The sequence below is a fragment of the Ursus americanus genome, chromosome 2 (assembly GCF_024610735.1).
Source record: "Ursus americanus isolate L20-20 chromosome 2, mUrsAme1.1.p, whole genome shotgun sequence".
Taxonomy (NCBI): Eukaryota; Metazoa; Chordata; class Mammalia; order Carnivora; family Ursidae; genus Ursus; species Ursus americanus.
The window spans coordinates 1,100,681-1,217,720 of record NC_142128.1 but is presented as its reverse complement, the minus strand read 5'-3'; the positions used below and the strand labels follow the sequence as shown (position 1 = coordinate 1,217,720).

The 117,040-nt window shown below is 62.5% G+C and overlaps 2 protein-coding genes across 6 annotated transcripts; both read left to right on the top strand.

Annotated features, from left to right (window-relative positions):
* Positions 1-16,102: 16,102 nt before the first annotated feature.
* On the top strand, positions 16,103-46,177 carry INTS1 (integrator complex subunit 1). Of its 2 annotated transcripts, none has more exons than XM_045813275.2 (47): positions 16,103-16,421; positions 16,791-17,081; positions 19,410-19,606; positions 19,757-19,894; positions 20,200-20,359; positions 20,509-20,614; positions 20,727-20,913; positions 21,013-21,158; positions 21,250-21,391; positions 22,303-22,479; positions 23,004-23,112; positions 23,745-23,865; positions 24,170-24,247; positions 24,828-24,985; positions 25,548-25,644; positions 27,689-27,780; positions 27,960-28,020; positions 29,802-29,999; positions 30,257-30,386; positions 30,659-30,838; positions 30,978-31,127; positions 31,489-31,668; positions 31,754-31,858; positions 32,951-33,118; positions 33,195-33,306; positions 34,337-34,498; positions 34,825-34,971; positions 35,327-35,425; positions 35,655-35,779; positions 36,671-36,778; positions 37,243-37,402; positions 37,697-37,837; positions 38,201-38,372; positions 38,450-38,573; positions 39,267-39,397; positions 39,843-39,930; positions 40,028-40,254; positions 40,343-40,466; positions 41,617-41,750; positions 42,144-42,336; positions 42,894-43,021; positions 43,289-43,401; positions 43,867-43,980; positions 44,975-45,045; positions 45,362-45,453; positions 45,577-45,686; positions 45,833-46,177. In XM_045813275.2, exons 1-47 carry the CDS (start codon positions 16,364-16,366, stop codon positions 45,946-45,948), a joined length of 6,420 nt encoding a protein of 2,139 aa, XP_045669231.2. In that variant the 5' UTR covers positions 16,103-16,363; the 3' UTR covers positions 45,949-46,177. The 2 variants fall into 2 exon arrangements, with proteins under 2 accessions (XP_045669231.2, XP_045669230.2); XM_045813274.2 differs by having other exon boundaries at positions 36,524-36,778.
* A 9,243-nt stretch (positions 46,178-55,420) lies between these two features.
* On the top strand, positions 55,421-75,614 carry MICALL2 (MICAL like 2). Of its 4 annotated transcripts, none has more exons than XM_045813373.2 (17): positions 55,421-55,723; positions 62,888-62,936; positions 64,714-64,855; positions 65,720-65,907; positions 66,632-66,747; positions 67,125-67,910; positions 69,571-69,821; positions 70,914-71,007; positions 71,557-71,693; positions 72,204-72,269; positions 72,793-72,860; positions 72,956-73,079; positions 73,187-73,277; positions 73,412-73,485; positions 74,145-74,259; positions 74,952-74,998; positions 75,390-75,614. In XM_045813373.2, the coding sequence occupies exons 1-17, from the start codon at positions 55,581-55,583 to the stop codon at positions 75,482-75,484; spliced, it is 2,586 nt and encodes an 861-aa protein (XP_045669329.2). In that variant the 5' UTR covers positions 55,421-55,580; the 3' UTR covers positions 75,485-75,614. The 4 variants fall into 4 exon arrangements, with proteins under 4 accessions (XP_045669329.2, XP_045669328.2, XP_045669327.2 ...); XM_045813372.2 differs by having other exon boundaries at positions 72,108-72,269; positions 72,796-72,860; XM_045813371.2 differs by having other exon boundaries at positions 72,108-72,269.
* Positions 75,615-117,040: the final 41,426 nt, after the last annotated feature.

The following is a 117,040-nucleotide window of genomic DNA, read 5'->3' as shown; positions in this document are numbered from 1 at the left end:
TAAGTCCTACTTGGGTGATTCATTGGTTTTCCTTTATGGGAACTTTTGACATTTCATGGTGTCAGAAGTGGGATCCGGCGGCGGGGGGGGGGGGGAGGACCCCCCCTCCCCCACCCACACAATGACTCTGAGGCTGCTGTGCAAACAGGTCCTGGTTCCCACAGAGCCCACAGAGCTCAGCACTTTCTCGCAAACCCTGAAGTTTGCAGGTGTCTCTCGGATCTGAGCTCTGCTCTCTGGTGTTCTAAGCTCTCCAACTTTAATGTGCATACCTGGCCACATGGCCAAAGGGGTTTTGTGAAACACTCTCTATTTTGCATCCTGTAAGGACCATTTGGAACCACGTTTTTGGAGTCCTTTTGTCTCTTAGCAGCTTCGGCACACCAATCAAAGAATGCATGCCTTTGTCTCTGAATGTGTTTTTGAACAAGAAAAAGTATAAAAGACATGGGTTTTTGTTGTTACTGTTTTGTTTTGGGTTTTGGTTTTGGTTTTGGTTTTGGTTTTGGTTTTGGTTTGAGGGGTGGGGGTCAGTAAGGCAAAAAGGAAGGAATTTTGTCTTAGAGCAAAATGATCGTTCTGGAATGAGAAAGGAAAAAGATAGGAAAAGCCTAAATGGATATAGAAAGTTGCAGGAAATTTGTGGAAAAAGATGTTGAAAAAGAAATTTAATATGTGGTCAAGGGGACTAAGATTGGAATGGATTTATTTAACTTAAAAAAAAAAAAAGAATTTTACCTGCCTGGCTGGCTCAGTCAGTAGAGCGAGCAACTCTTAATCTTGGGGTTGTGAGTTCAAGCCCCATGTTGGGCACGGAGCCACTTAAAATTTAAAACACAGATTTTTAATATCAAAGCACACTAGTACAAAATTAGAATTTGGTTTTTGCTCTGTTAAAATCACAAAAAAAATTTTTTTAGATTATCCATCTGCCCCTAATCAGAAATTGTAAGCAAGATTTTCTCTACTTTAATGTGATCTCCCTATGAAACAAAGATTCTGTATTTTAGGAATATAATTTTCCTGTGCTTCACTTTCCCAAGTCTTTGATTACTTAGAAAAATAACTGAGTCCTCTCTATTAAAAGAACTAAGGTCATTTTTGCAACTTGGTAACTTTCTGTATTTGCTTTTGAAATTTTTAATTGTCACGTTGGTGCCAATGGATGACTACTGTTTTCATGGTGAACTGTGATCCTATCTGATCAAGTGTTTTAACCCTTAGGCTATTTTTGACAAACTTCTCAAAAACCAAATTCTTTTTTTTTTTTTTTTTAATCTAAGTTTTCTTCTTTTTTTTTTTAAGATTTTATTTACTTGACAGAAAGAGAGAGAGAGAGAGAGCACGCACAAGCAGGGGGAGGGGCAGAGGGAGAGGGAGAAGCAGACTCCCTACTGAGCACGGAGGCCGACGCAGGGCTCAGTCCCAGGATCCCAGGATCATGACCTGAGCCAAAGGCAGACACTTGACTGAGCCACCCAGGCACCCCACAAAAACCAAATTCCAGATGAAGTCGTTTTGACCTCAAACTAACTTTGGGATTTTAAATAGGGTCCCTGGATTATCTCAAAAGATTTGTTCTCTCTCCTTATAACAAAGAAATGCTGAACTAATTAGGCTTATTTGATATGTTACATTACATGGGAAGCATTGTCAAACAAGAAGTGAAGATAAAACTTCTGTAACTTACGTTTGTATAAATATATGTTAATAATATATGCATTCCAGAGATTCTATGAGATTCTTAAAAACTGATGTGTCCTGCTATAATGTTATCAGTCCCAATTCTAGTTATTATTTTAAATGTATGTCACAGAAATAATCAAATTTACTTGTCAATGGCATTATAATGAACTCTCACAGATCTTTAACCATGGCCATTTTAAGTCTTTTGCCATTTACAGACACATTGTTTTACTCTGATGCTTTTGCAAAAATGCTTCCTTTTCGGGGCGCCTGGGTAGCGCAGTCGTTAGAGCGTCTGCCTTCGGCTCAGGGCGTGATTCTGGCGTGCCGGGATCGAGTCCCACATGGGCTCCTCCGCTGGGAGCCTGCTTCTTCCTCTCACACTCCCCCTGCTGTGTTCCCTCTCTCGCTGGCTGTCTCTCTGTCACATAAATAAATAAAATCTTTAAAAAAAAAAAATGCTTCCTTTTCAAAGACATTCCCAGGAACGATCCTAGCACTCTACTATGCAGCTCTTCCGATAACCTCAAGACCATAGCACTGAACTGCGTGAGAATTTCTAAAACTTTAATGGAAAGCTGATCGATTCATAAAGCCACTAACCTGAATTGAAGCAAAGCAAGAATTAATTACAAAACACTAAACAAACTGATGGAGATGGCTGTAATTTGGATGACCTCGTTTTACAACATTGTTGGTTCTCTCGTGTCGTGTTTTCCAGGTGTAAAGGACCCCTTTTCTCCTCTCTCTTTAGCTATCTATGATGCACAACAATTTGGTAAGCATATCTTTACAGCAGAGGTTGAAATGTGTTTCTTTTTTTCTCCATCTGATCCCTCCAGAATTCAGAAACTCTTATTAAGTATTCTCATTTTTCATGACAATATGCGTGTTGGCATAAGCTCGATAAGAATCTGTTCTCCCTGTAACAGGACAGAACTGGCTTGGCTCTGTGACCTGGAGAAGCTCTTGAAAGTCCAATCTGAGTTTCCTTATGAAAAGTTCCAGCAAAGCAGACTTAGAAACCTATATGATCAATCACTATTCTTGTGCACTTGTATAAATAATCAGACCGAGTGTATTGGAACTAGTCTTAATTTGCGAACGAATTGTCTTACTATGGTTATCTTTGACAGAAATGGGGGATGATTATAGAGAGAAAAAATATGTTTCAGTAATAATAGTCTTTGTGGATATCAGATTCTAGTGCTGTTTCTTGTCTTGGAGGTTTTGTTTTATACCTGTAGACGGGACTAGATCCTGAATTCTAGTTTCCTCCAAAATCTAGCTAGAATGCTCCAAACTATCATCTCCAAGTCTCCCAGTCTCTTGACTGGGAATCACTATGAAACTAAAATCGTCCTTTTCCCAGAGCTGTGCGAGTGGAAGCTTGACAACTTGATGTCAGCTTCAGAGCAATCACCACAACAGCTCATGTGTGGACAGTCTCCATGCCTGATGCTGTGGGGCGCTCAGAAAGGTCACCAGGGATGTTCACGGTGCAAACCAGGAAGACGGGTCGGATCAGCACAGCCTGCTCTCGCCCCATCTGAAGGTGCTCCAAACCCAACGTCTAGAAACTCAGCTGGCCGCTTTCCAAACTCAGAAACAAATTTATAATTTGCTTTAAGTACTAACCCTTGTTTTTCTTTTGTTTCCATAGAAGAGTCTGTCATTAAATTAGCCGGTTGCTCACACCATATGGAGACCTGATTTAGGTGGAAGCCCACCTACGATGCTCAAGTTCTCCAGTCCTAAGTCATCGTGAGGCTGTGTGATTGCGCATTCTGCGCGCCTTTGTAAATAACTCAAACAATTGTAACCCACTGCATGTGTTTGATCGGTGACGTGCTGGCTCCGGGGAACCTCTGCTCCAGGGAACTTTTCGATCCTGGTTACTGTCCCCCTTATTGTAATCATACTGGCCGCTCCAGTGTGTCCCACACTCTCCAGGGTTTCAATGCTGGTGGGCAGCCACCCATGTCCTGAATGCTGTCCACGAGGACCAGACACCTGGATGAGGTCAGCAAGAAGCACAGAAACGATGAAGACGGTGACGACACGACCCTCCGGCCTGAAGACTCAACTAGAGAAGGCGAGAGAACCCCACCAACACAACCACCAAAAGGGGAGAACTGCTAAAACCAAAAACAAATGGAGACCAACCTCGACAAGCCCCCATTTAGTCACAGAAAGCTTCACTGAGCTTATTTTGCAAGGCTGAATTGACCCAGGTCATTCCCTGCTTGTGCCTGTGAAAATCATAAGCAAAACTTAAACCACTTCCCTAGTATACACTAGGAAAAAATATTTGCAACCCATGTCGCAAAGGTCTATCTCCCTAATCTACAAAAGGCTCCTAGGAATGTAAAAGGAAGACACAAATAAAAAGGAGCGCAGGATAGGCATAGGTCACGCACAGAAAACAAACAAACAAACAACCCTAAATGACAAACATAGAGAAAGACGTGCATTATCAGAGCACACACATTAAGCAGTATCAAAATTCCATTTTGCGTCCATCAGAGCCCAAGAATCGGGGGGTGTCCTCTGATGGCAACATGGGCGGCATGGGAGGTGCGGCTGCCAGTGGGGGTACAGGAGGGCAATCTGACGGCTCCTTCTGTCCTCGCCATGGACCTTACTTGACCTCAGACCCAGCCCCCCCCCCGCTTTGAGAACCCCATGCCACACGTGCACCTGTTCGCGAATGAACTTGGGGTGTACTCGGCTCATCGTGACAGCACCAGCTGTCATAGCTAAAGGCTGGACCATCAAGTTGTCACTGCTGAGGGGCCAGCTACGTGAGCAGCGGGACAAGGGTGCCTGGGGCACCACACAGCAGCGAAAGTTCTATGGAAGATCCGTGCGCAGGTGTGAAGGACGCGGGGCCCATCGTGAATGAAAAGCAAGGTGCTCAACAGTGTGTACGCTGTGCTGCCTTCAGTGTGAGGAAGACGGGAGATAGAATGGGTGTCTGCGCGTCTGTGCCTGCCAAGGGGAAGCTGCAGGAAGGACAAAGTTCTAACAAGGGTCTGCTTACACCAGATAAAGTGCCCCTCTTTGCCCGGGGGGAGTCCCGAGACTGTCGAGCCCCAGGGAGTGGCAGGACTGCCCCTTGGGCCCTGTGCACCTGCCCCACCCTCCTTCCAGAGAGTTGATGTAGGGAGTGCCACGGGGTGGACTCAGGTGGATCTGGGCAAGGTCCAGGGCAAGGGAGGGACACTGATTGCTCTGGGGGGAAGGAGAGACAGGGGCCATGCTAGCTCTAGCCTGTAGGAACAGCCGCTCTCACAGCCCCCAAGGCCCCTGACCCCAGGAAGGTGGGGGGTTGAACTTTAGATAGGCTGGCCTTGGGGACAACCTGCTCCATGACCTCCCCCCCAGGGCAGGCCAGTACAGCCGTCTAGGAAGTCAGTGGGGCAGGGTGTCGGTGCCCCACACCCTGTAAGGGGGCAGCCTTTGCAGGCGGAAGTGTGCTGACCTGGAGCAGATGACTCATGCTTCCGTGCAGGGCCAGCAGTGCTCAGCGGTGCCCCTCCCTCGACCTTTGCTGTCCAGGACCACCCTTGACAGTGAGGGAGAAGCCCCCTCCCCACGCCCCAGGTGGCACAAGCTTGTGTGCCCCTCTGCCTCTGATGCCGTGCACCTGCTCTCAGGGCCTGTCCTCAGTCTAGATGGGGAGCTCCGTCAGGGCCTTGGCCCCCCTTCCCCAGAGGGGTGCATGTCCAGGCTGGTTTCCTGCACCCAGGCCCCAGTGGACTGGGTCCTCTGCCAGAAAGCAGCCGATGGTCACGGTGGGAGTTTGGCGGGTAGCTGAGAGCCTCTGTCTGCTTGTCCCCAGCTCCCTTCTGGGGGTCAGATTGGCTTGGGGAGGGGCCAGTCCTGAAACCACCTTTTTTCTACTAGCAGAGGGGAGAAGGGTCCCTCTGCACTTCAGATGCGGGGGGAGCAGAATTTGGCTTCCAGACGCTCCTCTGGCATTGGCCAGCTGTGTGGCCTTGGGCAGGCCGCCCGGTCTCTGAGCCTGTCTGCACATCTGACACTGGGAGGAGGATGGACTGAGGACCAGACGTGGGAAGGTCTTTGTAAAATGCAGAGTTCTCAAATAAAGACCCCCATCGGTGTGATGATATTAATTTATTATGAAGTAATAGAGCTGATTTCCTTTCATACTTTGAGAGCAACTAGGTCAAGATTCCTGAAGAACGGACTTATTCCCCACCCCTCCCATACTCCCGGGGCAGCAGCCGCATCCTCTCTGCAAACCAGTGAGGCTTCTGCTGCCTCCTGGACCATCTCCAGCCCATCGGTGGCCAGCAGGCCCAGCGGACAGGGTGCGTCTGGCCGCCCTCCTTGGCAATTCACGTCCGAGGCTGCCACCCCAACCCGGCGCCCTACCCTGCCCATTACTCGAATGCAACAGGAGAGCTTGCTCATGCCTTGGGGCGGGGGGCACCTGGGACACAGGTAGTGGTGAAGCCGGCTGCTCGAGGCCGCCAGCATCCCACTGAGGCCCTCACCCTTCTCCGAGGGCTTGGGGCCAAACCCCCGTGAGTTACAAGGGAGGCAGGCCAGCTGCGACCACGGCCAAGGCCATCCCCCTGCATTGGGCACCTCACTGGTGCCTCTGGGGCAGAGTGGCAGTGTGCTGCATTCGCTCCCTCCGCCCCAGGACCCACGCCATCTACCCTGAAAACAAACACCCATTCGTGCCGGTGGAGACGCTGAGGGCAGTGGCTCTCACCCAGGGGGGGACATTTGGCCAAGTCTGGAGACATTGTTCCATTCTTGGATGCGGCAGCTGGAGGAAGGGGGTTACTACTGGCATCTAACGGGTAGAGGCCGGGAATGCTGGCCAACACCCCGCCACACACAGGACGGCCCCCTCATGCAGGGAATGGTCCAGTACCAGATGTGAAGAGCGGGACAGGGGAGTCACAGTCCGAGAGCCATCTGCCCCTCACCCCCAAACAACCACAGTGCTATCAATCGACTCCTAGTCGCTCCTGTGTGCCAGACAGGGGGTCAGGTCCTCAGCGTGCACGCACTAGACTCCTCTGACAAGCCCTGGCGAGATGGCTGGGTCATCTCCATGGCTGGCAGCATCAGAGAGCCAGGCCCAGGGTCTAGATGCTCACATGCAGGTGGAATCTGGTTCAAGTGGGAGGCCCGTGTGCAAGCACTTATCCTGGCCATCATCTTCCCAAGCAGAATCACCCACGTGTCCCCCACTGTGGGCATGGCCCCTGACCTGATGTCCGTGGTCGCAGCAGGCCAGGAGCCAATTTCCGTGACTGTAGCACACCCCATCTTCCAGAGATGCTGTGACAGCGTCTTCCCGCCAGGAGCCAAGCGTGCGTCTTCTCCTGGAAGCTGGCCACGCCTTCCTGGTAGCTTTGGCCGACAGCGGACAGCGGGCGTGACGTCCAGTGTTCTGTTTTCCCAAATGCCAACCAGTTCTCCAGCTCCGTGGCACCGGCTGGGTGTCCCACAATCCACTGCAGTCCTCCATCATCTCCCGGCTCGCAGAGCAGGGGTGAAGGGCTCGGTCCCACCAGCTGCCCCAGTGACCTCAGACACCACTTGCAAGTCCCGGGTCCCCAGCCTGCCCCCACACCTGCCTGCTGACAACAAAATCAGGCTCAGGCTCAAATCGCACAACTCAGGAGCGCGTCATACCTAGGGGGACGGTGTTACCATAAAGGAAACTGCACAGGGACAGCCAGAGGCAGAGACGGAGGGCCAGAAAGGGGGAAAGGGACACTGCACTTCACGCCCTCCCCAGGCGGCCACCCTGTGGACCTGAAGCTGTTCTCATCTCTTGTTCACCGGTATGCATCCAAGTTCCGTTAGGGGAGCAGGATGGATTAGCTCGCAGGCCACCTCCGCCGCTCCCCTCCCCAGAGGACCGGCCTCTAATCTCACCACTGAGAAGGACCCCATCCGGAGGCCGTCCAGGGGCCCCACCTGCAGTCACCTCCTTAGCACAAACTCAGGTAAAGTCAAGGGAGCTCGTCATGAGTAACAAAAGCCGCTCCCACTATTCAGGAAATTTCAAGCGTTGTAGGAGCTCGGTGCCGGGAACCCAGAAGAAGATCAAACATATCTTCCTTATTTTAACGTGTTTCATGCCACGCAGCTTCTGCCTGGCCCTTGGTCTCTGGGGCCTCCTGCTCGGGGAACCGCCATGCTGTGAGAAACACGGGCAGCCTTAGGCACAAGCCCAGCCGCGCCCAGTGAGACCAAGGTGTGGAATCGGGTCTGCGCTGGGCAGGGCAGGAGCGAGGCCGTCGTTGCTCCGGTGCCCCCCCTCCCATCCCCACCCAGCCGGAGGACGGAGACAGAAGGTGGGGGCACAGGCCCTGGGGCGGGGACCCAGGTTCTCAGTCTGCCGTCCCCAGAGGAAATGCCGTGTCTGGGGGATGAGACTTTCCTCACCCAGGCCACCTTTCAGTCCTGCCTGATGTGGGCTGTGACCTCCAGCCTATCCAGCCCCATGCCCGTGACCTCTGCCCTCTGCCCCGCCATAGCTGACTGGTCACTAAGTGCCCCGGGGGACTCCCACCAGCCACCAAAGAAAGAAAGCCTAGGGCCCATCCTCAGCCTCAGCCATTCCAGGGGAAATTTTGGAACGTGGGCACGGTGCCGGCTGGGATGTATAGCTGGGCTACGGGATCCCCTAGTCCTTAGTCCGCGGCTGCCCTGGCACTGGTTCTTAAACTGTGTTCTCTAGAACCGCAAGGTGCCAGGGGCGCAAGCCATATAGAGGGGCCCTGGCGACACCTGGCTTTTATCTGCCCTGCCCTCCCCCCGCAGTCTTTCAAAGGCAGGGAGATCACAGTTGGCTCAGAACAAAAGCATGTGCCTCCTTCTCCCTGCGTTTTCACCGGTGAGTCAAGAGCCAGGGTGGGATCCTCGGAGTGCGGGCTGCAGAACCCCCAGACTGCGAGCTTGATGCTGAGGGGAAAGGGAAGCTGAGACCCAGGGAGAAGGGCACACGCTTGTCAGATGGGACCATGCAGGTCCCCCCATTGGTTCTTTGCTCCGCACACCTGAGGTCCCAGAGAAGGTGCTCTCTGCCAGCGCCAGCTTCCCCCTCCCGGCCCCCCCAGCATGACTGGGGGAAAGGTGCCTGCACCCTGGTCCTGCTTTCTCATCTCCAGGACCCAAACATTGGGGGGGGCCGCAGGTGAGAAACAGGACTTGGGGCCTGGCGGGTTCAGACACCTTGGATCCCCTGCCTGCTAAGCAGTCTTCCTGCTGCTGCTTGCTCCCTTCCCGTGACGGGAGACTCATTTCCTCGTGAGCCAGCACGTTCTATTTTCAGACAATTGTTGGAAAGCACTTCTCCGCCTCCAGCCAGAGGCTGCCTCCCCGGAGTTTCCGCTCACTGGCCAGCGTCTGCCCAGCAGAGTCTCAGATATCAGGCCGCCCAGCCTTCCCGGGCAGAGGGCAAAGAGCCGTCCTTACGGCCTCCTCGCGCGCCGCCAGCCAGCCCCACCAAAGGGGCGTCTCATTGGCGGACTGCGGCGTCAAAGGCTCCATGCCAGAATGTTCGCTAGTGGAGGAAATTGCCCAAACGTCTGCCGGAACGCAGATGGGTCTCCGAGTTGCCTCGCCACCCCCCCCCCCAGGACATGGGCATCTGAGTCCTAATGATCATTGACTCATGGCTTTGAAACCCAGTTGCCAGGATGGTGGGGCTTCCAACATGGGTGAAGCGCTTTCTAAATTTAGTGGACAAGGTAGTTGGGAACCGACCAGCCCCCCCCAGGGCACCCTGTGCCTCATCTCACCATCCCCCCACCATGAGCACTGGGAAGGGCTGGGCCTGGTCCAGGGCTGGGGACACCTGACCCAGGCGGGGAGACCTGGACCCCAGGGAGACACGGCCCAGGTCCGAGCCCAGCCCTGGGGCCCGAGGCCAGGCAGCAGGAGCAGCTGCTTCCTGGCCTAGAGGCAGTTAGACCGCAGGCAGCTGCAGACCTGTGCCTCCCCCACCTCCCCCCATCCCCCGGAGGGGCGCCTAGGCCGGTGTGTTCACCTCGGTCCCCCACCCTGCTGGCCACATAGCCCCTGGCATTTCAGGTTCCGGGAGGGGCCGCCCTGTCTGGTCCCCGCTGCAGGGACCTCCCTCCTTCCCTCTTGGTGCCCCGTGAGCACGCCACACAACCACTAGGTCAGGGCCAGCGGGAGAGAAGCTTCTCAACCCAGGGTCCCAGCAAAGGTGACTGGGCATGTGGGCCTCAAAGGGCTGCCTTTGCCTGATGCACCCCTCTGGGCTGAGCCCAGCTCCTAACAGTAACGGCTTCCCTGCACGGACCTTGCTCTGTGCTGGGCTGTTCCTCAGTCCTGCCCACATTTACTGCGTGTGGCGTGCGGCCCGTGGATGCAGCAGGAGGCGGCAGCGCCAGTGCTGCTGGTCGCTTGGTCTCTGGGGCCTCCTGCTCGGGGAACCGCCCGTCAGGCCGCCCGGTGGGTGAGTAGTAGCAGTTTGGCAGTGATCGGAGGGTATCAAGATGCCGGTCTGGTCCAGTGGGGCTGGGGACGTGGTTGTTGGGGCGAGGGAAGAAGGCCACATTGAGCAAAGACCAGCGAAGGGGAAGGGTGGCCGTAGGCATGCGGGGGGTTCCTGACACGGGAAACAGCGCAAGTAGGGGCCAGAGAGCAGAGCCCCTGGCACCCCCTATGGAGCTGCAGTTGACCGAAGAGTGGCCTCCAGACACAGAATGGGCCCCACTGGGAAACAGAGTCCTTGCACATATAGGTCAGGTAAGGGTCTGAGATCCCCCCGGGCTGCGGTGGGCCCTCCGTCCACCAGGAGGAGAGGAAGAGGCAGGGACAGAGAGGTGCAGGCCACGGAAGAGGCCGGAAGAGGCAGCAGGGGCTGGGGAGAAAGCAGGTCCCAGGCGGGCAAGCAGCACCAGCTGCCCCCCAGGAACTGGGAGGGACAAGGAAGGACCTCCCCTGGAGCCCTGGAGAGAGCGCAGCCTGCTGCCACCTTGATCTCGGACTTGGGCCTCCAGGACTGGGGTAGAATCAACTTTCATTGTTCAGGCCTCCACAGCAGCCACTGGACGGGACTCATTGCGTCTCAGGGAGCCTGGGGGCACCTGTGTTGGCGTCCGCGGGAAGCCCATGGAATGCAGACTCCTGGGCCTGCCCCAAGTCCCTGCACTCAGTTCTGGGGTGGGGCTGCTTTGGTGTCCTGTTCTGGGCAGGGCGGCCTGCAGGACCCAAGCAGGGGGAGGCGGCCTCTGTGGTCTCCGTGGGGCAGAGTCTGATACAGCCCACCGGCCAGTGCACTCCTCTTTGCTTTCTGACGGAAACTTTCTTTTCCCTGGGAAATCCACCTAATTGCACAAATGAAGCCCCCCGGAGCACAGCGTGCAGCGCTTGCGCCCGGGAGTGCTGGGATACATTCCTTCCCACTTCAGACACAGGTGGTCGCTGCACGCAGACGGGGCCATAAGCAGCTCCCTTTCCCCACCTCTTGCCACCAGAGGGTCCGTGTGGGCCTTTCACGGCAGCTTCAGAGAAGGGGGTTGTGCGGACACCCCACGGCTGCACTGAGCAGTCTGTGCGGCTGGACGCGGGGCCTCCACAGTGGTCAAGCTGGAACCTGCATTTCTGCACATTTGGGCTCAAATCCTGGGTCAGAAGTTGGGCACGGCTCACTCTCTGATGGCTCTCACCAGATGTCCCATCTTCCCCTGCATGCGCTTGGCAGCGGGCAGAACCTCAACTCGAGTCTGGCCTTGGTTTGGCCCTTCTCGCCGTCCCCCGACCCTGCAGCCTGCAGCTGCCAGCAGCCCAGCTCTGCCCACCGCGGGGAGGCTTGAGAAGGAGCAGCCCGGACGGAGAAGGTGGGGAAAGTGGCAGCAGTCCCTCATGTGTCCAGCACACTCGCACCCAGCTGCCCCCCAGCAGCCCGCACCTTCCCCTCTCAGGTGACCGAGGACGCCCCACTCCCTCCCTCCTCCAATCCGTCTGCCCCTCACTCTTCCCGTCCTCCAGCCCAGCCATCCGTACCAACCTCCACACTTAGTGGCTTAGTGGCTTCAAAAACTAAGGAGAGGGAAAAATAGGAAGGACGAGTTTCACTAAGGATGGAGTCATGTCGAAAGACCACAAGTCACAGTGAGCTAGGCAGGGCCCCCCCGCCCCGGTCCAAAATCTGGGCCATCTTGTGCCTCAAATAAATGATAGTGAAATGTTACCATAACCTACTGGATAAGGAATCCCCGAGTCCATCCTGACGGGAAGGTAATGGGCCGGTGGGAGGGGGGCAGCTGGCCCACAAACCCAGGATGGATGAGGGAAGACGAAAAGCGCCACCCGCCAGTGGTGATCAGTGAGCCTCAGGACGGAGTCAGGCACGGGTCTGAGAGGAAGCTGAAACTGAGTGGCTAAAAGTTTGGGAGGCGGGGGGTGGTGAAAGAAAGGAGAAATCCAGCAGATACCCCCCAACCAAGTAATCAAGTTAACTCTGCCAGTAACGAGATAAACTACAGTCAAGTTAAAGTCACGTGCCAGTTGACAAGATGCGGCGAGAAATCAGCATCTGTGCGCTATTCCCGCCAGAAGCGGGTGCGCGTAACATGAGCCTACCCGTGCGCAGGTGCTCGAACCCGCACGGGAACTCGACAGAGGGACAAGCCTGGACACTTCAAAAAGATATTGCTTCATAAAGATATTGCTGGGACAACGCACAGAGTCTCCTAAGGCCTTAGGGTGACGAAGAGCGCTGCTCTGATGTTGTTTTCTTCATGCTGATAATAGAGCTGTCATCACGTAAGAGAATTCCTCATTTTTAGGAAATACTCAATGTTTGGGGGTTAAAGGAATCATCTTCTACTCACTCTTTAATGGTTCAGGGAAAATTATGGAGAGAGAGGAGGATAAAACGAAGACAGTACACGGTGAATGTTGAGGGATTCAGGATGAAGGCTATCCCGTAACTCTCTACACCATTCTTGCCAACTCTCTGTGTTTGAAATCATGTTCCCTAATTTTTTAAAAACCTTAGTGACTTAAGGGGCGTCTGGGTGGCTCAGTCGGTTAAGTGTCTGATTCTTGGTTTCAGCTCAGGTCGAGATCTCAGGATCATGGGATCAAGCCCCGCCGTGCCGGGCATGGAGCCTACTTAAGATTCTCTCTCCTTCTGGGGCGCCTGGGTGGCTCAGTCGTTAAGCATCTGCTTTCGGCTCAGGGCGTGATCCCAGGGTCCTGGGATCGAGCCCCCCATCGGGCTCCCTGCTCCGCTGGGAGCCTGCTTCTTCCTCTCCCACTCCCCCTGCTTGTGTTCCCTCTTTCGCTGGCTGTCTCTCTCTCTCTGTCAAATAAATAAATAAAATCTAAAAAAAAAAAAAATATTCTCTCTCCTTCTGCTCCTCCTCTCACCATCCCTTCTCTCTCATATAAATAAATAAATCTTAAAAAAAAAACCCACCTTAGTGAGTTAAAGTAACAATGTCACCACCTTGCTCATGGGTCTGCGCTCTGGGCGGGGGTGCAAGGCAGTGCATCTCTGCCCCCCGCAGCGTCAGGAGACGTGGCTGGCTTCCAGGAACCGCCATCTCAGGGACAGGGTGCAGCAGTGAGCACAGCATCCTGGCTGCTGTGTTCTGGGGGCCGAGCACTCACGGGCGCAATGGAGACCCCACCTCTTGACATTGGGGGGGGGGTCTCATACAGCTCGGTGTCAAAACTACTACGTGCCATCCAAGCCGTAACCAGGTGAGGTCAGGGAAAGGTGAATGCGCTGGACTGCGGTGATTACTTCACAAACATCATGTTCTGTACCTTAAATACTTAACAATTGTTGTCAATTACACACCCATGAAGCTGGAAAAAGATCATTTTTTTCTGGCTACAGGAAAAAACCCCCACTACGTACCATCCACCTGCTCTTTTCTCAATAACTTCATTGAGATACACGCCATAATGCTGACATTTCAAAGTGTACGATTAAGCAGCTGTTAGCGAACTCACGGGCTGTGCCTCCAGTACCATCATCAAACTCCATATGTGTTTATCACCCCAAAGAAACCCAGAGCCCGGCCGAGCAGTGCCCCTCCCCCACCCCCAGCACCACCCATCTGCTCTCCCCCTCCATGGATTTGTTCTAGACATCTCATATCCATGGAACCGGACAACGTGTGGTCTTTTGCATCTGGCTTCTGACAGCATGTTCAAAGCTCGTCCATGTTGTGGATCTGTGCTTTCTTCCTTTTCACACCTGAATAATACTCCACGGTGTGGACAGACCATATTTTGTGTATCCACTCACCCACTGACAGAAGCCGGTCTCCACCTCCTGGCGTTCATGAATAGTGCTGCTGCGAACACGGGTGAGCAGGTGTGTATCTGAGCACCATCTCTCGGTTCTCTGGGGTCTGCGCTCAGGACTGTACCTGTGGGGTCCTGTGGCAGCTCTGTTCATACGTGACCAACAGCCCACTTCCTACCAGCACCATGTCCTTACCAGCACTTGTTAGCGTCTGTCCTCATCGGGGTGATGGGGTGCAGTGAGCAATCATCCTTCCACTCTGAGCTCCTACTCAGTGCCCACCCTGCCCTCCGAGCTCACGGACGTGGGTCCTGGCATTCCTGCAGGGGCAGGGGCTGTGGATGGGGGAGACGAGGAAGTCAGTCAGGAGGCTGCAGGCAGGCGTGGCTGAAACATCATGAGGCCTCTGGTGGCCTCTGGGCTGAGTGCCATGCCCACCTGCTTGAGGGTCCTTGTCCCCCTCTCCCAGCCTACAAAAGCAGAAGGAGCACTGTGCATAGGGTCTTGGCTCCGGCCGCTACCGCATAGTCCCAGGTGGGGCCCAAGGTGCAAACATTTCCTTCTTGAGGTTCTAGAGGCTGGGAGTCGGAGATACAGCTGCCTGCACCCTTGGTGTCTAGTGAAAGCTGGCTTCCTGGCCTGCAGATGGCACCTTGACGCAAGTCCTCACGTGGGCAGCAGGCAGTGGGAGAAGACTCGATGGTATCTTCTCATAAGGGCACTAATCCCATCACGGAGCCCCACCCTCCAGCCCTGGGGCTGCACAGACCCTGGACCTTAGTGCCCCCTCCCCCACCATAGGCCTGCTTCCTGGAGCCCGAGAGTTTGGGTAATGACAACAACCATAGCACGGAGAGTGGCCCCTGTTTGTGGGAGCGGTACTGGGCACTGGGCATCTCTCGAAGGCTTTCTGATTTACACCCTACACTGTCCCCAGCAAAGTGGCCCCACTGCCACCTCCCTCCCCCTGCGGTGCGCAGAAGGGCTCCACCGGCCACACCAGGGAGCACGGTTCTGGACTCTGACTGTCACCCTCTCCCTGTAACAAAGGAGCCTCCCTCCTGCCTGCTGAGGCCACCAGTCCTACAGAGGAACTCCGGGCAGGACCAACAAGGTCTGTAATGGTGTGCCTTCCTGAATCCCTCTGGGATACACCCGGGACCCACAGCCATGCCTGTGAACAAGACCATCAGGAGTCTGGGCCCCGTCTTCCCTCTCTGGTCACTGCCCGCCAGTAGACAAGGCTGGCCGTGCATCCATGCTGCGTGCCCTTTGCCAGTCTCTTCACCTGGGCCCCACACCCTCCTTCTCCCCTGAAGCTCAGCCCTTCCTGCCTGCAGCCATGACGGACTAAGGTCCCTTAACTGCTGACTGTTGCCTTGCTGAAGCACCCGGTCTGGTAGGAGCCTTGAGCTCAGTGTTTGTGTGCATGGCCTGTCCCTCACGCCAGGCCATCTGCTCCATAAAGGAAGGCACCCAGCTTGCAAATGTGGGGCTGTGGACCTGGCAGTTGCTCCGGGCCTCGCTCCTGGTGCGGGCTGGGGCTGCAGCTGGAGACCCCAGGACACACGGAGAACCCGGAGAGGAGGAGGGCGTGGGGTTCTCTGGGAGGGCGGACACGTCCTCTGCTATCGAAGGGACTGGGAGAGGTTGCAGAGCCCCACTGTGTAGGCAGGGAAACTGAGGCTGGGACTGATGCCTCTCCCTCCCACCCCTCCACCCCCCGTTTTAAGGAGGCTCCCGCCCGCTCCCAGCCCTACCTAGTTCCCTCCTCACGCCCCACCATGGGCACCCCAGAACCGGCCCTTTGACAACTAAATGGGACAGCAGGACCCCGAAGGCGCAGCACGAATCCCTCTGCGCCACCCCCGCCCCATGTTGCGCGTCCTTGGGAGCGTCACTAAATGACGCCACCCTCACCTGCAGGCTGCAGGTGCGAGAAGGACCAGCTGCAGCGACGCCCGGCCGGCCTCCCGCCGCCAGAGAGCGCGACAGGCAGCACGCAGGCGTCGTGGGGCCCCAGTCGCCTCTCGCCCGCGCTGCCCGCGCTGTGGTGTTTTGCTTCCGGTTGCTCCGGAAGTTGGGGGGCGAGGGCGGTGGAGGCGACTTCCGCTTCCGGGACGGCCGTGGCGGCTGCGCGGCGCGGGCGCTGCGGGACGGTGGTGCGTGAGCCGCGGCTGCCGGCGACCGCGACCCCTACCCGGCCGATCGGAGGGGCCTCGCGCGGCCTCCCTGAGTAGCTGCGCCCGGCAGGGCCACGGCCCCTTCGTTCGCAGGCCGCAGGCCCGGACGGCCCGGGGACGAATGAATGAATGAGCGAGCGAGGGGCGGCGGACCGGGTGACAGCTGTGCGGCGAGCAGCAGCGCCGGCCGCGGGACACGATGAACCGGGCCAAGCCCGCCACGGTCCGCAGGCCCAGCGCGGCCGCCAAGCCGTCAGGTGCGGGCTTGTGCAGCGGCGGGGGCTCCCTGCACGTCCGAGGCGGCCGACAGCCGCTGAGGGGGCCGCGGCCCCGGGGCGGGCGCGGGAAGCCCAGGGCAGCCCAGGGCAGGGGGCTGCCTGGCTTCAGATAGGGCCTTGTCACTTGCGACCTGTGTCTGTGCCTTGTCTCCCTCTGCGCAGCGGGGTGACTGTCAGAGGCTGTCCTCACTGAACGCTCCAGACCCGGCTGTGCCCTGGGCTCGCTGGTCCATGTCCCTTGCCAGCCCCGACCCTCTGAGACAGCAGGAGGTTGCAGTCCCTCTCCAGCACCCTTCCCACTGCCACCGCCGTGTAAAGTGCGCGTTTCTCCACCTCCCTTTCCTGCAGGGCACCCTCCACCTGGAGACTTCATTGCTCTGGGCTCAAAAGGTCAGGCCAATGAATCCAAAACGGCGTCCACCCTGTTGAAGCCTGCCCCTTCCGGCCTGCCTTCCGAGCGCAAGCGGGACGCTGCAGCCGCTTTGGCGGGTGCCTCCGCCCTGACCGGGCTCACCAAGCGCCCCAAACTCTCCTCCACACCCCCCCTGAGTGCCCTGGGGCGCCTGGCTGAGGCTGCAGTGGCAGAAAAGCGCGCCATCTCTCCGTCCATTAAAGAGCCATCTGTGGTCCCAATTGAAGGTAAAGTCAGTTTGTGGGCTTCCCAGAGAGCACGTCCCACACCTTGTCAGTCTCCCGGAGGTTCGCTGAAGTCCGCTTCTGGGCTTAGCGCCAGAGCTGTGCACAGGGTGTCTGGAGAAGGGTGGAGAGGAGTCATCTGGGAGTTTGTTCTGCAAAGCACCTCTCACATAGGTGCCTTTACACCATGTGTGTTTCCAAATTCCGTGACAGAGATGGGGAAGTATTAACGGGACCCAGGGCAGCGTGGCAGAGGCGGGTCTCGGGCCCGAATGGGCTGCGGGAGCAAATGCTGGCAAGGGGCCGTCCCTACAGTAGCTCAGCCGCCTACTCTTAGCGGCGAAGCGAATACTCCGTCAGCCAGGAGGTGACGGATGGTGGCTCTTTAGCTGTCCCCACGGCGTGGGGGGGGGGGCCTGCTGCGCTGACAGCGGCTGTTCTTTGGGAACAGGCTCTTTCCTGTGCCCGGTGGTTCCTCTGATGTGCTTACTAAGCACCTCCTTTGTGACAGGCCTGCTCCGTGCACGGGGGATCAGCAGAGACTGACCAGAGCCTTGTTCTTGTGGGCTCTGTGTTCTCATGCGCTCGTCTCTCTGCCTGGGGTGTGGACGTTTGCACCTCAATGATCCCTGCTAACAGTGAAGAGCTTGTCTCTTTTTTTTTCATTGGGAAGGTAGTACTACAACGTTAACAACATCCAGGAAAGTTTCTTTTTAATTATTTATAATTCTGTTAGTTACAGAAGGGCCTTTAGTTTGTGTGCATCTCACGTTGCCCCTGCTTTTCTGCATCGTCTTCCCATTGATTATCTCACCTGCTCCACGGTACCGCGTACACCAGATCTGTTAAAAGTCAGCCAGCCCCAGGTTTTGAGCATAGAGGTACTCACACGACAGCTTTGGCACAGAGAAGGCTCGTGAGGGATTTGAGAAGTTGAGCCGTAAAGGCCAGACAGGGTTTTGATGGTTGAGGGTGTTGGAGAATAAGCCGCTGAGCAGAGGCGTGCGTCCTGGAGAATGGAACTGTGCCCGGGGAACAGGCGAGCTCTGGGCAGCTCCTGGGGGTGAGAACCGAAGCTGGCAGGCCGGGAAGATGCAGTGGGTAGCGGGAAGCCCCGGGACATGAGGAGCAGAAGACACGGCTGGCGCTAGCTGGGCTTTGGGAGATGAATCAGACCTCTCGTCCAGGACCAACCGTCCTGGGGCCCCATGGCACCGCCCCTGGCATTGAGGGCTGAGACCCCGGCTTGCACCACAGTTCTCCTGGTTACATCCTGGCTGGCATCTCCTGTACAAGGTGCTTCTGGAGATGAGAGGAAGCGCGGTTATGGAAAGCATGTTCTGAGCGATGAAGCACTTTATAAATGTCTTTAGGAAGCAGAAGGCAGATCACAGCCGTGCATAGCCCCTGGCACGGGAAAGTCGAGGTCTTCCCTGAGTCCAGTGCACCTGTGCGGCCTGCCTGGCTTGTGTCCCGGACACCTGGAAAGCGTTCAGCGGATATCACCGGACCCTCTGCCCTCGCACAGTTAACTCACACCAACGGCAGCACCTCCCTCTGTGTGTTTGTATCTTTCCACCAGAAAAAGCTCTTGGGTCAAAGATGACACTATGGTGGGGATTACAAACTCTCTGTCCGAGCGATACTGAGGGTAGCACCAGGAAGAGGCTTGGTGGACCTAACACGCTTTCAGGAGGCTGACTGTGCAAGAAGGTCGGTGAGCTCCCTGTGCCACTGAAGCAAGATGGCAAAGAAGACAGAAAGAAGGAAGGACTAAAGAAACGGCGGAAGTGAACACGGGAGAGAAGGTCAAAACCCAAAGAGGGTTGTTTGCAGAGACTACTGAATCAGAAACCGCTGTGCAGAGTGGACCTGAGGAGAGGGCAAGGGTGCAGTCAGCAGCGCCAGGAGGGGAGCCCAGCAGAGAAGCAGCCGCTGTTAGGAGAAAAGGCGATGAACGGCATTAGACCAGTTAATTTGAAAACTTAGAAAACGTTCAGCAATTTGTAGAAAGATGTAGTGTGAGAGCAGCCAAGCCCAGGGTCACCTGTGGGACACGGGGAGAGGCCTGGAGGTGGCTGGGCCGTGCTCCAAGGCTGGAGGGCGCCGTTCCCACCGTGGCTCATCCTTGGCTGGCTGGGTCCTGCTCCGTCCCCGGCTGTTGCTGTTGTTCTCAGAGGCAGGGCAGCCGCGGCACAGCCCCGAGACCCTCACTCACTGGGTTTCTGCGGGTTTGCCCTGTTGTCCCCTGGCTTCGGGGGGCACCCCCCCCCCCGAGGCAGGGTCTGCTCACGGCCACCTGCCCTGATGACGCCCTTCCTGTACCTGCAGTGCCGCCCTCCGTGCTGCTGGACGAGATCGAGGCCGCCGAACTGGAGGGCAACGATGGCCGGATCGAGGGCGTGCTGTGTGGGGCCGTGAAGCAGCTGAAGGCCACCCGGGCCAAGCCGGACGGCGCGCTGTATCTGAGCCTAATGTACCTGGCCAAGATCAAGCCCAACATCTTTGCCACAGAGGGTGTCATCGAGGTGAGGGCTGGCTGGCTGGAGTGAGACGGGCCCTCGCTCTGGCCTCATGTTCTCCCCCCCCCCACCCAAGGCCGCCTCCCCTTGGAAGCTCTCTGGCTCTTACCCCTGTGCAGGGCCCCCCTTCCCCTGATGACGCGCCGTCTCTCGCAGGCTCTGTGCAGCCTCCTACGGCGGGACGCCTCCATCAACTTCAAGGCCAAGGGGAACAGCCTGGTGTCCGTGCTGGCCTGTAACCTGCTCATGGCTGCGTATGAGGAAGATGAGAACTGGCCTGAGATCTTCGTCAAGGTGGGTCCACCGCTCCTGGGAGGCCCCCCTGGAACCTCCGCGCTGCTTGGGGTGATGGGGGCAGAGCGCTGGACCCCCAGAAGGAAGAAGAGGCCAGTCTGAGTGTGCTCTCTGGAGACTGTGTATCTGATGGCCCAGGGCATCTGTTTCCTGCACTGGTCGCTGGGGAGGTCATTCTGGGAGCCCCACCCCCACCCCAGGCAACTGGGGACACTTGGGGAAGCACCTGTCTTGGGAGCAACAGAGGGCAGGCAGAAGCGGGCTGCCCAGCAGGGACCAGGAGTGTGCACCTCTGTCATGGACAGGTGTACATCGAAGACTCCCTGGGGGAGCGGATCTGGGTGGACAGCCCGCACTGCAAGACCTTCGTGGACAACATCCAGACGGCCTTTAACACCAAGATGCCCCCAAAGAGCATGCTTCTGCAGGGGGAGGTGGGGCGCAGCGGCGGGGATCTCAGTGCTGGTAAGAGATGCTGGGTGGCTGGGCTGGGGAGAGGACAGACTCTGTGTGGGAGGGGCTCACATCACCTCCCTCCATGGAGCCCACTGTTGGTGGGGGTGGGCGGTCACAGGACGGTTGGGGGATGTGTCCACGAGTGGCTCGGTCTGCAGGGAGCAGTCCTCACCCTTCCCTCACGGAGGAGGAGGACAGCCAGACAGAGCTCCTGATTGCCGAGGAGAAGCTCAGCCCCGAGCAGGAGGGCCAGCTCATGCCCAGGTAGGCACGCTGTACAGCCCCCTGCCCGTGGGGCCCTGGGTATGGCTGGGAGGCCAGTGGGGTGGGCCCATGGGGAGCCAGCCCTCCTTCCTCCCTCCCCCCTCTGGCCTAGGTACGACGACCTCGCAGAGAGCGTGGAAGAGTACGTCCTGGACATGCTCCGTGACCAGCTTAACCGGCGCCAGCCCATCGACAACGTGTCGCGGAACCTTCTGCGGCTCCTCACCTCCACCTGTGGCTACAAGGAGGTGCGGCTGATGGCGGTGCAGAGGCTGGAGATGTGGCTGCAGAACCCCAAGGTGAGGGCAAGGAGGGGGGGCCGTGCACGCGGGGGCCTCCTGGGCTCTGCGGTGCCGGACCATGCGCGAGGCTGACGGCGCGTCGCCCGCCCCCCGTAGCTGACCAGGCCCGCCCAGGACCTGCTGATGTCTGTGTGCATGAACTGCAACACGCACGGCGTCGAGGACATGGATGTCATCTCCCACCTGATCAAGATCCGCCTCAAGCCCAAGGTTCTCCTCAACCACTACATGCTGTGTGTCAGGTGTGGCGCGGGTGGGGGCTGGCGGGGTGGGCGGGTGGCACGGCGGGCGGCCGCAGTCCGTGCCAGTGCCCTCGGCTCGCCCTGTGTCCAGGGAGCTGCTGAGCGCGCACAAGGACAACCTGGGCACCACCATCAAGTTCGTGGTCTTCAACGAGCTCTCCAACGCCCGGAACCCCAACAACATGCAGACCCTCTACACGGTGCTGCAGCACAGCTCGGAGCTGGCGCCGAAGGTAGGGCGCCTGGCGGCCGCGTGCACATACACTAGAACACGGCCCCGTGTGCAGGGCTGGCCCCCAGCCTGGGACGTGGGGCTCCAGGCCAGAGAGGAGCGCACGGCGTCACCTGCACTGCCGGGCGTCTGGACACAGCGGGTGGTGTGGTACCGAGCTGCGTGGGAGAAAGCCTGGCAGGGGGCAGGGGGCCCAGCGAGCTACGCATGGTGGCGTCTGACTTCAGGTCAGGTCCAGAGCGGGTGCAGCCCTCCACGGGTGTCTTCCTCAGAAGCTACAGCTAGGCTCGTTCAGGAGGAGGCAGCACTGAGCCCCTTTTAAAAAGGCACTTGTTTCCAAGCCAAGGCCTGTCCTGCCGTTCTGAGGGCTGGTCTTTCCCAAACGAGGCCAGCATCTCTGGCGCTGGGCTTTGGGTCCCGGCTGCGAGAGTCCCCTGGATTCCAGGTGCTTTTGAAGGGAGAGCTGAGAGAGTGCTGGCGCTGTTACTGAAATGATCGAGGCCTTTAAGCGGCTTAGCTGCGTACACAGCAGCAGGTCCGTGTGGTGCTGCTTCTTGCCACTGCTCCGCCGTCACCATGTCACCCGTCCCTGCAGCCCGGGTGCCTGGCACACCCACCCTAGCCAGTGTCTGGCCCCTTGTTTAATGAGGACCGGTCCCCCACGAGCCAGTTGCCAAGAGAGTGAAAGCCGTGTCCCCCGCTGTCCCTTGCTGTCTGGGAACGGCCAGCGTGGAAGCCGTGTCGTGCTTGCTCGAGCCCGGCGTGCTCCAGGGACACAGGCAGGGGCGTCTTCCCAGAAGGGCTCTGTGAAGCCTCATGCCAGGCTGAGGAAGGCCCCGACGGCAGGCCTGTGACGGAGGGGAGCTGGCGGTGGTGGGGAGTGACCTCCCTGCGTGTGCTCTCTCCTCCCAGTTCCTCGCCATGGTGTTCCAGGACCTGTTGACCAACAAGGACGATTATCTGCGGGCCTCGCGCGCGCTGCTGCGGGAGATCATCAAGCAGACCAAGCATGAGGTCAACTTCCAGGCCTTCTGCCTCGGGCTCATGCAGGAGCGCAAGGAGCCCCAGTACTTGGACATGGAGTTCAAGGTGCCACAGCCGGCCTGCCCCTCGCTTCCCGCACTCCGCGGCCTCTCCTGCCAGCAGGGGGTGGTGCGCTGTGCGGCCAGCGGCCAGTCCTAGAGGGCGGCATGGGTTCCATTCTGTGTGGGGTCTGAGGAGGGACTGGCCGCACGTGGCCGACCTTCCGGCCGGGTGTGGAGGTGGGGATGGAGTTGGAGCCGGCGGGGTGCAGGTCTGCCCCGGCAAGGTGTCAGAGTTTGAGGTGCAGAGGGGGACGAGGAGGATGGGGGCAGATTGTGGAGGGTCTCGAAGGCCACGTGGGCGAGTTGGCAGATGGCCCCACGCTCCGGAGGGTGGGCCTTGCCCGGCTTTGTCGGCTGAACCTTCTTCCGTGGTCTGAGCCTTGCTGCTGACCTGCTCCTGGTCCCCAGACCTCCTCACGCGGGTAGTCTCCAGGCACGGTGCTCCATGGGCGTCCTCCTGTGCCGGCTGCTTGTGGGCTGGGGTCCCCTGCTCCACGTGAACCCGGCCGTGCGGGGCTGTGCTTGCAGGAGCGGTTTGTGGTGCATATCACAGATGTGCTGGCAGTGGCCATGATGCTGGGCATCACAGCCCAGGTGAAGGAGGCTGGCACCGCCTGGGACAAAGGAGAGAAGAAGAGTAAGGACCCAGGACAGACCGACACCACCCAGCTCCAGGGCAGGGATGGGGTGGGGCGGGGGGAGCATTCCCGCGGCTGCAGGCTGTCCCCCCGGGGCCCAGGGAGAGGATGCTGGGCCAGACCCGCCCACCACCTCCGGACACTCGAAGCTTCTGGAAGTTGCCGTTGCCTGTTCTCCAGGCCCAGGGCCTGCTGTCTGCTTGGGTCATCTGCTCACTGGGGGGCGTTTCAGGCTCAGTCCCACCTCTGAGGGCAGGAAGGCAGGAGGGCGGGGTGGGTCTTTCTGCTGCTTCACCCCACCGTGAAGCCCGCTGGGAGTCTAGCTGCAGAGGCCTCCCCAGTGCCTTAACGAAGTCATGAAAAATTCAAGGAATGAAATCACTGGGAATTCGGGGATTTTGTTTATCTAGGATTTCCCCGACCCACGGGAGGCTTACGTAGTGCTCCCTGAGCGTTCCTCCAGCTGCGTCAGTGTGTCCATCTGTGTGTCCCTCCTGTAGCCCTTCGGAGGCACAGGGATGGATGCTTGGAGTGCCCCCTGATGGACAGGCCCCCGTCCCTGCACCTGCCTCGTACCCAGCCCTGGGAGGCTGCAGTGTGGGCACACCATAACCCTGCATGGCCTTTTCAGACCTTGAGGTGCTGCGCTCCTTCCAAAACCAGATTGCCGCGATCCAGCGGGATGCCGTGTGGTGGCTGCACACCGTCGTCCCCTCCATCAGCAAGCTTGCCCCCAAGGACTACGTACACTGGTATGGGCCCGGCTCGCTCTGCTTCCACGGCCACCCCTTCCCTGGGCTCAGCCCACGGGAGCCTGCCACGCCAGATGTGGCCACCTGCTGGCGCCGGTCTCTCACCCAGAGATGAGCCCCCGAGCCGGGGACACGGGCTCATCTGTGGGGTCTGGTCTGCCAGCCTTACGGAGGGGCTGCAGGAGGCTCTGGAAAATACCCCAGAGCCCCTGCCTGGAGCGTGCAGCTTCCGCACCTGTGGGGCCTAGTGGGGTGGGGAGAGCCCCGTGGAGACCTGCACTGACAGCCCCTCTGTCCCCCACAGCCTGCACAAGGTGCTCTTCACAGAGCAGCCGGAGACCTACTACAAGTGGGACAACTGGCCCCCCGAGAGCGACCGCAAGTGAGCGTGCCTGCTGCGTGCGCAGGGGCAGTGGGGGTCTGCTCCCGTGAGCACCATGGACCCCAGGGCTCCCTCAAGCACGCCCCCCACCTCCGTCTGTTTTTCCTGATCACCATCCCTGTCCCCCCCGCCACTCCCCATTCCCGATGTGCTGTACCTGCGTGTCTCTGTGCAGTGCTGTCCGCTCCCAGGGCTTCAGCCGGCCTCTGTCCACAGGACCCTCAAACTCACTGTTCCCTCTGTGCCTCCAAGCAGTCACGTGCACACGCCCTTCCTCCCCGGGTCAGTGTCGTGGCCCCGTCTCCCGAGTGTTCTCAAGTGGCTCCCTGCTGCCTGATGCAGCTTGCACGGCTCCTACTCTCCTGTGCTCTCTGCCCCTTCTTGGTTTGGGAGGTTGTGGGTGGCGGCCGGTGTGTCTGTGCCCCGGGGGGTCAGGCCCCTTCTCGCATTCTCGTCCACGGAGGCCACGGGAGCGGGACAGCCGCCCTCCTCCCTGTCCAGGCGAGATTCAGAGCTGGGGCTTCTGCACGTGGGCACGCGCGGCCCCCGCCAAGCCCAGCCCTGCCTGCTCTGCCCACAGCTTCTTCCTCCGCCTCTGCTCGGAGGTGCCCATCCTGGAGGACACACTCATGCGCATCCTGGTTATTGGGCTGTCCCGGGAGCTCCCTCTGGGGCCCGCGGATGCCATGGAGCTTGCCGACCACCTGGTGAAACGAGCTGCAGCCGTGCAGGCAGACGGTGAGGGTCCCTCCAGACTTTGTCCAGGCACCCCCTTGGTGACGGCCTTCCCCAGCGGGACTCTGCTGCCCTCAGCCCTGCAGAAGCCCTCCGGGCACCTGCGTGTCCTCAGGCTGCTCGGGTGGGCCTGCCTCCGGTGAAGCCCCGTGCTCGCTGGACCTGACTGGTCTCTGCGAGTCGGGGATTGGGCGGTAGGAGCGTGTTTCTGGCGGTGATTCAACACGCTGTTTCTGGAGCTCGCCCTGGGGTTTGCGCACGTTCTCCGCGTGATGCACCGGGGCAGGTGCTGCGTCTGCGCCTCTAAGGGGCTGCTGTGGCGGTCCTGAGGATGGCACTCCTGCCGTGAGCGCGACTCACCCCTGGCTGCTGCTGGGGTCTCAGCGCGGGGGGGCAGGCCCTCCCTGCTCGCGCTGCCCGTGTCCGTCCCCTGCCCGCCCCTTAGCTGCTGGAGAGCGAGGCCCATCTGCCTGCCGTCCTTCCACGGCCCAAAGCCTGTGCCTCGGTGCCCCCCCGGTGCATGTGAACGGGCTTCTGGAAGCTACGTGTGGCTCTCGGCTTTCAGATGTGGAAGTGCTGAAGGTGGAGAGGATCCAGCTGATTGATGCGGTCCTGAACCTCTGCACCTACCACCACCCCGAGAACATCCAGCTCCCCCCCGGGTAAGGCGCTCCTTGCCTTCTCACACCCGCTCCCTCCACACGGCCGCCGGCCGCACTGCCCCGTGCTGGGCGCAGACACCCAGGGGCTGGACGGCTCGCAGCAGCCCCAGGCCTGCTGTCCTGCCCGCACCTGCATTTCGGGGACTCGTACCCCTGCTCTCTCCCTTTGGTGCCTGAGCCTCACAGGTTCTTCCCTTCCTGTTCACTGACACACGCGCTTTCCTTGGTGGACAGCAGGGGCTTCGTGCAGTTTTCTCGTCTGCTGTAATCGCGCTGTAACCCGCATACGCCTCAGCCACTTCAAGTTGCTAACGTGCTGGTTTCGGTAAAGCACAGGGTTGTGCCACCACTGCCACAGTCCTGTCTTAGAGTGTCTGCCCCCGTCAGGAAAACCGCACCCAGGGGCCGTCGGCAGCCCCTAACATGCGCTCTGTCCCCATGGCTGTGATATCGGACGCCTCACAGCAACACACGCACAGGATCCATGGCTGCGTGTGGCCTCCCTCGCTGGGCAGCACACCCCTGGGGTTCGGCCGTGCTGTAAACTTAGCTGCGCTCTGTTCCCTCTCCTGGCCGCGTAGCATTGCTCGGTGTGGACACCACGCTTTGTTTAAGCTCCCGGTGCCCCGGGAGCACAGCCGAGAACATTCTACTCGCGTTTCTGTGCAGACCTGTTTCCGGGCTCCTCGCGGGTCACATGGCTACCTGAGGCGCTGCCGGCTTCTCCACAGCAGTGCCCGGGGGCTCCCGTCCCACCGAACCCGCGCCCCGTCTCTCCGGTGCTCACCGCTCACCGTCCTAGTGGGTGTGCCGAGGCGTCGCGCTGTGGCTCCCGTGGGGGCTTCTCTGAGCACCGACGGCGCTGAGCCTGTCGTCTTGTGCTTTTCAGCCACGTGTCCGTCTCGTCTGGAGAGATGTGTGTCCGGGTTCTTTGCCCGTTTTTAAACTGACGGTTTGGATTGTTGTCGGGTTTTGGGAGTTCCTTACATGTTCTGGATCTAGACCCCGAACGAGCCTGTGATTTGTGTGTGTTTTCCTGTCCTGAGGGGTCTTTCCACGCTCTTGATCGTGCTCTTTGAGGCTCTGAGAGACAAACGCTTTAGTTCTGGGAAAGTTCGGCTTCTCTGCTTTTCTCCCATTTCTTGTCCACTTGGGTCATTTCTACGGAGCTGGGGCCTCGTCCGGGATCGTGAAGATGGCCTTGTGTTTTACGGTTTCAGCTCTGGATTGTAGGCCTCTGATCCCCGAGCTAGTGTGCGCGTGGAGGGAGGCCGGGTCCAGGTTCACTCCGGTGCGGCTGGACAAGCCGCTGCCCCAGCGCCGTCTGCTGACCGTGCGCGTGCAGCTTGCTGGGGGCCCTCGGCTCTGCTCCGTGGTTCCGATGCTGTGTGTGTGGCCCAGGACTCACTTGCTGGTTGCCTTCGTGGGTTGCTAGCACGTGCTCTGCTTCCCGACCTGGCTCTCTTCACGTGGCAGCCCGTTTGCTCCTCTCTCCAAGTCGACTTCTCGGGTCTTCTTTGTTCTTTGCAACAGCAGCGTTCTGTCTCACCCTCTGGAACATTCTGTTACCTGAAAGAACTGCAGTTTAATCCTAAGTGCATCATAAATGTGATTTTTAAGTCACGTGGCAACGTTACAGTTCGTGCGCTGGATAGAGGGCTGTTTCGGGCCCTCTGAGGGAGAGACTATGACTCAGAAGGAGCACTGAGGTTTCACGTCGTGACGGCCCTTGCTCCCACTTTGTGGACGGGACGCCGGGGCTTAGCCGGCACGGGGACCTGGACGGTGAGGCCCAGTGCTGGGCTCTGGGCAGCACAGTGATGCCCACAGTGCCCTTCCTGGAGACGTGGAGACGCCGGTGTTGCTAGACGACCAGATCGGGGGTTGTGCAGGGACAGGTGTTGACATTTCGATCTTTGAAGTAGTTGCCTCGCTGGTCAGTCACCAGATCATCTCCGGGCCGTTCCAGCCTGGTCAGCACCGATTCCCGTCACTGCCTCGCACCACCGAGGCCGAGCCATGCCAGGGTGTCCTTGCGTTTCAGGTACCAGCCTCCGAACCTGGCCATCTCGACCCTCTACTGGAAGGCATGGCCCCTCCTGCTGGTGGTCGCGGCGTTCAACCCTGAGAACATCGGTGAGCCTCCCCCGGCCAGTTTGCGGTCGTCGTGCCGGGTGCTGCTCTTACGTCCTGTCGGGGCATCTTGCTTATTGGGACTCAGGGTGGAGCCTGGCCGGGGACCAGGTGGGGGCGGGACCCCGGGTGTGGCGGGAGTGCTGTGTCCTGGCCACCACCTGCCGTGCCCTTGCTCCTAGGCCTGGCCGCCTGGGAGGAGTACCCCACACTGAAGATGCTCATGGAGATGGTGATGACCAAGTAAGTCGGCACGCGGTCTGCTGGGCGGGCCCCGAGGGCAGGCCCCGTCCGCGGACGCTGGGAAGCAGAGCAGACCCCCGAGGGCAGGCCCCGTCCGCGGACGCTGGGAAGCAGAGCAGACCCCCGAGGGCAGGCCCCGTCCGCGGACGCTGGGAAGCAGAGCAGACCCCCGAGGGCAGGCCCCGTCCGCGGACGCTGGGAAGCAGAGCAGACCCCCGAGGGCAGGCCCCGTCCGCGGACGCTGGGAAGCAGAGCAGACCCCCGAGGGCAGGCCCCGTCCGCGGACGCTGGGAAGCAGAGCAGACCCCCGAGGGCAGGCCCCGTCCGCGGACGCTGGGAAGCAGAGCAGACCCCCGAGGGCAGGCCCCGTCCGCGGACGCTGGGAAGCAGAGCAGACCCCCGAGGGCAGGCCCCGTCCGCGGACGCTGGGAAGCAGAGCAGACCCCCGAGGGCAGGCCCCGTCCGCGGACGCTGGGAAGCAGAGCAGACCCCCGAGGGCAGGCCCCGTCCGCGGACGCTGGGAAGCAGAGCAGACCCCCGAGGGCAGGCCCCGTCCGCGGACGCTGGGAAGCAGAGCAGACCCCCGAGGGCAGGCCCCGTCCGCGGACGCTGGGAAGCAGAGCAGACCGGAGCCCCGACTCGCCCCGAAGCGTCTCCTCTGCCGGTTCGCTTTCTCGAAGCGAGAGAAGACGCAGCCCGGTCCAGCCCGGGTCTGCTGCGCATTAGTGCTCTCTCCTCTTGTGGGTGAGGACGGAGTGGGATCGAGGTGGGGTCACGGGGGCAGGTCAGTGGCCGGCTGGTGGCACTCGAGCGGGGGTATGACTGGATGGAGCTGCATGGAGACGAAGCACTGGGAGGACCGGGTGCAAAGGTGAACACTGCCTGGGGTCTACACGGCAGGGGGGGGGGGGGGGCGCCGTGCTACCCGATGGGGCACAGGTGCTGAACGCCAGGGCTGGGAGGCTGCGCCCTGCTGTCCGCCGCGACTGTGTGTGTGAGGAGCCAAGCCGGCGGCCGGTGTGCACGTGACGCGCTCCCTGCCGGTCATCGGAGTGGAAGCTGGGTCCCTCTGCCAGCACACTCCCAAGAGGGACAGCGAGGGTGACCACGCAGAAGGCTGTGGTTGAGATGCAGTGGGGCCTGAGGCCTTGGCACGTGCACACACGGGCATGTGTGGATTTAGCACGTGGGAACTGGCTGCATGTGTGTGAGGCCGTTGTGCCCAGGAACTGGACGTGTGTGTGCACACGCGTGTGGGGGAGGCTGGGGCGGGAGGGACCAGGTGTGTGTGGCCCAGAGCTGGAGCCACAGCTGCTCCCGTTGGACCCGTGGCTGATGCAGTGGGCAGGCGTTGGTGCCTGAAGGACGGGTCTGACACGAGGGACCATCACGGGGCGGGTTCAATCTCAGAACCCGTGATAGCGGGTCGCTCGGCGGAGGGATGTGGTCTGGGAGCAGCTGGTCTGCCTGCGGTGCCCTGTGGGCTGGGACCCCGGAAGGGGTTGTGGCCCAGGGATGGCTGGGTGAGCACGTGTCCAGCATCCTGATGCACATCGTGCCTGATTCTGGAGGTGGCTAGTACGCGGTCTCATGGAGAGAGAGCGGCTTGCCCCTGACCTGGGGCGGCACGGCTGACGGCCCAGCCAGCCTCTCCAGTGCGCTTGGCGGCTGAGACTGTGTACAGGGCATGAGTTGTGACCCTCCTTGACCCTGTGCACGGCTCTCTGGGGCCGCAAGCTGCAGATGGGCACAGAAGCACGTTCCTCCTGCTCGGTCCCCAGCAACTACTCATACCCACCGTGCACCCTGACGGACGAGGAGACCCGGACGGAGATGATAAATCGGGAGCTGCAGACCTCCCAGCGGGAGAAGCAGGAGATCCTGGCGTTCGAGGGGCATCTGGCAGCAGCCTCCACCAAGCAGACCATCACTGAGAGCAGCAGTCTTCTCCTGTCGCAGCTCACCAGCCTGGACCCCCAGTATGTCGTGCCCGTAACCTGGGGCCAAGCCGGAACGGGCAGTGGTGGGGTGGGGGGCGGGGCTGGGACTCTCCATGGAGTAAGTGCACTCAGCCACTGGGGAGGCAGAGGGACCACTGGGCTGGGACCGCCAGGGCTTTGTGGGCGGCTGCCTCAGGCGGGACACAGGCAGTCCCCCTGCCTCACCTGCTGCCGTTGCTCGGGGACTCTGCGCACACGTGGCTTCCTAACATGTTCATGTCCTCTGGGACCTTCAGAGGACCCCCTCGGAGGCCTCCCCCCCACATCCTGGACCAAGTGAAAGGCCTTAACCAGTCCCTGCGTCTCGGGCACCTGCTGTGCCGGAGCCGAAGCCCGGATTTTCTCCTCAACATTATCCAGAGGCAGGCGAGTTCCCAGTGGCTCCGGGGGGTGTGGGGGGCGAGGGCTGGCAGAGGCACCCGCAGCCTCTGGCATTAAGTGAGACTGTAGCCAGACGAGGGCACCCCAGGACACAGGCCGCTGAGGACGGGCTCCTTGGCTGTAGGTAACTGTCGGCACGCGAGCGGTAGCTGTGCCCTGTTGTCACGGGAACGTGGGGTGGCAGGCAGACGGGTCACAGCAGGGGACGCGGTGGATTCACGCTGGGAGGGACTGAATGTCCACGTCACCCGGCCCAGGCCTCTTCGCAGTCCATGCCCTGGCTGGCCGACCTGGTGCAGTCGAGCGAGGGCTCCTTAGACGTGCTGCCCGTGCAGTGCCTGTGTGAGTTCCTGCTGCATGACGCGGCCGACGACGCCACGTCTGGGGAGGAGGAGGAGGAGGGCGAGAGCAAAGAGCAGAAGGCCAAGAAGCGGCAGGTTGGCGCCCTCGCAGCTCCTCCCCGGGCCCGTGGGAGTGCCGTGTCTGCCCTCGCCACCCCCCCCACCCAAGGCCCACCCGGGTGCGGTGTCCGCCCGTGGCCCCGCAGGCCCACCGGGGTCTCCTTCGCCCCTGCAGAGGCAGCAGAAGCAGCGGCAGCTGCTGGGCCGCCTGCAGGACCTGCTGCTGGGCCCCAAGGCTGACGAGCAGACCACGTGCGAGGTGCTGGACTACTTCCTGCGGCGCCTCGGCTCCTCCCAGGTGGCCTCCAGGGTGCTGGCCATGAAGGTGAGGCCCATTTGTCCCCCGCAGCCCCGCTCCCCAGCACGGCTCTCTCTCGTACGTCACGCAAGCTCGTTCTGTGCACTGAAGGGGCGGCGGGCTGCGGTCCGGGCGAGCCAGACCCCGAGAGGGACTCAGCGACCTCGTAACCGGTGTTGCTCGGTCTTCTGAGGTGCCGGGCAACTTTCTGGGGACACCGGCTCAAGCTGCTTCTTTGTCGTGTCAGCTCAAGGATTTGTGACAGGACGCGGCATCCTCGTTAGCCGGGCAGCCCCATCTGCCCGGGGCTTTGAGAGAACGTGCCCGTCCCCCGAGACCCACGTGTGGGCTCGGGCTGAGATGTGGCACCGGGAATGTCTGCCTGCAGGGCCTGTCCCTGGTGCTGTCGGAGGGCAGCGTGCGGGACGGGGACGAGAAGGAGCCCCTGATGGAGGAGGACCCCGGGGACCCGGAGGCGCTGCGGGGCTACCAGTGGCTGCTGCGGGACCTGCCCCGGCTGCCTCTGTTCGACAGCGTCAGGCCCACCACCGCCCTGGCCCTGCAGCAGGTGGGGGTGCGGGGCGCTGCCGGGGGCACGGCCGGCTCGCAGGCTCTGGCCTGCGGGTGGAGCTCTCACGGCCCTCCGTCCCCAGGCCATCCACATGGAGACCGACCCACAGACCGTCAGCGCCTACCTGGTCTATCTGTCCCAGCACACGCCCGTGGAGGAGCAGAGCCAGCACAGTGACCTGGCGCTGGTGAGGGGTGGGGACAGCCCTGGGCCCTCGTGGAGGTGACTGGGGCCGGCGGGACAGCCTTCCGGGCTGGGGGCCAGGGCTGCATGCGCCCGCTAGCTTCGCGTGATCTTCTGCCCAGAGTCAGCGTCAAGGTTGCGAGGGTCCGGGCATGCTTGGTGCTGGCATAGCCGTTGGGGTCACCAAGGCCTGGCTGGCTTTGTCGCTGGCTTTGCTCCCAGGATGACGGTGCCTGGGCTGTGAGGTGGGGTGTGGCCATCCCCAGGTGCCCTGGCTCGGGGCGGGGAAGAGGGAGCCGGGCCAACCCCAGTGTCTTCTGGCAGGTCTCCACGTGGCTCTTCCTATAGGGGGGGCGGTGGGGCCCAGGGCACTGCCCGTTTCCCCCTCCCCTGCTCTCCTGGCCAGCTTTCTTGTGACCCTGCTGTCGCGTCTGCTTAGTCTGGCTCAGACCTCACCGCTCCTGTGGACCCCGGGCTTTGTGGGATGAATGGATACAGGCAGTTAGAGGTCCCTGGAGGTGGGGTTCTTTCCGAGTGTGGGTTCCTTGCTGAGGGGCTGGGTGGGAAGAGCAGCCTAGGCCTTGACGCCTCGCCCCTGAGTCCACTCTGGCTCCAGCCTGGTGACGGCTCCTGGCCCCCGTGCTCAGCACCGTTGCCGCGGATTTCAAGTTCGTACCGTCTGGCTGTTGGCTTTTCTCTGGGTCTTGAGAAGGCTGTGCTCCTGCTGCTCGTGGGCAGGGGTCCGCGTGCCGTCCTCACCAGCACGTGCTCCCCTCTGTGAGCAGGGCAGGTTGTGACAGCCGTGTCAGGGTCGGGGCCAGGTGGGTGTCCCTCGCCTTTAGGGCGTCTGTCACTTCTCGCCTTGCCATTCGCAGCCTGCCTGGTGGTCTGCGTGCTGTGCGTGTACAAGGGCCCCTCCCTCCATTGTCAGCGTACCCACCACGTGCTGCCGGGGCGCGGTGACCCTGGTGGTGGCGTTGTGAGCTCACGTGATGCGGCCTCATGGTGGGCCGCCCCTGGCTGTCAGCCTGGCGTGGAGACAGAGACGGCGGGGCCGGCAGGGAGGCCCTCTGACGGCCACGCTCGCTGCCCGCAGGACGTGGCCCGGCTGGTCGTGGAGCGCTCCACCATCATGTCCCACCTGTTCTCAAAGCGCTCCTGCAGCGCGGAGTCGGACGCCGTGCTCGTCGCCCTGCTCTCCATCTTCTCGCGCTATGTGAGGCGCATGCGCAAGAGCAAGGAGGGGGACGAGGTGTACAGCTGGGTAAGGCTGGCGGGCGCTCCCTGGGCGGGCTCCCGGCACCCCTGCACGGCCCAGCCACCCTCTCCTTCCTCCCCAGTCGGAGTCCCAGGACCAGGTCTTCCTTCGCTGGACCAGTGGGGAGACGGCCACCATGCACATCCTGGTGGTCCACGCCATGGTTATCCTCCTGACCCTGGGGCCACCCCGTGGTGAGTGCCCTGCGGGTGCGTGAGGGGCAGCTCCCGGGGTCCATGCCCACAGGCCGCTGTCTTCATGCCACGTGAGCTCCAGCCCCGCTGGGGGGCGGGGGCGCACAGAGCAGGAAGAACGCCTGTGCCTGCCGCGGCTTCGGGCAGGTCGCCATAGGGTGGTGGCGGGATCCCTTCCCTACCTGTGTCAGGGAGCGCGTGGCGGGAGAGGTCGCGGAGCTGTGCAGCTGCTCAGGTTGACCAGCCTGTGAGCTCCAGCACCTCCTTGCCGCCCTGGCCCGTAGCGGAGTGGCATCGGGAGGCGCTGCCTTGCCAGGTCTGCTTCTCCGGGCGCTCCCAGCTCAGCCGGTGGAGCTCTTTGTCTCTGGAGGCCGAAGCATAGACACGGGGCTGCCTGCTGAGCTGTGAGCTCCGGCTCCTCCGGGCCCTCCCCTCACCGACCGTGGGCTGTGTCCCTCTGGCTGGCTGCGCCCTCTTTGGCCTGGCAGCCTTCCCACGGTGCCTTCCTGGCTGGCTGCCGTGGACTGGTCTGCCACATACTCGCGTCCGGGAGGGAGGGAGGGAGGGCAGGGATAGGGCCCCTTGCTGGGATCGATGCTGGGGGCTCTGCTGGGCAGGTGAAGAGCATGCGCCCCCTCGGGGACAGGAGCTCATGAGCCCTGGGTAACGAGGGGAGGCTGGCTTCGTGTCAGCTTGGGGAGTCCCTGGAGCCTGGGAGCAGGAAGGGAGCTGGTTGAGCTGAGCCCGAGAGCCCGGGGACAGTGCCGACCGTGTCCCAGCCCCCCGAGGCAGACTGGCCAGCTTCTGGGGAGCGGCGTGCCCTCAGCTGGGATCGTGGGGTGAGATACAGGAGCAGGTGCGGCTCACAGGTTACCTCTCCTGTTCCCGCGAAGCCTCCGTTCCCCTTACACGGCAAGATGTGGCTCTTCCAGCCTTGGCCTTCAGTCCCTCGAGGGCTGGGGGCTCCTCACCGCGTAGGTCGGGATGGCCTCGTTGAGCCGTGCTGCTTACCACGCCGTCTCTCCCGAAGCTGGCGATGGCGAGTTCCAGGCTCTGCTGGATATCTGGTTCCCAGAGAAGCAGCCTCTGCCCACGGCCTTCCTGGTGGACACGTCCGAGGAGGCGCTGCTGCTGCCCGACTGGCTGAAGCTGCGCATGATCCGCTCGGAGGTCCCTCGCCTGGTGGACGCCGGTAAGGGGTGGGCCGGCCTCACACCGCCCGAGTGCGCTGGGCACTCCCACCGTCGCACGTGGGAGAGGACAGCTCGGCAGCCTGTGGGCTCCAAGGCGTCCGTTATCCAGCAGGTGCTCGTGGGGTTCTCACTGTGCCCGGTGCTGTGCTGGGCTCTGGGGCGAGAGGGAAGGAGCCACAGGCTTGCGTGTGGCCTCAGGGAGTGGGCTGGGCAGCTGCTGTGAGCCGAGCTGCGAGCTGTGAGCCTGCTGGGGCAGGGAAGAGTCTCTGGGGTGCAGGGGCGCTGAGTAAGGGGTGGCTGATCACTGAGCGAGCGTCACCCTCAGCCCTGCAGGACCTGGAACCCCAGCAGCTGCTGCTCTTCGTGCAGTCCTTCGGCATCCCCGTGTCCAGCATGAGCAAACTCCTCCAGTACCTGGACCAGGCGGTGGCCCATGACCCCCAGACCCTGGAGCAGAACATCATGGACAAGAGTAAGAGTCAGGGACCCAGCACGAGCAACAGGGATGGTCTGGGGCGGAGGGCACTTAGGGAGGGCTCTCCCGGCAGGACGTCAAGCCTGGAACGCTCAGGAGAGGCCGGGCTGCCCTGTCCCAGCACGCCCCCGGCGTCCGTATGTGCTCTGGTGTTTGAGGACAGACGAGCTGCAGCAGTGTGCTCAGGGCGACCCGGTTCTTTGCTCAGAGATCCTGCAGCTTAGCTTGTGAAGGCCTGTGCTGGGGTGTTCGGGCGGCAGGGGCTGTGTTCCCAGCACAGATTTCTGTGCGGATGGGGAGGCCCTCGTTCCTTCGCAGCTCAGGTGTCTAACCGCCGGCTGCTGGTTTGCAGATTACATGGCTCACCTGGTTGAAGTTCAGCACGAGAGAGGAGCGTCCGGAGGCCAGACCTTCCATTCCCTGCTCACGGCCTCCCTGCCCCCACGGCGAGGTACCGGCCTGTCCCCCTGCCTCCCAGCTCAGCACACCACAGCGTGGGGCCTCCCCAGACCCAGGGCACATGCTCGTCACCGGCCAGTACCCAGCTTCCTGTGTGAAGGCCCTGCTCCTCGTGGGCCTCAGCAGGCCTGAGTGAGGCTGACCTGCTTGGGGGGGCCATCCCCTGCTGGAAGCCCACCAGGAAGAGTCATCACCTGAAGCCCCTTCCCCTTTCTCTGCAGACAGCACAGAGGCGCCCAAACCCAAAAGCAGCCCGGAGCAGCCTTCGGGCCAGGGCCGGACCCGGGCTGTGACCCAGGTGCGGGTGCTTGCCCCCGAGGACGACCTGGCCAGCATGCTCCTGCAGGTACGGCCACTGCTGCCTGGGACAGTCTCTCCAGAAGTGGGGGCCCCAGAGACGGGGAGAGGCTTCACCCCAGAACTCCACACCTGCATGGAGGGGGTGCTCTGGAGCCAAGTGCCCGGGCCGGAGCTGGGCGACCCTTGACAAGCTGCTTACCTCCCGCTCGCCTCAGTGTGCCCCTCCGCACCGGCGGCTGGTGACCGTGCCCCTGCAGCTGGGCTGTCGGCTGTGTTCCGCGTCAAGGGCAGTGCCTGGAGGCGCCAGGCCTCTGCGGGACTGGCCCAGTTGGCACAGGTCCTCGGCCGCGAGCGGAGTCCTGAGGGCTGACTGGCTCTGCTGACGTGTGCGTTGTTCACGTGCCGTCCGCTGTGCCTGCTAGAGCGTACGGTCCCGACCTTCAGCCTGTCCGCAGTTGTGCAGCCGTCACCGCTGTGCGTTTAGAGCGGTCGTATGAGTGCTCGCTCCCCGGCCGCCGCGGCCCGGCGTCCTCTGTGCTCACCTCCTCACACGGCGACGTTGGCTGCTGCAGTCTCACCCCGAGTGGGGCTTCCCATGTAGGTCCCTGTCTGGAGTCCTGGGGACCCACCCTGCGCCTCCTTAGGGCACCTGCCAGGGATGGGGAGCTGCCAGAGGCACCCTGGCACGATCTGGCCAACTGCGCGTGAGCAGTCGTGGCGCGAGCGAAGGCGCCGCGGCCCCCCCTCTGCCAGGCGTGTCCTCCTGATGCTGCCCTTTGCTCTGCTCCAGATCTTCCCACTGAGCCCAGGCCCGCGGTGGCAGAGCTCCAGTGCCCGCCCTGCCGCCCTCGCGCTACAGCAGGCCTTGGGCCAGGAGCTGGCCCGCGTCCGTCAGGGGAGCCCCGAGGTGACGGGTGTCACGGTGCGCCTCCTGCAGGCCCTTGCCACCCTGCTCAACTCCCCGCACAGCGGGGCCCTGGTGATGTCCATGCACCGGAGCCACTTCCTCGCCTGCCCGCTGATGCGCCAGCTCTGCCAGTACCAGGTGGGTGTGCGCGCAGCAGAGCCCGGGGTCCGCGGGGGGCCTGCACGCAGGCCTGGCGTCTAGCCACAGCCATCCCTGGCTCTGCCCGAGGAAGCGTCCTAGCTCTGTCCCTCTGTGGGCCTTGGTGTGGAACAGGCTCCTATGGACCTGGGTGTGGGGCCCCCACCTTTGTGCACGGAAGCTTTCCAGCAAACAGAAGGAGGCCCCGGGGATGGCTCCCCGTCTGTGTGCACCCGGAGTTTGTAACTTTGCCGCATGTGCTTCTCCGGCTGTGTGAACGTGCCGGATTTGTGCCTGTGCGGGTACGTGGGGGGTCTCTTCTTTCTTTCTGAGCTGCAGGAAGGTGGGTCACAAACAGTAGGACACCCTGCCAGCCATAGGGTTCAAAAGGATCTGGGGCCCTGGCGCACCTGGGCAGTGTGATGGCCCCGGTGCCAGGGCTGAGCCGCGGGTCGTCCCCACAGCGCTGCGTGCCCCAGGACACCGGCTTCTCGTCACTCTTCCTCAAAGTGCTCATGCAGACGCTCCAGTGGCTGGACGGCCCCGCTGGGGAGGGCGGGCCCCTGCAGGCCCAGCTCAAGCTGTTCGCTGCCCAGTACTCGGCACGCCACAGGATCAGCGACGGTGAGGGCAGGCCGGCTCCTGGGAAGCGGGGCCTCGGGCTTGCTGCCACTCCCCCAGGAGCAGCAGGGAGGGAGCGATAGCCTCCTCAGTACAGGGGTGTCAGCCCTTGGGCGCTGTGGGCCCCAGACGGGCATCAGTGTGGACATGGCCGAGGGTTGGAAAGCTAGGGCTTTGGGGAGCAAAGTAGGATCCTTGGCAGGAAGTGCATGAGAGGCCTGGGGGCTCCCGGGACAGGGCAGGCCACAGGAACGGGGACAGAGGCCTGCACCCTGGGTCACACACGCGTCCCTGCAGTGCGGAGTGGGCTCCTGCGCCTAGCCGAGGCCCTGGCGTTCCGAGGGGACTTGGAGATGGTCAACTCCACTGTCCGCGCTGTGGTCACCACCCTCAAGTCAGGGGAGAAGTGTGGCGTGGAGCCCGAGCTTGTCGGCAAAGGTATGTTGGGCCCGGGAACTGTGAGGACCCCAGCTTGGCTGCATGGTGCAGAGGTCCTTCTCCTAGGTGCCCCCAAAATGGGGCCTGCGGAGAGGAGTGGCAGGCCGCCTGGAAGGCCTCACCCCCAGCAAGTAGCCCTGGCCTGGGCTCAGCTGTTGGGATTTTGTGCTTGTGGGGAGCTCAGCCCCAGTGACAGACTCAGACCAAGAGCCACTGCTCACCGCTGGCTGCCCTGGACTGGGCTCGCAGGGGCATTGTTGGCCTTGAGGGCCCCAGGGGCCTTCTGTCCTGGAGTCAGGTGGTCTGGGGCCTGTCTGTCCCCAAGCTGGAGGCACACGGAACACACTTTCTGTTTCTCCGCAGTCCTCCGGGGTCTGATTGAGGTGGGGTCACCGCACCTGGAGGAGCTGCTGGCTGCACTCTTTGCCACTGCCCCCACGTCCCCGACCTTGCGGCCCGTCGCGGTGGTGAGCTCCCTGCTGCTGCAGGAGAAGGAGCCCCCGGCCCCAGGGGAGCCGGAGGCTGACAGCTGCAGGTGAGCTGGCAGGGCCGCGGCCAGTCCGTGAGCAGCCCTGGCTGGCCGTTTCTGAGCCCTCCCCGCTCTCCCTTCAGCCTGGAGGCCGTGCAGCTGGGACCCTGCTCGGGGCTCCTTGTCGACTGGCTGGAGATGCTGGACCCCGAGGTGATCAGCAGCTGTCCTGACCCGCAGCAGAGGCTGCTGTTCTCCCGGGGCAAGGTGGGCTGTGCTCCGCACCGAGGACCGATGGCCGGCGCTAACCTGGGTGTGGTGGGTGCTGGGCTCCCATGGCAGCCCCTGCGTGGACAGTCTCTTTCTGTTGGTTCCAGCAGAAGCCTGGACCTGACTCTTACTGGCCTGGACAGGTGCCCTGTCCCCGGTGACCAGTCGCTGCAATGGTGGGATCTGGTTGCAAGGGCAGGCGAGGAGGAGGGGGACCAGCACTTTGTGTCCCAGGGCCTCCTGCAGGGACGGGAGGCACCGTGGAGGGCGGAGCGTGGCGCCTCACCTGGATGGGTCCCCTGAGGGCCCTGTAGGGCCCTGTGGGGAGGGACTGGGCATCTCCGAGACCCCGAATCTCCCTCCTGTGTCCCCGAGTCTCCCAGGGGGCTCCCGTGGCCGGCGGCCTTTGGACAAGACCCCGGGAGTTCTGGGAACAGGAGCTGGGGACTTGGGTTTGTCATCTGTGTTCACGTGCACTCGCCGTCTGAGGAGCTGGTTCGGGTCAGCACACGCTGCATCTGCAGCGTGCTCCGGCTGGGCCCCACATGGTCCACGGGCTGCCAGGGCTGCCTCCCAGGCAGAAGCTCTGGGTCTTTCTGGAAACGGCCCTCTCCCTCTGCTTTCCAGTGGCTCGAGGCCAGATGGCCAGTCAGCCCCGCAGGGGCCATCCCTGGTGTGCTTCCTCCCCAGGGCAAAGGTCATCCTGGCCCCCAGGTGCCATCTTTCCGACCCTACCTGCTGGCCCTGCTCACTCACCAGTCCAGCTGGTCCACATTGCATCAGTGTATCCGCGTCCTGCTGGGCAAGAACCGGGAGCAGAGGTGAGCACCCTTCCCCACACCCCTCTCCGCAGGCCAGGCGCCATGGCGGCAGCATCGAGGGGCCGTCTGGGCATGTGGCCCAGCCCTGGAACGGGTTCCTGCATTGGGCATCACCACCGTGGGGATACGGAGGGCAGACGGTCCACTCCTCAGATGGTGTCTGTGGCTGCTGTCCACACCGTCTGCAGGGGAGTCCAGTGCCCCCCTGTGTGGCCAGCAGGCCCAGAGGGAGGGCAGGGCCGGTGTTAGCTCTGCTGGTGTGAGGCACGGAGGGTCAAGTGGGACGGGGTGGCCCACGGCCTCCGGCAGCTGACCACGGCCTGCACCTCGAGAGCTGAGTGGGAAGTGGTGTTTGTGGCCTAAACCTCCCGTCACCGCGGCTCGTCCTACCCTTTGGTCTCCTGTCCCTCCTGGAAACTGAGGCTGAGCTCCCGTGTCCGTGCAGGTTTGACCCTTCGGCCTCTCTTGACTTCCTGTGGGCCTGCATCCACATTCCACGGATCTGGCAGGGCAGGGACCAGCGCACCCCTCAGGCAGGTGTTGGGACGCCCCGCAGCCGGCGGGATGAGGCGGGGGTGAGGCGGGCGCGAGCCAGCCAGTCCTGGCACTGACTGGCAGTGCCGGTTGCAGAAACGGCGGGAGGAGCTGGTGCTGCGGGTCCAGGCAGCAGAGCTCATCGGCCTGGTGGAGCTGATCCTGGCGGAGGCAGAGGCCAGGAGCCAGGACGGGGATGCCGCCGCCTGCAGCCTCCTCCAGGCCCGGCTGCCCTTGCTGCTCAGCTGCTGCCGCGGACACGACGAGAGCGTCAGGAAGGTGACGGCGCACCTGACGGGCTGCATCCAGCAGTGGGGCGACAGGTGAGGGCACCTGCCCCCTTGCCCGCGGGGCCCCGACTGCCGCCCGTGGGAGCCCCGCCCACCCAGCAGCCCGGCCCCTGTCTTGCAGCGTGCTGGGCAGGCGCTGCCGGGACCTGCTGGTGCAGCTCTACCTGCAGTGGCCGGAGCTGCGGGTGCCCGTGCCCGAGGCCCTGCTGCACAGCGGAGGCGCCACCGGCAGCAGCACCTGCAAGGTGAGCGGCAGGGGAGGGTGGGGCGGCCGACGCGGGGTGCCCGGGACCCCCTCCGTTCTTTACTGCGGGCGCGGAACCCGAGCCCAGTCGTGGAGACACGCAGCTCCTCAGGTTGAGGAACGGAAAAGGACACACAGTGGTGCTGGCGCGTCCAGGCGGCCGCCTCGCCCCCCTCGCCTGGCGCCCCTCTTGGTGGGCCCGGAGGCCATCTTCTCTGTCCAGCAGCCCTCGGGCTGTGGAGCGGAGCAGAGGGGCCGTCCACCCGCACCCCCGTTTCTCCTCTATGAGGCGCTGCAGACCCACAGCCTGCTGCCCGTGGCGGCTGTGTGCCCCGAGGGGCGCGTCCCTCATGGTCGTCAGCCCCTCCCAGCGACCAGCCTGGAGTCGGCGCTTCTGGAGCCTTCTGTCTTGGGGGTCGCGGCACGCGCTCTTCCCTGGCCATCTTCTGCTCAGTGTGGTCCCGAGACCCGGTTGTGCCGCGGGGTGTCGCGCCATGCGGCCAAACCGGCTTGCTTCCCTTGCCCTGGCGCTGGGCCTGGGGCTGTCACGCTGCACAGCCATGCGCTCGTGCGCAGGTCCGCGTGGCATCGGCCCTCACGGCTTTGGGGCGGATACGGAGGGTGCGCGAGTCTGACGGGCCTTCCGCACCCACCTCCGTGGTTTGGCCTAGAGTAACATCTGCCACCTTTTCAGTACAATGCAGGGAAGTTCTTTTTTTTATGACCGTGTTTCCTTCTGGTTTTTCTACGTCCATCGTAAAAACCAGACACGTAAAAACCTGCACAGTTGAGGTCATGCTTCGTGCAGCATGTTGATTTCACACGTGGAGCAACGTCGTGGCCCGGCGTTCAGTGGGAGTGCTTATCTGGGGTAGGGCCTCACTCTGCGTACCGTGCGTGCAGTGGTCTGGTAGCTTTGGCTTCAGCGTGTTCGATGTGCACCCAGAAGCCACAGGGCCTGGGGGCTGGGTGGGGACAGCTTTCTCTGGTCACCATGTGGTCAGGCCAGGTCTTCGGGGAACCTGGGATGCCGCGCCCCCAGTGAGCCTGTTGTGGGCCCTTCCGCTGTGGCCTTGGGTCCCGTGTGGGGTGGCACATGAGACGCCAGGGCTACGGGCAGCCCCTGGCCCTCACCGCCCCCATCCCCTCAGCTGGACGGCCTCATCCACCGCTTCATCACCCTCCTTGCCGACACCAGCGACTCCCGGTCATCGGAGAACAGAGTGGCCGACGCGAACATGGCCTGCCGGAAGCTGGCTGTGGCCCACCCCATCCTGCTGCTCAGGTATGGGTGCCCCAGGGTATCCTACCCACCCCAACCCCGGCAGGCCCTCTGGTGGCTCTTCACGTCCTGCCTGCACTCCGGTGCTCATTGAAGAGAGGGATCTGCGGAACGCAGGGCAGTGACAGCCCTTGTGGCACAGTTACGGCCGTGGGCTTCCTCCTGACTGAGGCAGAGCCGGGCCCAGGGAGAGCCCTGGAGGGTTGGTCAGACCCGGAACCGGGCGGGAGGTACGGGGTGGCCACGTGGACACATCTGCAAGCCCCAGGCCGTGTGGGGAAGCTGGGGTGTGCCTGTCTGCCTCTTGTGTCCCCGAGTGTGGGTTTCCTGTGGGGTCGGGCCGGGGTGCTGGATTTCTGGGAGAGCGGACCATGGAGTGGTCTTTGTTGTCCCCAGGCACCTGCCCATGATCGCAGCGCTCCTTCACGGCCGCACCCACCTCAACTTCCAGGAGTTCCGCCAGCAGAACCACCTGACCTTCTTCCTGCACGTGCTGGGGGTCCTGGAGCTGCTGCAGCCACAGGTGTTCCAGAATGAGCACCAGGGGGCGCTGTGGGACTGTCTGCGCTCTTTCGTCCGTCTGCTGCTGGTGCGTCTCTCTCCGCCTTTCAGGCGCCGCCTGGGCACTGGGGGACACTCCCCAGGCCTGAGTGTCCCTGTCCCTCCTCTGCCGACTGTCCCTTCCTGCGGCCCCCGCCACTCTCCACCCTCGTCTGCTCCCCCGGCTCTGGCCTGGCCTGACCTTCCTGCCTGAGGCTGTCGGGTGAGGGCAGATGCGGGACATGGGCTCCTCAGCTTCACGGGCACCTGCATCAAGGGCCGGGCCAGCCTGCCTGTCCGGTGGCTTCTGCTGCCCGCCCTGGGGACCGGCTCCCCGCTCATCGTGTGCCCGGGGAAAGTGTGTTGTTCAGGGAGCCGGCTGGAAGCCGCGGTCGGGCTCAGCACTGCCTTCTCTGTCGTGCTCCAGCCGGACACCTGCCTGGCGGCCCCACCGGCTCACCAACGGCAGGGCTGATTCTGATATAGGGCCCAGTGGCCAGCAGACGGCAGTGCGAGTGTCCACGGGTCCGTCCTGAGGCCTCCTGGGCAAGCGGGACGGGCGGGGCGGGAGCGCTCGGCTGTGAACGCAGGGCTTCCGCTTTGCAGAGCTACAGGAAGTCTTCCCGCCACCTGGCGCCTTTCATCCACAAGTTTGTGCACTTCACCCACAAGTACGTGACCTGCAACGCCCCGGCGGCCGTGTCCTTCCTGCAGAAACACGCGGATGCACTACAGTGAGTGTGTGCGCATGTCCGGCCTACACAGGCTCTGTCTGGCGAGGGTCCAGCCGCAGGGCTGCAGGGGGGCGCGTCAGTGCTCGGGTCAGGGGCTCCCGGGGCCGGGGGGCTGCAGTGGAGGATCCCAGGGTGGTGGGGGCTCGGGCCGCGGGGCCACGTCTGTGCCGCACTGTTCTGAACCCGCTTTCCGGAGCTCTGGCCTCCCACGCCCACCTGCCACCTGTCTGTGGCGTCTTCCTCACGGAGAACCTGTGCTCTCCCCAGCGACCTGTCCTTCGACAGCAGTGACCTGGTGATGCTCAAGTCCCTCCTTGCAGGGCTGAGCCTTCCCAGCAGAGATGGCAGAGCTGACCGGGGCCTGGACGAGGAGGGCGAGGGTGAGTGGGGCCCGCGCAGGTTCTGCCGGGAAGGGGCTACAGGCCTGGCAGCTCTTGGGACCATCGTGGTGTCCCTGTGGTGTACCCCGGCCATAGCTGGGCTGGGCGCTGCTCTTGCCGTGAGGTCACGCTTCGTGCGGCAGGTGAGAGGCTCAGGGGAGAAAAGCACTGTCTCCCGGGCAAGTCTCAGCGGGCTCATGGTTCCTGCACATTCATGGAGCACCCACTGTGTCCCGGGCATTGTGCTCGGGCCTGGGGCAAGTGGCCACGTCTTCCAGAGTCGTGGGATTGCGGGGGCCGCTTGGCAGGGACGGCCCTTGCTTACAGGCGGGCTGTGGAGCCTGGGCGTTGAGCGCTGGCAGGCTGCTCCCCTCGGGTGGACCTCCCCGCAGGCCCTGGGCGGGCGTTGCTCCCGGGTGGGCTGTCTCTGTCTCCAGCCTGACAGCCAGACTTCCTGGCTTCTAGAGGAGAGCTCCACTGGCTCCCTGCCCCTGGTCAGCGTCTCCCTGTTCACCCCCCTGACGGCAGCAGAAATGGCCCCCTACATGAAGAGGCTTTCCCGCGGCCAGACTGTTGAGGGTGAGTTTGGGAGCCTGGCTCCCGCAGGCCAGGTTGGCCCCGTGGTGGGCGGTGGGCTCCTGTGGTAGCCCTCCAGAAGACAGCAGGGTCCCTGGCAGGCTGTGGGAGGAGCGGGGCTGTCTCCTCACGGTGGGGGGGTCAGAGAGGGCCTTAGGGGAAGACGCAGGGGCTCCAAGCGGGGACGGGCTGCTCTGCTGACAGTCTCACTGGGGAGCAGGCTGCAGACAGCGGGAGATCAGGGACCCCCAGGGCCGAGGGGCACCTGCGGAAGGGAGGCCTGACCACGGGCTGGTAAGGGGTGGGCCAGCAGTGTGCATGAGAACAGAGGGCAGGGCCGCTGCATGAACTTGGGCTATTGGGCGCACCGTGGTGCTGGCAGCTCCCCGAAGTGGGCGTGCGTCGGGGGGTCAGCATCCCTCTGCAGAGAGGAGCACCGGGAGCGGGGGGCCGCCTGGCGGGAGGAGTGGCTCCAGGCGGCCAGGGACAGGCAGCTGGGCAGGGTGGTTCCAGTGTAGTTCACTGGCCACCTCAGACCTGCCGGACAAGGGTCTGGGCGAGCCTGCTCTTCTGAAAGTCTCCTGGTCAACCAGCACCTACAGTTTGGGATCACTGGCCTTGTGGGACTGGGAAGCCAGCACAGCTCTTGGTGCCTGTCGTCCTGCCATGCTGGGGGCTCTTGGGCTCACCCAGCACTCAGGTGGCGTGGACGGTTCCAAAGGCACTGGCAGCGGCGTTTTGACGGGCCGCAGCGGGGGTCCCTCTGGAGTCTGTGCAGAGGCTGGACTGGGGACTGGCCCGGGGTCCCTGTGGAGCCCCGCTTTGCCCCTGGCTGGCAGGCGGGGTGAGGGCCAGTGCGGCCTGGGGGCCCTGCCGCAGCGCAGGCTCTGGCCCTGGGGCTTGACCCCTCCTGCCTCTGGGCTGCTTGGGGACACGGGTCCGGCCTTGAGTCCAGCAGCTGTGACGTGGCCCTCACGCGCCTCTCTGCCCATCTCAGATGTGCTGGAAGTTCTGAGCGACATAGACGAGATGTCTCGGCGGAGACCTGAGATCCTGGGCTTTTTCTCGGTGAGCAAGCTGGGGGCCAGGGGAGCCCGTCAGCCTTCTGGTAGAAGGCGTGCCGTGCCGGGGGACAGGGCGCCACGCGTCTGAACCCGGCCCTGCGCCGGTTGCTCACAGTCGAGCCGGGAGCCCACCCCTGCTCTGGGCTGGAGCCTGCGAACCGCCACTGCTGCCTGCCCCGGGCCCTGAGGCTGTGGTGGGGGGAGGGGGCGTGGGGAGCGGGGTCCCCTGCCGACTCTGCGGTTGCTGTTGGGAGGCCTGGGGGCCGAGGGGCTGAGCTCCTGACAGGAGGGGAGCCCCGGTAACACCCCCACCCCCACAGACCAACCTGCAGCGGCTGATGAGCTCTGCCGAGGAGCCATGCCGCAATCTGGCCTTCGGCCTGGCCCTGCGCTCCATCCAGAACAACCCCAGGTGAGCCCAGCATCCCCGCTGCCTTGCGCCCCGGCCCTGGCCCGGCCCCGCCCCGCCGGCTCAGGGGCTGGCCGTGGCGCTCCAGGGCGTGCTCAGCCCCCGCCTGAGCGCACGCCTTCTCAGCTTTGCAGCGGACTTCTTGCCCACGTTCATGTGCTGCCTGGGCAGCCGGGACTTCGAGGTGGTGCAGACGGCCCTCAGGAACCTGCCCGAGTACACCCTCCTCTGCCAAGGTGAGCCCGGCCGGTCCCGCGCAGGGCGCCTAGAGCCCCTGGACACCCTCGCCCCGCGCGGCCTGGCTTTCGGCGGCCGCAGAGCCCTGCTTCCGAGAGCTGCGTGCTCGTCGGGATCCCGACGGGTCCTGTCCTATCTCCCACAGAGCACGCGGCCGTGTTGCTGCACCGGGCCTTCCTGGTGGGCATGTACGGGCAGATGGACACCAGCGTCCAGATCTCCGAGGCCCTGAGGATCCTGCACATGGAGGCGGTGATGTGAGCCGGTGTGGCAGCCTGACCACACACCGGCCCTGCGTCCCTCCGCTGCTCGCCTGCTGGTCTCCTCTGGGGCGGGGAGGGCGCTGAGCCACCGCAGGGCCTGGCAGGACAGCACCCAGAGCCCATGGCCGGTGGCTCCCTGCCTCCGCACGGTGACGGGAGCAGACGCCGATGTCCCAGCGAGCCACGGCCAGGGGCTGGTTTGAAATGAAATGTGCTGAATTCCCCAAGTGCTGGCTGCCTGGTGTTCACCTCCCTCGAGCCGCCTGGGGGTTGAGCCGGGCCCGGGAGGGGGAGCCCATCTGCTGGCCAGGCCCACCCCCCTCAGCCCCTGGGCACCCAGATCGGGCGGGGCTTGCTGGGCAGCACCCGTGGAGCAGCTTTCAGGGCTCCCATGGACTCAACTCCCATACCACCCCTAAAGGGGCCACAGGCCCCGGACCCTTGGCTGGGCAGGCATCCGCGCAGAAGCCAACTGAACCACCCCCCAGCACTGGCCGAGGGCCCAGGACAATCCCATCCACGAGAGGGTGGGGGCACCCCTGAAGGAGTGTGGGGGCGCAAGTGTCCCCCAGTGAAGCTGCCGGTGCTGGTTGGGGGTCCCTGCCTGAGAATTTGATGTGGGGGCATCAGGGGCCCCTCCCATGAGGCCCCAGACCCCTGCGCGCTAGCATCTCACTTATTTGGGGTGGGATGGGGGAGCGCCCCCACCCCTGCTGCCAGCAGCACCGATGTCGCCCCACCTTAGCCTCCTACCGGCTCCCTGCTGTGCCCCCCACCCCCTGCAGGTCCCCTGCCTGCTCCTGCTCCTGCTCCTGCTCCTGCTCCTGCTCCTGCTCCTGCTCCTGCTCCTGCTCCTGCTCCTGCTCCGTGGGGCCACCAGAGGGCGCTGTGGCTAAAAAAAAACTGGCCCCAAAGCCGCTGGGCCTTGGCGGGGAGGCAGGATTGTCCGGCCTGAACCTCGGCCTCAGCCCCTGGGGGAGACTGGCCCTTGGGCTCGGTGAGAGTTGCCTGCATGCCAGGCTGGCCCGTGCTTCCTGCGCCTCGCTTCAGAGGCCCCGGCACCCCGGCGTGGCCTGGCCTCAGCATGGGGACGGCTGCGGTGCCCCTCCCCGTGTGGAGCAGGCTGGTGTCACGTTCCTTCCCCGGCACCCTTGCTCTCCGGTCCCAAGCTCTGGGGAGGTCGGCCTCCACGCCCCTGCGCCCACCACAGCCCCTGAGGTCCAGAGCCTGTCGTTTCTCATGTGCTGTCCCCGTCCCTCGTGGCTCACAGCGCCTAGCCCGGGGCCCGTGACCCTGGCCTGATGCCCGCTCCCAGCAGGCAGTCCCAGCCCCCACCACAGCCCTGAGACCCCAAGAAGGGCAGGCTCCGAGGGGGCACCCGGCCTGGCTGCTGGGATCACATCATAGACACAGTGCCCCAGTGGTGCCTCCTCACAGGGGCCCCAGGGTCCGCAGCAGGTGGGTGATGGGCTCCCTGTCAGTCGCTCACAGAGCCCCTGGCCCCAGCCTGTGGGAGGGGTCCCAGCAGGCAGAGAGGCAGGCTCACCCATCTCTGGGCCTAAGGGCAAGGTCTGAGGGAGCTCAGGGCCAGATGCGGCCCGGACCCCCTGTCCACCTTGGCCTGGCCTCCCTTCCTGGTCCCCTCATGGGCGACAGCAGCGTTGGCACACTCCAACCGCCCGACGGGGAAGGGCGAGGGCAGGGGCTCAGCTCCGCCATGGGGGGTGCGGGAGCTCCCACAGCCCCGAGATGCTGCCTGCCCCCGTCAGCGTGGCGAAGACCGAGGCGTCCTGGCATGGGTGTGGGCGGGCAGGCCAGCCACTGCGGCACTGGCCATGGTGGCAGGAGTGGGGGTCGCCAGCAGGACCACAACGAGCCTGGGCGCATGTGCGAGACATGAGGAGGGTGGGCGGGGTTCGAAGCCAGCACACGGGCTCTGGCCGTCACGTGCAAGGTGCTCCCGAGACGCTGGCCGTTACCTCGTTGGGAGCGGCCCCGCTGAGCATCCGCTCCTGATCACAGTCTCCGTGTTACACGCCAGGAAACAGGCACAAGAGGGAACAGGCTCTGGGTCTCCGGCTGGTACCTGGCACGGTTGAGACGTGAGTGCTATGGGCCGTGGGGCCAGAGTCTGGGCCCTGACCACCGACTGCGCTGCCCCTCGCATGGGGAGATGGACAGAGGTCCCAGCCACCTGGGTGCCTGGCCTGTGCCAAGTGTGGGGAAAGGGGCCCAGTAGGGGTGTGCACACCCCGCAGGTCCCAGCTTGGTGGGCGAGGGAGCACATGGGAGTGCGGATGTGTGGGGGCCAGGTGAGCCCCCCACTTGGCGTCACCTCACCTCCCAGAGGACGGGTCACCTGCCCCTGCCCACTCTTTGCCCGCACAGGCTTAGCGGGTACCTGTAGCTCAGCCCAGTTAGGACCTGCTGGATCCTGACCTTCTCCCCCGCCAGGTCAGCAACCCGGGCGCGGTGCCCTCTCGCTGCCCGTCGCACCACGGCAGGCTGGAGGTGGGGGCCTGGCTGTGGGCTGCTCGTTGTTCCAGCTCCGCCTGACGTGGGTGTGCCGTGCAGCTGAGGGAGGGAGGGAAGGAGGTCCAGTCTCCGAGAGTCTTTGCCCCAGACACCGGGTTGGGAGCTGGGGGTGGGGGAGCTGCGGTGTGTATGTTCCTGCCTGGCCCACACACCCGGGCTCTCCCCGGGGGCTCCCACTGGTGGCACGGGCTGTCAGAGCCCGCTCGGGCTTCAGTCCTGGGCGTGTGACCCGGGCAGCTGAGCTCCCGTCTCTGTGCCTCCGTTTCCCTCTCGTTAAGAGCGGCGGCATGCACCTACTCGTGGGGAAAGTGGACAGTGTTTGAGCTGAGGTTGCCGCAGGAGACACGTGGTGGGGGTGCCCAGCTGGCTGGGGCCACGCCGGTGGGGGGGGGGCACACACAGGGCAGCTGGTTGTGGCACTTGCACGCACCAGGCCTTTCCACGCGCCCCGGGGGGTCCGCGACAGCGGCGGATGGGGGTCTGGTCCCCTGTGAGTGGCGAGCCGGGATTTGAGCCTGGGTTTGCTGCGCCGTCTCCGGCGGGTGTGCTGCGGACTCGGAGCCAAAGCTAGGCCGAGACAGACAGGAAATCCATGCAGGGGGCGGGGTGCGGGGGGGGGGGATGTGAAAGCAGAGAGCGTGCAGGTCGCAGGGGTGGTGGCCCCCCAGGAAGGGCTGACAGGTTGTGGGTGGATCAGAGGCCACAGAGCCCACCTGTGACCCTGGCCTCCGTCTCTCTGATCCCCCAGCCCCTCAGCTGTGGCCACCCCTTCAGATCCCAGGGTCCCCAGGGTCCAGCTGTGGGGAGGGGACATTCAACAGGACCCTTGAGGGTGGGTCCCCACCCATCTGTTCTAGGATCAGCCAAGGCCCGTGGTGAGCCTGATAGTGAGCTCCCCGTTACAGGGGCCAGCGTGGCCTGGACCACTCTGAAGCTGCAAAGTAGCCCCGTGCCAGACTCACTGCAGGAGAGGGGCGGCCCCGGGAGGACGCTGCAGGCCAGCCCCCCTGCAGGGGCAGCTCTTCACAGGCTTCCCTCAGCAGGTGGGAAAGGGTGGGGCCGGTGAGCCGTTGCCATGGTGACTGGCGCAGGGCTTCCCCAACAGCTTCAGGACAAACACCTGGTTTCCTTTTCACTCCCGGGAAGGGGTGGGCCCCGACCAGCCAGGATCTCTCCCCACCAGGCTCCCCAGGGCCCGTGCCCCCACGTTCACCCTGAGAGGGCTGGCTGACGCCCCCATTTCACTCGCTGAGGGCAGCGAGGGCTCAGGGCACATCTGCTCAGGTCCTGAGTCGGGACTCCCCTCCTTGTCCCCTTAGAGCAACCAAGGACTGACCCAGTTAGGCCCAGCCAGGCCGAGGCAGGGTTATTTCAGGTGTTGGAGGGGTGGGTGTGGCTCGAGGCCTCCCCAGGGCCTGCTGTCCCCTCCCTCCCTGGACAAAGGACCTGCTGGGAACGCTCTGGGAGGACTGTCCAGTTCCCTCAGCCCAGAGCCCACTCACCAGTCTGGACCCCAGTGCAAGTGCCCAGCCCACGTTGGCCCCCAGGGACCCACAAGCCTACACCGAGGGGAGTCAGGAAGAGTTCTTCACAGAAGGTAGACCGCTAAGTGGGTCTTGAAGAATGAATATGAGTTTTTCAGGTGAGGATTCGGCTTATCAACCTGCAGTTAGAGCCACAGGGCTCTCATCTGTCTTTGGGTGTGAGTGGTGAGCCCTGGACCTCTGCCTGTGCCCTCCCGGCCTGGGGCGGCTCGGTGGGAAACAAGGGCTGGCCTGCACATAGTGGGGCTGGGTGCTCACTTGTCTGGCAAGTGGTTTGCTCCCAACTATTCCAGATGGGGAGGGGAGGCTTCGGGGGGAGGTCACGGGGCCACAGGCGGAGAGGATCTGGGTGAGCACAGGACTTCAGCTGCAGAGCCCAGGGTCCCTGTGACCGTCTGAGGGTCTCTGAGCTCTCCAGTCCTGCTCCCATCAGGCCAGGGGCAGCCTCGCCTGACCTCTCGCCCCCAGCCCTGGGATGGGTGACCCTAAAGGCACAGACCACCTGCGGCTCACACACCAGCTCAGCTTTGTTCTTGGGCGCACGCTTCCCCTCCCTCCACGTCTATGAGGCAGACCTGAGGGTAAAGCCCAAGGCTCCGGGTGGGTGGCCGTGAGCGGCCTCTGACACAGGAAGTGCTCTGGAGATGACCTGCTCTGTGAACAGAGACGTGCTGTGATGCGGCCAAGGACACGCAGCCATCAGAGGCCGGGCTGGGCTTCCGTGGGCCCTGGGCCTGCCACCTGGCCGCCCCCACCAGCCCCTGCGCTCTGTTTACCAGGGGCTGGGCGGGCCAGGCCTCATTACAAGGGGCTCCTATAAATGGCGTGAGGAGGATTAATAATGCATTTATAACACATCGTCGTGGTAGCCGAAAATGATCTATAAATGTGCGGTAAATGTTTTATAATGTTTTTGTAACCCGTTATAAATGATAAATGGCAGACTATAGATGCTGGATCAAATATTTATAGCGCGTTGTGTGCGACGTTGGGCTGCTACAGTTCAGGAAAGCCATTAATAATAAAGTGGATGGAAATGGAGAAGGTACCGACATGCCCAGCAAAGCCATTTATAATGAAATGTAAAATTTGGCTGTTGGAAGCAACCCACGAGCCCTCGCCAAGGCACTGGCCAGGCTCTCCCGGAGCCCGGGAAAGGAGCGGGGTCATGAATTATTTGTGAAGTGTTCCGACGAGAATGTATACTATCCATAGCACACCATATAAATATGCTATTAATATACCCAGGGCGGCATGCATTATTCATTGGCCCTAATTAATTAATGGGTGGCCCCTTAAAATGGGGTGTCACAGCTCCTAGCTCCCTCTCCTGCCTGGGCCCGGAGGCACGGCATGGGCGTCCACGGCAGCCTGGGCGAACCCTCGGCCAACCTGACCGTGGCCTTGGGAACTGGGGAGAAAGGACATCCCTGATGTTCTGCTGTGAGGCCAGCGTGACCCCCGAACCGTCCTTCCTGTGCAGGCCATGCGCGAGGGGGCTGTGGTCCACTCCAGGGGGGCTCTGCCCACCTCGCCCCACGAGTGTCCATCTCCTACAACCATGACCGCCGTGGCCCGTGGCCTGTACAGGGAGCCATATCTCTGCCCATCACCCCAGTGCCATCCTCCCTAAACGCCCAGGGAGGAGAACCCCTGTCTTACTGTGAAGAGGAGGACATTCCAGAAGTGGGGAGCCTTCTATAGGGTCCCTGGGCAAACCCACGTCGGAGCAAGAGCTCCAACTCGGCCCACCCGTCTGACGCCAAGCCCTGTCTTCTGAGGGAGCCAGGGCCCCCGTTTCTGTTCTGTGACCTGTTCTCACAGCAGGGGTTCTGTGGGAACCCCTGTGCAGTGTGGCTGCTCCCTTGGGAGTCCTGGTGTACTGCAGGAAATAAAGGCTCTGAGAATTCCTGCAGGGAAAGCTGTAGGGCCGGGCCACCTCCCTTTGTTCTCAAGCCGCCCCCTCCCGCCCCCCCGCCATTCCCTCTCTTCTGGTTTCTCCTGTCTGCCCCAGAGGCTTAAGGCGCTACTGTTCCCACTTGGCCCATCACCCCTGGGTCAAATTAGTTACTTGGGGTGGAATCCAGTTGATGGGTCTACCGGCCCCGCCCCACCACTGTGACTCTTCCTCAGGCCCAGGAGCCAATGCCTCCTCCAGAAGCTAAACTACGCCCAAGCTGGAGTTGGCTTTGGGAAGGAGGGCTTTCCCTTTCCTCCCAGGGTGGGCCCCATCATCACTAGGAGGGGCAGAATGCTCTGGAACTGACACTGTCTGGCCTGGAAGTTCTCCCCTGACCAGGGTGACCACTCAGGCAGGATGCCAGGACGCTGGCCTGTGCTGACCCAGGCTCCTCAGGTCCTCGCCCCACGCTTAGGCTGGGGCTCCTCTGGGCCAGGTCAGGTGGTGGCTTCTCTTCTTGGGACCTCAGTTTCTGGCTGCAGGAAAGGTATGATCAACCCACTTTCTTTCTTTCTTTTTCTTTTTTAAACACAGGGCTTGAACTCACAACCTGGGATCAAGACCTGAGCTGAGATCAACAGTCAGACCCTTAACCACCTGAGCCACCCAGGTGCCCCTGATCAACCCACTTTCAAAGGGTGGCTGTGTTAAAAGGGGAAATGGGTGTGAAAACTGATAGGCTGGAGTAGGGGGCCTGGCGGGTCCTGCTTGCTCCTTCCCAGTTTCTCTGAGGAAGCTACACTCGCCTTTTTGTAAAAATTCCTCAGACCATCATTCCTGCCTCAGGGCCTTTGCACACACCATTCCTTCTGCCTTGGAAATTCTTTCGTGCCCTCTCTCCACATATCCTTCAGGTCTCAGATTCCATGCTCCCTCCTCAGGGATGCCCCTCCAGCCTTCTGAACCAAGACAGGGTCCTTCTTTTACCACCGAGTGAATGGCACCCCGTGTCCCCTTGGGATGCCGTCCCAGGTGCCCTTTTGCCTTTGCTTGTGCATGTGTCACGGGAGGGGAAGCCATCTCACCACCGCAACACACAGCCCACAGCGCCAGCAACTGAGCCCAGTGCACACCTGCCTCGCTCGCCCAGAGGCCCATGCAGCTGTTCCGGTCAGTGAGGCCTCTGCCTTCCCCTGCACGTCCCGTGAATCCAGCCAGCAGACCCGGCAAGCTGGTGCGTCCAGAGCTGTGCACGCCCCTCCCCTCTGTTAGCCAGAACTCAGCCCCATGGCCCCACCATCCTGCCGGAGAGGCTAGAAGATTGGTCCCGGCAGAGGAAAGGGTGAACGCAGAGGTCCGGAGGCAGGACCCTGAGCGTGTCCTGGGCGGCAGCGGCGGGAGAGGCAGAAAGGCCCCGGCTGGGAGGAGGGGAGGATGGCCCCCTATGAGGACAGGACCTTCCTCGGGGACAGAGGAGGGTTTGAGCAGGGGCAGCATGCCCTCACTCCCGTTGTTACAGATTGTGCGTTGAGAATACATCGTAGGTGGCAAAGCAGGCGCAGAGGCAGGGTCAGAAGTTTTGGGGGGGAATCCAGGCTCCCACCAGCCGGTGGCAGTGGTCGGGTTTTCTGCTGGACTGCATGTGGGCATCCAGTGACAGGAAGGAGCCATCAACCACTGCGTGGCCGGCTGTGGGCGGGGCCTGTCTGGGGTCCTGGAGGAGGGGCTGAGTTCTGGGGACCAGCAGGGCAGAGGCTCTGAGGCCAGAAGGGGGAGGGTGGGGTGTGGGCAGGGTGAGGCCAGGGAGAGCAGGGGTGATAAGGACCAGGAGGCTTGGACCTGAACTTTATTCTGAGTGCTGCAGAGGCCAAGTAGGAAAGTGCTCGTCCAGTTGGCTTTCTAGAAAGCTCCCTTGGCTGCTGAGGAGGGATGGGCTATGGTAGCTGGAGGGGGGCAGTAGGGGGAAGTGGGCAGACTGGGGGTGTCCTGACTTGGAGGTCCTGGAGGGGAGAAGGCCAATGGAAGGACATGATGTGCTCATCGGGACACCACCACAAACGCTGCTCCCCAAGTCCCTCTCCCTAGAGGAAGCTGCATGATGACCGGCGGGGGCAAGAATGAAGCTTAAATCCCGGGGACCAGAGCTCCAGCCACCCCCCACTCTTCCTTCTGAAGGAGGCTGGCTTCCAGCCCTGTGTGTCACATGTGAGCCCCTGCGTCCACCCCCTGCCCTCCCCCCAGGCCTCTCCTTCCTCACTGGCTTTTCCAGTTCTCCTAACTGCTGCCCTGGGGGTCAGGAAAACCCAGTTGGTTCCTCGTTCCGGGACCTGCCACCAGCCTGGCTAAACTGGCATGACACTGTCCTTTGTCCTCCTGTTGGAAAACCCCCAGCAGGTCAGGGCAGTAGTCATGCCCAGCCTTGATCCCAGGTCTGGTGGCTCCCTGTCTAGCACCTGCTTGCTTGCCCCCTGTGATAGGGGGCTCATCACCTGCACACAGGCCTCATTTGAATTGCTGGGCAGCTGGATGTCCACCCCCCGGGCCCAGCTGCAGGAAAGAGCTGGGATGCCATGTGCTGGCCTGGAAGAGCTCAGTTTTTGCTCCTTCAAGTGGGCACAGAATAGCCACCCTGTAATGCTGTCAGGGGCGTATCGTGGGGAAACACCCTCCTTCCTCTGGGCCTTGTCTGGACAAGCCTTGGAACTGGGGGGCCAGGAAGGTGAGGTCATCTCCCATTTCTGGTGTCAGTGTTTCCGGCTGTCCGGCCGGTGGCCTCAGCCAGGGCTCCACGAGAGTGTGGAGGGGAGCCCGCTGGGTAACTTGGGGCCCCACAGGTGGTGCTTCTCCCCTGTGACTTCTGCCACAGATGCTCACGGTGGAAAACTGGGACACAAAGGGCCAGCACGACCCCCTAGTACGGCGGAGCCCCAGGAGCATCCAGGACCTCCCCTCACCCCCCACTCCAGCAAGGCCACGCAGGGACCGCGCCCCCTCCCAGCCTCCGCGCCCTGGGCTGTAACCCGAGAGGCGGGATCACGGCCTCGCCTGGCCCCCAGCCAGCGTGAGGAGGACCCAGGACGAAAAGTCCCCTGAAACCCAAGGAACGAGGGGTGTTCCTGCCCTGGGGGGATCGGGGCGGCCTCCCGGGGGTCAAGGGTGCCCAGAGCCAAAGGCAGGCCGGGACGCCCCACCACTTCCTAGCCTCAGTTTCCCCGTCTGTAGAGTGGCTTTGCCCCTCACTTCTCCACGATGGTTGGTGGGGGGCGTTAAAAGAAAGTCCCGAAGCCGCGCAGGAGTCGTGGATTGCCGAGGGGCTCCGAGGGGAGGGTGGGTGGGCGTGGCTCCGGACGGGGGCGGGCCCTGGAGGGGGCGTGGCCCGACTGAGGCTGAGCCTGGCGGGAGCGGGCCCTAGGGGCGGGGCCGTGGCCTCCCTTGGGGGCGGGACCTTCCGGGGGCGGGGCCTCTCGGGGGGCGGGCTCCGGCCGCACTCCCGCCGGCGGCGCGGCTGAGGCTCCAGGTCGTCCCGGGGCTGCGGCAGGGCTCCGCAGGGCTCCGGCAGGGCTCGGACGGGGGTCGGCGCGGGCGTCGGTCCGCGGCTCCGGGAGGCGCAGTCGGAGCCCCGCGTCCGCCGGGGCGCGCGCCGCTGCCCGCATGGCCGCCATCAAGGCGCTGCAGCAGTGGTGCCGGCAGCAGTGCGAGGGCTACCGGGACGTGAGCATCACCAACATGACCACGTCGTTCCGCGACGGCCTGGCCTTCTGCGCCATCCTGCACCGCCACCGGCCCGACCTCCTGTGAGTGCGCCGCAGGCGGGGAAACTGAGGCTGGGGCTGCTGGTGCCGCGGGGCGGGAGGGGGTGTGGGGAGCCGCGCGATGGGGCGGCGCGGAGCGGGGTCCCTGCAGCCACGACCCGCCCGGTGGCCTCAGTTTGCCCGTCCACCAAGTGGAGCTGGGCCGGAGCCAGGCCGGCCGGCCGCCCCCGCTGGCTTAGTCAGTCCGTGAGTCAGGCCGGCGTCCGGGCTCCGGCCACAGCCACTTCTCCCCGCCCCGCCGCCTCCGTGGGAGAGGGCCGGCAGGGCTGCCCTTCTGCGCCCCCCTGAGCGCCCTGCTGCCCAGGGACCGCCTCCCAGATACGGGGTGCTGTGCCCCTGCCCCAGCTGGTCCAGGCACCTTTAGGAATGCAGCCCAGGGCACTGTGGCCGAGGGGTGGGCGCAGAGTTGGAAGCCCCAGGCTTCCCAGCTCTTGTGGTGCAGGCCTGCCTGGGCACCCTACGGTGACAGCTATGAGGTGGAGGCTGAGCCCCTAAGCCTGGGAGCCAAGGGACATGGGCAGAGGTGTGGACTAGGGTGACTTCCCCCAGGAGGGTCTTGCAGTGGTGGCTGGCAGGCTGGCCCTGCACTGCCTCTGGATCTTGTCCCCACGCTCGACCCACACCATCAGTTATTCGCTCGGCAAACGCTCTCCTGCTGAGTGACTGGGCCTGCTGGGGCAGGGGTCTATATGATGAGGGCCTGGCCCCCGACTCATGTGAACTGCAGATGGATAAACCTCCAAGGGAGGGTGCCTGGACTGGGGGTAACCGGGGCTCAGGAAGGCTGTCCTCAGAAGGCCTTCAAAAGCATTCCGGGAAGCTGTGGCTGGATCCAGGGGTAGGGTGAGGTGTGTGTTTGCCAGGGAGGTCTCAGGGCTAGGAGAGGACAAAGGCCCTCAGTGAGGCCCCTTTCTGTAGAGATCGGGGAGCTGCGGCCCAGAGACCGGACACCCTTGTTCAGGGCACAGAGCGCGTCTGCGGAGCCAGGGCTGGCACTCGGGGCTCCTCCCCTGCACCCAGATGTACCCTGTACCCCAGGCACTCTACGGGGAAGCTAGTCTTGACAAAGGCCTGCACATACTTCCTCCTCCCGCCCGAGGTTGTGAAATGGGTTTGTGGAGTCTCCTGGGGAGGCCTCTCCCCCTGCCCAGGGATGCGCCTCAGTCACCCCTGCAGGCAGAAATGTTGGGCAGAATGGGCTTCCACCGGGAGCACGCTAAGCTGAGCTTGGATGGGGAGGCAGGCTAAGGATGGACCCGGAGTGGAGGGGACAGGCTGAGCCCCACCTGGGAGCATGCAGGGGCGGCTGGCTGGCGACTGCGCCCAGGCAGCCTGGACAGAGCAGCACGAGAAGTCTGCAGTTATAGGCAAATAGGGTACGGCCGTCTGCTGGCCAGCAGCCTCAGTGTCGGTGACCATGGGTGTCACTGGAGATTCGGGGCTTTTCCGAGCCCCAGGGGCTTCTGTCTGCTCCTTGCTGTGCTGGATTAGAGGCCTGTGTGTGTGTGTGGTGCATGAGCCTGTCCCAGCATGCACTGCCCAAGTATGAGCACAGGTGTGCACCTATGGGTGTGTACCATGCCGGCACAAGCAGGCGTCATATAACCGTTCCTTTAACCGTTAATGAGTACCTGCTGTGTGCTCAGCACTGCAAGCTGAAGAACATGGACTTGGCCCCTGCTCAGGGAGTGACATCGAGGGCATTGGTTATCTTGTTTACTGCTGACTTGGTTTTTGTCCATCTGCTCCCACTGGCCTTTAGCTCCAAAAGGGTGGGAATGTCCTTTTTGGTCACTGCCTGCCCTCAGTGCCTGGAACTGGGCATGGCACATGCCAGGTGCTTGGTAGATAGGAGCACATAGTCGGAGAACTACACATAAGGGCATGCACTTGGGGCTCCGTAGGGACAGTAGGAGTTCGGTAAGTGTCATTGCAAGGTAGGGGCTCTGCAGGTGCCTGTGTGCAGGATGGGGTGGGGGGCATGTGACCATGGAGGCCAAGATTGGAGTGATGGGGCCACAAGCCAAGGAACGCCTGGAGTCTGCCGGGAGGTACAAGGAACAGATGTCCCCGAGAGCCTCCGGAAAGAGCACGGCCCTGCCGATGCCTTGATCTTGGACTTCGGGCCTCCGGAACTGGGAGGAAATGGGTTTCTGTTTGTGGTCAGCAGTAGAACGTTAGTACAGCTTTTGATACCTGGCGGGCGCTGAAGGGCTGATGGAATACTGTGCGTGTGCTTGGTGCTGGGCGCGCTCCCAACTGTAGGCACACGTGTGTCCTTCGTGGTGCCTTACATGCCCCTCCCCCACCCCCCAGTCCCTGTGCTGCCCACCCACCCCCGGGGGTACAGAGGGGAGGAAATACGCAATGAGTAGCACAGGATGCCGTCCTCCTGGGGACACCTCCGAGGCCAGACTGGGGCGAGACCCCCCCATGCTCCCCATCCTTCAGAAACCCTCTGGTCGCAGGAGAGTGGACATCCGGCTCCATGTGTCCTGACTTTGCCACCAGGAAGTCCTTCCCTGTGCCCCATCTCCAGCCTTCCTGCTGCCCAGAGCCGCTTCCTCCCGGCGGCCTCCTCAGGAGCAGCTGTGAAGGAGCTCCGGGCGCCGAGCCAGGCAGGTGGCGGTCAGCTGCTCCGACCCTAGCTCCGCTCCTGCCTCTGCCCGCCGAGATCGTGCGGCCCTGCCCCGGGAGGCGCATGTGACGCCCTGGTTGCCCCGCCGGGTCCCCGGGAGGTGTGCATGGGTCGGGAAGCGGGCGCACCCACGACGCCCCCCTGGAGCTGGCCGGCAACACAAGCCCGGGCCCCTCTCTGGTCAGCCTGCCCCAGAGCTGTAGGCTTTCTTGGGTGGGCCTCCAGGGCACCCGCCCGCAGTCTGTTTCCCCAGTGACGCCACCTGTGCCGAGCAGCCAGGTGAGCGTGGGAGCCGCCCAGAACAAACAGCCCCTTCCTGCCTCAGGCAGTAGACCTGTCAGGGCTGGAGCGCGGGGCTGGGCTCCTTCCCCTTCTGGGCTGACCAGGGGTGGCCGAGGTTTTCAGGGGAGATGCAGGAGGTAGGGGTGGCGGTAGCCACCGGGAAGGAGGGGGCCGGAGGCCTTCGCAGCAGCTGGCAGAAGTGCCTGGGCTTCCTTGGGCCGTTTGTAGGGGTTGTGGAGGGGGTCAGCAAGTGGGGGTCTGCTGCAGAGTCACTGGGCTTCCCAACCCCTCAGTCCCATGGTGGGGGGACCTGATTTTTCTCCAGGTCCCTCCAGCTCTGGAGGCCCATGTCAGGTCTGGGGCAGAGGCCGGTGGTGGTGGGGTGTCTTCCTGGTCATGGCGGGTCTCCCTGAGACGCGCCCTGAGACTCGCACGTAGTCCAGAGTCAGGAGAGGCCCCCACCCAGACGCTCGGAGACGGCACTGTTTCCCTTCCTGGGCCAGAGCAGAGGGTGGGCTGGGCCCTGGTGGCCTGCCTGGCCTCCCCTCCCACATAGGCCTCTTGGCCAGCAGGAAGCTGCCTGGGGACAGAGGCCTTCTGTTCCCCAGCCGAGGGACTGCTGCCCAGGCCCCCCGCTGCCGCCTTCCGGCCAGACTCTCCAGGATGGACACGGGAGGGGCTGCCAGCCCACCTCCTCAGGGCCAGTGCCCTGTGATGCCCCCCTCAGGCCACCATGGAAGCCCCAGAGCTGACTCTTGGCTAGACCCTGCCCCGGGGCCAGGGTTGGGGGTCAGGGTCTGCCCAGGCTGGGGGAGGCCTGCAGCTGGGCAGCCAATGCTGAGGGGTCTCACTTGTCCCCTCGGGACCTTTCTCCCTGCCTCGGGCCTGGGGCGCGTGGTCATGTCCCATTCCCCCCCGTGCCGTCCACCCTGCCTGAGATCTGTGCTAGCATCTGCTCGGCCACTTCCTCCCCTTCTGCCATGTGGCTTTGGTCTTGTCTCTGTCCTTCTCCATCTCTGTGTGGCTGTCTCTCTGTCTCCCCTTTTCCTCTGTGCTCCCCTTCCCGGTGGGATTAACTCCAGATGTGCTGGGGTGCCTGGAAAAGGCGCCTTCCCTTCGGTCAGCTCCTCCCAGCCCAGCCCCCCCCCCATGTGGCTGCATTTTGTTCCGGGAAATAAACAGTGTGAGGTCAGCTCTCCAGGAATTTGGAAGGGGGTACACATTCCCAAGAGCCCCAAAAGCCTGGGGGCAGGAGGCTGGCTGGCTCAAGCATGTGAGGTCAACAGCCCTGGTCAGCTGTGGCCGGCGGGAGGGGCCGTGCCTCGGCCTCTCGCGGGCAGGCTAGGCCAGGGATTGGGCACATGCTGGCGCCCGGCCCACAGCAGACAAGTCAGAGGGCACAGGACACACATGTAGACCCAGGGAGCACGTTCACTGGCCGAGGTCGGAAGAATAGATGGACGCCGCAGAGGGCCCCTTGCTTGGCAGCATGGGAACTAAGTCATCAGCCAGCGTTTGCAGGGCGCCAGGTGCGTGCAGGTACCTGGGGTCCTACCGGAACGGAGCTGGGTTTAAATGACAGGAATACGACTAAAACATGATCTCACCGGGTGGGAGGGGGTGGGGCGCCCTGAGCCGCAGCCCACCCAGCGTGCAGGCTCTTGGGCCACAGCTGCCTCGCCGAGGGGCAGTCAGTCCCTCACGGCCCGTGGGGGCGCAGCTCCTGCGTTTCGGTCCAGCGAGGCCTTACACGCCAGCTTCCCACCTCCCGGAGGGTTGGCCAAAGCCGGGCTGTCAGTGTGGCAGGCCTGCCCTAGGAGGCACCGCACGCGGGGCAGCTGGAACAACAGACACGCGTCCTGAGTCAGGTGCCGGCAGGGGGGCCACTCCTGAGGCTCCGGGCCTCTCCCCTCGGCTGGTGGAGGGCCAGCTCCCCTCTGTGCGCGGCTGGGTCCTGATTTCCCTTTCTGTAAGGATGCCAGTCGTTTTGGATTAGGGCCCCCTGTCATGACCTCATTTGAACTGGATTCCGTCTGTAAAGAAGATCCTGTTTCCAAAGGTCATGTTTTGAGGTCCTGGAGGTTAGAACTCCAACAGATCATGTGGGGGGCCCCGTTCAGCCCATCCCCACAAGAGCCCCTGGTGGCGGAGAGCTGGTCACGCTGGACTTCCTGACAGGGACAGGCGTGGTCTCTCTCAAGGGTTTGTGGGGCCGCTCAGTCCAGAGATTTCTGCCAGAGCGCTGGCCCCAGAGCGCTGGGCCAGGCCGCGCTCAGGGACAAAGGCGACAACAGCCGAGCCCCATGCTGCGGGGGATGTGAGCTCACGTGGCCACCAGCCAGAGGCAGAGAAGCGTCCACTCGGGGCCCTGCCGGGTGCCTCTGGGGAGGAACTGTGGAGGGTGTGGGGGGCAGGGCGAGTGTGTTCTGCACGGAGGGAGCAGCATGGGCCGTGCTCGAGAGGCCGGCGGGGCAGGACCCTGGGCGGAGAGCTTGCTTCGGGAGGGGTGCAGTGGCTGTGAGACTGGTGGGGGGGGGGGTCTGCCCCGCCGCAGGGCCTCGAGGGCCTGGGCAGCAGCTGGGCAGGGTCCTGAGGGGGTGGTCCTTGACCTTGAGTGGAAGCCTTGACGCCTGCTCAGCAGGGGCCAGCACAACGGCCGCAAGGTGCTCCCGCGGGGTTCGGGGTTCGGGTGAAGCAAGCCTCCCCCGCCCGCCAGCTCCAGCATGCAGGAGTACCCCCCCCTCCCCACGGCAGATGCAGGGGGCTGCGGGCTGTGTTTGCAGACAAAACAGAACTTGTTATCCCACCCTCCCACCACCGGGGCATCTTGCTGAGGATGTGGCCGTGTGGGTCAGTGACCCGGGGCAGGTCTGGAAAAGAGATCGAGCTTTCAAAGGGATGGGGTGGGGGAGGGAGGGGGGCCCCTGCGGACGGAGGGCCCAGCATGCCGAGAATCCCCTGGGCGATGGATGGAAATGGGCCACTCCGTGGCCGTGGACCCTGGCGGGACAGACCCAGGGTCACCCGGGTATGGCCACACTTAGGAAGCAGGAGGGTGCTGCGCCCGCCCTGCCGCCCCTCTGGCGGTTTGTCCACCTCCTCGAGACAGAGCTGCCGCCATCCTGTCCTGCGCACAAAAGCACCGTCTGTGCTCATGGGGTGGTCTTAGCATCTGGAACACGTTACCTGGGAGGCGGTCCAAGCGGACAGTGAGGTCTCCCCAAAGCCAGGCAGGGTGATGGACACGGGCCGGAGGCCGGCGGGGGCCTCCTCGGGGGGAGGTAGGCATATAGCAGCCCTGTCCCCTCCCCACCGTGTGGCTGCCAGACCCCCCAGTTCACGTGGGAAGCTGCCATCCTCCTCCCAGATGGGGACGCTGAGGCCCAAGAGAGAGGAGAGGGCTCCCCCAGTGTCCAACAGCACAGCCTGGCTGGGTCGGGACACAGCTCCCGCACTCCCTTTCCCACACTGCAGGGCTTCCAGAACCATCCAGTGCACACTGAGGGGGCCGAGCTGCTGCGGAGGCCCCATCGATGGGTATTTGAGCCGCCTGTCGGGACAGGTGCCTGCCAGGCCCAGCTGTGTTTTCTGCTCTGAGCCACCTTGCAGGGGGCGACGGACTGAGGTGTGCCCGTGTTGGGCGGGGGCACCGAGTCCCGTCCAGGCTGGTCCCAGCACCTTGGACATCCGGCATCCCCGAGGTCAAGTGTGGGGGAGCACCCTGGCCAGTGGGCAGCATGTAGCTCCGTCCCTCACTGCCTTTTATGTCTACCCCCTGGTCTCACCCCCGGGACACGGGCCTCCTGTGACCCACTAGGCCCACAAGCTTCTGGGAGTTTGGAAGCAACCCACTCGGATGTGTGCTCGGCTGGGCTACCCAGGCTGATGACTGTCTTGGCCAGAGGTGGCTCTGGGAGGACAGGGCCCTGCGGTGGGTCCTGGCTTGGCCGTGGCCCTTCCCCACCCTGTGGGAACCGCCGCCCCAAGCCTGCCCGTAGGCCCGGCCGCGTAGGTAAGGGCTTAGCCTCTGCAGGGCACCAGAGGTGGGGGCCATGGCTGCGGGGGTCGATGGCCGCCAGGGTGCTGGCCTGGCATTGCTGAGCCCAGAGCAGGGCCGACTCTGCCCACTCGTGACTGCCGTGTGACCTCGTGCCTTCACGGCTGCCAGTCTGGGCCTCAGCCTCCCTCCCTGAGCTGCCTTGGACACCTATATTTTTCTCTTCCAGGGACTTCGATGTGCTCAGGAAGGAAAACATTTATGAGAACAACAAACTGGTGAGTGCCCCTGTTCCTGCCACCACACCGGCGTGGCCGGTCTGCCCTGCACTGTCACCCAGGTCCCTGGTCCCCTCGGGCACCGCCCCGCAGCCGCGGGAGGGGCCGGCCCAGCAGGTGAGCGCCTGGTGGCCGGAGACGCTGCTGAGCTCCGCAGCCAGTCCTGAGCCTGGTGACCCCAACGCCAGAAGTAGCCTCTGGTCCGGCGCCCCGGCCCTCCTGGTCCCCTTCTTCCTCCTGTCGGGGGGTTGGGACACAGCTCCCATCCAAGGCAGAGTGGGGGCCAGAGGAGGCTCTGGGAGGACCAGCCCTGGGGCGGGTCCTGGCGGGGCGGAGGCCCTTCCCCACTCTGGGGACCGCCGCCCCGAGCCCTCCCGACGGCCTGGCCAGGGCTCCTGGGCACACCGCCTGCAGCCCCGCGCTCTGGCTGGCCTGGGTCCAAGACACCTGCCTGCCGCCCTGCTGCAGACCTTCCCTGCACCAGCCTCAGTTTCCTCACTGCAGAATATGCCCCATTATGGCGATGGGCTGTTGCCCGGAGAGGCAGACTCGCGCCCTGCCCAGCTCGTGCACCATTGGCCTTTCAGTTTGACTTAATTTAGATGAAATAAGGTGACAGATTCAGTTCCTCAGCCACGCTCTCCACAGGTCACACACTCCTGATGGACAGCTTGGACTAGAGCTCGTCCATCGTCGCAGGAAGTGCGTAGGGACGCTGTAGCGTGTGGGTGGGATGGACACATGGGGACAGTGCAGCCGGGTGTGCTTGGCCATCGCCCAGTAAAATGGAGCCCCCTGGGCACTCCCGGGAGGGGTGTGCCTAGTAGGGGACTGCCGGGGCAAGGGTGCTGGGCAGGAGGGCCCCTGGCTAGTAGGAGAAACAGCAAGGGGGGCCTGGCTGGGCAGAGTGGGGGAGGCGGCAGGAACAGAGTTGGGGAGGCGGCGGAACAGTGGGGGCATGGCGGAGCAGAGTGGGGGAGGCGGCGGGAACAGAGTGGGGGTGTGGCTGGAACAGAGTGGGGGAGGCGGTGGAACAGTGGGGGCACGGCGGAGCAGAGTGGGGGAGGCGGCGGGAACAGAATGGGGGTGTGGCTGGAACAGAGTTGGGGAGACGGCTGGAACAGTGTGGGGGAGGTGGCGGGAACAGAGTCGGGGAGGCGGCGGCAACAGTGCGGGCACAGCGGAGCAGAGTCAGGGAGGTGGGGACAGGCGGGACATGGGAATCACTTGGCCACCTGTCCAAGGGCTGCTGTGCTGGGAGCGCTGGGGTCCACAGGATCTGTGTTGACAGCAGGGTGGGGGGCGAGGGGATGATGGTGGCAGCAGGAGGAGTCAAACTCTGGATGTGTTTTGAAGGGGAGTGAGAGGGGATTCGAGGCCTTTGGCCTAAGCATGGTGGGAAGGTACCCCTGGAACCCCGTTTTGGAGACATAAAACCTGAGGTGTCCCCCTCAGATGTGGTATGGGCGTCTCAGCAATTTAGGGGAAGGGTGCTGATGGGAACTTGAGGGTCATCAGGTGAGGGACGGGCCTGTGCAGGCAGGAGAGGCCAGGCTGGCCACGGCAGGGACTGGCTCCCCATCTCCTTCAGCCCTGCGTGGTCAGGATATGGTCCCTGGCTGGGGGAGGTCACGCAGCTGGAGCAGAGCGCGAACTTGAACCGAGACCTTTCTGGGCCCAAGCGGGTTTGTGGCCTCCTTCCTGGAGGAGCTGGTGGGCTGACGGAGAAGAAGGAGGGGGTGTCCCCTAGCTCACCTGTGCTGACCACTCCCCCCAGGCCTTCCATGTGGCCGAGGAGCAGCTGGGCATCCCAGCCCTGCTGGACGCTGAGGACATGGTGGCCCTGAAGGTGCCGGACCGGCTGAGTATCCTGACCTACGTGTCCCAGTACTACAACTACTTCCACGGGCGCTCCCCCAGTGAGTAGCGGCCCGAGGCCCTGTCTGCACTGCCTCTGCATGGCCGGCCCCCCTCTCGGGCCCCCACGAGCCCCCAGCGCTGCCGAGCAGGGCAGGAAGCAGGCAGGGAGGCCCTTCTGGTGCCACATGTGTGGGGCTCCCGGAGCTGCAGCTTCCTCCCCGTGGGAGCGGGACCCCCCCCCCATGCTGCTGCAGGTGACGAGCACGGGCCCAGGCCCCACAGGCCCCACACCCACCTGTCCACCGAACAGATGCGCCCAGATCCTGCCTCTCCTTATCCTCTCGGCCTCAGTTTGCCCATCTGCACCCCTGGAGCCTGTGCCCACAACTCTTGCCTCAGGCAGCCTGAGACCCCGTGTGTGCTCCCGGGCCTGGCTCCAGAGGCACCCCTGTCCCCATGTGGTCCTGACATTTGGCCTTATACACATCAGGCTGGCCCTGGCAGGGTGGGGCCTCCAGGCAGGGCGGCTGGGTGGGGGACTGGCCCAAGGGACTTTATTCCGGCTGCTTTGTGCACCCGAAGTTCAGCCATGTCCCCTCCCCCCACATTCCTCATCCAGGCCTTAGAAATCCCCGGAATCACTGGGCACAGGACCAGCCCCGCCTTGATATTTCCACTTTGTGGAGAAACAGAAAAGTGCACTTCCCTGACCCCAGATCGGGGCTCTCAGAGCTGCAGGGGAGGGGCGTGGGTGAGGCCAGGCCCCTGCTGGGAATGCACGCCTGTGGTCGCTCCCGGCTGCCTTTCCCGGGCCCTGGACACCGGGAGCTGCCCTTCCCAGCAGCACTGGGCTCCCACAGGGGACCTGGACCAGGGGTGGCCCCAGATACTTTCAGAGCCTGACCCCGCTTGTCTCGTGCCAGTTGGAGGCATGGCTGGTATCAAGAGACCGCCATCGGACTCTGATGAGGAACCATCTGGGAAGAAGGCCTCATCCCAGCTGGCCAGGCCCTCACCCACTCCAGCCCAGGGGCAGCCACTGTCTCCAGCCAGCACCCACCCCGTCGTCCAGCGGAAGGACGGGAGCTCAGGGGGCCCCCTGCTGAAAATCGTAAGCACCCCAGCCCCACCTTCCCTCTGGCTCTTGGGGCTGAGTGTGACCTCTACACCACCCAGGATGGGGCTCCCCTTGGCTCCCTGGCACGGACTCAGCTGCCCTTAATGAGGATTGGCTCTACAAGCTCCTTCGATCCTATGTGGTCAGGACAGGATCCCCATTGTACAGATAGGTAACTGAGGCCCAGGGAGGTGGTGCAGGCCAAGCAGAGCTGGGACCCCGAACCCAGATCTTTCTGGACTCCTGCCCCTTCCTTCTGGGTGGGCCAGGAAAGAACCCTCGGTGTGTCCTTCCCGCTTGCCTGGGGCATTAGGGTACCCTTACTTTCAGAGGCTGGGACGGAGGTGGGCGATATGCTGTGGTCGGGCGCCCCCTGCTGTTCGAGCGATTGGCGCGAACCGCAGCCTGGAGTGAGGACTGCGGCTCCGCGGCTCCTCGGCCCCTCGGGTGCAGCAGGAGCGTGGGAATCTGTCCCCTGTGCCCCCAGGCCCCCGAAGTCAGGGGCCCCCTCTCCTGGGGCCGGGCTGCAGACTCTGAACTTGGAGTCCGGCCGGCCTGGGCATGGGCCCTCCTGGCTGCGCTTGGCGGGCTGCTCCCCTCACGGCCTGGGCTCTCCGGTCTGTAAAGTAGGATCTTCTCACCGGTGGGTGGGGCAGCTGTCAGGAGGGAGGCCTGTGGGGGGTGGGGCTCAGCAATGTCAGCCGGCACCCTTCCCAAGGGCCAGGCCGCGGTGAGCAGCTCGGTCAGCAGCATCTGTGGGGTCTGCGGCAAGCACGTACACCTCGTGCAGCGACACCTGGCTGATGGGAAGCTCTACCACCGAAGCTGCTTCAGGTTGGCCGTGTGCGTGTGCGTGTGCGCATGCGTGCGCGTGCCTGTGTGCGTGCGCGTGCCTGTGTGCCTGTGTGCGTGCGCGTACCTGCATGTGCGTGCGCGCGTGCGCACTTGTGTACACTTGCAAGTATGCATGTGTGCCCGTGCGCCCCTGTGTGTGTGTGTGCGTGCATGCTGACAGTCACGGACGCTCTGGGTGTCTGCGCCCCCAACGAGGTCCTTGTGGGGTCTGTGACCCTGAGGGGACTGTTGAGTGAGTTGACCAGCAGACGAGCAGACGCAGGGCTGCAAGAGCGTGTGTGCCTGGGAGTATGCGTGAATGGGGAGCACATGCCGGCCTGGAGCGTCCTCACGGCTCTTCCTCTGCCCTGCGCCAGGTGTAGGCAGTGCTCCAACACGCTGCACTCTGGGGCCTACAGGCCCACCCGCGAGCCCGGCGTCTTCGTGTGTTCCAGCCACCACCCCGAGGCTGTCGCTGCAAGCCCCACGTTGCGGGGCCCGGCCCCCCGACAGCCAGGAGCCATGCCCTCAGACTCCAAGCCGCCCGGTGCCCCATGGAAGGCCCAGGAGGCAAATGGGCTCCGAGACGCGGGGCCGAAGGCCAGGACAGCGACCCGGGAGCCGGTGGTGGGCAACTCAACTGCCAAAGGCGTCCCCGCCCCAGCCGACTCTCCAGTCACTGCTGCCTCCCACGTCCACGCGGGGAGTCCAGCCGGGTCCAGGTTCTTGGCGGGCCTCCAGGGTGGCAAAGCCAGCATGCGTGTGGCCAACAGTTCCCCAGCAGGGTGGTCATCGCTGGCTCAGGACACCGCAGCAGCCAGCCCCCGTCCTGCCGTGACGCCGAGTGCCCCGGACTCTCGCCCGGCCACCCCGCAGAGCCGGGTGACCCCCCAAGCGGCAGCCCCTCAGACCAAAGTCTGTGTGGGCCCAGCGTCTCCTGGCCCAGCAGACACCCCAGGTGGCACCCCATCGGCCTCCAAGATACAGCAGGCCCGGGAGAGGTTCTTCCAGACTCCTGGAGCCGCCCCCAGCCCTGGCCCAGCTGGCACGGCCCCAGCCCCTGCCAATGCGCCTTCTGGGGACAGCAGCAGGGAGCAGGCGCTGAGCTGCCTCCGGAAGGCCCTTCCCAGGCTTGGGGACACTGGTGCTCAGGCACCTGGCAGGTGGGTGGGGGTGGGGGTGGGGGGTGGGCAGGGTTGGGGGCAGCTGAAGAGGCTTCCAGGCCCTGCCTGCCTGGCTGTGCTCCCCAGCCTGGGAATGAGACGGGACCCAGAGGGCCTGGTGGTCGGCAGGAGGCGACGCCGTTGTCACTTAGAGCTGTGGTGGACACACTCCCGGGGGCACGGATGCTGTCCCCTGGGGCCACTATGTGGCACACATGGAAGATACACGTTTTACAGACTGGGCACCAGAGGCCGTGAGAGTTCCCGTGTCCTTCCGTTTGACCCGGGCGCAGCTCATCCGCTGTCCATGTGGCAGAGCCTGCCCAGTGCCTTCAGCACGCTGGACACAGAGCGGGCCCTGAGGGATGGAGGGTCCCCGCGGTGCTGTGCTGGGGCTGTTGGGACAGAGCACCACACACTGGGGGCTAACGCGACAGAACATTGTCCTCTCCCAGTTCTGGAGGCCAGAAGGCTGAACCTGAGGTGGGCAGGGCTGTGCTCCCTCCGAGGGCGCTCGGGGAGTGTCCGTCCCGCCTTGTCCAGCTCCTTCCGGCCTGCGTTCCTTGCTTGGGGCCACACCTTCCCTCTTGGCCTCCAGGGTCACCTGACTTTCTCTCTGTGTCTGTGTCCTCTACTTTTCTGTCTCTTACAAGGACACCCGTCACTGGACTTAGGGCCACCCTAATCCAGGATGACCTCATCTGTACTTGATTACATCAGCAAAGACCCTATTTCCAAATAAGGCCATACTCTGGGCTTCCGAGTGGACGTGAATTTGGGGGGGGACACCATTCACCATACTTCAGTGGCCTAGTGAGTAAGGAGATCGCACACCAGGCTGGCTGACAATCCGTGCCTGCTGCCTCGTGCGGCCCCTTGTTTGGGGGGAGCATTCTGGCTTAGAGCTGCCCTGCCCCACTGGGTCAGCTGGTGGTGCCCTGGGAGAGCGAGACTGCCCCGCACTCCAGCGCACCTGGGGGCTGAGGCCTCGTGGCTGTGAGCGCTCTCCGGGGGCCCCCAGCGGGGTATCTGCCTGGGGTGGGGCCCGGCTCCTCCTGGTCACTGCGCCCAGACAGTGGGGAGAAGCAGGAGGGAGAGATCGGTTTCCTAGGGAGCATGGGGCACATGGAGGAGCTGCTCTGGCTTGGGGAGGTGCCCAGCTCCCTGCCCCGGGCCCTGCTGGGAGCTAGCGGCCCACTTCCCGCGTGCATGTGTTCCCAAGAGGGTGCGGGTTGGCCGGTGATGGGCGGCCTGTGGGGAGGCCTCACGCATGTGGCTTCGATCGGGGTAGGCAGGCCCCGCGAGCCCCGGCTCTGGGTGGGGCTTCTACAGTCACGTCCCAGGTGCTTCTGGGCAGGTCAATGGAAGAGAGAGGGGCTGCGGGTGTGGCCTCTCCCCATACCCCATGTGAGGTGTGTTTTGGGGACATTTCAATCTCAGCCCATGCCAGAGTTAAACGGGGAGGTAAAATCAGGGGCCAGGTATACACCTGTGCCGGAAGTATGTGCCCTTGGCCTGTCCCTCGGAGGGGCTGTCTCCCTCAGGAGGGTGGACATTAAGAATCAGCTGCCAGGGGAGGCTGAGGGGCTTCTGCCTGGGGGTCACGGCGGGAAGGGCTCCTGGGTCCACCTGTGCCTGATGCCTCTGCTCTCACCCACAGGCCCTCCCCGGCTCTGAAATCCCATGGCAGAACCGAAGGGCCACAAGCGAGTCCAGCAGCCAAGCTGTCAGAGGTGCCGTCTCCCCAGGCCCCCCCTGCGAGGACTGAGCTGCCGGCCTCCCTGAGTGGGGGCCCCACCTCACGCGCATTCACATCACCCTGGGCCGGCAGGAAGAGCCCGCCTGTATCCTCAGGGGCCAGCCGGACGGGTGCCGGCTCCAGGCTGAAGCCAGAGACCCCACTGGCAAAGGGTAAGAGCTCCCCCAAAGCAGGGGTGGGGCGGGGAGTGGGGCTCAGGGTGCAGGGGGTGGCCCGGCTCTGCCAGTCCGTGGTGCGGCGTAGCCGCTCCGCTACCTGGCCTGGGGTTCTGCAGCAATTTGCTGATTCCTGCCCCACTCCTGGGCTCGCCAGCTCTGGGTGCCTGTCATTCTGTCACCTGCCTCATAGCACCCCTGCTCCTCACTCTCCCCCCAGTCTGCCTGACTGCAGTTTTGGGGTGGCACGGCTTTATGGTCACTGTTCGCTGCCCGCCTGCCCCGCCGGGCCTTCTTGCTGAGGCCCTCCGGTCATCAGTGTCACTGCCCCTGGTGACCACGCCAGGGCGTCCGTTACTCCTTTCCTGCTCTGCTCTGGTCGCGGCCTCACCCCCTCCCCTGGGGTTTTGCGTCCACGGTTCCTGTGTGTGTCTGTCCTTCCTGCTCTGTCCTGATGACAGTGTCCCGGGGCTCCTCGCGTCCTGGAGCCCCCATGAACCTTGGTCCCTCCCAGAGGCCCCTCCGACCACTTACTACTGTTTCGTGGTCTTGTGTTCTCGGTGCCGTTACATACACTTTTCGGGGTAACTGTGGAGTTGGCTTTTTCTGGGTGCCTGGGTATCTCTTAGGGGTGCCACCCTGGCATTACTGAGCTGGACTCAGAGAACACCCTATGTAGAGTGTTTTACCAAGATCTTTCCCTCGGCTGAGCCCCCATCACGAAAGCCGCTCTGCTATGAGCCAAGGAGTCTTCAGATGGGCTGTCCCGGCTTAGCCATCCATCCCACAGATGCACAGGCACTCAGTGTCCACGGCGCTCCCCTGGCCTCCCCTTCACCCATTTGGCAGCAGGGGAAGTTGAGGCCCAGAGAGGGGAGCGATTCCCCCAGGCACACACAGCGCAGGCTTGAAGTCCTGAGCCCGACTCCCAGCCCGACTCTCCCTTGGGCGGGCTGGCTGTGCGGGTATTTGAGAGGGGCTGGCTGCAGGGAGTTGGGGTGGGGGTGGGTGAGATCCAGTCTTTCCCAGCAGACCCCCCCACACCTAGAACACCCCCCCCCATGACCTGTGTCCCTGCCCCCCTCCTAGGCGTGAGTGCCAGTCCCCAGGAAGGCCAGGAGGACGGGCCGGCAGGATGGAGGGCCCGCCTGAAGCCCGTGGAGAAGAAAAACCCTGCTGAGAGGTGAGGGGAGGGGAGGCGGGGCTCTGGGGGGGCTCCCCTGGACCTGCACCTGGGACTGTGGCTTTGTGCTCATGGAGCCTGAGGGTTAGCACAGGGTCAGGCACACAGTAGGTGCTCGCCAGATGCTTGCAGGTGAATAAGGGCACAGACATGGACCGACTGACACACCCACAGGACGGATGTGTAGACATCTGCTCGGATGTCTTACTACTTTCAGCAGTAGTAGCAGGAGCCAGTTCACACCAGCTGAGTGACGGGGGGACAGTCACACCGGCCTGAGTGACGGGGGCGGTCACACCAGCCACCCTGTGTGCACCGTAGCCGTGCGTGGCCCAGGGGCGGGCAGCAGCTCGGGGCCCTGCAGCAGCTGGGAGGACCTGAGCAGGAGCTCACACCCACAGAGGTGAGCGCTCGCGGGAACACAGGCCTGTTTCTAGGAGGATCACGGCCAGTCAGGCACCATGAGCTCCTTCCCTGCCTCAGGTTGTCTGCCCCTGGGTGTGGGGGCAGCCCCTTCTTCCCTCGGCTGACCTCCTGCCCTCTGTCTAGGGTCCTGGCAGAGCCTCGGACGGGTGAGGCACCTGGGAAGGTCCGTGGGAACTCTGAGGGGCCCGTCCGCGTCCCCCCGACCCCTCTTCGGCCTGACAGGACAGCGGGCGCAGCTAGCCCCAGGCCCAGCCCCTCAGGTAATGCTGGCCGGAACCCGGGGGCTCCAGATGCCCGGCCGGGAACGCGGTGCGCTGCCGGAGGGGCCCGTGTCTGGGGTGGCAACCTGGGTGTGAGTGTGCGTGCACGCGTGTGCCTTTGTGCCTGCACATGTGTGTGAGTGTGGCTGTTCCTAGCATACTCCGCCGCCCCTGGACCCATGTCCAGCCCTCACGTCACTTCCTCTGTGGCCTTGAGCCGGTCTCCAGCCCGCTGGGCTCGTTCGGCCCTGTGTTGCCGAGGACGCAGTGTTACCCTCCCTGGGCGGATGTGGGTACAGGGCTGTGAGCACTGACCCCGTGCTGGCCGGTGGCCTCCGCTCAGGGAAGCAGTTGAGGGGGAGGACACCGGATCTGCCAGCTTGACATGTGGCCCTGTCCCCTGCCCTCGGGCAGCCGCATCCCCCTCCCCGTCCCTGTCCTGCCGCAGGAAGCTGGCTGTCCCTGCCAGCCTGGACGTTTCTGCCGACTGGCTTCATTCTGAGCCCTCAGGGCAGGAAGTCCCAGCCCTGAGCTGGAAGGAAGAGAAGGGGAAGCCCCCTGCTCAGGACAAAGCAGGTCAGCCCCAAGACCCCAGCCCCCATTTCTAGCTGGGATGGAGCTGAAGAGGCTCATCTGAGGAGGGAGCGCCTGGTGGGCTTTGCAGGGGGATGAGGAGCTTACGGGGCCCAGAGTGGAGGGGAGGCGCGCCAGGGGAGCGAGCAGCCTTGAGCGCACCTGCGGGCTGGCCAGGCTTGGCTTGGGGTGGGGCAGAGGGCCTGGAGGACCGCCCCGGAGACCTTGCCTACCAGTAGGGAAGGGAGGACCGGGCAGGGGCCCCCACTCCTCCTGGAGCCTGAGCCACAGATACCTGCCTATGGTGGAGTATTTGCTCTTGGGGTGCCCGGGCTGCTGACCTGGGGGGACACGGAGGTTGGTGAGGATGGGGCCTGGATCTGAGTGAGCTCTGGCTTTTGGGCACCAGTGGGGCACTGCTCGGGGTTGCTGGTGGTGGGGGCCAGGGCTGCCAGGCAGGCGGGGTGGGGTCGGCCGAGCTTTGGGCCTGGTGCCCCCAGGTCCAGGAGACTCGTCTCGCCTTCAGCAGGGAGACCCTTGGGCTCAGCTGGTGTCCGCGCTTCCCCCGGCGAGGCAGCGACCAACCCCACCAGGGTGAGTAGGCCAGGGTGCAGGCGGGCCGGGAGCTCAGCCCTCCGGGGCATGGCCTGGCGTCTCCCATGGCCCCTCACCAGCCCCCCCGTCCCCAGCTGCACCCTAACTACATGCCCCCAGAGGAGATCCAGAGGCACGTGCAGAACATCGAGAGGCAGCTGGACGCCCTGGAGCTCAGGGGCGTGGAGCTGGAGAAGCGTCTGCGCGCCGCCGAGGGGGGTGAGCCGACTCCCTGCCCAGTGCCCAGACTGGCCTCAGCCAGCTTCACCCTGCGGCCGCCCTGGCCCTGGCCTGACACCCCCCCCCCCCCCCCCCCCCGTCCACAGATGCCTCTGAGGATGCTCTCATGGTGGACTGGTTCCAGCTCATTCACGAGAAGCAGCTGCTGCTGCGGCAGGAGTCAGAGCTGATGTACAAGTGAGGGTCCAGCCGCCCCACCGCTGCCCACAGGGCCCTCTCCTGGACGGCCCCCTCACCTCGGTCCCGGCCGGGCTCAGGCGCGGGGTGGCCAGCCAGGCGGGCCGCGCCTCACGCCTGCGTCACCTCGGCAGGGCCAGGGACCAGCGCCTGGAGGAGCAGCAGTGGGACCTAGAGGGGGAGCTGCGTCAGCTGATGGCCAAGCCCGGTGCGTCCCACCCACCCCGGGGAGCCGAGGCCAGCAGGGTGTGGGGCAGAGCCCTGGAGGGGTGGGGGGTGGGTGCGGGCTCTCCCAGGCCCCTCCCGCTGGGCGGGCACCCTTGGGTCAAGTCTCAGCTCCTCCACTCCTGGCTGTGTGTCCTTGGCCAGGGCACGCACCCTCTCTGTGCTTGCGAAGTGGGGACAGTACTCGCCTGCCCACCCCTCAGCCACAGTGATTGGTGCGCGCGGGCAGCAAGCCCTGACCAGCACAGCCCGTGGGTATTGTGGACGGCGTGGCCGAGGGCCCGGCGCTCGGGGCTCAGGTCCTGGCAGTCCTGCCTCTGCCCTTCCTCACTGTGGGGTGGGGGCTGCGGTGCTCAGAGTCTGATCTGGCCGTTCTTCCACTCACTCACTCACTCACTCACTCACTCACTCACTCACTCACTCACTCGTTCCCTCACCCACCCGTCTGTCCACCCGTCCACCCATCCATCCACTCAGCGTTGCCAAGAGCCCACCGCAGATGGACAGGCTCTGTCCCCGTTGCCCCCAAGACCCTTCCCCCACCTCCGGTGGAGAAGCCCAACCCTTGTGGGGGCAGGGACACTGTGTCCCTGAGTGGGATGGGATGGCGGGGCTGCCGCTGAAGGCAGGCTGTCCCTGCAGAGGCTCTGAAGTCCCTCCAGGACCAGCAGCGTGAGGAGGACCTGCTGAGCCGGTACATCAGCACCGTGGATGACCGCAGCAATATCGTGGACTTCCTGGAGGAGGACCGGCTCAGGTGAGGGCGGGGCTCGGGGCTCAGGTGAGGCGGTGCCAGACCCTGCTTCCTCCCTGCCAGGCCGTCACTACTCAGCTCGTGCACAGAGCCTCCCCCCATCAGGAGGGCGGAGCAAGACCCCCACCATGTGTATTCGGCAGGTGGGGGCCCTGAGGCCCAGGGCAGACCCAGCTCAGGTAGGCTGTCTTACAGGTTGTCCCTGACAAAGCCCCGTGTTCCCTGACCCTCAGGGACCAGCACCTGCTGCTGGAACATTCCATAATGCAAGTGGCTCACTGCGACCTGTGCAACAGGGGAGCAGAACTTTAGATTTTATTTTCATTTAAATACACACAGCCACCTGTGTCTCCTGGTGCTGCACTGGGCCTCCGGCTTTGTGACCATCCCCGGGGCATCTCTGTCCCTGTGTGTAAATGAGGGACCTGTCAAGGCCACAGAGTCAGTGGCCAAGTTTGTTAAACGTGTTACTGTCTGAGCTCAGGCGCCCTGGTCCAGGTCCTCCCAGGGCCCTCCTGTCCCCCTGCCACCGATGAGGGTCCGGGCCCAGAGAGGGCAGGCACTGCCTTGTTGGCAGGTGGGAGACAGCTGACCCGGTGTCAGAAGGGCTCGGGCTCAGGTGTGAGTCCGATGAGAGCCCCACGCCCCTTGTCCCTGAGGCCAGGGCCCTCACTGCCGCCCTGCTACTGTTTCAGAGAGCGAGAGGAGGACGAGATGCTACGGAACATGATTCAGAGTCTGGGTAACTGGGGGCAGGGCAGAGGTGGGAGGGGTCGGGGCTGGGCCTCCTGTGGGAGTGGGGGCCAGGACCCGCAGGGCAGGTGCAGCCCGCCGACAGGAAGGCTCACCCCAAGGGAGCAAGCTTCCCATCATTCAGCGGGGCCGAGAGGCAGCCCCTGACCATGTGGTTGGGGTGGGGGGAGTGCCTGGCCCAGCAGGTGCTCTAACGGCAGGCACAGAGGCGGTTCCCACAAGGGAGGGCAGAGGCTCAGGGCTCCGGTCGGGGCCTGGCTTCCTCCAGGCTCTAGGGGCCCAGGGAGGACTCTGATGGGTGGGCGGGAAGCACATATGTGGCAGGGGTGTCCTCAGGTGGCGAGTGTCCTCAGTGTACATCCTCCCCCCCACCCCCCCAGACCTCCAGAGAAGCATCGGGGACCAGAAGAAGAAGTCCAAGTTCAGCTTGTCCAGGGTCTGGTCCTTGAGGAGCAAAAGCAGGACCCCTGAGTGAGCTGCCTGGCCAGCCGCAGGACCCTTGCCCTTGGCTCGGGCAGGGTGGGCACTGTGGGGGTGGGAACATGGGGATAGGGGCCTGCACCCCCTCCCCGTGAGCCACCACAATAAAGAAAGCGACCACATGACCTGGGCTCCCTCTTCTGTTCCCCGCGTGCTCCTGGACGGCCTGGCGCCTGGCCCAGAGGTCTTGGCCAGTTTCCAGTTATGCACCAGTGTGGATGTGTCCGTGGCCTTGAGCAGGCTCTGACCCTCTCTGGACTGGCCTGGACCCTCTGAGACGGACACTGGAGCTGCTTCCTGGCCTGGCTGCATGGACAGGAGCTGGGAACAGGAACAGGGCGGGTCTCTGCCAACTGCACTCAGGGGTTACCCCCAAGTGGGCATCTCCAAAGCCAGAGATCTGTGACCTTGGCCTTGGGGCAAGGTGAGCTGTGCTCTGGGGCCCTGGTGTCCAGCAGGGAGTGGGGCTCACCGCCCTTCCCCATGTCTGGTGGAGAGGGCACAGGCGGGGCAGCGAAGGCCAAAGGGGAGCCGGCACCCTGCAGCTCACCCTGAGCCCCTGCTCAGCACTGCCCTCACTCGGGTGCCCCGGGAGAGGAACTTCTCCTGTGGGTCTGTCTCCCCGTTTGTCTCTGAGCTGTCTCCAGCCACGTGGGACCCCCCCTCAGCGGCACAGCACCAACACTCCCCAGCCTGGTGGCAGGCGGGGGTCCCTGGCTCAGTATGTTTGGGACCCACAGAGCTCCAGCTGCATCCTGCTGCCTTCATGGGTCCTGCTGGAGGGTCTCAGCTGGGGACTCTTGGGACTCGAGGTCAGGGTGTGACATGGGACAGGGAGGGCGGCTGCTTGGTACAGAGATGAGTTTGCAGCCCCCCCTCTGCCGCCTGGCTCTGTGGCCTTGGGCCAGGACCCTGCCCTCTCTGAGCTTTTGGCGACCAACAGAGGGGCTGTGAGTGGGCTACGAGCACCAGCAGGGTCATGTGGGAGTCTGGACCAGCGGCGGCGGTGGCAGGGGAAGGAACTCCAGGCCTCCTGCTGGCTGGCCCATTACAGCAGGACCTCCACTGGAGAGGCCGGAGGACCCCGCGATGGAGGGTTGGGCTGCTGGAGCGGTCAGTGGTCAGTGGGCCACGCAGGCTTGATGTCATTCCTGGGTGCTGAGCGCCATGGGCGCTTCTGAGCAGAGGCCCCAGGATGAGACTTGCGTGGTGGAGGGCGGACTGTCCAGCAGAGACTCAGGTGCCCGGAGAGGTACGCCCAGGCACGGCCCCCCGGCCCACGGCAGTGTGGGCTCTTCACCACCAGGGGGAGGCAGAGGGCCACCCAACAGGGATGGGGCGCCAGAGACCCTGAGAAGCTGTGGTTCTCAGACAAGGAAGCGGGCTCAGAGAGGCCACGGGACCCCCTGAAGCTACACAGCATGTTAGGCGGGGACTGGGCTTGGCTCCTGGGGCCCCCTGCGAGGCCTTGGGAGCCCTGGTGGGCTGGGTACATGTGGGGTCCCTGAGACGGGGGCCGGGCATGTTGTCCGGCCCCATACAGCTGGGGGCACGGGGGCTGGCCCTACTGGGGACATGCACCCTCATCACGGCTACTCCCTGGGGTGCCGGATGGGCCCAGGTTGGTGCTGGTGGTGGAGCCCCGGGCAGGATGTCATGCTCTCTGCCGGAGGCCCTGGTGCCTGCGGGCCCTGTGGGCGCTCGGTGCAGGAGCAGCAAGGACGTGGCCTTGGGGATGTGGGGTTCCAGGTCCTGCAGTGTCCATTCAGCTGGGGCCAGAGCAGGGGGGAACCACAGATGTAGCCGCTTGTGGGGTGCACGTGGGGCCTGGCTTCTCTGCTCCCGCCCCCCAATTTGGAGGATCTGCCCAGGTCCCACCCCCCTTGCAAGGAGGCCAGGGGGCCCACACCCCAGTGAGAGATGGGCTCGGCAGGTTCCAGAAGGCACCGCGAGTGAACAGGAGGCCCAGCCAGACACACGTCTGCTGTGTACTTCCCGGGGCTGCACTGTCTGTGCATACAGGAGACGCTTAGTACGTGTCCAGGCCTTTCTCTTCCCAGGTGAGGCCCAGAAAGACCAGTGTTCCCATCAGTAGACCTGGGGTGGGGGGCTGCTAAGGGTGGGCTGTTCCCTGGGCTGAGCCCCCTCCCACTCATGGCACACACATCCTTGAAGCCCCTGCTACCCCGTGGGTCTAGGGCTCATGGCCCCAACTTCTGGAGGACATTCAGGACAGAGGGAACCCGCGGACTAAGGACTGACCAGGTAGAAGTTTTGGGGGATCTCAGGGTGGATGTAGCCGGAGGTGGGGAGGGAGTGGCTCATCCAGGCCAGGGATGGGGCTGGTGTGTGTGTGTGGGGAGGTACCCAGGCTCCTGTCTGCCCCCGTCCCCCCCGAGGAAGGCAGGGCTTGGGCTGGCTTCTCACTGCCCCTCCCCTATTTGCTCTGCCGCAGCTCACTGGCCTCCAAGCAGACACACCACAGGGCCTTTGCACATGCCAGTGTCTCTATCTAGAACCCATTTCCCCACTAGGCTGACTCTTCAGCTGTGCTCTCCTCAGAGAGCTTTCCCGAGCCCCCTGGTTCTCTGCCTGCCGCCCTGGCAGATTTTCTCACTTGGAAGTCGCCTTCTGGATTCAGGCATTGGTTTCGTCCTTAGACGGACGTCCCCTGAGTCAGGGAGCTCAACAGTCCATGGCACGGCTGTGTCCCCAGCACCCAGAACACAGTAGGAGTGCAAGAACTGTGTGTGGAGGGAACGAATGACACACGTATGTCGAGGTGGACACTGGACGTGCCGGCGGCCTTCCCAGGCCTCCGTTTTCCCTCCTGTGAGAGCCGGCAGCCATGGGCCCTGCCCGGACGCCCAGCACAGTCACAGACGTGTCCCTGGGCCTGGGAGAATCAGCCGCCTCACCCGGGCTGAGCGCCCCCGAGAGGGCGCCCGGGACACGGAGGGACGCAGGCAGGGGTTCAAGGTCTCTGGGGGACTTTCTGGGGCATCTCAGCCCCCTGCCCACATGAGGGTCTGCACCATGCTCTGGGGGCCCAGGGACATCATGGAGAGCAGCTCACTCTGGCCACCCCATCCCCCACAGCCTCCGCCACGCCTCACCCCTGCAACCTCCACTGACTTGGCCCAACCCCCCTCCCTCAGCCCCTGCCCTGCGGGGACCCCCCCTGGATGGGGGTCTCAGGCTGAGATGGGCGAGGCTGGCTTGGCAATTCCCATGGACGGCACCTTAGCTCCTGCGACCCCGTCCCACGCTAGACAAAGGGATGAAGGCCCAGAGAGGGGAACTGCCTTCCCCAGGGTCACTCAGCAGGGACAGAGGCAGAAGGAAGAGGGGGCAGGGCTGGGGCAGAGCTAGCAGAGGGGGTCATGGGGCGCACCCAGTTTCTCCATAGAAGCTGGAGAGTGTTAGGTGGCACTCTGTCCTTTTGGCAAGAGGGGAAACCGAGTCACGGAGGAGTGCCCAGGGTCACGTGTCAGGAGTGGCAGGGCCTGGGTTTGGGCGCCCTTGGGCTCCACCCAGGAGGACTCAGGCAGCAGAGCTTGGACTCCCCGGCGCAGGGACCCTGTCTGGCTGGGCACAGGCGGGAGCCACAGTCACCCCGCAAATGATACCTCCTTGAGGACTTGTTTCCACACCCACGTGTCTGGGGGTCCCGGGAAGAAAGGGCGGCCTCCTGGGTCTAAGCTGGGTTCTTCCCACCCACCGCGTCCCTGCCGGCCCCCCGCCCCCATCCCCAGGGCCAGCTGCCCCTTCATTGTGGCCACGGAGAAGGTCCTGGGGCTGGGGGCCGGGTCTGCTCACCCAGCAGCCTGCCTCGCCAGAGCCCGCGTTTCCCTCCCGTGGGCGCCTTGCTTCCCGCCTAGGACTGTGCACGCCGCTGGTTGGGGGGCTCATCAAGACCCCAAAGGGGGTTTCAGGGCGTCCCGGAGCCCCGGGTACTGGGAACACTCTTTGGGCTGTGGATGAGAGTTCGGGTCATGTCCCCGGGGCCTGGCAGGCTCCTGACCCACCGGCAGGGCTGCGGCCGGAGCACAGGGGTCTCAGCCCCTCCTCCTCCCCACCGTGCCACAGACCTTGCCCCTGCGCCCTGCCTCCTGCAGGCCGGGACCTCCCTCCCCTGCCTCCCGGGACCCTGCCTGCCGCTGGTCCACCTGGGTCTCCTCCCAGCCTCCCACCCCAGGCCCGGGGGCTCGGATTTGGCACTAAGGAGGTCTCCCAGGTGGGCCGGAAAGGCTGATGAAGACGGATAGAGTGAACGTGGCCCGTTACATTGTTAAGAAAGATCACACACACAGCTTCATCTGCAGCCGGCCTGACACTTTACCAAGTACATTAGGATGTAGTCCAATTGAAGCCGCGATATTGAGAACATCTTATCTTATCACAAATTGAAATTATATCATATTCCTCCTTTCTTAAATTAAAAAGCTAAAACCTTTTCGTTTGCTTTCACACGGTTGTGTAAAACTTAATAAGTGGCTTTAACAACATTATATTTCCATATGGGCCATTTCTATCCTCATTTATTTATGAGGGAGAACTTTCTGGAAGGGCTGATTGCATCTGTGGGCGAGGCGCCAGGCGCTGGGGGCTGGGGTCAGGGCCTGAGGCTCCGTAGGGACCGGGTGGGCCCTGGTGTCTGTGTCACAGGAGGCAGGGAGAGTGGATTTGGGGGTCCCCTGTGTCCTGGGGCGGCCGGAACAGAGCGCCAGGCCGGGGGCTTCAAACAAGCAAACTTGATCCTCTCCCCGTCCCGGGGCCAGAAGCGTGAGCTCAGGGGTCGGGCCGTGCTCCCTCTGAGGGCTCCAGGGGAGGGTCCCTCCGGCCTCGTCCAGCTCCTGGTGGCCATGCCGGGCTGGTGGCCGCGTCACGCCAGCCTCTGCCTCTGTGGCCACGTGGCCTCCTCCCTGCGTGGGTGTCCACGCTCCCCTCTTCTGTGAGGACACCACCCCGCTCCAGCGTGGCCTCCATTTAACCATCACACCGCAGAGTCCTGCTTCCGAGGAAGCTCATGCTCACGGGGACCAGGGCTAGGACTCGGAGGTACTTTTGGGGGCACAGTGCACCCCATAATGGACGGCATAACCAGCACGCTCACCAAGGCCAAATGCCCACTCTGTCAGGTGTGGGGCCCACCTGGGCTGAGTCCTGGAGGGGTGAGTTGAAGACACACCCTCGTGATTCAGGGCAGCTGTGGGTGGTGATGCTGGGAGCCCAGTGGCCAGGCTGTCCCCGAGGTGAGGGCGGTGGGACCCGAAGCATGCTGGGCTGACCTGTTTCTACACCATGCCCCACTCCTGTCCCCACAACATTCCCTGCTGCCTACTCTTGTTGCAATCCTGACTGCCACTCACTCCCAGGGCCCTGGGCATGCATCCCCACAGACACTGCTGCTCTTCCTGCGTTCAGACGTGCCCCCCTCCCTGAGCCCAGAGAGTGAATCATCCTTAGTACAAGCTAATCATGGCCATCCATGTCCTGATACAGGAGGCACCAGGGAGGCATATGCTCTTCTTTGCTGACCATCATGCCTGCCTGGGATGCACGGTGCTGCAGCAGCCACTTTGTGACTATGAGGGGGAATATGGCTGACGTGCTGAAGACGGCAGGACAGAAACATGGAAGACACCTGGGTCTTTGATGACATCAGTGAGTGACCCACTGAATTAGCCAGTCCTAAAGCCTCCTTAACTCTGGATTTCTTGTCTTAAGGCATGTGAGTCTCCTGGGGTTGTCATAACAAGTACCACAAACTTGGGGCTTAACACAACAGAAAGTGACTTGCCTACAGTTCCAGAGGCTAGAAGTCTGAAATCAAGGTGTCAGCAAGGCTGGTTGCTTCTGAGGCTGTGAGGACAAGTTTCAGCCTCTCTCCTGGCTGCTGGTGGCCATGGGCAATCCTGGGCAATCCTGGGCCTGTGGCCACATTACTCCCATCTCTGCTTCCATGGGCGCGTGGCCTTCCCCTGCATGCATGTCTGTGTCCAAACGACCCCTTCTTATAAGGACACCAGGCACACCGTGTGAGGGCCCACCCTAATGACCTCATCTCAACTTGATCATCTGCAAAGACCCTATTTCCAAATACAGGGCTCTGAGGTTCTGGGTGGACACAAAGTTTTGGGGGGCAGCATTCAATCCGCTGCATATGGGGAAACAATCGCTTTTGTGCTTAAACTTTTTCTCAGGTTTTCTGGTACGTGTAGACGAAAGGGTCGTCGCTGATACGGAATTTTGTTCCGGGACCGGGGGCGTGATAAGTCATGGAACCACGGTCGGGCGCTGGGCAGTGGGACCCTGACCTTTGGGCTGGGAAGCAGGTTATTGGGAGGCACCCACCTCAAAGGAGACCCAGCTGACCCTGAGGGGCCCGGGGTCCCAGACCACAACTCGGCAAGGCTGGGAACACAGTAGGAAAACAGAGTATCAGGCTCAGTGGAGTACTTTGTGGTTCTCAGTGTCGTACAGGAGAGGAGGGTCCCGTTGAAGGGGCCATGGGAAAGCTGCAGGAGGGGACTCTGGGTTCTGCGAAGAGGCCACTTTTGTCTGAAGCCAGACGGATCGAGCGTTCCACGAGCTGGAGCCTTGCCGTGCTGGGCAAGCCAATCTCGCGGTCGAAGCGGAAGCTCTTGCCAGGGGTGAACAAGGAAGTAGAAGGCTTAGCAGGAGAAAACCTTGAGTTTCCAGACCTCCCCGCACACCACCCATGAGGACAGTAATACGATTACGTGCAAGACACCACCCCCATTTTGCTGGGGGCACCGCGGGTAAGGAGAAAGGGCTGCACCGTTGGGTAGTCGACCGTTAGGGTGCTCAGCTTGGCTCTCAGAACATTCAAGTCAAAGAAACCCAAACAATCCTGGGTTACTATCTGCCAGAACAAGAGGTCTACATTTAAGAACGTTCTAGATTAGCTGAATCAGGGCTCACTGACATCAACAGGACATCCACAAAGAGCCAGGCACCTTCCCTGCTTCTGCCCTGACAGTCTCTGCATGGCGGCTGTATCTCCCCCCATGGTCCCAAGCTGGCTGCTGTGGCACCGTGAGTCCCAAGTCCCGCCTGGGACTGGGAGCTCCTTGGAGGTGGGGACCTGATGCTGACCATGTCACCCCACCTCCCGGGCTGTCCAGGACGGCGTGGCCCCTGGGCTTGGCATCCGTCCTCACACTCCCCCGTCCTCCCACGGGGCCTGCATTGGGCTTGTCGTGTGGCCGCGAGCAGGGCCCTGGTGTCCTCACTGACACAGTGCTGTGCAGTGTGCAGGGCTGGCTCTGTGGGCGGGACGTGCCGCTGTGGCAGCCGACGGCTGGTCACAGGGGAGGCGGCCCCTTCACCAGGCAGGCGTGGGGGGCTCAGCAGCTCCCCATCCTCTGGGCTCAGGTCTGCCTGCCACCAGGCTGGGGGGTGGCAGTGTGCTGCACGAGGCCTGGGGAGGGCTGGCCAGGGGGACACAACACAGAGAACTTCCCCAAGCACAGCTTTTGCTCCTCAGGTCTCAGAGCTCTGGAGAAGCCGGGTCCTGCCCGCCCTGCCCTCTCCCTGCCCTCCCCAGCCTTGTCTGTGAGGAGGGATAATCTAGCCGGCCCAGGAAGTCCCACCTCCCGTCTGACCACTGCAGAAGGCTGGGGTTTGCCAGGGCCACTTCACCCCCTGGATGCGGAGGCCGGGAGGAGTCTCTCCTCCTGCAGCTGTTTAGGCTGGCCTTCCAGTGACCCTGGGCCAGAGCTCTCAGCCAGGGGCTCTGTTGGGGCATGGGAGAGGGAGGAGGGAGGAAGGGATGAAGGAAGCGGAGGAGGAGGAAATGGGGAGGAGGAAAGAGAAGGAGGAGGGAGAGGAGAGGGAGGAGGATGAAGAGGAAAGGAGAGGAAAGAGGAGGAGGAGGGGGAGGAAGATGAGGGGGAGGAGGGGAGGAGTGGGAAGGAGAGGAGAGGTCAGAAAGGGAAGAGGAGGTAGGAGGAGGAAGAGGAAGAAGGGGAAGAGGGAGAAGAGGGGGAGAAGGAGGAGGGAGAGGAGGGGAGAGAGAAGAGGGGGAGGAAGTGGGGAAGGAAGGGGAGGAGAAAGGAGAAGAAGGAGGGAGAGGAGGGGGAAGAGAAGGGGGAGGAGGGGGAGGGGAGGATGTGGGGCTGGGCCAGCCAGTAGCGCCTGGCTCTTGGCGGGGCTCCAGGCAGCAGCCAGGTAGCCGGCTGCACGCCTCCTCCCTGGAAGTGGGGGACCCCAGGGGACCCCCGTGTCACATGACCCGTCAGCTGACAAAACAGGATGACTCAGCCGGCAGCTGTCGGCCCCCTGAAATAATGACAAAAACAATTAGTAATCCAAGCAGTAGCCTTTCCTTAATTATCTCCTCCGAGTTTAATTAACTAGCTAAATTATCAGCAGTAATGTAGGCATTAATTATGTCAAATTACAGTGTAAAACTCACAAAGTGTGGAAAATGTCAATTCAGCTTGGCTCACCTGCCAAGCGGGGGTGGCGATGGTGTGCGCGTACCTGTGCTCGAACCCCTGGGCGCCACGGGCGGCGTGGGGCCACCAGGGCAGGGGGGCCGGGGCAGGGGCCGCGTCCGCAGGGTTGGATGGCGGGAGGGCGAGGGGACAGGGTGGGCCGGGCCCTGGGGACACCGGACGGGGTGATGGGGACGCTCTGGCTGGGACCAGAGGAGGGAAGGGAGCCTGCTCCCGGACCAGATGGCCAGGATGCTGAATTATTAAATTATGAATATTAATACAAATCAGACACAAAAGAGGTAATAATTTTGCTGCCCTACAGAAATAATTAACATAATTTTGATAAATTACATGATAAGAGAATCTCAAAATTGAGGTAGATTTATCTTAATTAATATCTTGGACCGACTCTGAAAGGTAAATTGTTCCTTGGGGGTTGGGGCGGGGTGAGTCCAGGGTGGGATGCAGCCCCCGGCCCGGATTTCTTTTTGTCACGAGACTGGGGGGACAGGGTGGGAAGGTGCGGGGACCCAGTCTGGCCCGGGGGCACTACAGCATCTTAGGGGAGGGGCAGGCCCTCTCTGGGCCTCGGTTTCCCTTTCTGGATGCCTAGTGGGCCTCAGGGGGCCTTCAGTTCCAACTGGTGCTTTGGCCAAGTTTTCCCATCAAAATACACTTCTGTGCCCAGGGACACCTGCCCATCAGGTGAGCCCTGCACCTGCCTACCCACCTGTCCACAGCTGGCCAGGGAGGCAGGGGACCCAACAGGTAGCCCCCACAGCCTGTCCTGAGGTACTGGATTATGCTCTGGGGGCTTCAGTTTCCCTTTGGTACAATGGGCGTTGAGCTGCATAGACTCTGAAGACTATTGGCTGCCCCTCCTGCCCTACCCCTTGCCCGCCCCTGTTTCCCTGCCGGTCCTGTGGCGACAGGGAAGGGAGGACATTCACCAAGCCAGATGGACCTCTGAGGATGGCGGACAGCCTGGTGCATCTCGCGCTCAGGATACCTAGGACCTGCCCGCCCGGTCAGTCCTCAGACTCCAGCAGCCTGGCCTTTTGTGGCCTGGGACTGCGACTGTCCCACTGGAGGGCTTGTCATTCAGGAGGCCGTGGGGTCAGTAGCCCCCTCACCAGTCTCCTGGTGCCCCCTACTACTCTGCTCCAGCAACGCCAGCCTCTCTGCTGTTTCCAAACAGGGCAGACGTGCCATGCCTCAGGGCCTTTGCACCTGCTATTCCTTGCCTGGAGTGTTGCTTTCCTGGAGTACTTGCTCGGCTCCCTCAGCTACTTGAGGCCTCCCGTACTCCCCACAGGACTTCCCATTCTCTGTGCCTCCTGCATCCCTATTCGTACATGGCCACCTCCAGTCAGGACATCATATGTCTGCTTGTTTATTGTCAGAGCCCCCCCAAACACACAGAATTGAAGTCTCGGGATGGCGGGACTGGATCCGTTCACGGCTGCATCCCCAGGGCCTGGCACACGGCAGGGCTCAACATAATTTTGCTGAATGAATCAACTGACTCATCTGTCGATTGACTGATTACAATGGCGTCCTCAATGCTCAAATTGATCGCACTGGAAACAGAGACACAGCGCACGTCACACACCGTGCACAGCAGTCACGCCCGCGGTCCACGTGCTGTCACCAATGCTGGCCGCACCCGCCAGCCTGAGTGCGGCACGCCCACGGCAGCCAGCCTGCCTTCACACACGCGCGTGCGTCCACACGCTGCCTGACAGGGAGTATGTCGCATATGTGCGCCACCGTGCACGAGGCTGTGACTCCTGGCACATCACACATGTGCGTTGCAAGTAACACAGACCTGCCAGCCCTGGCGTGTGCACACTCGTGATTACACCCATGTGCACGTGCACACACGCATGTTCACACACGTGGGTGTCTCCGTGAAATGTGAGTTTTCCAAGACAAACTGGGAACAAATGACGGTCGAGCTGTCCCTGAACCCCTGTGAGAGGCTCCTTCCATTCTCGGCCTCAGTTTCCCTGCCGGTGTGGGAGCGAGCCCTGACTGTGGGTCCCACCCAGGAGCAGCCAGCCGAGTGGGGACGGCGCAGTGACCTCTGGTGAGGTGACCCCCCCCGGGGGCCGGGACCCGGGACCCTCCCTCCCAGCGCTGGACCCGCTGGAGCTGCAGGCTGGGATCTGGTCCAGGGGCCAGAGCAGGGCGACAGGAAGGGACCAGCCCTGAAGGTGCCGGGGCAGGTCCCCGTCCACCTCCTGCGCTGGGTGAAGGATTTGGGACTGGACGCTAAGGGCTCCGGGGAGAACTCGGAGGGCGTCAGGCCAGGGCGGTACACTAGACCTGGGTCTGTTTTTTCTTATGTGTTTAATTATGAAACGTTTCCTATGCACAGAGGAGTGCAGAAAACAGTACAACAGATCCCCATTAACCCGCCACCACGACCAAGCAGATGTCAACGTTTCTCCGTATTTCAAGCAGATCTCTTGTACGTGCTCTCTTTTTAAAATAAACTTTTTGTTTTAGGAGAGTGCAGGTTTACGGAAAAGATGCAGAGAGAGAGCATGAGGTTACCCGCGCGCCCCTCGGCATCCGCCCGCCCCCTGGTCCGCGGGCCAGCGCTGGGACAGCAAGGCAGGTGCGCGCCCCGCAAGTACAGCCCGCACGTTACTCCGACGTCCTGTTTCCTCACCCGCTTTTCTGCTCGAGGACCCCGCGCGGGATCCCCCGTGACACGGCGACATGGCTCCGGGCTCCTGTTTCCCCACTTTCCTTGCCTTGATGACGTTGGCAGCTTTGAGGTGCACTAGTCGGGTGGTTTGCAGAATGCCCCTCGATCTGGGTTTGTCTGGGGTTTTCCTCACGGCTCTGGGTTTTGGGAGGAAGATTCCCATCATCAGATCTGGGTTTTGAGATGATAAGTCCGGCTGGCTGGGGAGGTGCGGCAGGAGACCCCCGGGGTGAGCGGGGGTGGCCGCATCTGGGCACTTCAGGGTGGGGCGGGCAGGCCTCCCGGGCAGAAGGGCCACGGGAGAGGGGCTGGGGTACCGAGGACAGTGAGCGCAGGGCCAGGTGGGGGTTCGCGTGTGTGGAACGTGTGGAGGAGGGGGTGGTGAGGAGTGGGCCAGGAGGACCCCCATTTCTGTTCTGCGTGTCTGGCTGGGTGGGGGGCTGCTGACGGAGCTGGAGGGGGTCCTGCAGAGGGCCGCGGGTGAGAGCTGGGTCTGCTCCTGTCACACCCTGCCCCCCACAACATCTCCCCGCACAGGAAGGCTCAGGGCCACCACTCCACTCTCAGCAGTGAGGACACAAACCCGGGGGTCTGACGTCCTCCTGATTAATTCATCAGGCACCGTGCTGGGAAGTCCGATGGTGCTCAAGTGTTTAATTACAAACTTCCATGTAACAATGCGCTTGAAGAGCCCTGGGGTGGGGGTGGCTGGGCCCAACCTGCCACGCCTTGCTTCTGAGCCCGCGTGTCCGGCCCAGGTGGTGAGGGGTCTCGGAGAGTGGGGGGAATGGGGTGTGGGGGGGTCCCCAGGCCAAGGAGGCCTGGCATGAAGGCCCGGGGAGGAGACACGCGGCCCTGGGGCAGACTGCAGGACGGGCAGGGGCAGGTGCCCATCCGGGGGTCTTGGAGTCTGCACAGCCGGGCTGTGCTGACACCACGTGTGCTACCTACGTCGGCAGGTGCTTCTGTGAGGACAGGTCCTGAGCGTGGCTGAGAGCCCTGCGGGCCACCTGTCATCCCCACCTCTGCTCGGTTTCCTCACCGTAAGCGGGGCTCATGGCAGGACTTAGAGGAACCCACCTCCACTACCCAGCCATGCGTTTCTTCTCTTAGTTCCTGTAGCCAGCCGCCCACCACCCACCGTCCGTCCACCCCCCCCCCCCGGGCGTCCAAAAATTCCAGTGGACACTGTGGGCTGTGTTGGCCGCCCAGCGTCTGCACGGCCGAAAGCAGGCACGTGATTCGGCGCAGCCCAGCAGACACACCTGTGGCGCGTGGGGGGGGGCAGGTGTGAGCCCGGGCACACCTGTGTGCGTGCGCACGTGGGCTGGGAGGGAACTGACAAGCGGTTACAACCTGGAGAGACATCACGGTCGGTTCTGACCCATCTTGGTCTCCCGCCTCTTGCCCTGAGTGGGGCCGGGGATTGAACTGTGGGGTCTCAGACACACCTCCCCATCCAAGGCTGGCGGAAAGCCGGTCCCTTACTCCTGCTCTTGCTATTTGCCGGGACCCTGGAGGGGCGCGTGTGTGCATCCGTGTGGGGGTGGGGCTGTGGGCAAAGGGACCATGGCGTGACCCGCCCGCTGGTCTTCAGAGACCAACGCACTCTTGGCTTGTGGCGGCCGTGGCCCAGCCTCGGGCTGCCTGTCCGTAAAACAGATTCTGAAGGCGCAGCTGTGTTTCTCTGGGAGGAGAAGACAATTCCCAGCATCTGTGAAGTATCAGGACATCCTTCCTCCAGGGACCCCAGAGTCCAGGCCAAGACAGAAAGAGCCTGGGCAACCCCTGGGCCTGAGGTTGGGGTACAGCGGCCCATGCTAGGCTCTGCTTACAGCTGACTTGTAGGTTGGAAACCTGTTCCCCTCACCTCTTTGGGAAAATCACACGGTCTCTCTGAGCCTCCATGTTCCCACCTGTAAAATGGGCTGACGAAGGCACCCCGCCTGGCTGGTAGTGGCCAGCAGCGACATGGAGTCTGATGCTGCAGCCCACAGGGGGCCTCCTGAGACCTTCTGCAGTCCGGCTGGGGGCTGCAGACCTGCCTTCTGCTCCAGGCTCCTGTTCTGGCCCCACACCTGGGCCAGAACCAGCCCAGGATGCCGACCCGCTTTCCCCACGAGGATATTAAGGCTCAAGAAGTGAAGTGACTTGCCCAAGGCCACACAGCCGGCCGGCGTCCCAGCTGGGGTGTGCATGGAGCTGTGCGTGACTGGGCCCCCCGTGACATGTGGGGGTATGGGAGAGTTGGGACAGCAGAGGCCTGGGGGCTGCAGGAGGAGGCCGGGCAGAGGGACTTGCCCAAGGTCATGCTTATCAGGGGCACTGCTGAGCCAGGCCAGCTGCTGTACCCCCCCCCCCCCGCCCACCTCAGGGTCTCCCTCTGCACAGCCTCCCTCTCCCCACACCCAGGTGCCACGAGTGCAGGGCCTGCCACGTGCTTGGCAGAGGCTTTCCACAGCAGCAGGCTCCGCGGCACCCAGGCTGCCACCATCTGCCTCTGGCAGCCCCTAATCCCCAGAGATGCCTCTCCTCGGGGTGGGACACTAGAGATGGGGGGCGGGGGGTGGAGCCGTGGTGGACAGAGGCCCTCAAATTCCCCATCAGGGACAGCCACAGGTACAGGGAGGGGCCCGTGGGGGCCTGGCAGGGGGAGAGAGTAGGTGAACCCCGAATCTCTGCACCAGCCCAGTCCCTGCTGGATTCCTGGAACAGCACTGTTGGGGGGGGCAGACCCTGAGAAAGTACACCAGCTCCCCCCCTCTGCTGCACAGACGGGGAGACTGAGGCCGCTCAGAGAAGAGCAGCTGGGCAAGCAGGGGCCCTGCTTCCCAGCCCCGCCCAGGACATGACCCTCCACCCACCGGCTTCCCACTCCCTAGTCTCTGACATCCTGACAGTCCTCGGCCTCGCCCCCCATTCCTGCTCGTGCGGGGTGCGGGCGCCGGCGCACCCTGCCCGGACGCTCCTAGATACACGTGCGTCTGTGCGCCTCACTTGTGAAACGGGTGTCAGCACGCCTAGTGCAAAGCGGTGCGAGGGTCACACCGGTTCACAGCCGTAAACAACTTAATTACCAGGTAACAAACCCATCTCGATTTGCCGGTCCTTGCGGAGTGCACGCTGTGCACCCAGGCTGCGGGGCTCAAAGCCCACCCCTCCTGTCTCCACCCGGTCTGCTCACCTGTAAGATGATAGGACGCATTGAGAGCACTGATCGTCCTCCCGGTATGCGTCTGTGCCCACTGCAGGCTGGACCCTAAAGCCGAGACCAGGCCGCCTGCCTCACGGGAGAACCATAGGGTCAGGGTTCCCGAAGCCTGCCTCCCGGGGTGCACCCCAAGGGGACGGGGCGGGGCCGCGGGCAGATGGGCGGGCCTGGCGGAGGGGCGGGGCCTCGGCCGGGAGGGGCAGGGCCTGGGTCCGATGGGCGGGCCTGGTGGAAGGGCGGGGCAGGGCCTCGGGGAGGGGGGGAAGTAGGCGGGGTCCATGGGGCGGGGCCCGGACAAATGGGAGGTCTGGTGGAAGAGCGGAACCGGTGGGGCGGGGCCTGGGGCAGATGGGCGGGCCTGGTGGAGGGGCGGGGCTTGGGACAGATGGGCGGCCCTGGCGGAGCCTCGGGGCGGGGCCCGGCGGAAGGGCGGGACCTCGCGTCCAGCCTCGCGGCCTCCTTGTGGCCCGGAGCACGGTCGGCAGGTGGCGCTGCGGCGTTTCCTAAGCCTCGCGGGGCAGGTACTGAACATGATGTGCCCCCGCGCACAGATCCCATGAGCACTGGGTTGCATGCACACGTAAGCCACGTGCCTGCGCACCCATTACACACATGCACACACGGGGGTAGACCTTCGCTGCCCACTGGTCACGCTGCTTCCCTTACCGGAACCTGTGCTCCACCCTGAATGCTAGCTGGTACAGGCTGTCTGCAAGCCTCCTGCCGGGTCCACAAGCCTGCTCCACCCTGCAGCTCCAGGGCCTGGAGCCTTCCCCTACCTGCCCCTCAGCAGACCTGGCCTCCAGTTTTCTCTATTCACGGTACTCAGAGTCTGGGGGACATCAAGGCCAGGGGCAAGTCCTCTCCCCAACTTGCAGATGGGCAGAGTGAAGCCCAGAGCATATTCCTCCAACCTGGAGCGAGCAGCTCTATTTGGCTGCGCTGGGGGGCAGGTAGGCCCTGAGCTGGGGTGGAGGCTGGAGTGGGCATTGTCCCATGTGCACACCACAGAGCCCAGCCAGCTGCAGGGCAGTGGGGTTGCTGACCACAGCAGCAGTGATGGTGGCAGCTCAGGGCTGCACCTACTGCATGCCTGCACAGGGCAGGAGCTGATGGGCAAATCTCAGTACCATAAGGTTCTCACCAACCTGCCTGCTGGGTCCTGTTATCTCCCGGGGAAGTAACCGAGGGTGCAGAGGGGCAGACCTTGCCAAGGTCACTGGCAGATGGGGCCAGGACCCCAGGTCCGGGGCTCCCAAAGCCGCCCTCCAGCTGAAGGACACTTATTTCCAGCCTTGGCCTCCTGGTCCTGTCTGAGCATTAAGTGAATTCCTTAAAAGGGAGCCCACCTGTGGCCTGCAGGGTCAGGAAGGCCCAGCCCAGCCGCCAGCCCACTGTGTGTCTTGGACAAGGCCCCAACCTCTCAGTTTTCCCATCTGTCCAGGGGGGATGACAGTTTTCACCTGGGCCAGCCCGGGAGTCTGCACTGCAGGCCTGTGTCATCTGCCCGCCCAAGTCCAGGTCCCGCCCTCCCAGCGGTGCCTTTCTCCGGTACCTGACAGCTACTTGAAGGCAGCCCTGAGGTCCCACCTTAAGGCACACGCCCTCGGGGAGCACCAAGGCCTCAGTTTCCTCATCTGTGCACGAGCACTTACAGGGGAGACACAACACTCCTGAGACAGGTCGCTCGCCCTGAGGGGCCTAGCTCGTGGGGGCGGTGCACGCGTGTGCACATGTGTGTACACACATGTGTGTACATCTAGAAAACTGCTGTGGTCAGCACCCCCAGAGAGGATGCGGGGCGCCCGCACACGGGAGCGAGCGGCAGGCGGCAAGGACGGGCGCCCTAGCAGAAAAGAACAGCCGAGCAGCCCCCGCCCACAGCCCCCGGATTCTCCGTAAGCACAGTTTATCTGTGCAGGTCAACAGCTTGCGTCGTCTGCTCCGCGGAGTTGTTTGAACACCCCGGATACGCCGAGAACACGCCTTAATTAGATTCTGCAGAACCCTGACACACAAACAAAAGATATTAATATCAAGCCACGCAGCATCCAGCAGCTTACACAGATCAGAGAACGTTTTGGGTGCAAAGAGGTTGTGCGTGCGTGTGACAGGTTGTTACTTCACAAGTTGGGGACGTGGGCACGTGACAGGCCTGTGGGGGGGAGGGGAGGGGGCTGGGGGGCAGGCGCAGAGCGGGGCCCCCTGGGGAGGGCGCAGGGCAGTGGTGTCATTGTTACCGCTGCCGGTCTCGGGAGCACCCGTGAGAGCCGCCCAGAGCCGGTCAGGCTCCCGCTCCCTGCCATGGCCTGTGTTCCTTCTCTCTCTCTTTGTATTTTATAGCTTAAAACTTCTGAGAAAAATAACAGCTTTACTGAGATAAAAGTCACATAAGCTATGGGTTGAACTGTGCCTCCAAAGAGAGGCGCTGAGGTGCTAACCTCTGGTTCCTGAGAATGTGGCCTTATTGGAAGTAGGGTCTGTGCAGAGGTAATCAGACAAGATGAGGTCATTGGGACAACAGGTGTCCTTGTAGGAAGAGAAGGCCACGTGAAGACGGGCAGGGGGAGGAGGGATGTGGCCACAAGCTAAGGATCACCCAGCATTGTCACGGCCCCAGGAGCCGAATCCAGAAGGCTCCTCCCCCACAGCGTTTGAAGGGAGCACACCCTGCCGCCACCTGGATCCCAGACTGGGGGCCCCCAGGGCTGTGAGACCACACATTCCTGCTGTTCCACATCCCCTGGTTTGTGGCGCTTTGTCACCGCAGCCCTAGGAAATTCAGGCAAGACGGCACCCCGTTCTTGCGGCTAAAGCGCGCCCGCGTGTTTTTAGCGTGCTCACAGAGCTGCACCACCATCCCCACTGATTTGAGAGCACTTTCGTCACCCCAGAAGAAACCCCGAAACTATTAGCAGCCACTCCCCTGCTACCGCCCTGGGCCCGTCGTTTCTCCGTGCGGTACATCTCACATAAAGGACAGACAGGGAAACAGAGGCCTGGGGAGGGGCTGGGTCTTGTCCAAGCTCACCCAGAGAGTGAGCGCTTACTGGGCACCTGCTAGGCACCAATGCACCACAGATAGGGCCTCGTGGGACCCTGATGCAGACCAGGAGCCTAGTGTCCACCCCCACATGCGATCCACTGATGAGCTCCTTCCTCTCTCTGCCAACCCCAAGGATGCTGAGGTCACCCTGGCCGGGCCCAATTCCCTGGGTGACCTCAAGCAAGTGGCTTCCATCACTGGGCCTCAGTGTCCTCAGCTATATGCCGGGGTCGGCACTCCTTCATCCAGGCCCCAACTGTGGTGTCCACAAAGCTGGGGGAGGAGGCTGAGCACCCTCTGGCAGGACACGGTCGTCGCATGGGCTGCTGGCATCCATTTGATTCCCTTTGTATTTACTGTGCTTTCTTATCGCCTCCATGTTTGATGTTCTGATATCTGGGCCATGCTGATCCTGGAGGGACTGCCCCTCCCTGATTAGCAGAGTCCCAGAGAGGAGAGCATACTTTCCAAATGCAAACCAGCCCATGCAGCCCTCCTCTGGGGAGCCCTCACCTCCTAGGCCCTATCTGTCTGCTCTAATCACCCCAGACACCAGGGATGGCCCCCACATCCCAGAACCCGCTGAGATCATTCACACTAGCCAGTCCTAGGCTTGTCCACCCTGTCCCAGGTTTCCCACCCCCACCTCCTGTCCTGAGTGTGTGTGGCCTGCTGTTTCCAGGGACTGTGAGGATAACCCAGACCCTTCCTTCATGACACTCCTTTCCATGTCTGTGTGTCTTTCTGCACCTGATTAAAGCCAACCCCCGTCCCCCGAATATTAGGTGCCTGTGCTTTGGGCCCAGAGGACACTCCACTGTGCCTGGACACTGAGTTCTCTGAGTGCAACATGGGCAGCATGCTGAGAACTTTCCAGGCCTTGTTCTCTAAACCTCACACCAGCATGTTGACAGTGAGAAAATGGAGGGTCAGAGAGGTTAGGCCACTTACACCGGGTCACACAGCAAGCCCATGGTGCAGCAGCAGGTGGACCCCATGAGGGATGGATTCCAAGGCTCCCATCCCCCACAGGTGAGGTGGCTTGGGTGGTGTGGGGCCCCCCTCCTCCTCCCATGGGCACTGAGGCTAGTTCTGAGGAGTGGGTGGCCCAGTTGTTGGGAAAGGGAAAACATGATTGTTTAAGAAAAACTGCCTCTGATGGATTCAATTATATGTAATTTATATAATGGCTGCTGGAGTTTCCAGCCAAAAAACAATAATAATAATCGCATGACTTTGCTTCCTGGGCCCCAGAGACAAATTAAAATAATGTAAAGTGAGTTCCTAATTGGTGTGGGCGGCAGGGCCTGGGCAGCCTCCAGGTGTGTGCCTGACACAGCACCAGCCTGCTCCCTGGCCGCGCCGCACACACGCACCTGTCTGTGAGCACCGGGCTGCACATGGAATCCCCCAGCTCATGCGCTGGCCACGCCCCGAGTCAGAAGAGGGAGACCAAGGGGTGACCACCGAGAGGAGAGGCAGTCAAGGATGCCCTTCCCACCCTGCTGTCCCCGCCCCCAGCCGGCCTCTGGGACTCCCCCCTCCTCAGGGACTGGAAAACTCATTGGAGACTTACCTGAGCAAAACAGCCCTTTTCTCCTGCTGGGAGATGAAGTCCTGTAGAGACATCCACAGGTGGTGGCTGGGCAGCGAGGAGAGGAAGCAGAGCACCTCTGCGACCCTGACCGACGACCCTCAGCCTCACTCGCCCTACCTGTAACACGGGGCAGGCACCCAGCCTGGGAACTGGGACCTGGGGTGGGCGCAGCCCTGCCCACCCTCCCGAGAGCTGCACGAGGCCACATCCGTGGGCCTGCGGCTTGGTTGACCCTGAAGACCCTGACCCTTTTCCTTCCTTGAAAGCATGCTTGCAAACCCCCATTCTGTGGGTTTGAAATCGCAGCCCCCGGAGGGGGGGGGCGTTGGTGACTGCCTGGCATTCGGGGGTGGAGTTGGGGGCGGGTTCCCCGTAACAGCAGGCTGGGGGTCTGACCAACAGCCCGCCCCCTCCCTGCAGGATTATGCAGCTGCATATGCTCACGGGCATGTGGGAGCCAAGCCCTTAGGGACCCCAGCCCCCGATGTCTCTTCAAGCAGCAGCCCCTAGCTTTCCAGCTGGAGAACATGCCCCCAACTCCCCTCCCCCACCCCACCCATTAATCTACACCCCACTCCCTGCAAAGCCACGGCCCTGGGACTCTCCTGTGCCCCTGCGGGGTGCTGTGGGGCCCCAGCGCCCTGTGCTTACACCATTAGTGCACTTGTCACAGGGCTGCCACTGCTCCTCCCCGTCCCACAGCCCAGGAGCTCTGCAAGGCCAGCGATGGCCATCTGCGGGCCCTAGGGGCTTGTTGCCCACCATGAGGGGCACAGCTTACAGCCAAGGGTTAATGAGGCTGCACAGCCTTGTTTCCAGTATGGTGCAGGGACGGAAATGGGTATATTTTAAATGAATCAATCAGTTGAAAAACAGACCAGTGGACGAATGAAGAGGGCAGGACAGAGAGGGAGAGGAGGCCTGTGCTCCCCGGCCCCAACCCTCATCTGTGGTTCTCCCAGGGACCCCCACCCCCCTGCCCTGCTCTGGGGAAAGCCATTCTCCATGGGGGCTGGGCACCCCAGGAGGCTGGACTGGAGGGGCCAGATCGATCAGCTCCTTCCTTCTCTCCCTGAATCAATCACCCTGATCTGAAATGAACAAAAAGCATCCTTGACTTAGGAATCTAAACTCATCGCTCTCAAAGGTGGGAGGGTGGGACCGGGGTCTAAGCCCACTGCCTGCTGGCCCCGCGTGTGCCCCTGAGTGCTGGTCCCGACTGTGTACAGTTCCGGGCCTGTTCCTTGCCCTGGGGTTCTGGGTCATGGGCTGTCACGCAGGGCCTGGCTAGGCCAATCGTGCCCCCGTGTTATAGATGGGCCCACAGAGGTACAGGCCTCCCAGGGGATGACACGGCATGGAAGTCACACTGGGGATCCCGCCACTCTTGGATCCTGGATCCTGGATCTGCACATGGGGGGCTGGTCTTCAGAGAGGGTGCTGGGGGAGTCGGTCCCCCCAGATCACCTCTGTTTCCTCCCTCACCTCCTCTGGTCACTGGTCCCTCCTCCCCTGCACCTGCGGGGTGCCCTCCACGCCTGGGACCCCGCCATCCATCTGGCCCCGGTCTCCCCCTTCCTCTCCACTTCTGTCCTTACCCCACTCCTGTCTCTAGCTGCAATTACAGCTAATCAGATACCTGAGCCGCTGGCGAAGCTATTAGCAGCTCTCCCTGCCCGGTGGGAAATCAGCCGGCTGGACAATTAGCTTTTTAGTTGCAACTCAGATTTTGATGCAAGCAATAAACAAGTCAGTGCTGGGCTCCTCCCTCCCCCTGCTCCCCTTCCTCCCCGTTCCGTCTGCCCGCGGATCTCCCCCTTGGCCATCCTGCATCCCAGGTAGAGGCCAGGGGCCCTGGAGGAGCAGTCCAGCCCCCCCACCTCTCCCCTGGCCCGGTCCAGCCCCCTGATGTGGCCGCAGCACGCAGATCCCGCCACGGAACGCGGGAGCCTCGGAGCCAGGCCCCTGGGCCTGCCCTCTGTGCGGTTCACATCAGGGCCGGATGGCGGATGGCCATGTGCGGGTGATGGGAACTATGTCGGGGGGCATTCGTGGCCCCACCCCCCCAGGCTGGCGCAGGCTGGACCCTCCTGCCGGCTGAATTTCCCGAAGGTGTGTTCGCGTGCCGGCGCGCGCGCGCGTGCGCGTGCCTGTTTGTAATTAAGCAGTTAATTGCGCCGGGTTCTTGATTAGCTTTGGGGGATGGTGATGTTCTAGCGAGATGAGGTGTTGTGTACAGTTCAGAGTCATTCAGAGAAATCGGAGCTAATTTTGCTGTCTGTGCTTATTGCCGCATTAATTTAATTTGGGTTGCTTTTAGCTCATTAACACATCTAATTAATTCGTTGACATCACTATTAAGATGTCTCTTTGAAATTGGCGTCTCCAGATAATCAGGATGGAGAGGCTGACACATCAGGCGCGGAGCTGCCTGGGAACGCGGGAAGGGGAGGGAGAGACTAATGAATTTTCCATCAGAATCGCAGGGTTTGTCAGAGGAGGTGCGAGGGGCGGAGGGGAGCGCTGGAGACAAAGGAAGGGGGAGCCCGAGAGCTCCGCGGCGGCTGGCCGCGTCTTAAATATTGAATTGGTTATGAAAACAAACAACCTGCGGTGGGGCAGGACGGTGCGGGCGCGCTGGGCTAGGCTGCTGCCTCCCGCCGCCTGGCCGGCCCCGCCCCGCGTGTCCACCCGCCCCGCCCCGCGTGTCCGCTCCACCCCGCCCCTCGTGTCGGCCCCGCCGGGTCCACCCCTCCCCGCGTGTCCACCCGCCCCGCCCCACCCCGCGTGTCCGCTCCACCCCGCCCCTCGTGTCGGCCCCGCCGGGTCCACCCCTCCCCGCGTGTCCACTCCACCCCACCCCCCGTGTCCACCCGCCCCGCCCCGCGTGTCCGCCCCGCCCCACCCCGCGTGTCCACTCCACCCCGCCCCTCGTGTCCGCCCCGCCCCACCCCGCGTGTCCACTCCACCCTGCCCCTCGTGTCGGCCCCGCCGGGTCCACCCCTCCCCGCGTGTCCACTCCACCCCGCCCCGCGTGTCCGCCCCGCCCCACCCCGCGTGTCCACTCCACCCCGCCCCGCGTGTCCGCCCCGCCCGGCCCCACCCGGTCCCTTGTTTCCCAGTGGGGACCCTGGACGGAGACGCTGGCCAGGCCAGTGTCAGGGTCAGCTTGATGGAGGGCAGCGGAGCACCGTGAAGGGCAAACCCGCAGCTGTGGGCTTGAACTGGAGGGGAGTCCCCAGCGCGTAGGTGTGACCCCTTAGGGAACAGATGGGGAGCTGAGGCCAGAGCAGGGTACAGGGTCGCCCAAGGTTGCAGGGGGAGTTTGGGGACGTCCACTGGAGAACCGGGGGCAGCCCAGTGCATGCTGGGGAGCAGCCACATCCAGGGTGACTGGCAGGTGGCCCAGGGGGTCCCCACCACCCACACTCATACCCTTCTGTTTCCCAGAGGCCCCCGCATTAGGTGCACATGAGAGCAGTGGCCCATTAACCCTCCAGGGCAGCGACGATGGGGGCCTATGGGAGGCAGGGACTGCAATGTGGGGTGGGACCTCCTGGGGGCTCTGGGTAGCTCCTCTTGTCTCCCAACCAGTCTTGTGCCCCACCAGTCTTGCTTCCAGAGTCCTTCTTGTCCTCATCCCCACGGTGAACCAATTTGTGCTTCAAAAAGTGTTTCTCATGTCCCCTCCTCCACGAAGACCTCCTGGATTTCCCCTTAGACTCTGGTGTTCAAAAGGCGCCCATGGCAGGGCACCAACAGGCCACGTTCTCCTTGTATTTAGCAAATTGAGGTCTTGTTTTTTTCCTTAAAAGCAAACCCAGAGACTCAGCTCAATTCCACTGGACCAAATCCACTAGACCAAACTTTTGTTTGTTGATTCACTTAACAAACATTTATTAAGAACCCACTGTGTGTTAGACCCTGTGTTGAGTGCTAGGGCACAGAGACGAACAGGAGTCCCCTGCTCACATCTCTGTCCCTTTTTCAGTAGCAATTAAGAGGATGCTAAGGGACCCAGGTCACACAGGGTATGGATCTTCCCCTTCTCTTTGGAAGTTGCTAAAGGGAAGCCTTCAAGGAGGAGGTGACCCCTGAGCTGGGCTCTGAAGGACAAATAGAAGTTTGTCTGTTGTCAGGTTTGAAATGAGCACATCAGGTGCTCAATCAATGTTTGTCTGTCCCTGGAAACTGCTGGCTCTCAGTGGCCCACACATGAACGCTGGCCGATACGCCACCCCCTGGGTGGCGGGTGAGGGCCCTGCTTGGACACAGCTGTGCTCCACGTCTAAAGCATTGAGGCAGGCCTCCCCACCCCACCTGCCTCCACTGGGGGCTTCCATGGGGTGGCTTCGTTCCCCTGTCCCGATGGGCAGCTGGAGACTGAGGCCCGGGTCAGTGTCCCTGGCGGCCACCTCAACAAAGAGCCATAAACCGGGCAACTTCGACAGTGTCCCTGCTCTGGACGCCAGACGTCTAAGATGGAGGTATGCAGGGCTGGCTCCCCCCGGGGGCTCTGGGGAGACCCTGCCGCAGGCCGCGCCCTAGCTGTGGGTGGTTGCCGGCAGTCTTGGGGCTCCTCGGCTGGTAGAAGCATCCCCCAGTCTCTGCCACCATCCTCCCCTGGAGTTCCCCCTGTGTATCGGTGCTCAAATGTCCCCCTTTGATGAGGCCATATTGCACTGGGAGCCCACCCTGCTCCAGGACAAGCTCGTCATAACTAATGACATCTGCAACGGTGCTCTTCACAAACAGGGTCAGATTCTGAGGTTCTGGGGGAGGGGGACACAATTCAGCCTATCAGTTCCCCGGGAGGGACAGGATCTGGCCCACACATTTGGCTTGTTTCCCTATTTGCAACTTTACTTCCTGGCCACAAACTCTAGACCCAGAACCCAACTCCCTTGTCCCAGGGGGTGTCCCAAAGTGAATCCCAGACACCCCCTCCCCTGCCTAGTCCTCTCCCAGAATGCCGCAGCTCAGCCGGCAGTCCTGCCATCCCCCCGACACACAGCCCTCCTGGTCTGCTGCCCCCCTCCCGTGCAATCCCATCCATTCTGGCAAAACCCCCTCCCCTGAGCACGTCCCGAGTCTGCCCGCTTCTTCCTGGCCCCACCGTCTGTGTGGACAGCAGCCACACCTATGGCTGCCGTGCTGGAGGGCACCAGGGCCCAGACTTCCATGTACCAGTTATCAGCTGCTGTGTAACGATGCCTCCCCCGGACGGACTGGCTTCCAACAACAACGGATGCTTATTTAGCCCGCGCATGTGCAATGTGGGCGGAGCTCCGCAGGACGGCCCACTTTCAGGTCAGCTTGGCCACTGGGCTGTGGCTGGGAGTCCAGCTGGACGTGAGCTGGGTTTTGGTTCTTCTCCATGCTGGGCTTCCTCACAGCATGGTGGCTACGTTCCAAGAGCAAGTGTCCCAAGAGAACAAGGTGGGCGTGGCTGGCATTTTTATCACCTACCCTTGGAAGTCACTTCTAGTCCTGGTCAAGGCAGTCACTGATGTCCGCCCAGGTTCAAGGGGAGGGGGCACGGGAACTACTTCTCGATGAGGAAGGTTCTGGAAGATCATGTGGGATGCCAGCCATCCGTGGGAAATACAGCCCACTGTTCCAGTAAGAAGGAAACAACTTGATGTACCAGCAAAGAAATATGAATGGTGTAATTTCGTGGTTCTGGTTTGAGCTAAATGTCTGTATACTGGTATTCAATACTGACATTGCACAATTTAAAGGGGAACAGTAAAATTTGTGCTTCCAATTTGAATTTAAAAATTGTTTTTACTGACAATGATGTTAAACAGCCACTAAAAACCACTAGGGTGCCGAGACCATTCAACAGGGAAAGGACAGTCTTTTCAACAGTGATGCTGGGACAACGGGACAGCCTCATGCAAATGGATAAAGCTGGACCCTCACCTCACACCATACACAAAAATTAACTCAAAATGGATCAGACGTACACATAACGGGGAAGCTATAAAACCCTTAGAAGAAAACACACGGGCAAAATCTTGTGACGCTGGATTTGGCAATGATTTCTTGGCTATGACCCCAAAACCACAGGCAACAAAGAAGAAAACAGGTACAATGGTCTTGATCAAAATGAAAAGCTTCTGTGTATCAGGACACGACCAACAGAGTAGAAGGCGACCAGAGAATGGGCGAGAACATCTGGAAATCACACATCCGGTAAAAGGCTAACATCCAGGAGACGTCAAGGGCTGCTCGCGACAGCAAACACCAGCCCGATTCAAACGCGAGCGAGACCCGACGAGACGTTTCTCAAGGGGAAAAGCTGAAGGCCCAGCGAGCACTCGTAAAGATGCCCCACAGGGCCGGTCATCAGGGACACGCCGATCACGACCACAGTGGGCCGACCTCCTCACGCCCGTTAGGATGGCTCGTGCAACAAACAGCACCGAGAAGACAAGAGTCGGCAAGGACTCGGAGGACCTGGGACGTTCGCTGGTGCCACTGCACACTGGGGCAGCCGTGGAAACCAGCACGGCGGCTCCCCACACGTGGAACCAGCACGTGGTCAGCAGTCCCACTGCTGGTCTATCCCCCAAAAGAGCTGGAAGCAAGGACTTGAAGAGATGCTTGTACCCACGTTCGTAGCAGCACGATTCACAGTAGCCAACAGGTCCAGCGATGACTGAATGGATGGACGCCACACCGTCTCCCCACACCACGGGCATCACCGTGCCTGAGAAAGGAGCCCTGCCCCCTGCTGCACGGGGACGAGTCCCCAGGACGGGAGGCAGAGGGGCACCAGCCAGACAGAAGGACACGCATGGGGACCCCACTCACACGAGGTCCCAGAGTCATCAGACTCACAGACACAGAGAGTAGACAGCGGGACCGGGGCCAGGGGAGCGGGTGGGGGTCCGTGAGTCACAGGGACAGGGTCTCCGCGTGGGGGATGGAACGTTCTGGAGCCGGAGGGGGGGACGGCCACAGAGTCACATGGATGTGCTCGGTGCCCCTGAACTGGACGCTTAAAAGGGTTGAAATTATAACTTTTACATTATGTATATTTTCCACAGTAAAATGTCATTGAAAATCTCTTCGTGTTGTAGTGAGAGTTTCCAACCAGCTGAGAGGGGAGCCCGTGGAAGGAACGGGAAAGTTTCTATTTTAGCACCTGCAGTGGCAGCTTTTACTGCCTTCCGAACAAGGGTCCTGTGGTTTCATTTCGCAGGTCACGTGGCCAGCCCTGGGTCCTGGCAGGCGTTTCTGGACGCAGCCTGTCAGGTGTGACCACAGTGGAACTTTCAAGGCTTCCTGGAAAACCCACGAGTCATGAAAAACGATGTTTCGTTGGTCAGCCGCAACTGACCTCCCGCTAGCGGCCGGTTGCCAACAGACCGTGGCAACGTTGGGAAACGGCCTGCTCTCTTCTGTCCTGCCTCACTTATAAATCTCGTTTGTGCCGCGGTTTCTTGACTCAGTTTACCATGTGACTCCCTCGCATGAGTTATGCTTTCACACACTCAGGGTTTGGCCGTCTAGAGATGGGCTGGCCCGGCTCGTGTGGCCTCAGACCCCTGTGTGGCGGCATCTCTCCCCTGTCCCCGTCCCTGTCCCCTGTGAGGACCCAGCTCCCTGGTGTGTTTGCCGCAGGACTCAAGCACTGAGCCGCTGTTGCCGCTGTCCCGGCGCTGGTGATCACCGACGTTCCGATCCTTCCTCCTCTGTCCACATTGTTGAGATGTAATTCACATGCCGTGCCCCTCGCCCTTGAAAGTGTGCGATTCAGTGCTTTTTAGTAGGTTCCCAGAGTTGTGCAGCCATCCCAGCCACCTCCAGCCAGCACCCCAGCCCCGCACAGCCCCCAGCTGCTCTCTTTCCGTGGGTTTGCGTCTTCTGGACCTCTCCTATCAACGCAGCCATACGATGTCTGCCTTCTTTCACGGAGTGTGTTTCCAACATCCGTCCGCGTCGTACCCTGGGACAGCGCCTCGTTCCTCGTTCGGGGCCGAACAGTACTCCAGCGTATGGACAGCCGGCTTCGTGTCCATCTGCTCGCCGGTTGGTGGGCATCTGGGTCACTTCCGCGCGGTGGCTGTCGTGAAACATGCTGCCGTGAGCACCGACGTATGATTTTTGTGTGGACGTATGGTGTCAGTTTGGTCCAAACCTAGCCTTGGAAGGGCCGGGTCGCAGAGTAACGGCACGTTTGCATTCTGAGGAGCGCCCAGACTGTGCCCCCCAGCGGCTGTGCCATTTCACACGCTCCCAGCAGCGGGCGAGGGCTCCAGCGCCTCGGCGTCCTTGTCAACGCCTGTTAGGACCTTTTTTGTTTGGGCCGTCTTCGTGCTGGGTGAAGTGGCTTTGACTTGTGTTTTCAGGTCCTTTAACTGATGGCTGGCTGTCTCCATGTGGGGCCACGCCAGACTAGGTTGGCTGACTCTGACAGCATGAACACGTCTGCTCAACTTGATGCTTTTGCTCCAGAAGCAAATCGTGCACATACGTGTGTGTGCGTGTTTTCTTGTGAAGGAAAGGGGCTGTGCAAGGGCCCCTGATGAAGGCAGCCCGGCGTCACTAAACTGCGGGCAGCTGACGGGCCTCGGTTGCTGTCCGATGCAATGTTGCCTGAGCTCCTCATCAGAATCACCTGGGGTGCTTGTTACGCCTGCACGGTTACACACACTTCGACAGGGACCGGAAGTTTCTGGAAGCATTCAGAGTCGGTGGTTGCCATGGCAGCCTATGATGGGGAGCTGGAGGCTATAAACCCTCATCTACTTGGAAGCGTCAAGTGAACGTATCCGTGGGAGCAGAGCATACTTCCCAGAAAGTGCCTATGCCCCCAGTGTGAGGTCAGGGGACCCGTGGTCGCGTGGCCCGGCCCTGGACTTCCTGCATAGGTCCACACGCCCTGTCCTCCTCTGCACGACTCGGCTGCACGTCCACCAGCTCCGTCTATCAGGCACGGGCTGCCCCTGGCTGCTCTTTTTCACTGCTGTGTAATATTCCACTGCATGAATATGCCACAATTTATTTGCCCGTTCTCCCGCCGAGTGATGCTTGGTGTTTCCAGCTCCGGTTGTTGTGAAACCCTCATAAATAGCTGTTTGCTTCTTTGGGGTGCATACCAAAAGAAGGGTGTAGACCCTTCTCTACTTTAAAAATCTCAAACCTCGTGAACACATTAGCTGTGCGACAAATAGATGGAGAGCCGTGACTGTGGAGGCCAGGCCCCTGGGCCTGGAGGCTCAGAACACTCAGGTCTGGAGGGTAGACCCTGGGATGCGCTTCCATGGTGATCAGCCTGGGAAGCTGGCGCTGGAGGCCCATCTTGGTGAGGACACAGCCCAAAGGGTAGCGTGAAGATGGGGGCCAGAGGCAGCCAAGTGCAAAAGGGCACATTCCCCTCCACTCCCACCCACCTAGGGTGGGGTCCTCAGCATCCTCTAGCAGCCAGTGCCCCCGAGCAGGACAACGCCTGGGACCCAGACCTGAGGAGTGAAGGCCGGGGAGACCGCTCTGGGGGCCGGGGCCTCAGCAGGCTGGTGCTGGTCAGCAGGGGTGACCGGTCAGAGCCCTGGGCTCCTTCACCTTCTTCCCAGGGTTTGGGGGTGTCCCACAGCTTGGGGAGGAGTGCTCTCCTTCTGTTAATCGGATTCTGGGAGCGCTGGTTGGAAACGGGCTCCTTAGCACTTCATTAAACACTTTAGTTTAATAACAACCTCAGGGGATTCCCACGAAGCCGTGTGGGCGGGGAGCAAACAGCTGCATGATTAACCCTGGCTCTCTGGGGTGCACTTGGGAGGCAGAGCCCCTCGCGAGTGCGCGAGTGTGCGTCCTGCAATTAGACTCCAAACACAGCAAGGTTGATCACCCGCTTACTAGAGCCCCCATCGATCGGGACCGGCCAGCGCTGGCCGCCACAAACAGCCTTCCCTTCCTCATTCCGTCCTCATTAATAAATTAGGCCACGCTCAGAACTGGTCTCCTCGAGGACACGTGAACAGTGGCGTTCTGCTGGACGCTGGGGCTGGGGTCCCGGTCCCTCCCACTCTGCCTCTGTCCCCGTGATGGGGGCTCCTGAGGGCCCCCTGTTCTCCCAGACCCTCCCTGGCTTCTCTCTTCACCCATTTCTACCCTTGGAGCATCTCTGCTCTCGGGCTTGAGGTGCCTTCCCTACGCGCCCGACCAGACGCCCCGCCCGGGGAGGAAAAGGAGGGCTCAGGGTGGACAGATGGGGCTGGAGGACTCCTTCCCTCGCTCACCATGTGACCTGGGGCCAGCCCTGTGTGGCAAGGGCCCCCCATGATCCCCTCCCGTTGAGTGTTGGTGGGGCCTGTGACTTGACCTAAATGGCAGAGTTGAGCGACTGTGAGGGCACCGCCGGTTAGGCTCTGTCGTGTAAAAGCCGGCCCTGCTAGCGGACATACCGTACATACAGTATGGCTCTCTTGCTGGCTTCAAAGAAGCAGGCTGCGGCACTGGGAGGGGGCCACGTGGCTAGGAACCGCGGGCGGCCCCTGGGACCTGAGCACAGCGTCGGCAAAGCCGTGGGGCCCTCAGCCCTGCACCTGCAAGACCGCATGTGCTGCCCATAACCCCCGCAGGTCGGAAGCAGTCTATGCCGGTCAAGCCTGCAGAGGGAACTGAGCCTAAGCAGGACAGCAGGCGAGCCCTGCCCGACCCCGGGCCCACCGGGACCTCGAGACCACGCGTGTGCACCCGTCAAGTCTCTGTGTGGCGGCAGAAGGCAAACGGACTCTGACAACGCGTGCACCTGTGCACCTGTCATCAGTCCTCTCTCCCCGGAGCCGGCTCACACGGAACCTCCTGGAGGAAGGCTTCCTGGGTTGCCCCAGCCTTTGGGACAGTCAGGGTTCCTCGAGGGCAGGGCCAGGCCTGGCCCATCCAGCACTTGGCTTTGGGTTTGGGGAGCGAATGGTGGGAGGCCTTGGGTCTGAAGGGCCTTCCCTGGAGCCCCAGCTCCTGGCCGGCAAACCATCAGTGGGGAGCACAGAGTACAGCCAGTGTAAGGCTCCCTGCAGGCCCCACCTGCCCGCAGCCTGGGAGCCCCTTCCCTGCGACGCCCAGTCCAAACCTGGAACAGGCCTCGAGCCCCAGGTGGTCCTGGGGGCCACCGGGAAGGAGGCGGTGGCCCCGGCCCATCTGCTGCCACCTTCAACCCTCCTTGTGTTGGGGGCTCCTCGTCTGCTTCTCCCTCCCCTCTGCCCTCCTCTGACCTGTGTCCCACCAGAACGTTTGGCTCAGAGACGGATGCCAGCCCCTCCCGGAAGACCCCAAGTCCCAGCTGGCCCATTGCTTGGCCCGGGAGGCCCAGGAGGGAATGGTCACGTTGAGAACTCGCTCTGGGCTCTGGGGACCTGCTCCCACACGCGGCGGGGCCAGCCTGTCACCTGCCTGCCCCAGGCAAGCTTCTCCTGAGCCCCTCCCCTGCCACTTGTTGCAGGGACCATACCCCCACCCTGAATTCGGGCCCCAACCCTTTATGGCCTCCGCGAGGAGGCTACCAGCTCCCTCCCTTCCCCCCGTCGTGGTCCAGCCGCTGCCAAGAGCTCGGAGGAGCTGGCTTCCATGCCATCGGGTGGGCTGGGTTCCTTCCTCGCCGCCAGGTGCCCCGGCTTTCCTTTGCACGACCAAGTCCTGTGGAGGTGGCTGGGTTCCCCTCCACGCTGCAGAGTGGTACACGTCTGCACCGGGGAAATGTGACACCTGGAGGGTCGGAAGCATGGCGGGTGGCGTCAGCACGGCGGCCGAACCAGCAGCGCCTGCTCTCCACCACGGAGCCCCATGCAGCCTGTTGGCCCCAGCTCCACCCTCGTGGGCTCCTGCCCCAGGATGACCAAAGCGGGGCACACCCACTTGGCCCAGACTGGGGGTTCGCTCACACGACCCACTCTCGCGGGACGCCCCCAAGCCCCCACCAGCAAGAACATCACCAAGGCCAGCAGACCAGGCTCAGGAGGGGCTGACGGATGTTTGGTCTCAAGTTCCTTTTACCATTTCCTGGGTCCCCCTCGACTCCTCATGATCTTGGGAAATCACAGAGAACCCCAGAGAGGACCCTGGTCTCTGGGCCTGCTGGGCGTCGCCACCTGTTCCGGAGCGGCCAGTGGGCATGTGATCGACTGGGAGGCACGTGTGGGGCCCAGACCTCAGCCAGCCCCGCTGCCTGCCCCCCAGGTCCTGACCTGCGCAGGGCAGCCTGGCCCCGTCGCCACCCGGAAGGCACACTGGGTCTTCCTGGGGTGCTGCCCCACGGAGTGTGTGAGGGCGTGGTTATAACGGCCGTGCTCAGGAGAGACGCACACAGCCCATCGCTCTGGCAGCTCGGGAACAAAAAGAAGGCTCAGGTTTTGTCCATTCGCCCCCCGCCCTGGGGCTCCCTGATCCTGGGTTCTGCAGACAGGGCAGTGCGAGCTCACCACCCAAGCTCACCCTCGGAATCACACACTCTGGCCTGCTGGGGACCCGCTTGCAGAATCCCAAGGAGAGAGAAGACAGCTTTCAGTGACCCCTGCCTCTGGGTCTTTACCCCTTGGAGAAGCCCCCCCCCAGCATGGATTAGGGCTGGCATGTGAGTTCCGACCCGCAGGCCACCTGGGGGGGGGTCCTCCACCCCAGATGAGCCTTCGGAGACACAGCCCCCCCCCGAGAGACCCCGAGCCGGAACCTCTGACAGAGCCTCTCCCAAACTCCGACCCACAGAAACCACCAGGGCTAACGGACGGGTAGGAGTTCAGGAGCTGTCTGCCGTGCAGTGACAGGTATCTGCCACGCTGACCCTCCCCGGGCGGCCCACACCGGCTCTCTTCGGCTTCCAGCAACGCCGCTGGGTTTCTGGCAGGGCCGTTCTTAAGAGCCGAGGGAAACCCGGGCCCAGAGAAGCCACGTCGCTTTCCTGAAGACACACAGCAGGGCCAAGATCTGAACTCTGATCTGCCGGAGCCTGCAGCCCAGGCCCTCACCCACACCACTGTGGCCCCAGGGGACTCGGGGCCCCTCGCCAGGGTCCCACTCTCCCCTAATAGGCTTGAGTAGAGGGAAATTTCAATCCAATAATAGAAACCTGCAATAACTGTTATAATTAATTTATACAAAAGACATTATAAAATTACACTCTGTGCATTCCAATCCCGTCCATGAGGTGCGCCCGCTCCCCAGTTAAGCTATGGGGCCTCATGAAGACAGACGGGGAAGAGGTATTTCAATATTTCTTATAATTTTATATTCTCTCTAATATCCCTCATGCTAATTTCATTATGCAACACAGTCGGCACGGTGATGTAATTATTGAAAAGTAATTTTGCAATAAATGGATTTAAATGTGTTGGAGTCCGTTGTAAATTCAATCTCGTGGTGAGGGTGGCGGGTGCAGGCGGGAGGCGGCGAGGGGGCCGGGCCCTGGGTGGAATCGGAGAAGTTCTGCGTGGCCCCAGCTGGGGATCTCCTTACACCTGCTAGCAGCACGCAGGGGCCACTCCCCATCCTGCCCACGGCCCGGGGCTCACCTGTGCCCGAGCTGCCCTCAGACCCACTCCGCGTCCCTGCCTGTGTCCCCTCCCAAGCAGCCTCACGTGGCAGCCAGTGGACGCCACATCCTCCATCCCTTGCTGGAGGCCGCAGAATAAAACCCAGACTCCCGTCTCAGCTGGCCTCCTCAACCTCCCCTCTCCACGAGGAACCCTCCACTTTGTTTTTTTTTTTTAAGATTTTATTTATTTATTCAACAGAGATAGAGACACCAGTGAGAGAGGGAACACAAGCAGGGGGAGTGGGAGAGGAAGAAGCAGGCTCAGTGGAAGAGTCTGATGTGGGGCTCGGTCCCATAACGCCGGGAACCCTCCACTTTGATTCCCAAACAAAGTCGAAGGCCTGGTCTGGGGGGAGGAAGAAGGTAAAAGCAGTCCTTCGCGTTGGCCCCCTCCTCCAGGGAGCTCTCCTTGACTGACACAGACCACAGGAAAGGGGTTCTTAAGCAGAGATGCCACAGGGCTGTGGGGACAAAAAGCAAGGCTGTCACAGTGCATGCGGGACCTCTGGATCTCTGTGCGCAGAGTGCGGGGGCCAAGCTCCGGCCCTACTGGCCTCTCTTTGTCTGGTGTCCTTGCCCACAAAATGGACTGAGAAGTGAGGCACGGCATGTATACAGTAGGTACCCAGTAAAGGCCCCGATTTCCCCATGAGAGCCAAGGGACAAACAATAGGTCCTGTTTCCTCCACCGGGCCCCACGGAACAGCTTCCACAAACACTTGGAAGGAGCGAGTCACCCGGGCTGGACCGCACCCTGCCGTGGCCGGGGGCAGCCACACCATCCACTTTCCACCCACGGCGGGCTGTGGGCGGCTGCTCCGGCGCCTGCCTGCCTCTGTGGGGGCAGAGGCGAGTGGAGAAGGGGCCCCAGCTGCCCCTCCCCGTCACTTCTGGAACTCGCTGCCAGGGCTGGCACCACAGCCCTGCCTGTCACAGGCCAAGCCGAATCCGCGATTTGTTCTTGGACGATGTGTAAATTGGCACCTCATTGATTATTAATGAAGTGCTAATTGCTCTTTGCAACCAATTTTGATGCAAATGCAGCTGGGGCTGTTTGTACAGTTTTGCAGATTGGGATTTACCACGGACTTCCACCGTGGCTGGGCCGTGGCCGGGACCTGGGGCACCAGACGGTGACACTTGACAGTTTGCAAAGTCCCATCCCCCGTCCCACACCAACGACGGCTGGCTGGGTGCCGCGGGCCCACTGGCTGGGGTGGCTCGCGCACTGGGGCTGGATATTCATGCCACGGCCTGGGGGGAGCGTGTGAGGGGGCAAGAGGCTGGTGCTGCCCTGGGCCGCTCCATCCTGGCTCCGGGGACCGAGGGGCTGACGCAGTGGAAACACGGGCCTTTGCCGAGACCCGGAGGCGGCGGTTGCCCGGGGTTGCACCAGGCGGTTGCCGAGCAACGGGGCCCAGGGCCGTCCCTGTGGCGAGAGGGCTGCTCTGGGGACCAGCTCCCCGGGTACCCAAGCGCCATCCGCGAAGACTGGAGGAGGAGAGAAGGCTCCGCAGGGCCGGGGGATGGGGTCATGCCTGGGGTGGCACGGGCCCCATAGCCCCCCAGCTCCTGGTCGGTGCCCTAAGTCTTAGCACCCAGCCAGCACGGCGGGGCTGTCACCGTGTCCCCTGCCCCGTGTGGCGTGCAGGGAGCGGGTGTGAGAGGGCTTCCAAGGGAGGGTCTGAGCACAGGCTGTGGGGACGGGGCCTCGAGCAGGAGGCTGGAGGTGGGAATACAATTCTGGGGCCTTCAGGTCATTGAGGCAAGGCTGCCGGGCCTGAGCTGGACCCCTGGGCAGTCCCTCTCTGGCGGGTGGGGTCTCCAAGGGTCCCGTGGCTCTGGCGCTGTCACGCACCCCCTTCTGCCTTCACTGTGCATGGAGCAGTGGGGACAGGAGGAGGGGTGTGGTGGGCAGAACGGGGGCTCTACGGTGACCGGCTGCAGCCTGGGGCTACGGGGAGGCCTCGTGGGGAAATCTCCAGCTGGGTTTGCATCCTGGGTTCTCATCCCCTGTGGGGAGGGGTCTGCAGGCCCTGGTGCCGCACCTCCCACCAACCCCTCCCACGATAGGCCAGGGACAAGCCCATGCACCCCACAAATAAGGCCTCACGGCTGAATTTCCCACGCCAACCATGCAGCTCAGCACAGCAGCCCAACCTTGGAGTCTGGGGGTGGAGGGAGAGAAAGGGGTCCCTTGGCCTGTCCTGGCTCCCAGGGGGGCAGGCAGAGGGACAGCTGGGGTCGTCCTGCCCTGCTGGCTCCCTTGTCTGTGGGGCCTGCAGCTGGTGGCCAGGCCCTGTGGCCGTGGAATCGGGTCTGCAGTGCGGGGCGTGGGGCCCGCTGGAGGCTGAGAGACTGGCCCTCACTTGCCCTCAGCGTCCTGTCAGTGCCCTGGCTCCACGGCTGGATTTCCTCCTCTTCGCCTGCCTGGGTGTGACCTCCCTGCAACCAAACCACCCCCACCTTGACCTCCCCGTGAGCGAGCGTCCACGAGCGAGCTCACGGGTTGGGGGCAACAAGACCAGGGGTGCCGTGGCCCCCAAGGTGTGTCTGGGTGGAATCACCCGCCTCCCACCTGCTCCTGGGTGGTCTGACATGCAGAGTCTCCCGGGGGAGCCTCAGTTTCCCTGTAGCCACCGGCAGAAGAGGAGGAGGCCGTGGTGCTGCTGGGTCCTGCAAGCTGGGGCGCTGGTTACAGACGGAGCAGGGGAGTCTGTGAATCCAGTAGAACCCATCTTCTGTACGTTTAATTCACAGGCGCTCAGCTACAAACACGGGTGGGGGAGGGGGAGACAGAGAGATGGAAAGGGAGCCCGGCGGTTTCCCACTGTCCCGCTGGGCGTCAGGTGCCCCTCAGAATCTTGCATATTTGTCACATAACCAGTCCTGACACGCCCGGCCTCGCTGGGCCTCCGCCGAAGGCTGAGGTCTGCCCGGACACGGGAGGCAGGGCCGCTGACGGGCGTCCTCCACGGGCCTCAGGGGCTCTGGGACGTGACTGTGCGTCCAGTATTCGAGATACTCCAAGCTAACCCACGAGCTCCAGGGTGAGCAAAGTATCAAGAAGCTACGTGAAGTCAGGAGGCGTGTTGCCGATTTTTCGTTGGGCCACAGGCTGCAACGTGGCCCGCCGTGCGCTGGGTTAGCCTCTAGCCTGTGGGCGTTTGGGGCCCAGCACTGGAGGCAGCAAGAGGCCCCCCAGCTCAGCAGGCTGGGGTGTGGCCGAGGCCCCAGGTGGGGCACCCCGTCAGCAGCAGGCTCCAGACAGCTGGGAAAGGGACGGCGATGGGGCATTGGTGGGGCCGGGTGATGGGATGAGTGTCCCGCTGGGGGTGGGTGTGGGGCAGGAGTGGGGGGGTGCGCAGAGGGAGCTGGTGGACGCCTGCAGGGTGCCTTTCTGGGGGGCCCTTCAAGCCAAGCCCTCACTGCCAGCTCATCAGAAGAGCCCGGAAGGATCCACACCTGCGTTCCCACTGGCGGCGAGTCTGCCTGACCTAGAATGTCTTATAAGTGGGTCCTACAGGGGCATTGGGCTCCTTTCAGTCCACACACTCTGTGGCGGGTGCTTTTCCCTGCTGTGCTGTACTCCCCTCCCGACCCGGGCACCTGGGCCTTGCCAGCTTCAAGCCCCCACGAACGTACCACTGAGCACCCTCCTGGCCACATCCCGGTGCGCTTTCCGAGAACGTTTGCTGTCCCGTGAATGCGTGTTGCATGGAGAGCCCTGGGCCAGGCTCCCGCCCCCTGAAGCGTCCTGGCTGGGGGCACAGATCCAGGACTCCCCGCAGCGGGTCCGGTCTCACGCGGCTCCCCCTGTCCCTGGTTAACAGAGGCTTTCCCGACGCGGCGTCCACCCGGCGCACCTTTCCCTCCCTTTCACTTCAACCTCCCTGTTATTCCTTTAATCAGAAAGACTATTTTTACGGCAGTTGTGTGTTGGGAGGGTGGGGTTGCGGGGCAGGAAGAGGGGGAAACCAGGCTTCAGCTCAGGACGGAGGCTGGGATGCGGGTTTGGGGGAGACTCGTGGCCTTTCCATTACTCGTGGTACAAGCAGGGTGACCCCGACTCCTCAGACCCCTGCCAAATCCTCAGGGTGGGCCCACTTGGGGGTGTTGTAGCTGTTCTGGGGTCTTTGGGATGCTCTGAGCCTGGGCGTTTATGTCGCCAGCCCCTCCCCGGTCTTTGCCCCACCCCCAGTGCACCTGCCCGTTCCTCCAGAAGGAGCCCCTGGGGCCGTTTTGGGGGGGAAGATGGGGCAGGACAGACCTGCTGTGGAACAGGTCCTGGCCCAGAATGACAGTAAAGCAGGAAAGACAAAGGTCTTCAAATTTTTGGAGGCGTCTCTGGGGCCCCTCTGTAGCCTCTCCTCACCTGGGGGGGCTCCGGTTTTCCTTCCTCACCGCCCCCCAGGGCCTCCCGGGCCCCCCACGGCCTCATACGTCCCATTACCAGCCTCGTCCCCTGCCCTGTGCTGGTTCCTGAGAGGTGGGAAGGGGGTATCCTTGGGATTAAAACCTTGGGGGCCTGGGAAGGTGGTGAGTGGGGGGTCGAATGTGTTTTAAATACAATGCATACAAAAATGTAATAAATATTTAATTTTATTTTATTAAATACCAAATTGGTGATGGCTGACACTTTATTAAAGTGTCAAAGTGAGTGTTCGTACACTCTAATTACTTATTCTAACGAGGCGGGGAGGCCGGCGCGGCGGGCTGTCTGGGTGTGCGGGAGGTGCGTGCTGGCGAGGGGAGGCCGCCTCCCGGTAAGTCACACCTATTAAACTATTATTTGCACCTAGAGGCATCTCATTAATACCTCGACTAGTGCCTTCGCGCCGCCTCTGCGGGCTGACCCCCAGCTCCGGGGGAAGAGGCGGCCCCCCGATTTCGCCCCCGGCGCAGCCTCCAGACCAGCAAAGCCTATAAAATTAATAAGGACTCTCCCACCTAATTGAATTCCTGACAAATGGGGAATCCCACTGCTGCTGGCTCGGGGCAATCTGGGATTCTGGGATTCTGGGGCTGGTCCCGGACCCCATGAGCTACCCCCACAGGGAGGGGAAGCTCACCCCATTGGGCTGCCCCTAAAATACCTCTGGTCCTGTTGGAAACGTCTCTGTCTCCACCCCGGGCCGCCACTCGGCACTCGGGAGTGACCTGTGCCCCCTGGGCCCCCGCTTTGTGCGAGCTCGCGCTGTCCGCGCTGTCCGCGGGGCCCCCTTCGGGCCGTGTGGGTGTGAGCGGTCTCAGCACCGCTCTGGGCCTCTAGGGAAGGCTCTTGCAGATGCGGCGGGAATGAAGACCCCACCCCAGGCTTTGGTCTGAGGCCCCGCTCTGCTCAGACACCGCCCTGGCCTGGCTCCGTCCTTCCTCAGGCTCTGGGCCTCCGCCACACGGATCTCACCGCTCTCGGTCCCCTGCTGCCCCAGGCCTGCTGGGGGCACAGCACCGACTCCACGCTCACCGTCCAGCTCTGCCCGCGGCACCGGTCATCCGAACGTGCCCACCAGGCAGCACAGCGGGGGGTTCGGTGCAGCCGGGAGGAAACCCCCCTGCTCCCCCGACCGACCTACCGTGTGTTGATGGATGCGTCATCTGCCCTCCATCAGCTATCTACCACTCGATGTCCCTCTTGCTGATTGCAAGCATACCACACGCATCGCAGCAATTATAAGACACCAAAGTCCGCGGGCGCCTGGGAGGCTCAGTCCGTGAGCATCCAACTCCTGGTTTCAGCTCAGTCATGACCTCGGGGTCGTGGGATCTCCGCACTCAGCTCAGTGTCGGCTTGGGATTCTCCCTCTCCCTCCCCTCCCCCCACTTGTGTGCGCTCTCTTTCTCAAAAATAAATAAATAAACCTTTAAAAAAAGGACCAACCAAAATACCAAAGTACGGAGGAGAGAGTAAGGTTTCCCTGCAGACCGGTGCCCCGAGGCTAGCTCCCGGTCTCGTCTGGCTGGACATCGAGGACGGGCATGCGGTGACGCGGTCTCATACCGGGGCCAACCCTGTGGCTTTCCAGACCATCAAGGTAAGAAAGTTTCTGAGACTCGGCTGTGGTAGCTGCACAATGGCCCCCAAAGATGTCCACGTCTTGGCCCCCAGAACCTGTGACGAGGGTTCCTTACGCGGCAAGGGGGACTTAGCGGCTGTGAGTAAGGCTGCTGGGGTTCTCGGTGGGGGGGGGGTCCTGAGGCATCAGAAGGTGCCTACAAGAGGGGCACAGGCAGACAGAAAGTCAAGAGGACCTTGGGCTGCTGGCCTTGGGGATGGAGGGAGGCCCCGAGCCACGGAAGGCAGGTGGCAGGGGCTAGAAGGGGCCAGGACAGCCTCCAGAAGGAACAAGGCCCTGCGGCAACACGTTAGACGTCTAACCCCCAGAACTGTAAGCAAATAGTTGTGTGGCTTGGAGTTGACTGAGTTTTGGGGTAATTCGTTATAGCAGCAGTGTGGGGCCGCTGCACAGGCTTGGCCGGGAAGGGTGCCGTGGTCCGGGCGCCATTTCTGCACGGCCGCAGGACTGGAGGGGAGCCCATCGCCTGCCATGACCACCCCCGTTCAGACGTACATTTTTAAGGGCACAGTTCAGGGGCATTAAGCACATTCACACTGCTGAGCCCCTATCCCCACTGTCCGTTTCTGGACCTTTCCATCTCCCCACACAGAGACTCCGTCCCCATCAAACATTAGCCCCTGTCCCTGGGCTTCCCGCGACTGTGCTCTTAGGGGCCTCGGGCATTTCCAAACCCGTGGCGCACGTCCACCGAACGCCTGCCCTCCAGGACGGCCGTGCCCATTTGCCTCCCTTCATCCATGAGAACAGCCAGTGGGGTGATCTCCCCAACAGGTGATCCGTCATTTTATTTTATTTTTAAAGATTTTATTTATCTGTTTATTTGAGAGAGACTGGGGGGAGGGGCAGAGGGAGAATCCTCAAGCAGGCTCTCCGCTGACCATGGAGCCGGACGTGGGGCTCCATCCCACCACCCTGAGATCACGAGCTGACCCGAATTCAAGACTCAGACGCATACCCGACTGAGCCTCCCAGGCGCCCTGTGATTTGTCACTTCAAACCACTGCCAGATCAACATTGGGGTGTGATTGGCACTTCTGTGCCGCTTCTTACTCCAAAATCAGGGCCCTGAAGAGTAGAGGTGGGGGTGCAGGAAAACTGCAGACAGGATCCAGGCGGTGTCCTGGCCGACTCCAGGCTGAGAAGGGGGACAGGGGACGGGGAGTAGGACAGCAGGGTCCAGAATCCCACTGTCTCTGACGCAGCCGCCCAGAGACACCAGCCTCACCTCCTCTGGGGCCCGGGGTCTCCTGAAGGCCCCTGCAGCCCCTGAGGGGAGGGTCAAGGAGCGGCGGGCCTGAGCTGCCCCCCCAAACCAGCTGTGCCATGTGAACACGGGGCTGACTCTGCACAGACCATCGCTGAATTCAGGGGCCCGTTCTTCTCCGACTTGTCCGCTTTCAACCAGCTACCAAGCATTTCCTGCGTTCCCACTGTGCGCCAGGCCAGAGCCAGTCTCGGCTCCTGACCTTGTAAAGCACGCGGTGCCATCGCAACTCTTAGTCTGCACCTCTGGTCTGCGCAAGCAGGAGACCACCGAACGCATTCCCTCCCCGCTGGGACGCAGAACTCAGCCCCACCGCTCCCACTAGAAGAATGCACCGTCCCAGAGAGGAGGCAACATCCCACCTTATCATTAGGTGTCTTAATGCCAGCATCTCTGGCTAAAATTAAAACCATAAACTGCCGGTCCACAAGTCACCTACAGATAGGAAGCACCAGGGGGAGGGCCACAGAGGGTCCTGGGACGGCCACACCCACAGATGGAGGGGGCTGGCTTCTCCCGACCGCACAGGTCGGCAGTGCCAGCCTGCCCGCCCCAGACAGGGTCCAACCAGGAGAGCCCGGGGATGGGGAGGCAGGCTATACCAAACACCTGTTTCCTCCCAACCCAATTTCTTTTCTTGGGGTCAAATACACAAAACATCTTAACTAATTTCAGCGTCTAATTCAGGGGCACTGAGCACATCCACGTGGCTGTGTGGGCATCCCCCCGCCTGGCTCCAGAACCTTCCATCGCCCACACGGAGACCCTGTCCCCGTGATGCACGGACCCCCACCCGCTCCCCCAGCCCCGCCGTCTACTCTCTGTGTCCGTGAGTCTGACGACTCCAGGGCCTCGTGTGAGTGGGGTCCCTGTGTGCGTCCTTCTGTGTCTGGCTGGTGTCCCTCTGCCTCCCATTCTCAGGGCTCGTGCCCGTGGTGCAGGGGTCCGGGTCCCTCTAAGACCATCGCGTGGATGGACCACATTTTACTTGACTATTTGTCCACTTGTGGATGCTTGGGCTGTTCCACGTTTTAGCTCTCCTGAACGGTGCCGCTGTGAACACGGTGTGCAAACATCTTCGAGACCCTGTTTTAAACTCGCGCACGTCTACACTGAGGACTGGAGCTGCTGGATCGCATGGGGACTGGGTGTGCAGTTTCGGGGGAGCTGCCAGGCTATTCCCCTCGCACGCGCAGCAGCACTGCCGCGGCCGGGGCCCTTGGTAGCAGCCATCCTAACGGATGAGAGGTGGGAGCTCGTGGTTTTGATTGGGAACACCTGGTTTGGGTCCTGGGTGTGTCTCATCCCGTCTGGTGTGACTTAGAACATCGCTCGTTGACCTCCCAAAGCACAACTGGATCTTTCCTTTTCCCTGCTAGGCACCCAGAGAGACCAGGTGCGGCCGCAAGCCCAAGCTGTGGCCGGCGTGACGTGGGCAGAAGTGAGGCGAGCCTCTGGGCCTGGCTCACACTCTCCCAAGAGTGCTCCTCCTCCCCTCGCTCTCCTCGTGGGCCCGCCAGGCAGATCCAGCGCATTCTGAGGCCTTGGGGGATGGCAGGACCCCCACGTGAAGGAGCCCAGCTCCCTGGGTCGCCACGTGTGCAGGGACTGCCAAACACGTCCCGGGGCTTTACA

Coding starts and splice junctions, on each gene's coding strand:
- INTS1 (XM_045813274.2), top strand. CDS start 16,364: ATGAACCGGGCCAAGCCCGCCACGGTCCGCAGGCCCAGCGCGGCCGCC. Junction 22,480..23,003: donor ACTTGGACATGGAGTTCAAG/GTGCCACAGCCG, acceptor CTGTGCTTGCAG/GAGCGGTTTGTGGTGCATAT. Junction 30,000..30,256: donor CTCACCAGCCTGGACCCCCA/GTATGTCGTGCC, acceptor TGGGACCTTCAG/AGGACCCCCTCGGAGGCCTC.
- MICALL2 (XM_045813371.2), top strand. CDS start 55,581: ATGGCCGCCATCAAGGCGCTGCAGCAGTGGTGCCGGCAGCAGTGCGAG. Junction 72,861..72,955: donor CAGCGACCAACCCCACCAGG/GTGAGTAGGCCA, acceptor CCCCGTCCCCAG/CTGCACCCTAACTACATGCC. Junction 73,080..73,186: donor TCTGCGCGCCGCCGAGGGGG/GTGAGCCGACTC, acceptor CCCCGTCCACAG/ATGCCTCTGAGGATGCTCTC.